Source organism: Passer montanus, unplaced genomic scaffold, assembly GCF_014805655.1.
Source record: "Passer montanus isolate IOZ18808 unplaced genomic scaffold, ASM1480565v1 scaffold61, whole genome shotgun sequence".
In the NCBI taxonomy this organism is placed as follows: Eukaryota; Metazoa; Chordata; class Aves; order Passeriformes; family Passeridae; genus Passer; species Passer montanus.
This window is the reverse complement of record NW_024371149.1, coordinates 33254-175006: the sequence shown is the minus strand read 5'-3', so window position 1 is coordinate 175006 and position 141753 is coordinate 33254. Positions and strand designations below refer to the sequence as shown.

The 141753-nt window shown below is 41.2% G+C and overlaps 6 protein-coding genes and 2 long non-coding RNA genes across 11 annotated transcripts in view; 6 read left to right on the top strand and 2 right to left on the bottom strand.

Annotated features, from left to right (window-relative positions):
- Positions 1-6301, top strand: part of LOC120510908 — a 36461-nt gene extending 30160 nt beyond the window's left edge. Inside the window, exons 1-3 of one of the 2 annotated variants that reach the window (XR_005629620.1) lie at positions 1050-1445; positions 4592-4724; positions 6207-6301. This is a non-coding gene — a long non-coding RNA (uncharacterized LOC120510908). Of the gene's footprint in view, positions 1-1049; positions 1446-4591; positions 4725-6206 lie in introns of those variants that run through there. The other variant, XR_005629619.1, reaches the window with a different exon arrangement.
- Positions 6302-10180: 3879 nt separating this feature from the next.
- On the top strand, positions 10181-31831 carry ANXA11 (annexin A11). Of its 2 annotated transcripts, none has more exons than XM_039727275.1 (15): positions 10181-10304; positions 19092-19152; positions 20249-20361; positions 21528-21902; positions 22444-22531; positions 22899-22993; positions 23433-23546; positions 23764-23854; positions 23969-24048; positions 24604-24660; positions 25561-25654; positions 26354-26449; positions 28996-29054; positions 29605-29727; positions 30773-31831. In XM_039727275.1, the coding sequence occupies exons 2-15, from the start codon at positions 19101-19103 to the stop codon at positions 30830-30832; spliced, it is 1497 nt and encodes a 498-aa protein (XP_039583209.1). In that variant the 5' UTR covers positions 10181-10304; positions 19092-19100; the 3' UTR covers positions 30833-31831. The 2 variants fall into 2 exon arrangements, with proteins under 2 accessions (XP_039583209.1, XP_039583208.1); XM_039727274.1 differs by lacking the exon at positions 10181-10304 and adding an exon at positions 18100-18263.
- Positions 31832-32423: 592 nt separating this feature from the next.
- On the bottom strand, positions 32424-44442 carry PLAC9 (placenta associated 9). The gene is made up of 4 exons (XM_039727276.1): positions 44285-44442; positions 34743-34840; positions 33663-33789; positions 32424-32612 (listed from the first exon to the last, which is right to left on the bottom strand). The coding sequence occupies exons 1-4, from the start codon at positions 44340-44342 to the stop codon at positions 32602-32604; spliced, it is 294 nt and encodes a 97-aa protein (XP_039583210.1). The 5' UTR covers positions 44343-44442; the 3' UTR covers positions 32424-32601.
- An 11031-nt stretch (positions 44443-55473) lies between these two features.
- Positions 55474-85629, top strand: LOC120510913 (putative threonine dehydratase). Of its 2 annotated transcripts, none has more exons than XM_039727273.1 (11): positions 55474-55704; positions 62905-63247; positions 67279-67395; positions 68291-68532; positions 72590-72755; positions 73206-73302; positions 74176-74251; positions 74891-75016; positions 76212-76379; positions 76694-76751; positions 84431-85629. In XM_039727273.1, exons 1-11 carry the CDS (start codon positions 55604-55606, stop codon positions 84527-84529), a joined length of 1593 nt encoding a protein of 530 aa, XP_039583207.1. In that variant the 5' UTR covers positions 55474-55603; the 3' UTR covers positions 84530-85629. The 2 variants fall into 2 exon arrangements, with proteins under 2 accessions (XP_039583207.1, XP_039583206.1); XM_039727272.1 differs by having other exon boundaries at positions 55562-55898.
- A 6235-nt stretch (positions 85630-91864) lies between these two features.
- On the bottom strand, positions 91865-98615 carry TMEM254 (transmembrane protein 254). The gene is made up of 4 exons (XM_039727447.1): positions 98511-98615; positions 96884-96987; positions 95656-95715; positions 91865-93388 (listed from the first exon to the last, which is right to left on the bottom strand). Exons 1-4 carry the CDS (start codon positions 98613-98615, stop codon positions 93268-93270), a joined length of 390 nt encoding a protein of 129 aa, XP_039583381.1. The 3' UTR covers positions 91865-93267.
- Positions 93328-97698, top strand: LOC120510963. The gene is made up of 3 exons (XR_005629641.1): positions 93328-93458; positions 94691-94895; positions 97564-97698. It is a non-coding gene; the product is annotated as an uncharacterized LOC120510963 (long non-coding RNA).
- Positions 98616-107828: 9213 nt separating the features above from the next.
- Positions 107829-111565, top strand: LOC120510927. The gene is made up of 3 exons (XM_039727325.1): positions 107829-107883; positions 109243-109823; positions 109914-111565. Exons 1-3 carry the CDS (start codon positions 107829-107831, stop codon positions 110850-110852), a joined length of 1575 nt encoding a protein of 524 aa, XP_039583259.1. The 3' UTR covers positions 110853-111565.
- A 2158-nt stretch (positions 111566-113723) lies between these two features.
- BMS1 (BMS1 ribosome biogenesis factor) lies at positions 113724-135860 on the top strand. Its single transcript, XM_039727370.1, has 24 exons — positions 113724-113742; positions 113821-113858; positions 114068-114305; positions 114688-114878; positions 115258-115337; positions 116760-116948; positions 117440-117582; positions 118797-118918; positions 119529-119725; positions 120435-120571; positions 121057-121889; positions 122669-122770; positions 123689-123846; positions 124338-124419; positions 125375-125451; positions 126484-126669; positions 128063-128251; positions 128851-129031; positions 129523-129581; positions 131619-131741; positions 132752-132899; positions 133793-133968; positions 134465-134626; positions 135335-135860. Exons 3-24 carry the CDS (start codon positions 114130-114132, stop codon positions 135569-135571), a joined length of 3948 nt encoding a protein of 1315 aa, XP_039583304.1. The 5' UTR covers positions 113724-113742; positions 113821-113858; positions 114068-114129; the 3' UTR covers positions 135572-135860.
- The last annotated feature ends 5893 nt before the right edge of the window (positions 135861-141753 follow it).

Genomic DNA, 141753 nt, shown 5'->3' with positions numbered 1-141753 from the left:
TAGATATTGTTGCTGTCCCCAAAGAGTAAGAAAAATGTAAATACCAAGGAGAGAGAGACATGATTCAAATTAATCTTAGCAGCAGCAGCTAGATTGATATTTAAAACTAAGATTTAATTGAGAACAGATATTTTGGTCCAGAAATTCTCTATTCTGGACCAGAGCAGTTCTCTGCTCTATGTAGTTTTACATGTGTTAGGGTAAACTCTTGCCCTGCACAGGTACAATAATAGCATCCACACCCTATTCCAAGCAATATCTTAGGCCATGCCCCTTGAAATACATGGCCAAGGATTTATTTAATATTAAACTAGAATTAGGGGAGGAACATACAATTTGAAACACAAAAAGCTACACTCTAGCTTTAGAAGCTAAAGGCTATAATAATTGTTTTTGAAGGGTCTGAGGATAGGTTTAAAATTAAAAACCCTGTAAACTGTGGCAGTTTTATATATTCCAACTATAAAGCCTACTACATAGAGATGCATTAAATATTTATGGACAGACTAGTATTAATATCTTCCTTTAAAATTTTGGTTATTTCAGTAGCATGTGTCTTCACCTACTGATTGAAACAATATTACTTTAGCAGTCTTTCTGTTAAATACAAAGCTGAAGTTATTCAGTGCAACATAAACATTTAGCTCTACAGTTTAGTCTGTAAACACTTAAAAGGTTGGAATGTTTATCTAAAATGGCCAGACGTCCAAAACTTGCAAAGCTGATCTGTTTGCAGTGTTAAAAGAAGTAGAAAACAAAGAACTTGACTCATCTGAAAATGAAGAAGTAAAAAATCTCAATTTTACTCCCATCAATAATTAGGCTCAATTTAGTTGTAGTTCTGAGTTTTCTTGGCACTGGTTTACTGATCCTGAACTTGTTTTAGAAGGTAATTGGTTGAGGTCAGGACTGCTGCTGGAATCTCTGTGTAAATCCAGGTCCCAGTAAAAGGACAAAAGGGGATGGAACAGATGCAGCTAATACTGGTTGTGTACTTTTATTTTTCTAAAATACTCACTGGGATGTACCAAGCTGAGAAAACCCCGAGGTTTAGGAGTTGCTCCATGAGCACTTCAGTCTTGACTACCCTAAAAATGGCAATTTCTGTGAGAAGGAAGGAGCCACTGTCACACGGATGTGATCATAGCCTCATATTTTTGTCCTTATGCTACTGCTAGGAAATCACCATACCTGATTGCTGCTCAGTTCTTGGTTTGGTTACTTAATATTTCACAAAACTGTTAGCCCTGGCAATACACTGTAGTTGCAAAGTGTTTACTTTGAGGTAATAAGTATAATGCCGTTTCTTCTTTTTTTAAATTTTCCCTTAAATGCACTGAAATGCTGTGTCCAAGCTAATCTGGACCATGATTCATGTCATTATCACATCAGCTGTTGAAATCCTTTCATCAAGTCATAAGGGAACTGGCCACTTCAAGTAAGGGGTAAGCAGCAGAAACCATAATGATCCAAACAGTGACTATAAAATACTATATTAATATTTTCATAGTTCACAAGAAAGTTTGGTTTATTCTGTGATGAAAAAGCAACTGATGTTCTGAAGGTCTTACTGTACACAAATTAGTATGGTTGGGAATAAAATTACAGGATCCTTTAAGGAAATCATAATGTAGAAGGAAGTCTTGGTGTTGGTTTGGTTTCTTTTTTTGGGGGGGTGGGAGGGGGTTTGTTTTGGTTTGGTTTCTTTTTAATTATTTTTTTTCCATCAAACAACAACCTGAATAGCTGCTGTTTGACGAGCTGTGACTCTAAAAACAGGAAAACTCAAAGGAGTTTTACAGTTAAGCATTGATTTGCAGACATAAGGGAACTATATGTTTATCTGGCATAATTCTTCTCAATGTATTTAAGAGTAATTACTCTCATAGATATTTCATAGCTCTGCCCATAGATATAATTGCTGTAATAACACAAACGACCACTTGAATCCTCCAGTGCACTTCTAGTGATTGGATGTCTGATATTACCCCGTGTTTTGATTTGCTAAATACCCTGAGGTGACTCTGTTTTGCAAACCTTTTTCCTCCTTGCTATTAGTGCGATGATAGCTGCTCAGCAGGGACACCGTCACTCTAACAAAGCTTTGGTAGACAGTAAGAGGACTCCCTCTGTTGGCAAATCTATGGGTAACTGAGAGATAATGAGAATTATTGTGTGCTTGTATCTTCCTGGGATACTTGAATTTTGTGAAATCTCAGCAATTTGGTTTATTAAGACATTGTGCTTGAACAAACAAAAAAATCTGACTAGCCACAGTCTGCAGGTGAACTGTAAACTCAGACACTTTAATAATTCTGGTATATTTACATCTGAGCATCATCATTAATTTTTTTCTCTTAACACATTTTTGCATTCTCTGCTGTATAAGTAAAACTGAAGGAAGCAGGCATATCAGTGGCCCATATTTATGGGTGTTAAGTATTTATCAGGTGAAGTAGCACAACTATTTTAAGAAAAGAAAAAATGCTTTTCCATATTTCTAGGAGAGGGCTCTGACTCATCATAGAATATATTAAAATAGACTAAAACTCTGAATCTTAAATGTTAGCACTGAGCTGTCATTCCTTTGTGCTTTGAGCTAGCTCAGATAATAGGCTTTGCTGATGGCAACTGCTTTGTAGAAAACAACAATTTTTTTTTTTTATTGCTTCTAAATATGAATGTGAAAGCCTAGTTCAGGATGCAATGAGGCTCCCTTCCTTAACACTTCAATCAAAGGCAGTTTGCAATGTTCAAAATGAGGATAAGAGGAACAAACCAAAAAAACATAAGCGAACCAAAAAGCATTTGAGGCCAGCTGTAATCACCTAGGACTGAATGAGCTGGAGAAAGAAAAGAGATTTCCTTGGCAAGGGTGGATGACCATTGCAGTGGAGCCTGTGTTTTGCAGAGCTGCAGGGAATGGAGCCTGTTGGGGTGCAGGGGACCTGTGCCAGGCCACCCGAGGCTGCACTGCCCTGCACTCCCACACCATCAGGAGACTCTTGCTCCCTGCAATTGGAAGGCAAGCAAGGAAGTCTGTGCTGATTCAAAGTATCAGCTGGGTGGGCAATACTTGTTGGAAAAACGCTTACTCAGCTCTAAATTTGCCTTCTTCCTTTTACACAAATGCTACCTGGTTGCTGTCAGTACCAAGAACACAAATCTGACTCTATTTAGTTTCAGTTAAATAGTGTGTTGTCCAGCTCTCAGGATCTGAACCCCAGTCTGTGGTTAGGGTGCTTACCTGCAAGTAAGGCTGGGCTGGGACATCTATGAAAGGCAAACTTTCAGTGCTTGCTTTTCTTAATAGTTGCAAAATATTTTGAGCAATCTTTCTTAAAAGGTCATCTGTGCTAAAGATGGCTTGAATGACATGGTTTTCCTTAAATGTGGAAAAGGCTCCTGGTGAGTCAGGGCTGAGTCATGGGAAGATTATGCTGCTTCTCTGTATGAGACTTGGTTTATTGTGTTCCAAGAGTTATGTCCCAAAGAACTGTTTTGCCACAGCAGGACACTGCTGCAGCTGGAGGCATGGTTTGAGGAGGTGCTGACCCATATCATTAGTGAGGTGAAGAAGCCCCTCAGAGCTTGCTGTGCACAGATGACCCCCCCCACAGGCATTAATGATCAGAACCTCTGAAAAGCTACAATTTTAATTACAGTTTGAACTGTATTTTTTGTAGTCTTGATAATTTTTTATTAAGCCCTTCAATTCTGACTAATTGTTACAAAGAAGTCTTGTACATGTAGGGTATTTATGTAGCCCTGTAGTTTTTATCATCACACTGAGGATTGATTAATGGTATTTATTTCCAGTGTTAAGGAAGGGAATTTGAAAAATGAACAGGCTAAAGTCACATACTAGGCCTATAGTAAGTTAAAATTATCCAGTAGTCATATTTTCAGCTTCATGTTTTGATGTATTTAATACACATATAAGCCATAGGCACTCCTTTCTTCACAGAATTAACACACAAATATGAAATAGCGATATATAGTAGATGAAGGAAAAGAAGAATAGTTCAATATGGTGTATTCTGACATAGGATTTAAAGGTGAGGAGAGCAGAGAAGATAGAGGAGAGGGTTCATTTCTAGTGAATAGGACAGTAAAGGTAAAAAGCTGTGGGTTCATGACCTGATGGGAGGAGCTAAAAGGTGTCAAAGCCAGAATCAAGGCTAAATGGAGCTTTGTGAGTTACTCCAAATCCCACCTTTTTCTATTAGGAGTACAACAGAAGCATTGCTGTGAGACAGAAGTATGAACAGTTACATCAGAGGTGAAGGAGTGTAAGAATTGAGATCTTTCTTTCCCAAATCCTTTCTCAAACTTTATGGTGTAATGGGCACACCTGCTCTGAGTCAGTGGTACACCATTTGTTGGCATCACCAACAAATAGGCTTGGCTGAAGCCAGCCCTGCTGTGCAAACCTTGAGAAATTATGCTAAGCTGCATCTCTTCACCTAAAGAATTTGGGTCTTACTGGGAGTTAACAGGACCAGCCTGAACTGAGACCAGACATATCTAAAACTTCTCTGGCTGCCACCAGAGAGGAGTTTGACTACAAGCCAATCACTTTCCACTACAGATATCTGCAGTCCCAGAGCCTGAGTTCTCCTGCATGGCAGTGGCTGCACAGTGGTGATCTCCCAAGGGTGTGTCTCAAGGCCACTCCTCAAGACCAAGAGATCCCTTGCCTGGCATCTGGAATCTATAGCAAGGTAAGTGACACTTTGTGTTAAATCTAAAGCATCCTCTACACAAGCTAGCTTAATTATTAGAAGTGTGGTAAGTAGTAGAGTGTTTGACCACCTTGCTGTCATTGTTTAGTAACTGTTTAATCATCATTGTTAAATCACTCTTTAATAAAACTTTTTGCTTAACCCTACAATAATGTCTTCTCTTAGTAGCTTGAAAACTCTTTGACACTGCTGAATGCCTGAGTTGCTTTGCTCTCTACTTCCTGGAGGGGAAAAAAAATAGGTTGGTATTTAATCATATTAAGTTCCACCCAGAAACTTTGTGGGGCTGGAATGTCATTTACAATAATGACACAATCAGCTCAGACTGGTATTACGAATTGTCACAGCTGACACATAGGGATGAATGGCTCATCCAGATGGGGTTCCCAGTCAACAAACTGAATTGCATTCAGCAGTACCTAAAAATAGTAGCAGATATTTATCTATTTCCCCATACTGGGAGCTTAAACTCTGTAAGTGAAATGTGTGCTCAGTCTGTTTCTGTGAGTTGCTTTTCCTGCTGGCTAACTCTGTTACTTAGAATTAAATATTGAATGGAATTCAATTTTACACAAGACACAATGCAAAGCAAAAAATCTAAACAAATGGTAGAAAATATGATCTGTAAAGGTGTGAACTCATGACTTCTATGAGTGTATGTGGTGAAGTGTCTGCCCACCAAAGTCAGCCGGGCTATGCCCACCAAGCAGGAAAACACAGAGCTATCCAATTGTAATGCTTCAAGAGCTTAATGAGAAGTTTCTGTTAATACAAAATGGAAACAAAAGCACTTCCATCTGTTACTCCTTGATGAAAATGTTTATTTCAAGGCTATGTTCTGCTGCATGTGAACGGTAATGGTTTACATACAAATGCATGCTCAGCAATCCAACTCACTCTTAATTTGAATGCTTTCAGTAACAGTGGAAGATGCTCAGATTGACAGCCTCACAGATCGAAGCTCACAGCAAGATGGTTTGGGGGGGAAATGCAAGATACATGCAAGAAAATAATCTCACAAAAGTTTTTTATGCTACAGACCTACCCAGGTCTAAGGCAGATAGTTTGATAACATAGTTTGTACAGTCCATCACAAGTTCTGGCCCAGTTATGAAATGGCTGTAGTGTTGCATTCCTCAGCATACAGCAAGTTGAGGCCTAGGCTGTATCACCTTTATTCCAGACTAGTGGCAGAGCAGACATTAAACATTGCAGTCTCCTATTGCAACAAAAATGCACTGAGGAAACAAAGCTGGAGTGCAGAGGTCATTTCAGCTAAGCCTGCCTCCAAGCAATGGATTTTAAGCAGTAAAATTTTCTCAGGAATGTAACACAGATTGAGGATAATGCTGTTACCATCAAATGCTTGTTACCTTCAAGTCTAATACACTGGCACATACAAAGAACCTGTGGAGGAACAAGCAGGGCAGGCAAATCCAAATACATGATATTGTCTTGCAGGGATCTGGTTTAACTGAAGGCCCAGTTATGAAGAAGGAAAACAGGTGCATAGAGGAGTTGCAAGCTGAAGGAGTTAGAAACTATGCGTGCCAAAAGAAAAAAAAAAGAGTAAGTATAAAACCTACAGAATGCTCGGAATGCTCAGGAGCAGTAAGGAAAGCAAGGAGGGAAGATAAATGTCTTTTGTGGTTAAGGCAGAGTGGAAGGATTTGGGCAAATGTCTTTCTAAAATCTCCATCAACCAATAGGACTGTAACAAAAGTGAACTACAACCCAGCACGGCTGTGAGAGAACACCCTTTCTCATAAGAGAGTGAGTTACAAATGATGTATATCGGTTCCTTAGGGCCCAAAATGAAGGTAGGCTGTATGCATGTGCACCTTCAGAGATCTGAACCTGATCAAGTTCATGCAGGAAACCTCTGGGATAACCTGGACCATTTGGGTTCCAGGCTAGAACTCCCAAAAATGTACCTCATGCTGAGTGGTACTCGAGGGTCCTAGGCTGTCGGAAAGACTGCATTGTAATACTTGTAGATTTTGTTTTCTTTAGTATTTTCTGCTGGCTTTTACTGTGTAAACACTCAAGATTTTTCTTTTTGAATTTTCAACAATGGAATATTTTACTGATAGAAATGAAATGCTATAAAATGAATATGGAAAAATGAAGACAGTACCTGTGAAATCAGGAGTGTGGATGTTTTGTTGTACTAGTTTCCACCACTCAGTTCTGGTCTGTGTGTTATAATGGCACAAATCCACTTGGAAAACTACAAGGCTGGAGCTTGTAAGCTTGGAAGGATCACTAGGAAAATGCATTGCTTGCAGGAAATGCTGCTGTGATTTTTGTGGGTTCTCCCACAGATGCTTCTCTCTTTCAGTTGGTACTGGGTCAGTATGAGCACAATGTCAGAAAGCAGTGTGACTGTGCTTGAGATGACAGGCGAACTCCCACTGTCCCAACACCAAAGATTCTGGGCCTTGTTTCTGCTTCATTTCTGGGTCAGTATGAGCACAATGTCAGAAAGCATTGCCTGAGATGACAGGCAAACTCCCACTGTCCCAACACCAAGGATTCTAGGCCTTGTTTCTGCTTCATTTTTGACTGTGGCATCACTGTCTGTATGAATTTGGTTTGAAATGCCAATACAGAGTGACAGGTTTTTTATATAAGTAAAAGTAAACCTCTGTTCAATTGCACAGCCCATGGTGCTTTGGGGTTCTGTCCTGGTTAAATACCAGCTTAAATAGTAAAACCCAAGGGGTTGGGAAATAAAAAGATATTAAAACTCCCGAAATTTAAGTAGATGCTGAGAAGTATATGTGCTGCCTGTGGATGCTGAGAAGTATATGTGATGCCTGTAGCAGTTTTTGCAGGAAAATGGTTTTAATCCAGCCAGAGGTAGCAAAAAGCATGGGCTCAGAGGTTATCATTCCTGTGGAAAAATTTCCAGAAATAAAGTATGTTAAGCAAATGTCTCAGTCCCTGACTGTCTGAAAATGGCAGGTAGTAGGTTTCCATACAATGATTTCTTTGTTAGAAGAATATTCCATATGCTGCCACAGCTAGTCCAGTTTTCTGTTTATGAATGGAGCATCAAAGGTGTGAGACTTCCAGTCACTGAGCCTGGATAAATAGAGGAATTCATAGAAGTAAGCCAAATCTAGACCTTGGTTAAACCCATGGAGGATTGCAATTGACTTCAAAGTGAGCACAACCTGGTCTGGAATGAATGCCAGGCTGCTTGCAGCAGTACAAGTTTCCTCATACACCCCCTCCAGCCTAGGCATTGATACTCAAAGGGCTTTTCTACGTGAAAAAATAGCAGTACTAAAGTTGTAGAAATATGAGGTTGGTTTTTTTCCAAATCCTGCTGGAAGAAGAAATAATGCTTTGTAGAAGTTGCTGTGTTCTCATCTGATGGGAGTGGCAGCTCCTCTGAATGGCTCCTAACCTGTTTCAGTCCAAGTTCCTGGGGTTAGCAGAACTCTCGTGTTAGAGCTCATGTGGCCCCTTGTGGCTGACACAGGTGAGAGGAGCTTAACTCCCAAGAGAAGCAATACCAGCAGACTCGCAGGACAAAGATCCCTGACCTTCTTTTCACTGGAGCTACTTTGGGCACATCTTCATTTCTCCACATGCCTGCACAGTGAACATCAGGCTGCACTCTGCATCAGAACCTGTGCTGATGTTTCACTTTGCCAATTATTGAGAAATGCCTTTATCCGTGAAGCTTAAGATATCTCAAGATGATTTATAATTTGTGCTAAACCACAATAAGCTAATGTGTTGGTTTTTACTGAGGTGCAGTTTATCTTCTTCACAGTGGCTAGTGGAGGGCTATGTTTTGGATTTGTGCTGAAGATAGTGGTGGTAATACAGAGATGTTTTTGTTATTGCTGAGCAGGGCTTGCACAGAGCTGAGGCCTTTCTGCTTTTCACCCCACCACTGGGGAGACCGGGGGTGTGGAAAAAGTTGGGCAGGGACACAGCTGACCCCAACTGACCCCAAGGGATTTGCCACACCGTATGACATTGTACTCAGTCTATGAAAGCAGGGGGGATATTTGGAATAATGGCATTTATCTTTCCAAGTAACTGTTATGTGTGGTGGAGTCTTGTTTTCCTGAGGATGACTGAATATCTGCCTGCCCATGGGAAATGGAGAATTAATTGCTTTTTCTTTGTGTACAAGGCTTTTGCTTTTCCTATTAGACTATCTTTATCTCACCACACAAGTTTTCTGGCTTTTACCTCTCTCATTCTCTCCTTGATCTTACTGGCCAGGGAAGAAGAGAAGCTTTGTGGGACTTGGTTGCTGGCTGGGGTTAAACCACCACAGCTGTTCTTATATTCAAATATAGCTGTTCACCTGCTTTAGACTATTTTAAATGTAGCTGTTTCCCATGAGTGCAGCCTTGGCCTCTACAGTACCAATTAAAATTTTGATGAGGGAGAGGGAAAAATGGCAATTTCTTTTCTTTAGTTCAATCACAGCTGTTGTATTTCAATGATTGCCCATTGTGGTATGTGAAAGATGCACCGAGGATAAGCAGCTCAGGTCTTCCACAAAGAGCTATTGGTGTTTGAACAGGATGCTTTAAGAAGTGTGAACACATCTATCCAGATTAGTTTCATTGTAAATAAAATTGCCTGTTATAAAGCATACACTTTAGAGAAGCAAGTGTTGGAAAGGAGGTTCTGGACCCTGTTCACAAAATTCCCAGCTGCAAAGTCAAGTTCATTCCCCACCCAAGTTGTATAATGCTGTGATTCAGTTAGGTAATGCTGTGTTTGCTATTTTGATTAGTGTCTTGGCAAAAGAAATATAATTGGAAAATGCTAGCCCTTTTTATTTTTCGTTTTTATTATCTTGGTTTGTCTCTCTAAATGCTTCCATGTGAGGAACTTCACTCATCTTTAAAGAATGCATGTAGGGAAAAAATACTTTATTGAAGCCTTTATCTATTACTGCTTGTGCTAAAAAAAGTTGACATGAACAATCTCCTTCCTCTTGATTTTTGGTGGAATTTTACTTAAGGAAAAGTATGTTTTATACAAAACGTATAACCTGTACCACCCTGTTTGAAAGGCATGTTTTCTGAAGTTTTCCGGTAAGAGCAGTCAGGGGTGGTTTTGGGTTTTAATCCGATGTTGCGCTGAACGCTTACAACCTCCACTTGACTCGCAGCTTCCAGGATTCGCCTTCGCCGCGTCCAGGTCAGCCGGTCCCTCGGGCGACGCTGCGCTCTCGGGGAATGCCCGGCTGCGCACGTCACGGGCGGAGCTCCCTTTCTTACCCTGCCTTTTGTTTTTTACACAATGGGCCCCTCGCTGGAGCCGCCTGTGGCCAAACCTGTCGTGCGGTTTCCACCCGCGGCCGGTGCGGGCCGGTGGGGGGCCGTGCCCCGGGGCTCCCCGCGCCCGGCAGGTTCCGCACCGGCCGGCCCCGGCCCTCCCTCGCAGCGCGGCGGGGCGGGGCGGGCCGAGTGAGCCGGGCCGCGGCGGCTCCTCCTCCTGCCGCTCCCCGGCACCGCCCTGCAGCGCCGGCCAGCACCTGGGACGGGCGGCGGTGGCAGCGGCTCCACAGGACCCTCGGTAGGCACGGGACGGGGGCGAGGGGCCGGGGCCGGGCGGGGCTGAGGGCCGGGCCCGTGTCCCGCGGGGCCGGGGTCCGGGGGCTGCCGGAGCCCGGGGTGACAGCAGCGGCTCCAGGGCTGGCAGGGGGAGCGGGGCTTGCGGCGGCTCCGCCGCTGGGAGGAAGCGACGCCCGTTCCTGGGGAAATGTGGTTTCAGAGGAGAGGGCATGTTTTGCTGTTGTACTTGCAGTTCGGTCCTTTGCCTGTGTCCGTAGTTTATCTTGAGTTTATAATTGTAATGTGTACAGTTGTCGGGAGAAAACAGCTTAAGATGGTAGGCTGGCCATTACGCAGTGCTTTTTTTTCCTTCCCCTGAAGGCCCCTTTCTCTAAACTGCTCGTAATATACTTTACCTTTTCTTATACCATATGTACTTCGAATGTCTTCAAGACACCTAAGTGTTTTCAAGTCACTTTAGTAGTCTTAAAAGGGAAACTCTTTAAACTCTTGCTATGCTGTAGCTATATGTGTGACAGGACACAGCACGAATATCTCCGTATTCAGAAAAGCTGTTCCTTCTTGTCCCCATCCTGCTTCTGTAAGGGAGTACTTCTGTGGGATATATTTTTCTTTTAAAATATATTTATAGTAGTTCCGGGAAGCTTCTTCCTGTTAAGGAGGAACTGTCGAGAAGTAACGTTCTGAAGGGAGGGGCAGAAGCACGGGAGGAATCTGAGCCCAGAACGGGGACAGATGGCACTGGGGCAGGAGGTGTGGAGGGAGAACAGACCGGCGAGAGAGAGGAGAAGTGCTGGTGCAGAGTGTTTTGGTGAAGGAGCTGATTGTGAGGGTTATGTACCTGAAAGCCCAGCTGCTGTCGGAGGTGGGAGGTTCACTCCCTAATTCCTCTCCCAGCATACAGTTATTTTCTGTGGAGTGAGTCAGTGCTTTACTGGAACACCCAGGGTAACATCAGAAACAATACAAAACCAGTGCAAGTGTAAAGTCTGAGTGTATGAATGCTTTCCCCATAGCTTGGCTATTTATATAATTTCCTATATTTTGAGCTGCTGTAAGAGTCATGTGGGCCACTCTCCTCCCACTGATGCAGCAGATAACTTGAACTGAGTATTGCTTGTGTGTTTGCCTGTAACTCTGTCCCCAGCACGTTTCTGCTGAGGGCCTAATGATTTTATATCATTTGTGTTATTTTTGTTCCTTTCTCTTGCCAGACCTTAGTATAGGATCAGGGGTCAAAATGTCTGTCTGTACTTAATTTCTGGAGTAGCCATCACACTCATTAATATAATTTGTCACTTCTTTAGCTTATTATTTGTAGTTTCCAGAAGTTTTGAATTGTTAGACTGAGAACTCTGTCAAATGTCAAAAGTCACTAAAAACATAACAAAACCAGCAGTGGGATGGAGTTCTTTCATGAGGGTGTTTGTGTAGTCAGAAGTTTAAAGACGTAGTGTTAGATAACAACTTAAAATACAAAACCTGATCTGCATTAAAAAATCAAGCCAAGAAGTTTGTCTGATTTGAAGATTACAGGAGATGCTGTTTGCTAGACCTCTAGCAAGTTTTGGAAGATGGAGCTTCCATAGGGTCTTTTCAATAGCACTGCATTAATCAGAGCCAAAATAGAACCAGCTGAATTCTAGTTCTGTGATAGCAATGGAGGTATATTAAAAAAAAACCTAGTTGAAACAGCAGGTTATATAATTGTGACTACAGAAATACTAGGGCTTTTGAACAAACTGAAAACTACATTTATTTTTAGCAAAACCTCTGTATAATAATTTGTAGAAACTTCTCTGTCAGCTTCAAATTGTGGTTGGAGGCTTCCATTACATTAAGCATTCAACTGAGTAATGGTACCAATGTTATTTTCTTTTGTCTATTTCAGACATTTATCTTTACTATTTTGAACCATGTTTCTTTTTGTATATATTTTTAAAGTGTTTTGTGTAAACTGTTGAGGATATGGACAGGGCCTTGTTAGCTGTATGCAGTGTGTTTTGTTTTGAGATTCTTTTGAAGGTAGCAAAATACTTTTTATAGAAAAGGAAAGTAAAAGGCTGCATGCTTACCCCCCAGTGAGCAGCACTTTCACCTATTTGAAACTTGTGTTGTCCCTTTACTTTTGCCAGTTTATTTGAAAGCAGGTGTGGTTGATAAAAATGCTGAATTTCCTTCTCAGTTCCCCAAGCTGGGAAGAATGTAAAGTAGATAAGCAAACCTAAGAACAGCAGTAGATATTTACTGTGTATTGCTTCTATTGTTACTCTGTGTTTGTTCCAGATTTTATCAGCACTCACTAGACAATCTTGATAAGAAGTTAGATCCTGAATGGGGTAAACCTAGAATCGGTTATGGGACAGAGCTGGGACTCAGTGGTGCCCTTCTAAGAGACAATTCTGTTCCACTCTTGTGTGATTCTTGCTTGGCAGCTAGTTTTTTGTTTGTATGTGTGCAGTTGTATCCATACTGTTCGGCTGTCACAGATGCTGAATGTGGACCAGTGCCAGTCCTTAGGTTATGGCAGCGGAATAAATCAAACACAGCCCCACCCAGCTCCACTACCTGGCTGTTCCCTGTGCAGTGCATGTCAGCTCTGGTCAGTAGCAATGCTCTTGTCTGAGATCTCCAAACAAAGGGAAACAAGTGCTTCCCAAGTGTTGCCTCCTTTTTTCCCTTATGTGCTGTCTGTTTAAGAGAGAATACGCTATTGGCAAGGGAAGATTAAAAGTCTTATTTTGCTTGGTTTTGTTGTTTTGGGTTTTTTTTTCTTTCTCTTTTTTTTTCTTTTACTGCAAATTGTGGGTGGTGAGGGGTTTTTTTTGAGGGTATTGGGAAAGTCTTTACCAGTAGGAGAGGTGGGCTTCCAATTCAGGCTTTTAGATCTTAACTTCTTGTGAGTTTTAAGAACTGTCAAATACATCAGTTCCATATTAAAGATCCAGATGAGTTTTAATGCTTCTGAAGGTCTCTTGTTTGTGCTAAACTTTGCTATATGTATGTGAAGTGATACTTGCTACAATTAATTCCGGCACCCCAAAGACCTCTGGCTTGGCTGGAAAAACATATCTGATTTTGGACTTTGGCCTACTAAGTTGCTCTGAATGAAATGCTTAAGTTGCCTGAAGCAGACAAAGTGAATATTTATTTTATTATTGCTACAGATAACAACTTTAAGCCTGGGAATTTGCAGTTATTCAGTAAACAGTATACTTATCTATAGTCAAAATAACTGGTTGTTTGCTATGCTTGGCAGTGTTTTAAAAATACTTGGTTTTCTGTTAGTTAGGAGAATAAATGCATTTTATAAATGTTAGGATTTAGGGGGGGAAATGCTACTTAGTAGTAAGCTTTGAGAACTAAAGCTTGCTGATCTCAAGTGCAGTCTAGATTTAAAGGCTATAGTCTTGCTTTCTTTTCACATTCCTTGAAATGCTGTTTCTCTATTTTACTATTTTAAGTTGGTTCAAATGTTAGGATTTAGGGGGGGAAATGCTACTTAGTAGTAAGCTTTGAGAACTAAAGCTTGCTGATCTCAAGTGCAGTCTAGATTTGAAGGCTATTAGTCTTGCTTTCTTTTCACATTCCTTGTTGATGGTTGCTTTGAAATGCCTGTCTCTCTATTTTACTATTTTAAGTTGGTTTTTGAATAATTCTGTTCCTGGAAAGAATTAATCAGCTGAAAATGAATATTTCCTTGTAGTCTGGGGTGAGTGCAGGTTTGCTCACTGAGGGGTAGTAACCATCCCAGTGCTGCTGGACAGCTGAATGTGTAAGCCCTCCCTGTCCTGGAAGTGTGAAAGTCATCATGACGATGATGAGAGAAGAAGAGAAGGCGGATGTCTTTGTACCTCTTATTCTCGGGGGGAGTCCCGAGGCTGCCAGCAGAGAGGCTCTGTGCAGGTAGGGCATGTCCGTGCAGCTCCTGCCAGCGTGCCCGACGGTGCAGCTGTCACTGGAACAGCCCGGTGCCAGCCCGGTGCCAGCCCGGTGCCAGCCGATCCCCTCTGCACCCCAAACAGCTGCAGGGCTGATGGAAGCCTCGTGCCGTCCTTCGGTTCCTGTTGCCTCTGCCTTTGCAGTGGGGCCACGCCCTGGCTCTTCGGGCTGGGGCACAGCGACTAATTAAAAACTGCTGCTGAGAAATGAGCCATCAGATATGTTTTAATAATTATTTTAGGGTGCTGAATACTACACTATTGCTGTAGTTCATGGAGTAATTGGTATTTACATATTCTGACTTGCCTTAATGGTGTAAAAATTTATTCTTTCTTGGTGGAACTTAAAATAGAGGAATATAAATCCCTGAGGCATTAGTCAGTTGAGAACATAGACTATTTTTAGTATTTTTTTTTTTTCAGAAAATTATTTTCTGTGACAAGTTATGAGTTTGAAATAAACAACCTGATTCCATTACTTCTTCAGGCATCTGTTAACCTTAATTTGGCTTTTTTCCTTGCTTGTTTTGTTGTTTGGGAGGTGTCTATGTGTATTGTCATAAATGTTTTTACTGTGTATTTTATATATTTGAAAGGGTATTGAAGAAGTGTGCTACAAAAGGAAGCACTTGGATCAGGGCATAGTAGGGATCCAAAATGAAACTGATCTCTTGGAATTAACTCATGTTTTTGCTGTATATAGATCTTGAAAGTCCATGCAGCTCAACTGCGTTCTTTGGATTTTAATATATGTAGGGCTTCTGTCACTGGAAAGGCTACAGCAATGTTCTTAGTAATATTTTTACAGCTCAACTGTAGCTTATGGGTGTGTCTTCCCATTCAGTTTTTCTTTGTTGGACATGGCATCTCTTCAGTTCTATTTTATTTTGACTAAAGCTTGCAAGTGCTGCTTTTCTCACCCACTTGCTCCAGCAGGTCAAGAAGTGCTACATTATTTACTGTAATAAAAAGATTATTGTATTGAGTTAGAAATATCATTAAAACTGGCAGAACTCCTGAGTTACTAGCAAGCAATTCAAATTGATAGTTTTTAGAAAAAAACTAATATTTGAGTTTGTTTTTGTTCCACCATGAATTCAGAGCTGTGAGTTGGTTTGTGTTTTTTGTTAAGGAAGCTTTTTTTGGTAGGAATTAGATGATGTGTTAATACTCCTTAAATATATATTGTTGGATGAGGTCCAGTAAAAGTTTGTAAAGGTGAATAATAAGTGATAAGATCTGTGTAAAAGAGGTTTCCTGAGGTTTGGCTGGCATGAACTCAGCCTTGTTGGAAGATAAACCCATTCTACTAAATTAGTTTTTTTCATAGTGAAAGGAAGGCTAGACAGGAGTCACATACATGGAAGACTTAATGATAAAACAAAATTGCAGGACTATTTATCCATCAGGATGAAAAATATTACAACTGATACAGGAGAGAACAACTTGTATGCTGCAGTACATGAGTCAAGGATAAATCTTGCTCAGGCTGGTAAATAGCAGTTAGCTGGTTCAGTGCTGACTGTGGTTTGTCCTTGTCTTGGAAAAGCACAGTGCTGGCTGCCTGAGCTCATATCTGATGAAAAACGACAGCATATTGTAAGGTGATAAATTCTGTTCTGCAGGTTTCACAATCAGGGATCAGTCTCGGAGCAGGTACTGAAATTTATGGCTTCAGGCTGCTTTGTCTGCTATATCCTGGTAATTAACCTTGTGGAGGAGTCAAGGCCAAGGGTTTAAGTTTACTCGGTGATCCCTGTGAAATGGGCATAATTAAACAAATAATTTTGAACTAATAAATGCTATGGTTTTTCATCCTTTTTGTCCTCAAATTATTGTATGGCATAGCTGGAGCCTGAACAGCAGCCACTAAATAAATTCCAGGAATGGGTGTGAATGCAGTGGCTGAGCTGATTGCTATTGCACCTTGAAGTTTTCTTCTTTATTTCTGCCATTATTATGGCAATGGAATTTGTATTTTTGTTATAAATTTCTCAAGTTGTAGTCCTTCTGTGCTGTGTCTTACAGAAGTGTATTTTCAAGATTCCTGTTGAAAGTCTGTCACAGATTTAATCTTTTATGAACAGGTCTGTTCCCTTTTAGCTTTGCCAAGCAGCAGGAAAATGCTCAAGGGCCTGAATGGTTTATGTAGCTTGCAGTGTGAAGCATGATAGCAATGTTCACTGTGGGAGTAAAACCTCAGGTCTTTATTTAAAGTGCTGAGGTGTACCTTGGGGATTGAATACTGGGAATGGGGAGAGGACCTTGACAGTAGCTGTTCTTTATTTTCTTCAAGGCGCTCCCTCTTTCCGTGTGTGGTTTGCTTGTTTGGATTTTTCCCTTGTCTTGTGCACTACGTTTTTTTTGACTGAGCAAACAGAGACCTTGCTGTTCCTGTGTCCTCCCACGCAATGTTTGTACAGCAGGGTGGGTTTCCATATCTTCTGTTCCCTTGCCTGTGTCACCCCTTTATCAGCAGGCAAGTGCTGCTCATCATGAACTATATTGTGGATGTAGCAGGAGAAAGTGTGGGAGATGAGATTAGAAGATGAAATGGAGGCTGGGTTGAGGGAATGGTTGGGAAAGGTAACTTTCTGTGTTAATATTTCTGAATTTAGAGTACTGGCCAACGGAGGCTCAAATGAACTGTGGAAAAGGTGGTGATCAGGGACGTTTCTGAACATGAGAAGTCAGTGTGTTTACAGCTCTAGTTTGCCTGGAATCAAACCAGTCTGGGAAAATTTCCCCTTGGAAAAGCCCTGGATAAATACAGTGTTCAAAAGAAGCAAGTGGAACATTTTTATATAGAAACTAGCATTTTATTTTTTTTTTGCAGGCTGATGAGGTTGGCTGTTTTTAATCAACCTCAGCTTTCATAGCCAAAAGGCTCTTTTAATCTTGCATTTTTTTCCAATTTGAAATGAGCGTTCGGTATGGGATTAAAAGCAATCAGACTTGCTAAGAAAAACAAAACCTACCCCATTGCTTCTCACCCTGTACCACAGAAAAAAAAAAATTTTTGCCTTAAATTTGTACCTAAAGCTTTATTGAAAAAGGCATCTTAGAATCTTTTTGAGTACCGTCTTTATTGTATTTACATGTAAAGCTAAAAAATAACTAAAAATAGAATTATGGTTGTACCTGAAGAAATAACACTAATTTCAGTGTTGTAATAATTTGTATATTAAAATGTACACATTGACATTATGCATGCTAAGAATCTAGGTTGTGAGGGTTCTTTTGTTGGTTTTTGAGTGACATAGTAATAATTGCTTTTTTTTTATTTTTCTGTGCTTTATTACACAAAGCCCATTTTTTAATTAGAGAGGCTCTGAAGTGTGCCAGGCTGCCTTCTGTTGAGTTTTTATAATGTTATTTTTATTCTGCTGGCCTCCCTGCCCTTCCATGTTCAGGTACCTGGCCGGAGGTGGCAGCGTGGGCTTGGGGCTGTGCAGCTCCAGCCTCTGGCAGTTGTGTGGCCAGGAGGGAGAGGAAGATGCCTGCTCGTTTTTCCAGCAGCAGAGGGACAATAGTGTTTTGCATTTTCTCAGCCTTGTGAGTCTGGGGTCAGTCTTTGCATAGCTAACAGCAGGCATTGCTTTTCTACTGCTGAGAAGCTGCATTTACTTGTTTATTCATTCTGTTAGATGCTACAAACTGGAGCAGAACTAAAGTAGGGTTGTTATAACTTTTGTTGTGCTCTGTTCATTGCAGTTTCTGTTAGTTCATTTCTCGCTCTTTAAATTTAAATGAGTATTGCAGCCTGAAGTCCAAACAGTTAAGTAAATTGCAGATTTCCTAGTTTTATTTCCTTGTTAAAAAAGAAAACCACAAAAAGGTGTTTCTCCATTTCAGTGTTGCTGTGCAATAGAGCCATGCAAACCAGAAAGGAAGTTAATGTGATCATGCAAAATGAGAACAATTTCACAAGAACAGCACCCCTGCCAACTCAAACCAAATCTAAAACAAAATTCCACAACTGAAACCCAAAACACAGCAAAACATGCCAGATGCAAAAGGTAGTGCTTTATGGGAAAGAGGGGGGAAAAATGGGATAATTTACACAGCAATTCTAAAAATAGAATGTGGCTTGTCATTAAAAATAACCTTCAAAAAGGTAACACTCATTGTAGATATTTTTCTTCGTAGTTACTTTTACCATTCTTCCTGGTAGCTGTTCTGTTTCAAATAAGGCCCTTGTATTCTGGAAGCCAGTTTTCATTTTGTCCTTCATTTAACTGTTCTTCCTTTTTGACCTCCACGTCTATTTTGGACAGCTAATGACTTTGTGCACTTCTGTGCTGACAGAGGCACTATCCATTTTGAGAGACTCAGTTTGTTCTAGTGATCGTATCCTATCAGTGAAACCTTCATATTTTATGGCAGTGCTGTAAGCATGAAAGTGTATCCCTTCTGCTTCTTACTCTGACCTTGCAATTCTGCAGATGTTTGCATGTAGGTGCCTTCTAAAAACTTCTTTGTCAGATGATTTTCTACTCTTCGTTGATAAGACAGTTCTGTATGGGCTGGAAACTTCTGGAGGTTTTAATAGCACAGTAAAGGAAGCAAGTTCAAGTAATACATCCTTAACAGCATAATAGACCAAGCAGTAAGTAGCAACTGCAACAAATAAGAAAAATAGTATGAGGAGTGACTCTACAACTGTTTAGCTATCTGTTTATTAGACAGGAAATGGGAAGAGGTTTTTAAGGGAAAAGCCAGGACAAAGTGTGCAGGTTATGTCTAAATTTTGGTAACTGGCTACTGCATACATGTTTCCTCTTAGTGTTATGTGGTGTAATGAGTGAAGCATTACAGAAAATAACTGTATCACACATCCTTTGCAGATCTCTGCAATGAGTTACCCGGGCTATCCCCCAGCGGGTGGATACCCACCAGCTGCCCCAGGTAAGTTGTTCAGATGAAGTAAACATTAAATGCAGTGGTGGTCCTATCTGCAGAGGAAACATGAAGATGGATGAAGAACAAGACTGTGGAGGGTTTCCTTGACTCCCCACAGCTTTCTGTACTTGCTTGTTAAATCCTGTTTTATTTGGGCTGGGGATTCTGATTTGTCTAATATGTGTGTTCTGCCATGTGCTCATATAGTAATGTCCAGTTTCAATCATCTGAAATAAAGCACAGAGCATTAGGACATGGTCTTAACTTGACCAAATCCAATAAATGACAAGGATCAATGGTTGATACTGAGTTTTCAAGGTGGGTAGTGAGACAAATAAATATGGGGAGAAATTATTCATAGAGCTTAAAACCATATACCCCAATGAAATAGGAAATTATCCTTAGTTCACTATTCTTAGGGAGATGGTTGTGTACTGTTAAAAAGGGTAGCAATTAATAATAACATAAAGCTGATTAAATACTCAACTATTTCTTGGTTATCAAGCTGAACTTTACCATTGTTAGTGTTGTTGTAAGGTGGAAAGAAAGGACTGGAGTCATGCAGGTATGGTGAAATGGCGTTAGGCAGGCTGGCTCAGGATGGGGGAGCACTGTACAGTGAGAAGCCTGACTAGCCAGGAGGGTAAAGCCTATTTCTCAGCAGAGTATTCTGTCTTAAGACCATACTGCTATGTGCAGACAGGTTTTATGACTTTGGTACCTGTAAATGTACTGTTGTGCTCTGTGGACACCTCTCAAATTAGCAAAGTAAGTGGAATTAATAATATCTTCCTACTGGAATACCCAGACAACTTTGTACTTTAGGTTCTCTCAAATCAAAACATGGTGTTAACAGTCTTACGTGTTAACCTTTAAATAGGTTTAGAGTTGTTTTAAGTGAGAACTTACAGATTCAGTGATAACTAACATGATTAGAAATACCCAGTGAGACTTCTCTTTTTATAATAATTGCACTGCTGCCCTGCACCTCTTCAGTTGATTTTCCTAGTAGTGTTGAAAATACATTGCATTAGAAATTTAAGGAGTAAGAACTTTAAAAAGGCATAGTTTCTTGTTTCAGCACATCTGTGTTTGATTTCAGGTAGCAGTCCTTGGGGTGGTGCTGCCTATCCACCTTCAAATCCACCTCCAATTGGTCTGGAAAATGTGACTGGCTATGCCAACCAGTTCAATCCCAGCCACATGGCTGGAATGGTGAGTTTGCTTTCATTTAATGTGTTCTGCTGTGATTTCCTTAAGGGCAAGGGTGTGCTTCTGGAATTGTCACTGAGAGGAATTGTCACTGAGAGATTCATCACTTGAATTCTGTGCCTTTATGTGTAATTTGTTTAGGTGTTGAGCATTCAATATGGCCTATTGAAGAAAATGGTTACTGCAAGCTATTTCTTATTTTAGGAAAACAGAGCAGTAGTTAAATGTTAACAGTCAAACTTCAAAAGTTGTGGGCATAAAACTAATATAACTTGGCATTTGCGTGTAGAGGAATAGGGAACTATTAACACAGAGTAGCCACTGTTAATATATTCACATGGGCAAACACAGTCTAGATTTTGCCTATTACCTGGATTTTGACTAGTCAGAGTAAGGAAAAAAGCTGTATAATTAGAGGTATCAATGATTCATCCTTGAAAAGAATATGGGATCAACAGCCTCTTACAAACACTGATGTTTAACAGATGGAAGTAAAAACCTTTTATATTCACTGAAGAAAATGTAGACGTTTCCAATGTGATTTTTTTTCATAGAGCAAAGTGAGTGACACTTCTGACAACTTTAGTCTTCAGAAATCTGTTATGCTGCATAACGAATACAGTTTATAGGAAGATATTTGCATTATGGATGTTCTTCTGAGGCAGTGATTAAATGAAGTGATTTGGCAGCCAACAGGCAAATTGAACAACAAGCTGTCTAGGATGCACGAGGCAATATCCACAGCAACTAGTTTCTGGCAGTGCTGCAGTCATCCAATGTCACTTCTGGTTTCTCTCTAGAAGAGGGGTTTCAGTGATAAGATTTTGATGTGGAGTGGAATATCTTCATTTCAGTTTCTACGGAAGTCTTTCCAAATGTAGTCCAGGAACTCCTGCTAGTTGTCAACTACTAACACATGGTAAAACAGCCCAAGGTTGCTTAAAGTCCTTGCATCCAGGTGCACTCTTGTTTATCACACAAAAGAGCTATGGGCAAAGAAAGGATTATTTGGTGTAAAATTTTAGGCAGATTTTTCCATCCTGCTTGCTATCTTCTGCAGATGAGTTATCTGTGTTGGTGGGGAGGGAGGTTGTATTGTGTTAAGCATATTACTGAAACTCAGCTGTTTGTGCTCCTTCCTGTCTCTTGTTTTATTGCTGTCATTGCAGGCATCCAACCTGGCAGGGACCTTTGGAGGGACAAATTTACCACAAAGCATGTATCCTTCCACACCTGGGGGTTATCCACCAGTTCCTCCAGGTGGCTTTGGGCAGCCCCCGCCAGGACAACAGCCGTCGTACGGAGGGTACGCTCCACCTGGGGGAAATCCCCCATCGGGAATGCCACCCTACCCAGGGTACGCGGGCGGCCCTGTGCCAGGCCAGCCCACACCACCGCCTGCTCAGCAGCCCATGGGCTATCCAGGACTTCCAGCAACACACCCAGGGCAGCAGCCCATGCCAAGTTATCCAGCAGGTCCAGCTGTGAACCCGTCTGTGCCCTCTTACTCAGGAGCTACAGGGCCTGCAGTCACTCCTGGAACAGTAAGAGCATTCACTGCTTTTCTTTTGAGGTGTGACTGTTTATGTGTTCCTCTGCATTTTCTTTGTGTGTATTAGTGTAAACTGATCACAAAATTGAAAGTTATGAGAAGAAGTTTGAGTAAAAAGAGAGATGAAACCTTTTCAAATGTAAGCAGTATAGCCTCATATGCCTTGAAACAAATTGTGTTTTACCATGGTATCCAAGAAAAAAAGTTTGATATGAATTCAAATTAATTAATCTTGCCTTTCCTAACTTTAGCAAGTATTGCCAGTTGTATATACAGTATTATCAAACCTTAATTAATTTAAAAGCAGATTTAATGTCAGCAAGCCTTGATCTTGCATTTTCTTGTAATTTGTATCTAGAAAATTAGCAAATTGCTTGAGGCAGAGTTGGTTTGAGTTTTCTCTATTACTTTTCTCACAAAAAGAAAACTGGTAAGTGATCATCTTTCTTAAGTAGTAAACCACAGTATTTCACTAGTTTACACTAATACGCTGTTAACACTACCATTGTGTAACACTCTTGATCTCATTTTAGCACAGAAACCGAGGTACAATCACTGATGCACCGGGCTTTGACCCTCTGAAGGATGCAGAAGTCTTAAGGAAGGCCATGAAAGGATTCGGTAAGCAGTCTGAGGTTTGCATTTCATTTAAAAATAGAATTGCATCTACATTCAGCACTGATAATTTTCTATTGCTATGTGTGTACTGAGTGGGACTGAGTGTGTACTGAATCCTTGGTTATTAGAAGTATTACTGGAAGTTCATGTGGGCATAAACAATATCATGAGTTTGGTTCAGTTTTTCTTTGTATTCTTACTGTCTAAGCTCAAAGTTCTGTGGCTGTACACAAGAGTAGATACTGTAGATGAATTCAAGACATTCATGTCCTTCTGCTGGTTTTAGAACAGGATGAAATAGAGACAGAAAAGCTGAATCCTCTCGTGAGGTGATGCTCACTCATTCTGTGGTGTCTGTGTGTGCATACAGGAACCGATGAGCAGGCGATCATCGATTGTCTTGGAAGTCGTTCAAACAAGCAAAGGCAGCAGATAATCCTGTCCTTCAAAACAGCTTATGGAAAGGTAAGTACATTGTGGGAACAGAAGGAAGAAAAAATTAGAGCCATTATCCCTTCAGTGGCAGTCAGAAGACTTAGTGGTGGGAGAAAAAGATTGGAAGGTGCATTAGGGGAAGATGGTTCTTAAGTCATAGCCAGTTCAGAGTTCTACTTTTTACCCACACTTGACTTCTTCATGCAGTGTTGCAGATGAAACTTGTAAAGCAGTTTCTAAATGGTTGCTTTGACTCTTGAATCTGTGCAGTCTATTTAATTGGACCTTAATGGCCTCAATGTAGACATACCATTATGCTGTGTTTAGTGTTAAATGGAATAGCTTTACTTTGGGCATACGTTACTGGTGCTTATGCATAAAGAATTCTTAGTAAAATGTGTATTTTTGGTGCTTGCTTTTTTCAAGTTTGGTCTTTATGCATTTTTTCCTTGTTTTTCCTTTTCATTAGGATTTGATCAAGGATCTCAAGTCTGAGCTCTCAGGTAACTTTGAGAGGACAATCTTGGCAATGATGAAGACACCTGTCATGTTTGATGCTTATGAAATCAAGGAAGCTATAAAGGTTTGTGTAGGAGATACAGATTTATAACCTAGAGGAAATAGTTGAGCTGATAAAATACTTGGTTGCCATTTAAAGGTTTGGATTTATTTGGGATTTGCTTGCTTTGATTTCCTGTACAAGTTTATATCCTGAATTTTTTTCCTATGTAATTTTGTTACATTTCTTTTGTATTAGGCTGTAGAAATCAAGAATCTGAAGTGTTTCTCCTTTGTTTTAGGGTGTTGGCACAGATGAAAATTGTCTCATTGAAATCTTAGCTTCCCGCAGTAATGAGCATATTCAGGAACTCAACAGGGTCTATAAAGCAGGTTTGTTCTGTTGCATCAAAATTTTCTCACTTTTCTTACTCAATCACTGACTGATAGCAAGAATTTAGGAAATTAGTGTGGTTGTATGAGGATTCATGACTATCTCTTTTCCAGAATATAAGAAAACTCTGGAGGAAGCAATAAAAAGTGACACGTCTGGACACTTTCAGAGGCTTTTAATTTCACTTGCTCAGGTACTTGCCTGCTGGGACTTTGGAATTTTTTTGTTGTGTTTTTGTGGGTGGTGTGGATTTTGGTTTGTTTTTTTTTTAATAGGCTGTAGAAATCAAGAATCTGAAGTGTTTCTCCTTTGTTTTAGGGTGTTGGCACAGATGAAAATTGTCTCATTGAAATCTTAGCTTCCCGCAGTAATGAGCATATTCAGGAACTCAACAGGGTCTATAAAGCAGGTTTGTTCTGTTGCATCAAAATTTTCTCACTTTTCTTACTCAATCACTGACTGATAGCAAGAATTTAGGAAATTAGTGTGGTTGTATGAGGATTCATGACTATCTCTTTTCCAGAATATAAGAAAACTCTGGAGGAAGCAATAAAAAGTGACACGTCTGGACACTTTCAGAGGCTTTTAATTTCACTTGCTCAGGTACTTGCCTGCTGGGACTTTGGAATTTTTTTGTTGTGTGTTTGTGGGTGGTGTGGATTTTGTTGTTTTTTTTTTTTTAAATTTCAAAAAAAGGCAGCCCATCAAAGCCCACCAGTAATACTTCTGGATCTTCTAATTCTTTCAGGGAAACAGAGATGAAAGTACAAATGTTGACATGTCTGTTGTCCAAAGAGATGTACAGGTCAGTAGAAGTGCTTCATAATTTCTAAGTATAGTCAGTTGAATACACTGAAATTTGGCTGTGTGGATTGTGCTTACTGTTAGTTTTGGACACCTTGTGATGATTTCTGATGCAGTGCTTATCTTTGAGTGCATGGAAGAGATACAAAAAGCTGTGACAGAGCATTAGAGACATGTAGGTGCAGTGCAGAGATGAAGCTCTTGGCGCTACAGATCACAGGATATTTTACCTCTCATTCTGTCAGGTCTTTGGCTTCTCCAAGTGTTGGATTGTGCTGCTTTCTAAGGAAATTGTCCAAAGAGAGGTGATATGTGCGTGGATTAAATTTTAAACTATTCAACACCTGCATTAGCCTTTGCATGTTGTTTAAGGAAGTCTGGAGTTTTGCAGTAAATAGTGCACTTAGACCTTATAATGCTTGCCCCATTTCTTTTTCTCTATGTTCCATTTCACTGCATAGCAAAGGGAAAAACCCAGATTGTTTTAGCCATACTAGTGTCATTTAAATATCAATGTCATTAGCTTTCTACATAGTGTGCCTTAGCCAACACAAGAATGTACCAGAGCACATCTAGAATTGTAGAAGAAAAGCTAGATGTAAGGACTGTTAGGAAGAACAATTTTCAGGTACTCCTTGAACAATGTCCCCTCCTTTAGTAATCCAGAGCTCTTGTGTTGGAGCACTTCTGCATCAGCAAGCTGGGAAGACTGCAAGCATAACATATTATAAGAAGGTTAGAACTAGTTGCTATTTATTGCTTGCTCCTGTTTTGCAGTAGTATGTAGGCTAAGAAATAAGTAAAAAAGCAGGAGAGGCTGCAGGGAAGCAAATTTGTAACTCAGCTGTTCAGCCTGACTACTTTTCTGAGTAATGAAGTGTGAATTCCCTTCCGTGCTCAGGAGTTGTATGCAGCTGGAGAGAACCGTCTAGGAACTGATGAATCCAAATTCAATGCCATTCTGTGTGCAAGAAGCAGGGCCCACCTTAGAGCAGGTAATGATGTCCTATGTGAACTGTAACTTGATTCTGTTGTGTGTAATGATAAAAATGTACAGCGCTGCTCTGTGCCTGAATTTCCTCCATCTGTAAAATGAGCCCAACAAGATACCAATGAAAAGCAGGATGAATTCTGCTGAGGAAAAGCAAGAGTCACCTTTCTTAGATATCAGAGCAGGTAGAGGTCATACTTGTTCAAATGATCCTCTGATTAAAGAATTGAAAAACTAGAATTGTTTCAGTCTTGCATACTTGTGTGTGCAAGACACTTAAAATGCTTCCCCTTTCACTTGCTAATGTAAGGTGCTACATCAGTCTGTCGTGGTGGAAATGTTTTGGTAACTACATAGAACGTTCACTTTGTGCTATTGGGATGCAAGGTACTTATATAAAGGAAAGGGGTGTGTATGAGGACCAGAATATTTTCTTCTTAACGTTATTGATACGTGAAGCTTTCCTAAAAAATTGCTGTGCTTTCTTGGTCTAGCCATTTAATGAAAAGGACACATCTAGGCAAGCGAGAAGGAGCATGATAACATGTAAATGGTTGATAGCACAGTATTAATCCTTGAGATGTTCAAACTAGAGTGAGTACACTGTGTGTATCCAGCTGAGAAGTGCCACTGAAATGAAGCCACTGAGCACATTCCAGTGCCACCTCTTGCTGTAGAACTGGAATCCTTCTTTTCCATCTAGTCTTCAGCGAGTACCAGAGGATGTGTAACCGGGACATCGAAAGCAGCATATGCCGCGAGATGTCTGGGGACCTGGAGATGGGCATGCTGGCAGTAGGTATGTGCCACTTTAGCAAGTTCATTCCTGCCATTCTGCTACAGCTGGCTTCAGCTAAGCATGTTCTTATTTGTGGTAATTCCAGTTTTCTGCTTTTTGTGTTGAGCTTTCTGTGAAGCCGTTCGTGATTAGTAAAGTGGAGCACTTAATTCACCTCCAAATGACAGATGAAGCTTTTTTTTTTATTTCAGGCAGCTGCAGAATTTTAATTTTACATGTTAAAATGGGGAGAGAATTATTAATTATAATTGACACTATTTTAAGAAGTGAACTTTACCAACTTCTGGGTCAGTGAGAAGGGAGAATTTGAGACCATTTTGGAAATCCAACATTAATTAAAATACAGGCATTAACCCTCTAATTACTTACTTCTACCTCTATTTAGTAGAAAGAGAACTTAAATTTCATTGCAAAGGGGTTTTTTTTCCCACATTTCCTGTGGCTACAATTTTATTAAATCTTTGTTTTTATTTGCTCTCAGTACTTCTGAGGAGTGAAAACTCTTACTTCAGGTCTACTGTTGTCTCTTCAGAAGCAGTCATTTGTTTCCATGAAGTTGGGACAAGTTGCTGTGCAGTAGTTTTATTTAAAATGCTTTATTATAGATATAACTGTGAGCCACTTTCCTGTCTTTTGTCTTTACATCTCAATTTCTTTTTCTGTTTATTACTGTAAATATACTGTGGTATCTAGAGCTCCTGCTTTAAAAATGTTGTTCTTTGGTTTTGAATATGGTAGTAATGTAACCAAACCCAAAAACTCTTACCAAAATAGGAAAAATGGACTTTGCATCACTTGGAAATGAGATAGGAGAGGATATTTGGTTCAACCACAACAGATTTTTTTCACTGAAGTTTGTAACAAAATCTTGGCAAAATGAAAATCAATTTTAAAAGCCTCATTTTTTCACTCCTGCCTTGTGCATGTAACAAGTAACTATGTAACTACTGTTCTTACTCTGCTTGGCCACACTGTCATTGTAATGATCTTGTAATGACACACACTGGATCTAGCTCATTGTGTCTGATTGTTTTGCAAACCTTTTCCAGGATTCAAACTTTGTCACTTCAGAAACTGTTGTTAGAAAACCAAGGTCAGGGAAAAGATATTTCTCTGTTTGTAGAACAACATTGCCTTGGTAAAGAAACCGCTCAGCATTTAGAAGGCATTTGACTTCATGGAGCTTCATAGTGACTTGACAGGTCTCCATGTAGGTCCAGACTCAAAACTGAGGCTGTAGCTGGCAGACAAGTCAATAGCCTTTTGAGCAATGTTCACTGAGTAACTCCCTTTATTAAATAGATTTTGTGGGGTTTTTGTTTATATGTATATACACATTATCTATATCAGTAAATTAATGCCATTTGTTCTGTGGACCTTAATTGCAGGAAAAAAAAAATTTCTAATTGAAAATATTTAATTTTGCTTTCTTTAAAGCTTTCTGGATTGTACAACTGGTAACTTACAACAATATCTTTAAACATCTTAGAATGCAGGTGTGTTGTGTTAGCTACATAGAGTGATACAGAAACATGCATTTCATTTTGTCATTCATTTTTGAATGGTATTGTACATATCATTGACAGTTTTGTGGTGAACTACTATCTCTCATCTACATTTTCCTACTGAGAAAAGTACTTCTTCCTATACAGAATGTGTGTTGCTATGAAAAACATGTTTGGATTTACACCTTGAGTTCTGTATTGATTCTGTGTGTTTAATTTTGATACCTTACTGTGCTAATAAATGTCAAGTGTGGTCTGTTTCCTCTGTAGTTTGCCACAGTTTGCATGATTGTTTACTTGTAACAATGTTGTATCAATATATAGATTTTAATTCTGATTAGTGATGGAGGATTCTTTCATTATCCTGATTAACATGACAGTAATTTGACTTGGATTTTGCTCTTTAAGATTTCTGATGAACTATGCTAATTAAATATAGCATCTAGTCATTACTAAATGAGCATGTTAAAAATTTTTCAGGAGTCCTGATGAACTTTGTGGCTAAAATAAGACTTTAATATAAGGGTTGTGATGACTTACCCTTAAGGAGAAGGAACCACCTAAGAGTCTCTGCTGTCGTAGGTGGTGTCCTAATTTGTACTAGGGCAGGACTTGAATTTGTCACACCTTGCGGATGCATGGCCTAAAAATTTAGAATTAAGAAGTCAGGAGCACCACTACTTATGTATTACTTCAAGTCTTCTGCCTGCTCCTCATCACCTCTTTTCCCTTCACAGACAAAAATCTGGTCATTAGAATTCAAAGATTCATTATGGCTGCTTCACACTAGGTGGTTTCTAGTGACAGAAATGTTTGCTCTGAGCCATGCAGTGTAGGTTTTTTAACTGTATTGCAGTTACTGTTTGGATTAAAAATAATTTCACTGACTAATGGAAGGAGTGGAAGCTGCATTGTATCAAGTGTATATTTATGTAAAATTCAAGCATGTGACTATGTTGGATAAACTCACAAAATCACTGACTTCTGACTGAGGAGGAGTGCTTTATTTCTGTAATACTGTTCCTCTGTTCCTTTTTGCAGTTAAGTGTCTCAAGAACACGCCAGCTTTTTTTGCAGAGAGATTACATAAAGCAATGAAGGTAGGTGTCTGTCACAAGTTACATAAACTTATAGTGTGGAGTTTTTTTAAATGCTTGTACAGCTCTTGGGAAGGAGCTGTGCAGCTGAGGGATTACATTTTTCAGTGGGCAGATGACTAACAGTCATGATGCAGTCATTATTGTGAAAGGCTGGAAAAATCTAGCTAATTTGATCCAGCTTAACAGAGCAATGAATATAACCATGCATTAAACAATAATCTTCACTTGGTGAAACACAAATATTCTTAAAACTCATTGGAATTGATACTTTTTAAGTAGGTAATTCTAGCAGAAATAAGTAGGCCATTTAACTCACCAAATTTTCCTGACCCTCCTGTATCTCTGTCAATCCCTCTTTTTTTGAGGCGTTCTTGTGCAGTGAAATTAGTGTCCTGCCACTAAATTGAATTTATTTTAGCATGATAGGCTAAATTCTGTTCAAGCTTGTTAAGTCAGTGGGGTTATGCTAGTAAACAGGCATTTTATTTTTTTTGCTGGTGCTCTACCATACACTTTCCAGTACATTATGCTGCTGCTTTGCTTGTTTCAGGGAGCAGGAACAAAGGACAGGACGCTGATCCGGATCATGGTATCGCGCAGCGAGGTCGACCTGCTGGACATACGTGCGGAGTACAAGCGGATGTATGGCAGATCCCTCTACTCAGATATCACTGTAAGCCCTGGAGACCCTACCTGCCCTGCCATGACACCCCTTACGCTGGCAGCACACTGCTCTTGTGCTGAGCAGCTGTTACCTGCACTGAGTGTGGCTGGCTGAGTTGGATTGCTGCATTTGCCAGCAGCATGCAGGCTGAGGGCCAGAGGATGGGAGAGTGCTTTGGTTTGCATGGGGGCTTGATGAACTAGAGATGGGGAGGAAGCTCACAGGCAGGGAAGGAAAGGGAAAATGGGTCCAGAGGGTTTCTGAGGTCCCTCTGTCCCAATCTCCTTATATGACCTTGTGGGAACCACTCAGTCCTCCAGCTGAGTAACAGTGGTGCTCTACTTCATTTGTGTGTTGGAAGAATATAAAGCTTCTAAAAATCTTCTAAAGGATTGCCCCCTCTTTCTCTTGAAAGTACAAGACTTTGCAAATAGACTGAACTTCAGATTTACTAGCAGTTGATCCACCCTCCTACTGCTATTAAGAGCTGTACCAACAGCCCAGAGGATGCCTGGCCAATGATAGGGTAATAAGAACTGGGGAGAGTAAGTGGTGCCACTTTCATTTACCTTGGAATGAGGATGCCAAACCTGTTAAGCCCCTGTTTATTCCTTCTGCTGTGGACACTGAGGGGCTGTAACTTAGTGGTGTTTGGAAAGAATCCTGTGGAGATTCTAGAGAATAGCATGTTCCAAATGTTTCTTCTACAGTAGTTACATGCCCTGTAACCAACCACCAATGTATGAGTAAAAAGTAGTGAGACCTTGGTGAAAAAACTCTGTATTGCTTCTTCCCCCTGTTCCTCTTTTGATCTGGCATTTCAATTTATCATTCAGAAGCAGAACAGGCCATATCTATTTAATGGACTGAATTTGGTCAAAACTTGGCTTCAGTAATATGGGGTGTCCACAGTTAGGTATATGTAAGCTCTGCTGCTTATTTCTGTAAAAGTAGAGCCAAAAATATCCCTGGAAAGAAAGTTCTTAGTTTTTCAGCTGTAGCTTAATCACTTTGGGTTGTTCTTCAACTTTTCTTTTTCTGGGTTCCTTTTCAGGGTGATACTTCAGGAGACTACCGGAAAATCCTACTCAAGTTGTGTGGTGGAAATGACTAAATGGAGCCATGAGCTTTTCTTAAAAAAAGCTGCCCTTTTCATGTACTTGCTGCAAAGCATCTTTTTTCTCCATAAGTAAATATGTAATGACCAGTTTCTTCTAAAGCAATTGCATTTAAAATATAATACTGCATATATCTTCAGTTCAAAAGTAGTAGGTAATAAATGCCAAGCCCCCCCAAAATACCAAGCATATGTGCCATCTGCTCAGGATTCTGTGTAGTACCCTCAGCAATCCATGAATGGTCATTATTTCTTTTCTGCTTATATCATGTTGAAATAATGTTTGTTTAATGAAACTAAATCACAGTTGTATGATTTTAAGGTGTTCTTTTGTATAAACATTGAGTGCCATTTTAATGCAAGTTTTAGATCTGTTGTATGTAGAGTTGGCTTTGGGCTAGCCCTCTTCCTGATATGTGGAGGTAGCAGCCTCAAGGTTTTGTGTCTAGCTAAGACTACTTTAAAGAAGTTTTGTCAAGTTCTGTTTTTTTACCTTGATTCTTTTCAAGGTAGATATGTTCCACATTTCATTCTTTCTAAGGCAGACTGTCAGAAGGCAGGAGTAATGTTGACAGTAGTAAAGATTCTGTCATTAATGTTTAAAGGTTTCGGATTGTGCCTTAAAAAAAAATATATATATATGTAAGAAGAGATTATGAAATTAAACCTAAGTCTTTGCAGACTGTGCCTTTTGGTGTTCATATTGATGTATGTGAGTGATAACTCAGTTTATGTAACTTAGCTTTTCCACAGAAGTTCTCTTCCACAAGATTATTCAGAAATTGTTGTTTTGAATAGAGTTTGGAAGTTGTGTACTGTTGATGAGCAATTGTCTGTACATGAGACATGTAATCTGTAGTTATTCCTCAGTATTTTCATTTTGCATGTTGTAATTTCTCTTACTCTTGGAACTCTGGGTTTTTATTCCCTGCTGGCATGGATGACGTCTCTTCAGCCTGTTGTTCTCAAAATAAAAGCATGTAAAGGTAAAAAGTACAAAGTGGGGGAAAGGTTTTCAAACTAGGTCAGTGAAAATAGGTTGCTTGTTAATCAGGAACATGCAAACTCCCCTTACTGAAGTACATACATGTAAGTGTTCTCCCTCTGTTGTGTAATGGTCAAGCAGGTCCTTTTTCCTAGAAGTTGTATTGCTGTTTGTCTTGAAAGAAAAGGCAGTGTTGTGGATTTAATTCTGGATTGCATTTGTCACCATGGCAAGGGAAGATTACAGAATACGGTAGTCATGTGTCCAAATGATGGATTCTGACTGGAACTTGCTGACAGGACTCCCGTTTTGGTCGTTGGCAGCAGTGTCCAAAGGCAGACCATACACTTATTTCTGTAAGACAATTTGAGTGTGTCTTGAGGGGAATTTGCAGCTGGAAGTCTATCGTTGTTGACTGAAACCAATAGCAAGAGTTCACTTCTTTGCAAGGGAAGGAGGAAGCTTTTGAATTAAGGGAAGTTTGTAGATGTGCTTTAGTTCTGAATACCACCTGAACTTGTTTTCTTACTGACAATGCTGTATTTGAAACACTGGTTTGACAAAGTAGGGCTCCTGAAAGATTTAGAATGCAAAGTTTAAAACTGTGTCTGAAAGCAAATATCTTTTTATTATAAAGCACAGCAACACAGAAGACAAACTACAGCTGAGGATTGTTCACCCTGCACGAATTCTGGAAACACAAACTTATTAAATGATCAGAAGTGCAACTGCTTATGACAACCACACTGTTACATTCAGCTGTCTTCTGTCTTCACAGTGCTCAGCTGGTATCTGTATAGGGAAGAGTTGATGTGATTATTTTTGGTTATGAGATCAAGATCAATCTTTGAGGATAAATCTCTTTTAAAACATGAATCTTGCTACCCTAAAGTGGGGAATTGTCACTTTGATTCACAAAATCATAGAAGGAAGGTCCAATCTGTAGTTCTCGAGCAATTTGGCAGTGCTTTACTGGAATACTTTGCACTCTTACTGGAATACCCACTTCCATTGCAGTGGAGTAACTTAGTTGTTAACTGCCCCTCACAGAAAACTGTAAACTTCAATGGATAACAAAGTCGATGAGGACAGTATCAATAACGGTAACCAGATCCTTACAACCAACTGCAAGAACAAAAGACTAGCATAAACTCAACTGCTGTCTACTTCAAGCCCTACTTGCATCACGTAAGTGCACTGTAGTGTGCCCAGGTATAGCTTCCTTAAATGAACAAACAGCACCGGCAAAACTGATTCATAAACATGTCTGTGGATGCTTTTATCTGTCCACAAGTGGTTTATTTTCCACCAAGAGTGTCTCACCTTGTTAAATGCACTGTTGAAATTTGGGCAGAGGATGAAGGGTATAGAGCGTTATAAGAAAGTGAGTAGAATAGGTGGTCTCATCCAACTAATTTCTGTTGTGGTTTAATTTATTCCAAAAACGTTTATCCAGGAAGATGTTTTGTGTGAGTGGCTTAAATGTCAAAGTTGGATTTAGGATATCAAAATGGCAATACTTCCAATTTTGTAAAATTTTGATGCCATCCCTTATTTTGTCACACATGAAGCTAAAGAATCAAGGATCTTAAATCTGGAAGGGACTTTGAGGTAACTTTGTCTGTTCTGCTGTTCTAAGGTAAGTTGTTTCTTTTTCTCCCACCCCTCTCTTTAGTGGTTGTTGAAATCTGATTTTCGAAATTGGACCTGCTGTTGGGGTCTTGAGGCCTTAGCTACCCTGAGCTGAATTAGTTCACATCTTTAGAGAGAAAATATGGCATATTTAATAATAACATATGTAACCCTTTTTTCAACTTAGGTTATACCCGACGAGATACTGACCATCAAAAACGTCTATAAGTGGAACTTCTGTTCCTGGAACACTGGGGATATTCAGTGTTGTCTCACTGATGATGTTGAGGAGTGATTTGACTTCTGATTCTAGGTGCTCCACTGTTTTTATTACCTTCTGATGGAAACAAGGGAGACAAATAGAGAAAAAAGGTAGTCAAAGGGTCAAGTGGAAGGAATTGCACCAGATGTGTTTACGGAAATGTAAACCTCATGTCCTGTAATGCCAACAGTTAATTTAATCCGTAATGCGCATTGCAGGTTTAAACATTCCTTGTGTTCTGCTGGCCTCTAGTGGCACCAAGAAGTGCACTTGGTTTTGCAAGAGTTACGTTACAGCAGCCCTGTATAAAGAAGAATTTGACTTCTTGGAGCTTTGCATTAGTTTGTTTTTAATTCTTTCTCATTTCGGAGAGAAATGCAATAAAAGAATCTGCATGGACGATGAGAGGAGCTGATGGGGTGGAAAGATGAGGGCTGAGACTAGAGTAGAAGAGAAGTAATGTTCCAGTTTGACAACCACAGCATGAAGTTTGGGAACTACCCAGCTGAGAAATAACAGGTTAGTTAAGCTGAGTTAACAGGTATCTTGTGAGTGCTTAAGACACCAGGGGGAGGAAAAAAAAAATGAAACTTTGCGGCTTTCCTGGAATCCCCATCATAGAGCTCATTTAGCTCTTAAGTGTCAGCAGGGGTGAGCAGAAACTTCTCTATCAGTGTTGGGGTTTCCTACAGAACTCACATCTACTCATAAGCCAGTGTGAAACTTTACAAATACAGATTATCAGATTTTTAGATTAAAGGCACAGATTAGAATGTTTAGATTATAAATATTCTAGAAAAGGCTGATATATATAATAAATTGTTAATCAGTTTTTGGGAATTCATCAAGATTATATATTTCTGGTGATAATGGCTTTATGGATAGTTATAAACTATGACATCTGAAAAAGAAGTCCAACCTTGACTAGAAGTCCAGAAGGGACGCTGTCTAGAAACATCCTTTTTCTTTGGTCAAAAGGACAGGACAGAGGTCTGGCAAGGTTCAGGAGCCGGCACAATCCCTCTTACCTCTTCAATAGTATCTAAGCGTTCATGGAGCATATGTTCATTACACCAGGTTCCTCTTTCCAAACTTCCAGGTACCATACTGACAGGATCAGCAGCAGCTGGAAATAAGACAGTTAATTGGCAGAGAGTTAATAGCAGTCCTTGCCTTTCTGACTTCTGAAGTGTTATTTTACATGCTACACAGCATTGTTGACGAACCAAATGTAGGAATTGAACTTCTTTTCTAATAACTACAGCTTGACCCAGTACTTGCCTGCACATGTCATGTTGGTTGGAACAAGGCGTTTTCTCTTGCCACGGGTGTTTGTTTTGGTTTGTCTGTGTGTGTTTGTTTTGCATAATCTATTTTTTCCTACATGTGTAGGGTAAGTTTATAGGCGGTGACTCTGTCTCTCCTACGTGTAAAACCTAGCTGTTGGGAAGATCTGCCTTACACAACAGTTCCTCGTAGACTTTCTTCAGAAGCAGCTGGTGCTGTAAAACTTAAAGACTAGCTAAGCTTATCCACTTTCCAAATGGATGCTGATGATTCCTCTGTGCCAGAAAGTTGTCCCACACAGTCTGACTTTGCAATGGGAAGGGAAACAATATTGTTTTACTGCTGAGCACATTTGCTGACTTTGCTAGATACAAAGTCACATATCCCTGTCAGTTGTCTGTGTTTACCTGTCAATACTCATGATCTCTTGCTCTTCGAGCTTTTCATTCTGCTGGCTGTGCTCCATGAAAGGTCAGTAGCTGCTGATGTCTATGCTTTAGTGGAGCCTATTTGCTTTTCATAATTTCTGTGCAGCATTCAGTAACATTTAAATTTCCAAATGTGTGCAGAGGACTGTAGTGGATTATTCTAAACTGTGCTAAAGTGAGAACTTATCTTCCTGCATGTAAAGTTAGGTTTTGCTCTCGTTTGATGCTTGAAGCAGCTATGATAATGAGGAAGCAGCAGTAACTCATTCTGTCATTGTTTGATTGTAATGAAGACAAAACTGAGCTTGTGTTATAATGAACAGTAAGACACACAAGAGCAGTAAGTAATTCTGTCTTCAGTGCTGCTGTGCCAGAGCAGTGGTTTGGAACTGCTGCAGTGCTTCATCTCCAACCTGTGCCAAGATTTCTGGAGTGTAGGCGTCAGGTGATGGCAAACACGTGTCAGTAAGGATCACTGCAGTTTGGGGGCAATGAGAGATGTACTCTGAGTTGGGATGGCATCCTTGAAATTGGAGAGTGGAGGATGGAGAGGAGGAGGGATTCCAAAGTGACGTGACTTGCTGAGCATTATTTAGAAATTGGTTTGGCAGATTTGGTTGGGTGTTTTTTTAGTGCAGTCACCACAAGGTGGTGCTGTTAGGACAGAATCCCGAAGACTTCGTCTACCTGTTTACAGGTATTACTGGTATTTCAACACCAGCTGCTCTGCCCTTTTTTCCCCTCTTTGCTGCTAGTGGTGGTGGTTTATGAGTGTTGTCACTGTCTTAGTGGTAAAATGAACCGTGCTATTTCCAAAATTTTTGCTTCTTTATATGTTTTTTTTTTTTTCATCATGACTGCAACAGTGTGGAGATGCTGAAATTGTGGTGGCTGATTCTCTAGGCAGGTGTCTGTAGGTAGGGAGGTTAGATATGGTGGATGACATTTGTTCAAAGCACACGTGTACATACCGTGATAGGTATGTAAAGCCAATGTAAGGTTGTTGCATCTTACCAGGAGCTTTGCAAAGCACTGCACAGCTTTGTGCATCTAGAAAATGAGGTAAAGGGCTTGCTAGGAGACACAGGACTCAGTAGCTCCTGGTTCCTTGGGGTGGTGTGTTCCTCTCCTGGCACAGAGGGAGACAGCTCTCCATCACTCACAGTGCTTTGCTGCCTTACCAGCTGTAATGGGTGTACTGAAGGAGGACCAAGTCCTAGTTTGACAGGGCTATAAGATATCACTCAGAACCACAGAATTAGTGCAGTGCCTAAAACTTTGACAAACAAGCCAAGCCTTAGTGTCTCAGGAAGCACCTGACAGCTGATGTTAGCAAGGCTAAGGGTTAGTATAAGCAAAAGCATGTCTAGTTGTAGACCACACAGTATGGAGCTGTGAGAGGGCTGAGCCAGGAGAAACCCTCTCAGGACCTTCATGTCCCTGTTTTGTTAGTGACTTTCACACCAGAACACAGCTGCTCAGGCTCTTGCAATTACCACTTCACCACTATGCCAGAACAGGCTATTTCAGCTGCTGCTTCCTGGGCAGTCAGCATAGATTTCTTCTTTTATCTGAGTCCTGGTTTGAGGCTTTAGCTTCCCAAAACACTCATTGTTACTCTGTTGTTTGGCTTTATCTCTAGGATGGGCTGTTCACAGAACACATCCTGTCCCTTGTAAATATGGCACATATCTGGGTCACTATGGTCAGGCAATTCAGCCAAAGCAGTAATTTCCATGTGCTCAAAGAGAGCACATGGAATGTTGCTTAGGAGCACTGCCCTTCTCTATTGCAATTGGTAAAGAAAGGGACACAATCTGCCTTTGGCACTGACCTTACTCCAGCAGCATCTCTATATAGTAATAACAGTCACTATGTAAAGGAATTGAGGAGCAGAAGGCTGCAAGCTATATAAGCAACAGACTAATAACTTGGGATACTTCCAGGTACTTGCTTTCTGAAGTTACTGAAGAAGCATTTTAAATGTAAATTGGAATTTTTACTTGTCTGTGTGTCAAAGCACATGCATAGAGACAACTTTGGTAGTAAGTTTTGAAGCTAACCAGTTTTAAAAGTGAAGTGTTCTTTGTATTACATATAAATTACATATTTAAAATGTGTGGGTGTTTGCAACTTCTGACAGCTTAGGCAGGTGTGTAGGAGGCATATTTCAATGTCTTAAATATCTCATTTGAAACTTATTAGATTATTTCATGCAGACACTTGCAACATTTCAATATGGCAGAGAGAACATTACCTTTCAGTTAATGTCCCATCTGCAAATTTCCACCTGATGTTTCTTACAAGTGAGATGTTTAGTTAAATTTTTGAAATCCATTCTGTTTGATACATAGGGTGGTTATTTTCCATCAAGAACCAGAACTCTTGTGTTCAAGATAAGAAAACGACTAATGCCTTTTTTCCTCTGCTTAAGTCCTCTGTGTTACATTGATGATGCCCATAAATCTGGGTAGTCCTTACCACCCTGGGCTGTGATGCAGTCAGACACCAGCAGGGAAATGGAGCATCTCTGAACTGGTTGTTAATAAGGATCTGTTTACTAGAAGAACATGCCTCAAGTTTGAAAGAAGTAGCACGATGGATAGTAATATCTATGTACTATGGACAGCCTGTACAAAATTTGATTTTATCTCAAGGGAGAGAAAGAACAATGAAGTAAGACTCAAACCAGCCTTGCTAAACAGGTTAAGAGCAGAAGTCTTTGATTTAGAATATCCCTCAGTTAAGCTCTTCTGCCTCTTGTACATTTGATGTATTTCCCCAACCTGCAAGATGTTGCTTCTCTGCGCTCCCTGATGAAGTTCCCTTCTAGGACTGTCAGGGTTCTTTCTATCCAGGTGCTGTTAAATGGTTCACTTTGATCATCCAAGTAGTTGTTAATGGTAAGCATCAGAATAAACCTGAGCAACTGCCTCTCTGCTGTCATTCTCTGTGGTTCCTAGGCCTGCTAGAACTGAAGTATGTGACCACACAGATCTGGTAGGTCTTTTAAAGTAACCTTCCTAATGACACATTGCTGGTCCAAATGAAGTTTCAGGCTTGATCTAGAAATTGCTGGGTTGGGTTCTTTGGTCTGCGTTACAGAGAAGGTCAAGGTGAGTAACCACAATGTTTCCCATCTTACAGCCTGTAAAGTTCTTTTGCCTTATTCTATGATCAGTGTGGTTTTGAAAGTTGACTGCAAGGTCTTGTTTGCGCTCAGTAGGGCAGGAGGGATAAAACAAAGCAGGCCATAAGCCAAGTGGGAGACATGGGAGATGGAAACAGGAACCAGATGGCAAACCAGGAAGCCTGAAAACATGTGATAGAGCAAGGGGAATAAATGAGAACATGACTAACTCTTCAAGAAAACATGCTGTGCTCTGTGTTTTGTTTGCACTGCCTTAGGTTTAGTGGTATCATTTTATTCCTAAAGCATGGAGCACAAGGTGGCCAGACAGCCTTTGATGAGAAAAAGAATGGCAGTAGTAATGATTTATGTTCCAACAAGAAGAAGGTCATGAACTGGAGGATCAAGTTCAAATGATTAATCCGCTGTCCAGTTTGGGAGGAATGCAACAGACTTCTGAATGGATTTGCTGACCTTTGCTTAAATTATTTTTTCTCTAAATATAAGTGCTGGATTCCACTTGGAAATTTTCATGTAATTTTGAAATGCTAGCTCAAGAAATCACATTGTTTTCAGAAGTGATTGAGGAAGATAACTTGCAGCTGAATTCAGCAAAGACTGAACTGCTTTGGACCTGAACTGATACTAATAACTATCAGTAGTGCTTTCAGACCATAGACTATGATAAGCTAAAACTGCTAGTCATATTTAATTTTGGGGGCTGTTCTTCAAGGCATCAAAGTTAGTTTCCATTAATGCCAGCTCTTAATTAATTACATTGGCATCCTTGGCTATGGAAGTATACTGAATTCACTTTCTGTGTCACTACCAGTTTCATTATCACCAGTATATCCAAATTCATTTTAAGCTGTGATACATAACTCAAGCCATATCAAATTTTATTATCAGGACATCAAAAATAATCGATTTGTATAACAAGTGTTGTTATTGAAAATACTTTTTAGGGCACAGATTCCCTTCAAGTTCTTAGCCACTCGAAGCATATATTTAACTGGACATAGAGCATCTTTCTGCATGTAACCCATAAAACACTAATGCTTAGTTGTGATTTTGATGCCTCTGGGTAGTTCTAAGCAGGTAGTTCTACCCCTTTTTAGAGTTCAGTCTCTATTTTCTTAAAGATAAGGGAATTCTTACCTTTAGTGACTGCAATAAAGACTGCAGGAATTGCAATAAATACATAAAATTCCTTAGCAACTTACACACTGCCTGCCATATGCTTCACACTGGAGACAACTGGCTGTTTGCTTATATTTACATGCAAATATATATGTATACATGTAGATATATACATACACGTGTAAATGTTTAAAAATACGCACACCTTTACTAGGCTCTAGCTTTTATGGCAGAACAACAAGGCAAATTTTATACAGGCTAAATATGATCTATCAGGCATAGTATATTAGTAAACTGACAGTATAAGAGGATCTGAAATTTAGGAGTTGTGGGAAGATGGGGGTGTTTTGGGCTTTGTTTGGTTTTGTTTTGTGGTTTTAGGTTTTTGTTTGTACATAGAAAGTTTTTAATGCCTAATTAGGGATTAATCTGTAATCTATACATTCACTGAATACTTCATCTGCTGCCTAAATGTCAAGTTCTGGAAAAGTTTCAAACATAATGAAAAATCCAAGGGATTTCTCTGGTATTTGAGATTTATGATCCTCTGATAAGGGAGACAACCTGAAATAAGTTCCTTCCAAGAAATTAGTTATTTTTAAATTAATTTTAGAAGCTAAATAACCATATCAGAAAGTCAAGTTCCAAAATTGCACACCTGGTTCATATTCTCTTTATCAAGATGTAGATAGAATATGCTGCTATGAATATTATTTCAGATCCTACATCAGTTAAGATTATACTTGTTTTAAATTATTTTTTTTTACCTGAAAGAGAAGGAGCAAAGGGGGGACCTCATGGGTTGGAGAATCTATTAATGAGGGTGGTTCAGGTACCAGCCTACGAGTTCTCACGTCTTTGCCTAGCGTGTCCCATCCACCTGTGTGTGGGACTCAGTGTCACAGTGTGTTCTGGTCCAACCACACATCACTTGTGCTCGTGAAATGTGCAAAAGCAGAAATGGGACCTCATAGCAATTGTTCCTGACTAGATAGCATACATTTCTGTGTAAAACTACTTCTTTTACAGGCAGCTTTTACTATTGTGAGCCATGGAATTCTCATTTCATAAGGAGATCCATCTCTCACTTTCCCAGCAGTGAAGACTGAGAGGGAGTGCACAAGACCAGGGATAGTTCATGCTTCCAGTGGGTGGGTTGTTTTTTTAAGGCACAGAAACATCTGGGCCCTTGCCATGGCTATGTGCCAGAAGCAAAATTGCTACTTGAAAAACTACTTTCCTTTTTCTGCTATTTGACCATATCTGTGATTGTAAGAAGCACTTAAGTTTTGTGTATTTTCATTCAAAGGAAAAAGGATAGTAATTAAATGTTCCTGTGAGGGAACTATTGGCTTGGAGAGTGTTTTCAGCATGTTAGTCTTCAGAACAAGCAGCCAGAGAATATCCTCTTGCACTTGCTTCTGCAATGGAAAATGACTACAGGGAATTGGACTGATAAGAGACACAAGCTACATAATTAGCAGGTACGTTACTCTAATTCGTGATATATCTTACAATGATGCTTTGGGCTCCAGAAAAGTTATCCTTTATTATGGATTTATTTTTGTGTGAATGTATCTTTGTTATGGAAACTAAGGCTAAACATTAGGAGGGTTATAGCTAGATGCTGTATATGTCATACTTGCATGTAGAGTAGGGGGAAGCTGTTTAGGAAAAAGAGGAGCTGTGCCTTAGTATCCATAAAGAATCCAAGTTGTGCAGACTTAGTGAGCTTAAGGCTGGCTTGAAAGTGGATGATGTGAGATACATCAGTTTGAGGATAACCACTGGTGTCAGGGGATAAAGAGTTTCTCAGTTTTCTGAGTACCTGACTTTTGGTCTGTGTTTAGTAATAGAAACAATGGTCATGGGAAGTGGGTGAGGTGAGTCTGTGACTTATTAGTCAGCTCTGTGATTGTGCAATTTTCATATGTCTAAGTCATGGCAGTAGAAAGAAGTAAGTAAAATTTAAGAATATAATTTTAGGTTTTTTTTCTAAAATCTAAACAAATCTAAGAAGTTGCTTGAAGATGTATTTTCTCTTGGCAGACAGTTCATGCATTCTTCAGCAACTCAGGAGGTAGAATAGTGAGAGAAGGGCAGATACATACATACACAGTAAATCCTGACATTCAGGCCCAGGACTTAGATCTGCTTCAGCCAGAGCAGATCAGCTGTGTTTATGAATAAAGCCTTATCCTGCAGATGAATAACAGGAGTCCTATACTTCTAACCTCCTGATTTTTTGGTGGAGATTGATAGTAACTTTTCCTTTACGTGTGGAGGTTATGATGTCCACAGAACTGAAATTCCTTTTAACTAAACATAAGAAAACATCGGGCTTTTCAGATATATAAAATATCTTTATAAGAGGCTCACTTCTGTATTGTACCCTGATGTCCAGATACCTCACAATCTTAAAAAACACAGGTATTTTGGAGTACACTTTGTTGTTGCAAACTTTTTCTCCTTCCTTGTTAGAGCTCAAAGGTGGGTTCTGCAAGGACTGTAATCCTTGTGTTGGAGACAATGTTGAGAGGTTTCTATAAGGACAGAAAATACCTCTAAAATGGAGTATAGGTTAAACCATTATTAATTTGTTAGTAGAGAAATATGAGTCCAAGTCAAGCCTAAAATAGGATATCTATAATAAATGTTTACCATGGCTTTAATTCTACAATGCAGTGTTTTAATCTCCTAGAGAAAAAGTGCTTCTCTGTGATAATGCAAGTGGTCAATTTGGGGCAGAATCTGGCTGTTCTGAAAGGATTTTTTTTTTTTCCCCACTGTGTAGAAAATGGTCTAGTTTATAGATCTTCCCAGCTTTGATATTGCATATGAATATCAGAGGATTCAAAACATCTTGAGAATTCAAAAAATGCTAGGTGCATGAAAAGAAACATTCATACACTTGGTTTACTTTAACTTGTACTTAGAACCAGATGAAACTTGTGCTGTTTGAAAGCAAGTCACGCCACAGTGTGGAGCAGCAGTGCCTCCGCTGGAAGCTGTCCCTGGTAGAGCACTCGGTGTTTGGTGTGCTCTGCTAATGGAGCAGGGGCAGGTGCTTGTTTACCCAGAGCTCCAGGTTACCTCGCTGCCACGCATAAACATGAGCTGAGCTCTTTGAACATGAGATCGTTTATATTAATGGCTGAATTAAAACGTGAATTCTAGTTTGGCTGAATAATTTTTAAGAGGAACCCGTGGGAGTTAGGATGGGGGGATCTGCAAGGGAATCAAAAGGGATGTTCCCAACTCAAGGGTAGCAGACGGAAAGTGGGGATTGCTTTTTTAAGCTTTCAGTCTGGCAGGGTGCTCCCCTGGCCATGACAGACACAAAATTTATCATTTTTTGTGATGTACACTATTAAGACAGTAAACATGGTTTGCTGATTGAGTAGCTGTGACCTGGCATGACACTGGGTGCTAGTCTCCTCTGCAGTTATTATTGAAGTGCTATTCTAATTAACTGAATTTTATCTGAGTTTGCGAATTATTTTAGGTTAAAACACTACTTTTATGAGAATAGAAAAAGCCATTTTTATTTTCTTTTATTTCACATTTATTTCAGTGAAACTCACAAAACTCACAAGAGTATAGGGAATTCTTGTGGAGTGAAAACAAGTTAGAGTGCTCTTGCTGTTGCATTGTTATTTCAGTTCATCAGTGAGATAAACATCACAAAGCCAGTTAAGTAGGAGGGAGTCAGAGCAAGGAAAAGTGACTAGAACTTGGGGGCAGAAGGGAGTAACAGTTTTTTAGGAAATGTTTTGAATGTAATAGGATCTTGCTACCCTGCCATGAAATACAACTATTGTCTTGTCAAGAAAGTAGGACCAGAGGTAAGATCAATCTGAGCCTCAGCTAGCAGAAAAAGTGTAGTACAAACAGGCTGGGAAGCCAGGTTTGTGGTTACACAGGGACTGTAAACCCTTGAACTAGCCAAACTGAATAGCTTTGTCACACTGCAATGTGATTACAGGTTATTCAGTGCTAATCTCTTGTTAATGAAAGTAGAATTCAGATGCAGGCATATCTGATGTTCTCTGTTTATACTTTGTTCTCCCAAGGCTTTTGGAGAAGTCATTATGTACCTCACAGGAATAAACAGTCCAAAGCAGAAGAAACAAAATGGTGATGCTGTTACCAGGAAATTTAAAAAGAAGGCTTTGAATAAAGGAGAATCTTTCTCTAATCACCTTGAACTTCAATCTCATTTCCAAGTGGCTTAGTGTGATATCAATACGGCTGCCAGAACAGTAATTGTGGAAATTCAGAGCACTATCTGCAGCACCTCAATGTGGTTCTAAATTTCTGAAGGTAGAGTGATTCTGTCTCCTGTAAGAAGTAAAAAATCTCCAAGTCTACCAAAGCAATATGCCTACAGGTCAGACTTTAATGTCACAAAAATGGAGTTTTACCTCTCAAGTCAGAGAATTTTGACTTATACCTGTGTCACCTTCACACAAAATCCATAGAGAAATTAAGTAATTATTTGCCTCCCCCTCCCACCCCATGCAAAGGCTTTGACCATACTGAGATTAAGCTAGAGTTTGTGCTTTGCAAGTTCAGAGTCACTTACCTAGAGGATCTTGCTCGTGCAGGACTAGAGCAAACGCCAGTGCCCAGAGGAAAAGCATGGTTCCAGCGTGCCCGGGCTCTGCCGTGGCTGTGCTGGAGAGCCCCGCAGCCTCCCTCCCTCTCTCCCTCCCTCCCCGGCTTCCTATCGGCTCCTCGTCCAGCCCTTCGTGCTGAGCTTTAGCCAGAGTTAGGCGGAAATATGCCCGGCCTGAGCCAAGATTCTTAAGCTGTTCTCTTCTGCTTCCCTCCTTTTAAAAACACCCTTCCAGCTCCATGCACAGCCCAGCTATTCAGGCAAGCTGGAAGTGGCCCAGGCTCCCCAAAGTTGGGGGTTTTTACGCTTGTATTTATTTACACAGATTACAATGGAATTCAATGAAAATCTTTGGATGCTGTAAATATAGCAAGTGGGGCAAGGCAAGGAAGGAGGAGGAAGGGTGCTGGATGTTTCTTTCCCTGTAGAATTTCATCTAGGGCAGGCAAAGCATTGGAAAACACAGTATCTTAAGATCTCATGAGCTTATAGTTCTTTTACCATATGCTCTTTTTGAAGACCACAGAGACATCTTCCTTGGGCAGTACCAATGTGTGGCAGTCTTTTGGGAAGTTGCAACTGTCTGTGGTGCTTTATGTTTGGACATTATCATAGGATCTCCTGAGGAGCCATCTGAGCTCTTCTCAGTTTGGCAGGGTTTTAAAATTGGTTGGGCTTGGTAACATCACATGCAAAAATAGCACTACTCATGGTAGCCTGGAAACGTGTGTGATTTTTAGCAAGATCTTGGTTGAACATTATCTTGCAGGTTCCTGGGTGTTGACTGGATAAGATAAGCATCAGTCTTGGACCTCTCTAGGCTGACATTAAAACACTTAAGGTGTCTTCTTCCTGGTATTGTTCCTCATATTCAAGTTATCCTTTTTCAAACTACTGCAAGAAAAAAATGAGAGGCCGGTAAGGCATCCTACTTAATCCTGAAGGCCATTGTTCAGAATAGACAGTGTTTTAACCACTGAAAATAAACCTCTGCAAACTTGGTGTTTATCACCCCCCGCCCCCAGCAGTCAAAAAATCAAGTTCTTTGAATATCTGAAAATGATCCTGTAGAGATGCTATCTTAGAGTTCAAAGTATAATCATCCTCAGTGACTTCCATGACAAGGTAGGTTGTAAGTTCAGTTGTAAGGCTAAATAGTCTCAGTAACAGAGATTCTGTGATTGGAATTTGTCTGATAACTTGGATGAGTCATAGAACAATCTCAGTGTTTATTAAGCCCTCAGGGTTGATTTGAATCCGTTAATGTTTTTATGAAATAAAAAATTAGCTATGAAAATTGGAGTAGCAGTGTTTTTCTGGGTGTTTTGGCTTGAAAATCACTATGTAGAGTACTGCAATTCTTACAAATTCTTGTTTTGAGAATAAATTTGATTATGCCTGCTGAAAACTTACATAAATCTTAATTTCCTATTAACAGGTCCTGAGAGGGGAACTGCAGAAGGTAACAGTGAGTTTAGCCTCAGTTGTACCCTGTGTTTCAATATGAGATACTGATGTGGTAAGCTGTGATTTTTTTTTTTTAAGTGAGACATTATCTGTGTGTTGTCTGTGCTTTAAAGAGAGGGAACTGGGGAGCACAAGAAGAATATTTATGAATAGTTGGCTGCTGTTTTCTGAAAGTGTTTGTCCTTTGGCTCTGTCCTTTTTTTAAGCAGAATCACACGATGCATTCTCTGTATTGCAAAGGGAGCCTGTTCATGGAGGATTTCTGCAAGCTCTCTCTGCCATCCCCTATGCCACACACTAAAAAGCAATGAACATCATTGAAACAGTTTTCCCTTCAACACACTGTAAAAAATATGGCAATTTCCATTCCAGGCCACCTTTGCTGAGGCCACTCACCCCCTTTAGAGCACATTTCCTTGAGGTTCCTCCTGAATTGCTCTCAGACTCCTGGAACAGTTCAGTCCCTCTAAGGCACTTGCTGCATATTTTTGCATACTGTGTTATGTTTGACTATAGTGAGGTGCTGGTCTGATAGCCATGGAGAACAAAACAAAATAGTGTGGGTTTTCTCTAGTATTATCCTCCAGGGCTTGTTTCTGTAATCAGAGAGTAGTTTTTTCCACTGCAGGGAAATGCAGCCAGAAAGAATATTTCTGCCAAGTGGGATTCTGCTCTTCAGTAGGACTACCTGTCCTGAGATTTTTGGTCATCTTGGGTAATTACCTCAGATTGCTTTTGTAATTTATAAATACTCAGAAGGAAACTGCAGGGTAAGACAACTGGCAACTAAAGTACAAAAAATCTGGGGATGTGACAATACCCATTAAATTGTGAAGCAGGTTATTCAGAAGACAGAAGATGTGAGAGCAAAAGAAAGAATATGATGCAAACATATTTGTGTTCTGAGAAGTTAGTAACTGATTGCCATCAGAGAAAGCATTCTTTAGCACATTCATCTTCGAAATGGCCATATATGAGAACACAATGAGATCATATGAATGTAGGTTTGCACAGAATCCAGCTGTTGAGATGTTCCCAAGATACTGGCAGCCAAAAAAAGCATACCAGTGAACAGGGATGTGAATTTATGCCAGCAGGCAGTTTGGTGAAAGGCAGAGAAAACATAAGGACTGCCTATTTTGGGAGGTACTTTTTTGTTTGTTTTTGGTACAGTCTTTCTGTATCTCTTTCTTGAACTAGTTAAATGTTTGGCAAAAGCAATAAATAACTGCACAGTGATCCCAGAGGGTGCATAGGGAGAAGGAATGGACTAAATAAAGAGTATATGTTGACAGAGGACATATGTGCACGAAATTGGGCACGAATTGCTATTGGGCATGACATCCTGCAGCATGGGCTGACAAAGGATATAGCTGAGCAAACTCTTGGGAAAAACAGGACCTTATGTGAAACACAGAGAAAATTAGGTGGAGATTATTTCAGGAGACAAAAATATGGTATGAAAGCAATCCTCATAGGGAGAGGAAGTGCCTTGCCCTGAAGAGAAGGAAATGAAAGAGTATAATCACCACCCTGGATTTAACACTGGTGGATGATGAAATCTGTGCAAGGGTTGTGTAGTCCGCCTACCTGCCCCTGAGAGAAGATTTGTCTCCCTTAGAGGCTGTGGAGGTACCTTAGGCTCTTGTCACAGGCTTAACTTCTGTCAGCTGCTCATGACCAGAAGTTCTTGCTACTTGGAGGCTGTTGAATACCTAATGTAAATTGAGACTTGTTACATGATCCATTTGAAAGGGGTCGCTTACTTTCACTCTCTTAATTCATTTGGTTTCTGACTGCTGTGTTGGAGCAGTTGTTGAACAGATGCAGAAGCAGAATTTTATTACCTGGAGAGGCTGATTTGTGCAGAGCAGGCATGCAGCTTTTGGGCTGCTTCTCAGGGAAGCAGAAGTTTGCTCTGCAACAGCACTTCTATTTGGTGAACAGATGAAGGGCCTCTTGCAGCGGTGATTTCATTAGAATGAAATAGACATTGCCATTGAAAGTTTTGGATAGTAGTGATTTTTAGCACACATCCCTGGAAGTCTCCACAGAGCCTCCATGCCTCTGTCATTCTCAGGCAGCCTCTGTTGGAATTACAGGTCTGCAGCCTCGAATGAGTGATCACCTGGAGTGAGTGTTCACCTTCAGTATGCCAGTGCAAGCCCCTCTCTGGTCTGTTGCATATCAATTGCGCTCGTGGTTATTATCGCCATTTGCAGGGGACATCAAAAAAATGTCAAGTTGTCCTGCTATTGTCATAAAGGCATAATCTAAAGCAGTTAAAAACCTCATATCACGTGGTTCATAGTGTGAAGCACTGTGAAGATCAGCTCTGCCCTCCCTGGAGAAGTTAACAAGCCTGTGTGTAATGGAGCAAACAACTGATCCAGCCTTCTTCAAAACAATACATTTTGTGCTCCGCCTAGAGCCAGCAGTGAGTCAGCTGCAGGAATTGACTCTCTGGTGTCATCTTGGTGCCAGCACACTGGGCTGGATTCTGTTTGCCAGCATTAGGTAAGCATCCCATGGCTTCAGGCTGTTTTCAGTCTGTGGCTTCAGCTTCCTGAGCAATGATCCGCAAGGAGACTGAATCAGAAAGCTGAAGGAAAAGGTGGGTCACACAAATTATGTGGTTTGTTTTGTATTTTAACTAGTTATGTCCTTTGATTTGACAGATTTCAGGCATTTTATGAAGACTGGTCATGCCTCAGGAACCCTATGAAATATGATATGCAATGCACCCACCCATTTTAATGAAAAGAAACCTTTCTTTTCCTTAAAAGAAACCTTAGAAAGTTGGATTAACTGCATTCCCAGCAAAATTAGTGGTTCAGGAATAGACTCTTTACTCCCAGTCTTGTATTGCACACATGGTGGTCTGATATTTGTTCTGTTTTCTGTTGCAGAAGGTTGTGGCCCTTTGCTGTTGTAACTTTACGTGCACCCATTTGCGTCACATAAAAATGGGAAATAGATCTGTGAGTCTGTGGTGGATAATATTCAGGGAAAATAATACAGAGGAAGTACTTGATTATTCCCAAATTAGAATTACTCAGCTAGTGTCTTTAGCAGATGGGTATTACAAACCACACCAATTAAATGAGATAATTACTTGCAACCGAAGCCACAATTTAGTTCCATGAAGGACCTGCTAATACCTGAGAAGCTATTCATGTGTTGAGTAGCACCTTGCTGAACACGAGTCATGCAGTAGCAAAGGTCTGTTACTTAACAGCTGTGGACCTTTCTCAGTTAGGGAAGGCATCAGCCATGTATGTGAAGCCTTTGAATATAGGTAATGTTTGCCATGTGAGCGGAGATACCTAACAAAACAGAGAAAGAGCTGGAAAGAAATCCTATTTTTGTTTGCCACTCAGCACAGTCTCCTTTCCTCTTAATTACCACAAGGTCATGGAGACTTGCAAGGGGAAGAATGACTTGCCAGAGAGAGATGCCAAGCTAATCATTCTACTGCCATTTCTCTGAAAATTTACGGTATGTGTATAATTTTAAAGCCAAAGCAGTAAAAATCCCTGGTTAAAATTCCTTTCAAAATACGTGTGTGAGTAAATATACAATACTGCAGCAGGATGACAATAGTTCCTTTGTTATTACACATCCCTTATGTCTTAGCTGCAATTTTTCTTCAAACATGCTTCCAATACATGATTCCAGGCAGAGAGTGAACAAGAATGTGTATGAATTTTATTTCATCCTGCTGCCTGTGTAGTTAATCACATGATGGATCCTGTCCAACAAGATTCCCCAACAGTACAGCTAGTTGTTACTGTATGGTACTGATGGCTTCTCACCTCTTTAATTCCAGCTGAAAAACTGCAGTAAAAGACAACTTAAATACTTTCATAATGCCTCTGCTTAACAGGAGAATGTGTGGTAGTTGCCAGAGGGTAATAGTATAACTGTAAGAAGGAAGAGAAGGGCTCATGAAAAGATTTCTAATAAAAGTTGATTCAAGGCATGAAAAACCTTGTGAGCATATGAATAAATGAAGAGATTAGCACACTCCACAAACTCTAGAGGCAGAGCATTAACTGCAGTTGCTGGAAAACAGATGTGAACTCGACTATTGTCCTCCACCCCTTTTCTAAATTTCTTTCTAATGAGTTCGTTAAAGTGCAATTGGTTCCATATGTATTTAGGAGGGAGCCTGATGGTTGCTACACTTGCTATTAGTTTGCTGTATCTGCATGAATAGTTTAGTGTTAAGGATGAAAGAAGTAGGAGCAAGAATTATCACCTGAAGCAGCATCCACGTAGGAATTTGGGATAGCATAGATGCTGTTTCCAATGTCAGGTTTTAGAACAGCCTTCCTTGCCTTAAGAGACCAGTGGGCTCAAAGTTAAAAGATGTGTTACAGTATTCCATCCACATGCAGTAATATGTTTAGATTATCTGTCCCAAATGCTCTTTAATTCATACCCACCACTAGAACTCTTTTTAAGAATAACAGAAATATTATGTCTTAATGCAGATATTAATCTGTGTCATTCTGTGATTTTTACTTCTGTAAATGCTCTCTGTTTTTATCTTTTTGAATACTACTTTTTGCTATTAACAGAATAATGAAGGTATGACTTTCACCTTGGTGACTGTCTGTCTCTTCTCGTTAACACTGAGAAAAGAGGAAACACAAGATTAAAGGATAAAAAAGTCGAAGGGAAATGGACGGCTCATTACATATGTTCGAGGAATAAGAAGCATCAAAGGTGAGGACAGGAGCCAATTGAATCATCAGGATGCTATAAATAATTCGGAAGTAATCTCTTTATCATTAAAAAAGTGAATTAGAAGAAGCTGATGGGGCAAAAGCCTATGGTTTGAATTCAGAAGAAATTATAGCAGTGCAGGGTGCACAAAGTGTTCTGCTGGGGCCGCTGGGAGGGACTTGATTGCACGGCTGTGATGGGATTGTTGAAGGAGAGCGTGGGAGCAGGCGGAGCTGGGGGCACAGCCCGGCACAAGGGCAGGGGAAGGGCCGCGGGGAGCGGGCTGCCAAACCCGTGTCAATGGCCCCTGGCAGCTGGGGAGCTGTCCCCACAGGTGGCACTGAGGTGACCTGTTTCTGGCCACCAGGCTACCCCAGGGGCCGCTTGCTCTCCTGCCCCATCTTTGGCTCCTCATCTTCTCTCTCCTCCTCCCGGAGCCGCGCTGGGCGGAGCCCAGGTGAGCTCATCTCCGGCACAGCGTGAGCCGCCACCGAGAGTTCAGTGTTTTAATTGGGCACAGCGGGAGGGCAGCGAAGAGGATTTGCATCCGTGAGTGTCTCGGGCAAGGTCACAGCACTGCTCGGACTTGGCCTCGAGCGCGGCGGGGCCGGTGGCGAAGCAGAGCTCGGTCCGTGCCTGTGCGGGGCTGGTGCGGCGCCCGGCCCGCCTGCAGGGCAACGCCATCCGCTCTTCTCCGCTTGCAGAGACAATTTAAGCCTCTGAACCATCGTGTAGTGGTCATGTACAGCCTGTGGCAAATCAGAATCCCTTTGGGAGTTAAGTTTGTTTAAAAGCCCCAGTGCTAATTGTGTCTCAGCTCACGTTCAGTTGCCATTTGAATGCCTGCTGATCTCCGTTAGTGAGAAAAAAATATTGCAGTGCTACTTTGAAATTATGTGGTGCCACTCTGATGGTCTAATGTGTCTGGAAAAGCAGAAGTGAAGCAGATGATCACAGTTGCTGTTCTCTGCACAGAGAATCAAATGTTGATTCCCTGCGTGGGCTTCAGCCAGGGCACTTCCACTCCGTGTGAACACAACTGCATGGCCAGTGCTTTAGACCCACATGGGCAAAAACCCTGGAGCCAGTGATAGCATAAGGGATCTCATGTTATTCAATGATAATTTGATACAGACTTTGTTCATTAATATAATTTTGTGAGGTGCCTCAGAATGGACTACTGGGTACTTTCACGCATCTATAATGTTAATCTGCTGCCCCTGCATGTATTATAAATGTTATCCTACCACTTGAAATGGAGATAAGCGGGATGTTACAGTTAAATATCCCAAATAGTAGCAGCACAAAATATTTTGCTGGTTCTTATCAGTTATTTAGTCTCAGTAGAAGAGAATGTACATTTTTGGTTTTTTTGTTACAGCAAGGCACAAGCTTTGTGTCTCAAGTTTTTCCTCATTGAATGCTATTGGTTCAGCATTGTAATATTAGACCTCTTATGGATATAGATACTATTTTGAGGAGATAATTTTTGGACTCTAGTTTAAGCTTTTGCTCTTTGCCTTGAGAAATATCTCATTCTTTCTGCAAAATGTTTACATAAAACAGACACAGTCTGTCCCACATTAACAGATACAGTCTGTCCCATAACTTTAGATAAAGCACATCCAGGCTTCCCTGTTGCCTCTTGCTCCAGCAAATATGCTTTTTGAATTGATGCCTACCCTTTCTTTCAGGCTCTATGAAATACAGCTTGAGGAACCTACCTCTGTTTCCACTGATTTGAATCTACCTTGTCAGCTTTTTCTGAGATCCCTAAAGATAGTAAATGGGAATGTGACATTTTGCTGTTGTAGGTCAGCTGCTGACAAATATAAACAAATAAAAATATAAACACTGGGGGCTGAAACTTTGGTCTGCTCTATGAATATTGATTTATGAAGAATCTGACATGGGAGTTAAATTAGTATCTTTAATTATAAGGAAATGGGAATCTTTTTTGTGCCTATTCTTGTTTTTTTTCTTTCTGTTTTTTTTTTTTGTGGGTTTTTTTTGGTTTTTTTTTGTTTTTTTTTAGTAGGCAATTCTTTGAGTTGTGTATATTTTTTATCCATACTGATTATCACAGTGGTTTACCACCACATTTGCATCAATATGTTGCATAATCCCCAATTATCATTTTGGTTTTCTGAGTTGCTATTCTCTGAGAAACTTTTATTGTTTTTCTTGGCTTAACTGCGGACTGTCTCCACCCTCTTTCCTTCTGCAAGTGATCAAATTCTGTAAAGAATTCTCTGCTTTGGATAGACTATTGCTTCCCACCCATGCTGTTCTCACTGAGGTTGGAAATGTTATTAATTTTATTTAGTGTAGGGAAAAGCTTGGCTAACCCTTCAAAACAATCTTTCAAGTCCTGTAATTCAATTAAGTCCTTATTTACAATGGCCATAGCTATTTTTCTCAGTGCTGTCCAAACTGAGTTCTCTCTGGTTACAAGAGAAAGAAGCATTGTTTTCCATTCTGACAGCAAAATGGTTCAATTTTATTTTTTAGTTCAGGAAAAGTGCAGCATAACCTTGTTTAAAAGGTTTTCTAGCAAAAGAAGCAGCTGTTACTCTCCACATTATGCTTTTCTTAATGGGTTTTGCGCCAGGGACTGAGGGAGGAAGGCTGGCAGTTATATATGACCTGGTGAGTGTAAAATTGTTATTCTGAGACTTGGATTTTCCAATTTTTCCAGTGCTAATCATTGCTTTTTCTTACACGCCAGCACACAAGCACTGTATTTCAGTTCTCTCTGTTAATTTAACTGTGTGGTTTATTTTTTTCTTTGGACTCAAAATTATCTAAGTTCAAGATAATATTTTATTATATTGTGGATAAAACCCCTTCCCAATAACTGCCATTTCAGATGTACACAGTGGCTCTGACCAAGTCTGGTTTTACTGAGGTCTCAGCCTAAGCTGGGCAGATATGAACAATGATTTTCTTGCACAAACACACAAAGTGTAAGTGGTGGCAGCATGGAAGTTGTAAATGAAACCTTTGGAAAGCTGTACAGCACTGAGGCATTGGCTTCCTTCCCTTAGGACCCACCAAAGAGCAGCTAGGAAGGAGGGAAGAAACTCTAGATTTGAAAAGAAATGTCAGCTGGGGTGACCTGTAACTTAGTGTCCTTGACAGCTTCAATTGTGTTGGATATCACTTGACTGTACCAGCACTGCAATTGTATGTTACTTATCCCTTCCTTCCACCCATATAAAAGAAAAAAATCAAAGCTGAAAGATAGTTTTTCCTTCCTGTGGTAATTGTGGTGTGTTTTAAAGCACTGTGAACAGGTTTGGAAGTGGCAAGGGCTTTGAAAGAGTGTTTGACATGGGCTGAGTTCTGCAACAGAAATTCCCAAAGATCCTTTTTCTATAACTGGCTGCTTGTTTGGGAGTGTTACAGGGCTAGCAATTCAGTGCTTCGTGTACTTCTGTCATGCAACAGCTTGGTGAATTTTTTTCTAGTTTCTTGACAAAATGGTCCCAGCAGTCCTTTTACCCATGCAGCGTGGTACAGGTGTCAATCACAGATCAGAGCCTTGTTTGTGAGGAACTGAATTCATGCCAACACTTGAGCGCATCGGTCTGGACCCCCAGATACCCAAGAGCCAAAGGAATTGCAAAGGAAGGGAAAGGCAAAGGAATTGCAAAGGAAAAGTGTTTTCACTGCTATAAAGATCCATTTCCTGCCCACCACTGCAGTTCAGCTGTGTTGTGAACAGAGTAACTCCCCTTGCCTTCCCCCTGTGCTTCAAGGCACCAGTGAAGTTGGCCTGAATGTAACTTGGCTGCAAGTGCTGGCAGCAGCTGAATGCATTTTTTCCTCATCTTCCCTGGAAGCAGCGTGCTGCTGGGCTGTGGCCACTTGTAGCACATGGCACCACCACAACCTGCACATCCACCACCTGGAAAAGAAGGAATAAAAGGGGTCTGTGTGTGAGAAACTGGAAAAAATGGTGAATTGGGAGCTTCGTCAGTACTGATGAAGTCAAGAGAACATGGGCCTGCCTGCCACACCAGTGTAGGGAAGGCTGCACCAGCATAGCTCAGACTTTCCGGAGATCCCAGAAGACTATTTGAGCATTTATTCTGAGTCTCCCATATACATCTGATTATAGTATTTCTCATCCTGTAGGGAGAGTTAGGTCACAGCTTGGGTTAGATTTCATGACATGCCTGTTCTCTGTCTTGGAGATGAAGATCTGGTATGCTCTCAGTAGAAAGCAGAGGGTACTGAGGGCCCACTCATACCTGGAAATAGATACCTGGTTCGTCTCCAGGCAGTCTGGAGCCTGCACTCCATCAGGAATATATTTGAGAGGAGAGATACCACAAAAGGACCTCTGCTCCATCCCTGCTGCACAGCCATTCTGTATCTGGAACTGTGACTCTGCCCTAGTGCTCTCTCAGGGCAAAGAAAGACAGATTTAGATGGAGTTTATATATACATAATATATACACACATGTATATTTCTTTATAGATATATAAACATATATATTAATAGATATAACAGATATCTGTATAGATATAGCTAACTGTTCCTACAGTCCTTCCCCTAGATGGTGTTTTCTGTTCTTTATGATCTAGATACCTGTATTTTTCTGCTGTAGGGACTTGTGCCAAGAGAAGACCCACACAAACTGAGCTGTCTCCTCTGTGCCTCAGTCATGAGGAGCCATGTCCCTTGGTGCTGCCTTAAAGGATCCCTGCAGAGACTCAACCACCCCAAACCTGGCATCCCTTTCCTGCTGCTCAGTCATGGGCCCTGCAGCTGGTGGGGATCATGCTCCACAGCTAAGCAGTAAGTAACTAAAGCTTCAAGTGTCCTGCTAACAGAGTGTCAGCCAAGCATAATCCAGGCCCTGACTCAAATTGACAAGGACAGGTTGGGCTCTGAAATAATCTCTTTAAATAGCAGCAGCCATCTCTCTGAAAGGCACTTCCCCCCCAGCCAGCCCTGAGAGCTGCTTACAGCACATTGCCTGCTATTTCCCACCCAGGCAGTGCAGGGCTGACACTTCTGACAGGAAAGTGTGTTCTCTGCCAGCAGTCTCCCAGCTTTGCTTTGCACCAGGAGTTACAATGAATTTTGCAGCACAGTTTATCTACTTCAAAGTCTTAAAAAACAGAAGTCCCAGGGACCGCTACAGGGAAGATGAAGACTACGATCCTTTCTGGCAAAGGTTGGAGAATATTGCTGTCTGACTTAGAGCTAGAGTGCTCCTTTATGCCCCTCAGGGGTCATGGTCAGCCCTCGGGGTGCCCCCAGGGCCAGGCCCACGGACATGACAACCCCTGGATCCCTCCTGCCTCCTTATGGTGTCGTAGTTGGAGTTTTGCTTCGCCTCGTTGTTTATTTAGTCGCTGTGCTGTATAGGTAATGCTTTCTTTTTCCTTTCCTTAATTTCCTTAAAAAAATCAAACCAAACCAAAAATCTGGGACATTGAAATTTTCCATAATCTCCCAGGGTTCTGTGGATATGGGTTGCTCTTGGAGTTATCCACTGGAAATGGTGGAGATTTTAATATTTTCAGCCCACTGAGTTCAGCTTTTGTATTTCTTCATGAGTATGGTATCAGAAATAACTCTGGACAGGCCAGTGGACTGCTGAAAATTTATCTTGGGATAGCCCATGTCAGATCCTGTTATTACAGTTCTGTGGTTGCCTTTGTTATGGTGCTTATGGTGATCTTAAATTCCTGTTTTCAGACTTGGATGGTGCAGATGGAATTTAAGAGTCATCTAGTGTCCTTGTGTAGCATGAGCTGAGGCTGTGCACACACATGGCATGGTGGTGTTGTGCAACCTCATTCTTAACCTTTTCCATAGTTTGTTTTTCCCTCCATTTTATTATCTGGACACCACTACTGAGATCACGCTCTGTTTTTCCAGACGTAGTACAAACAAGGAACAATACTCATTTCCTGCATCTCCTTGTCACAGATGTTGCTAACATTTAAGATATAAATTGTTTCAGTGGGCCTGATGCTGTTAATAAAGGGGAAGGCAAGGTCTTCTGCACTGTAAAAAGGGCTTGCCCAAAGTCACCCATGATATGACCTGTTCTGCAGTGCACTGTGGGTCTCCTTTCAGCACAGGACCACTCTTTGCTCTATTTTGAGTTATGCTATTCATTCCTAATTGGAAGTGAATTATGGAGGTGTGTTAGTCACCACAAAACCTCTAGACTCAGAATACATTCAGCTTAGGAAAAAGTTTAATTGCTTAATGAGTTTTAGGTGCCAAACTCTGTGCAGTGTTGGATACCTATCATTTGACATTCACAGCTGTCAATGTCTTATAAGAACTTTTGAGAGGGATGGGTCTGTTTGAGGGACAGTTGGTTACCTCTGCTGTAACATTTCCATTATGGGTGGTCTTGTGAATTCTTCTTGCTTACAGAATGCTTTTCCTAGTGTTTTCTATTTAGCAGCTGACAGCCAGTTGCCATTGCCAGCAGTAAGCAATGACACGTGCACGGTGTGTGCAGAAGAATGGCAATAGATTATGACTACAGATGAAGGCATATATAGTGCCAGGCTCAGGTTCTGGTAAATCTGACTTGCTAAAAGTAAGGGGAGATTTTATCAGAGGTGATAATACAGCTTGGTTGTTTGCAGCATGAGCTTGAGCTTTCTTTGTGTGTGTTGCTGGTGCAGCATCAGACAGGTTTGTTAGACCTCTATATGGTGAGTAGAGTTCTAAAGGCCTGCTCAGTCTCAAGGCTTGGTTATTGTGTGGCTGTCTCTGCTGGATGGTCACAGTGCTTACTTTTGTCACCCAGCATGGTTACTATGCCCCGACCTCCTTGTCTTTAAGACACTCTGATAAATAGCCCTGCGGAAGTCTTAGGAAGTCACTGGATCTGTCTGTGTCCCAGTTTCCATCAATAAAGTTGAGCTAATGTTTGCTGAACTTGTCCTTCTGTTTAGGGGAAGGTGACTCCTATGTGATTTAGGAACAATCACTTTGCATAGGCTTTAGATATATAAAGGTCAGATATTAAATTTATATTTCCATCCTGTGTGTGCCACTAGTTGGAGTGATGCAGTCTCAAATGGGTGTTCCTAAGTACTAGTATTACACAAAATACTGATAATTCATTCCAATATCAAAATAATGATAATTCAAGACAGTCATGTTTAGAGTGCAGCATTGTCTTGGATCTGTTTTGAATTTATTGTCAAAGAGGGAGAATTGTCAAATTTATTGTGGTCATACCCTATGCCTGCAGGAATTTACTTGTCACCCTGTAGTGGTGTGCAGGGCACTCAGACACTATTGAGTGCATAACCTGGAATTTCTGGTAGTGGAGATGATATTTGGTATGATCCTTCTTGATACTTTTATCTCAGCAAACCTCTATTTTTCTACCATTAGTCTTTCATAAAGTCACACTTGCACAAGTTGCTGAGATGCTTTAAAGAATTACTGCTATTGCAGTATTTGAATGTATTTGGGAATGGGTAAAAAGGTAGAAGAGGAGTTGAGATGGAATGTTTATGAGCTACTGGAAAAGGGGATTACAACAAACAAGGAAAGTATCAGAGGGGTCTGGGAGGCTCAGGTAGCAAGAAGGGTCAGAGGAGACAGTGCTGGGACACAGAATTAGAAGGATTAATGGAGCTGGAGAGGTTCTGGGTAAAAGGGATTTGGATGAGGGAAAGGGCCCTCTCTGTCATATCCTGGGATTGCCTCTTTGTCACTCCTGTAAGAGGAGATGCCAGCCCCAGACACATTGCAGTCATAAGCCAGGCAAACTGCTACCTGCAGCAGTCTGCTCACTCTGCCTTGCCCCCTGTACTGCCCCATCTCTGCTCAACACTGAGGAATGAGGCAGAAGTGACTTCAAATGGGGTTACCTTTTGGCTTAATAAGTATTCTGAACTTGCAGGTGTAAGATCTGAGCCCAGTTACCTGAAAGCAGATAATAGATGTGTTTAAAGCTGTGTTTTACCAATGTCTCTTGGTTAGTGTTCTCCAGGAAAGTCTTCAGGCAGCCTGGAGATGCTGGGCAGCATATGGGTATGACCTTAAGAAACCCTGATACCCAAAACATTAAAAAAGGACAAAATTAAAATCCACATGTAGAGAGCAGTCACAAAATGTTAAGTTTAAATATCACTTCAAACTCATGTGCATATGAGTTTGAAGTGATATTCAAGCTTAACATTTTGTGACTGCTCAACTGCACATCTTGCAACACTGCCAGTCCCTCTTTATAGTGAATGTGTATCACTGTGAATGCAGATGACAAAAGCTGCAGTAGAAATTACAAAGAAAGGCTGAGTTTTCAGTCTTATATTACAATTAGTTTCCTTTGTGACAGTTGAATTTCCATCTGTGAACCAGTACATGAGAATGTATGTCCATAATTTCAACTTCATGTCTGCCTCAAAACATGCTGTTGTGACTCCTTTTGAAAGTGTAAAAGCTGCCAAATGGGCCAGCTGCTGGCATTGGGCACATCTGCACTCAAAATGGCAGCACTGGGTCAGGCCAAAGAGCAGTCCTCCCCTGTGTCCCCTCTCTAGAGGTGGCCAGTAATGCAACTGGGGGAAAAATAAAAGTCACCTAAGACCCTTTTTCTCACTTGCTTTCATGGGGTTGGCTCAGGGGCTTCCTGAATCACAGATTAATTCTTGAACAATGTGTGTATTGGTCACTACTTCCATTTAGTTGTGCATTTTTTTGGAGCCCATTTACATTGTTGTTCTTTGTAGAGTCTTCTTGCCATGAGTTCTGTGAGCTAATTATTTTCTCTAAAAAGGCAAATTAAAAATTTTCTGCCTAATGCTTTAATACCATCTGCCCCTAACATTTACACTGGGCAGAATGGTGACTAGTCTTTCACACTTTGTTATTCCCTGGATGTGTATGATTTTGCAGATTTTGCTCCTTCAGTTTTAGAAGCTGAGGAGATCCAGTGCACCAGTTTAATCTGTTTGTGGGTCCTGAGGGAGGCAATCTGAATGTGCTTCACCCATGGGGACATGAAACTGTCCATTGCACACTTGGACACTTCTCTGGCTAACAAAGGCAACAGCTGTGGTCTTTAGGTATAGTATGCATTATTGCCTTTCATCTTCGCAAAATTATTTTTGCTGGTTTTATTACTTTCATAGTTTGTTAATATTGCTATTTTTGAAGTTTTTTCCCTAGTGCTGTTTAACTTGATTAATATTATCCATATGTTAAAAAAACCAAACTGGAAATAGAAAAATGAATCATTCCAAGTTGTTGCTTTTTATTATTGTAGGAGTACATTTTGGTACACACAGTTTTTGCATTGACTTTGAGATTTTAAAATATGCAAAACTATCTACTTAAACAAATGATATTTTTTCCTGTGCCTTAATTGTTTACGGAAAGTCTGCATATGGATCTTCTCTTTTTTTTCCAGTTATGCTGAGCAGCTGTTCTGGAAAAAGTAGGTTTATAAACTGTATTTTCTTGTTTGCTTTTACTAATCACATTAAAGGTAAAATGTTGTAATTTATAACCATGTAACAAAGTTTGCCAGCTGGGTATTTGTTTTATGTCTGGAAATAAACAGACCTTTTAATGAAAACTTGTGACAAGCTCCAAAAAAGGAAAAGCTCCATTTGAAAGGAGCAGTGCTTTATAATGCTGAGTTTTAGGTTTATATTGGCTCAGATCTTCATCTGGTGGACATGGCTGCTGGAGTAGGGGCTGTATTTTGTGACTGTGCTTGAGAAGTCACATGCTGTGTTTTTGTGAGCACTTGCATGTTTTGCTGCCTGCTTTGGCTGTTCCTGTAAAAGAAATCCATCTAGATCTCTGCCAAGCATGTGGAATGCTTTTGAGGCAAGAAATGCTTTTGACCCAACAGGGCCATTAGTTGCCCATTTGTGATATGTGATCAAACCTCAGCCCACTGTTTACCTTGGGAGTTTGAGAGCTCTAGGAGGGTCTGTGGCACATCCAGGTGGACTCAATATGGGAAATGTCATTCTCTAATATAAGTGAGACATGTGGGTGTAGAAGAAGAATCAAAGTTATTCTGAAATAAATACACACAATACATGTATGTGCAATAGAATTATATCCCCTTGATGAAGAGGCTGCTGACTTTTCAGATGTAAATGTATGATACTTTTCATATTAAATATTGAGATGGTAATAATTCAGTCTATTTGCAGATACAAATATGTGATAGCACTAATGTGATGAGGCATTGCCATGCACTTGTACTTTTTCACAGAATCCTGCTTCATTGATAAACTTCCTGTGGTCATCTCTGGCTGGGTCTTTTTGTAGACATTTTGATTCCAACAGATGCTATGAAAAATGAGAATTGTTCTTCCATCTCAAATGCCAGTTAGTAAAAAAATTTGACCCATAAATTCACAAAATTTTTATCTGCCTATGTTTTTACCCGACATGGAGCCCTTTAAACCATTTCCAGTGTAAGAACATAATTCATTGCTAAAGCTTGCTAAACATTTTAGACACTATGTTCAGATACAGGACATATCTGTCCTTCCTTTTGGAGTGGTTTGGGAGTCTGTGATAAGGAAAATATTTTTTTGGAAGGGAGGGGTATGGAATGAACTCTACCAGTGCTGTGGCCTCTTGGATGCTGCTGCTGTTGTTTTTGGGGGGCTGAGCTGTAACAAGTTCACAGGCAGGCAGTCTGATCTGGTTCTCAGCTTTGCATTAAGCAGACTAATGTGCACCCTAGCTAACACTGGAAGCTTAACATCTTTATGAAGTGTTCCAGCTGTCTAACCCCAATGGAGCAGAGATAGAGCAGAGCTCCTTGATAAGTTACTTGATTTGAAAGCAGAATGCATGGTAGTTAGGCTGTATCAGCTTTAAAATACAGTATTGGGAAAATACTTTAGATCACAAGTTTCAACATAAAGAGGTTACAAATGTGTATATATTTATCTTAGAAAATTAATGTTCTCATTACTTTTAGAGAGAGAAGATCTTGCTACAAAAATTTTCTCCTGTGAAGATATACAGAATGTTTGATGCTATGGTATATTACTCGATTCTAACAATAATAAATTTTATGTTACCCATATTGTTATGTGAATTCCTCAGTGGAAAAACTGGAAGTGTAATAGGAACCAGAGCTACTGGCACAGATTATTGATGCCATTAAGGAACTCGATGATACTGCCCAAAGTGGGCAATTGCTCAAAAAACATCTGTTTCTAAATATTTTAAAATTCTTTTGGAAGTTGCTGCAAAGCATATTATGGTGTTGATCACTGCTGTTAAATGTGCTATAGTTAGTCCTCTTGATGGATAGCTGCAAAACTTAGACCCAAATTATTTTAGGAAAAAGGTAAATATTTTTTGTTGGAGATAAATTATGTCAGAGATTCCAGCATTAACATGTTTGTTTTTAGAAAACCATTTCCACCAAATAGATTAATAGTGAGTCATGTAGAGGAGCTCATACCATCTGTCTAATCACAGCCACAAACCAGGGGTGGTATCAGCTCTTTTCCAAATCACTGGTCTTCTGCTTAATGCTCCCTTTCCCCATAATAATCTCCAAATTCCAAGAATTCCTAGAAGCTTTGCATTTATCTGTTGGTAGGACTGCAAAATCCTGCACTACAGTACAGTGTTCCTTGTGGACTGAATGCTGTGGACCAGAGAATCAGGCAGCTGAAGGTAGCAAATCCAGCAATTTTTTCTAGCAGTGCTGTCTCTCCTATATTTCTTGGGGAAGAAGATTTTGCCATCACATTTCTGTCATATCTACCCAGATATCTACCCATGAAATGTAAATCCACTGATCAGAAGACCTAATTCTTTCGCTGTGTAGGAAGATATAATTATTAAACCTTATCACAGTAATTTTTTCCCCTCATGAGGCAGTTGATGGCTGTCAAGAGTGCACTGTGCAAGTATGCAAGGGCAGAGAGCAGAACTCTTGTGTACAATGTAGTGGCATTTGTTACTGCCACTGCTACTATTAATAGTTTATGGGAATGGTCTGCAGCAGCTCCTTGCCCTTTTTGAAAAAGATAGAACTGTGTATGGAAAATATAACTCCATTTATTCCAAGATCTTTGGAAGCACTGAACTAGAATCATTGCCGGTTGAATACTGAGTACTAAGGAAGGGCTTGCTGTCTAGACAGCACAGATTATATATTTCTTATTTTCTTGTGTAGGACAGTTGCACAGTTGGCCCACATGTTGGGTTATTTGTGGCTTTTCTAACTGCTGGAAGGTTGCAGTATCTTTCAGTGCACCTACAGGTGGGTCAGCAGCAACTCACTCTGTCTGTTTGAGGCTTGCAAAGAGCAACTGACATGTGCATCCTTCTAAAATGCTAAATATCAAGCTTTTAATCATCCAAGCCTTTCTAACATGTTTCTTTTATTTATTTTCAGGGATGACAATAAAATAAAGAAACAAGACATCCCAGCAGTTTGTGATCTTCACTGCTGTAAGGATGTCCCTGTAAGAAATGGCCTTATTGGGCAGAAGCCACCCTCTATCAACCCCGAGAGACTGAAGGATTTTGGTGAGGAGGATTACCTGAACGGGGATGTGAAGACCTGGGAAATGAAGATAGTGAGCCGAAATGAGGAGTTACTTAGGGATGCCCTTTCCTGCATCCCTCAGCCAAGTAGTAGGACCAGCCTGGCAAGCTGTAACAGGCTGATTCGATTTGAAGACATTAGTGCAGCAGCCTTCAAAATCCAGTGTGGTGTTCAGAAAACCCCCTGCATGGTAGGGAATCTTTATGGTTTTGCATTCTCTCAATGTTTGTTTTCATTTTCCTTATGAAAGTTGGTCAGAAATGAAGAAAGAGTATGTGTGAATTGCAGCAGATAGATCCGTGTGAGAAGAGTCATGTTCATATTAATTGTATTTAACTGTCAATAATAATTTTCTTCTTATCTGTTTACACTAACCTAAATCCTCAAAGATTGCAGTGACCTGTAAACAAAGGATAAACCACATTAGGCATAGACTTAATGTGGTATTATGCTCCCAGTGAAAAACTCCTGCTATAAGGAACCTGAGTTGGAGGTGGCAGACTAGGAGTGTTTGGGTAAGCACTCTTGTGGGAGGGTCTGGTGTGGAACCCCCTCATATTTGGAGGGTTTGAAGGTACAGATTTGCCTTCTGAGTCAGGCCAACCAGGAAGGGCTGGATATGTTCTGTAACCAGGTATTTCTGCCAGAGGTGTCTTCAGCAAAATAAGGATGCACACAAATCCCCATCCATGAGATACCCCCATCCATGTACAAGGTCTGAGAGAGAAGTACAATGGCAAGATGTACTGTATTTCTGTACTTTTTCATAGTGTTTTTCTACCATTGGGAGCTCTTCAAGCAGGCTACTCTGGGTTCTCTGGGTAATCTCTTTTCCTTTCCGTGGGTGAAAAGAATGTCTTTGCTAGGAATTGCCAAAGGAATTTGGCAGCAGTCCCAAATCAAACTCTCAGTGAATCCTTGTGGATTGTTTTTCTGGCATGCACAGGGTAAGAACCTTGCAATCTGCTTGGGGTTAGCAGTCCCTGGAGTGAAGTGGTTGGGTCCTCAAAGTTGTCCTTGTTCCCATATGATGCCTGCTGATCCAGAGGCATCATAACTAATTCCAGTGTGGGTTTCTTAGCCTAGCAGTCCCAAAATAAGGACAGCTGTGCTTTTTGTAGCACATTACTGAAGAAGTGTGTCGTGTCAAAGGACAAGGAACAAGACTGGGGCTGTAAGGTGGCACAAAAGATTTGGCTAAGGACTGCAGGGAAGTTTTGGCTAAGGTTACATTTCTTCACAGTAGCTGGTATGGGGCTGTGTTTTGGATTTGTGATGAAAATATTGTTGATGAGAGAGAGATGGTTTTGTTACTACTGAGCAGCTCTTCACAGAGTCAAGGTGTTTTCTCTTCCTCATTCCATCCCACAGTGAAAGGACTGGGGATGTACAAGGAGTTGGGAGGGGAGACAGCTGGAGCTGCTGACCCCAGCTGACCAAAGAGACATCCTGTACTATATGACACCTTGCTCAGCAATAAAATTAGGGGGAAAGTTGGCTGGGGGCCTGTGGCTCAGGGCCTGGCTGGTCATCGGCTGGTTGTTGGTGAGCAATTGTTTTCAATTGCATAAGCTGTCCTTCTTGGGTCTTACTTATTTATCTTTGTTATTTTCCTTTTAATTATATTGTTGTTATTTATTTTTTTTATTTATTCTTACTAATTGTTCTTATCCCAACCCATGAGATGTCTCACTTTTACTCTTCCAATTCTCATCTCCCCCAGAACAGAGGAGTGGGGAAATGAGCAAGTGGTAGGATGATATTTAGTTGCCAGTTGAGGTTAAACCATGACACCCCTTTACTTAAATAGCTCCTTTCTCCTAGTTGTCCCTGGCAGATTTATGCAAACCAGTTGTATCCCCTTTCTGCATTTACTGTTTCAAACTAAACAGTCTCACTTTCTTTAGTCTTTTTATAATGAACTATGCTTTTAAAATTATCTGAAAGTGGAAAGCCTATACCCAAATAAAAACCTGTATATTTTACTGTGAAAATAGCCCATGACTGTTGTTATTCAAAGTAATGTTCCTGCAGAAGTTATTAGTGCATTTCATGCACTGTTTCAAAAGCACAGAGTGGTGTCATGAAAAACACAGGAAAGCTTTATTTTAACTCATCATGTAGAGGCAAGAGCCCCTTTCAAGGATATTTGTTTAGACTAAAAAAAGTGAGTGTGACTATAATACATTTAGTTAATTGAAGGGAGAAACATTTTGCATAGGGTGATTCCTAATCTGCAGGTAAAACCATGGACAGAGCATCCTGGTTCCTTAGGTAGGAGATTGCCCTGGGGCTGAGATATGGCATCATGAATGAATTGTAACATGTCCAAGAGGTAGTGAGCATAAGAAAACTAGGAACTGACATCAAGCTGGGCACCTGGTTTGGCTGCTGATGAAGGAGCTGTAAGGGTTGTGTTGTGTTAGCTTTGTGGATGCCAGAGGGAGGCTGTGCTGTGTGCTGTACCTTAGATGTGGTATCTGTAGTCCTTAGATGAGATCGGAGTGACTAAAAGGAAATCTTACAGGCTGGTTCAATGTGTCTTAGGAGGTCACACATCAGGTCAGTTCAACTGCAAATAGCACTGATGCCTGCTTTGCTAGAAGTAGTTGCTATATTTAGGCTCTGTGAAAAAATCCTCAGTTAAAGGAAGACAGAAAGGATAACCTAAAGAATTAGAATCCTGATGATCAAGATTAAAGATAAATATCAATCTAAAGTACACCACCCCTGTGGGAAAGAGTGACTTAAGGACACAGTTTTAAATGTAGGAGACTTAGCAACTTTATTATGCACAGGATACATCTCCTTAAATCCTTTTTCTGATTGCTCACTCTAGAATCCAAGATTCTCTACAAAAAACAAGAATGATATGTGGAGTACTAGTAGCATTTCTTCTTTGGTGTTCTTGTTCTGTTTTGCATAGGCATTCTCCATAGATTAGGATGTTTAGGATATAAACTATTATCCTATTAGTGTGCTAAGCACTTTCCATTGTTTCAGTTTCTGCAGCCAGATTTGCAAAGGAGCAGCAAGTGGTAGCTCCTATGTCAGGACTTTCAGAGGCAAAATAGAGAATCTGGCCCCACCTATGGGTGAGGAACTTAAACATATGCTTAGAAATCCACTAAAAAGCCTTGAAACGTTCACCTGAAACGTGTAGTTTAACTGCATACTTTAAAGCAAGTGTCTGATTCAGATATACTTAGTTTATATAAATTCACTTGGGAAGTCCTGCAATCTGAAAACCGTGTCAGTGCATATTACTGTGTAGTATACATTGTATGTATGACACCGCCAGATATTGCTTAAGATAAATATTTTGTCATGCTGGTTTTGGATCTGTCTCACTTCATGATTTATCTTAAATGAGGACTTGATCCCCTAAATCACCAGGGCCTCATTTGCTTTGGCAGACAATAGAGGTGATGGAGCCAATTCTGAAATAGAGCTGCAATAAGCCTGGGGAGCTGGCACCCACAGGCTTACTGCAGCTCTATTTCACAAGTGATCTTGTGTAAAACTCTGGGTTTAATGAATATGGTAATAGGAAATTAATATGTTGATACATGCTGGGAGTGTCTTATTATAAAGCTTAACAAATATTTGCCATTTAAAATTTTTAAAAATCATGCACTTGGGCACTGCATCACATGTGATGTGCTTGCTAATTCCCCTCAGTTCTGGCATAATTTCTGTTCCAAACACTAAGCTTTTCCAAACAGCTGCTGCTTACACTTGCAGTCCTGGAAAATTGTTTTTTATTGTTTCCATTTTTGTTTGAGTAAGAAATGTCTTTACTAGTATTCTACTGGCCTTAGGATGCAAAATAGACAACACTATTGCAGAGAATCGGTGGCAGAAGCCATAATGGGGTATCCAGCTCTGGCAAATGCTGGAAGCATGGGTTTTGAGAAAATTGAAAATATGTATTTTTATGCCTGTGTTTGAACAGTAAGATCCAAAGCAAGTGCTATTTTCAGAGTTGTTAATGGCATGTGGTCCATATTTCACTGCTGTGAGTTTGAAAATCACTTCCATAAAGCACGAGGACCTGGTAGGTAATAACACACTGTTGTAAATGAAGAAGCAGAAGGTGAATTTTGCTTTTTAGAGCTCATATATAGGAGTAGAATTCAAGCCTCAGCAGGCAGCTGATAGGGTATGGAAGACTTTTGTTAATAGTAGATATACTGACATAATATTATTTATCTACTCCAGTATTCTAGGCTATCCAAGCTGTATGGAATGGACATCTACCTGAAGAAGGAGTTCCTGCAGTACACAGGGTCTGTGAAGGAACGAGGTGTGCTTTACCTTCTGATGTCATTGCCTCAGGTATACCAAAATGTCAGCATTCAAAAGAAGTAGAGTCGTTCTGCTTCATGAAAATGGAGCAGAGCTGAAGATAAATTTACCTCTAATCTCTGTGGAATCACAGTGTTTCTTGTCTTTGGAATCATCATACTGACCACAGCATGTGAACAGAGATAGGTCTGAATGTAAAATACTACTTTATTTACAATTGGCTAATCTGATGGTGAAATTCTTAATGTTTGAAACAAAAGCTTGCAAAATGGAAACATCAGCATTTTTCTGTGGCATTAAGATACAAATGGTTTTTTGTGTGCTGTAGTTCTGATATGTTGAAACCACCAAACTGATGAGTGATGATGAAATTGAAGTGAACAATGACAATGTATGATGACAAAGATCTAGATCACCGATTGATTTTGTAATGAATTTCAGTTTTCTTACATGAATAGCTTGTTTATCATTTGTCATAGGAGGTTATTACCTTTGTCATAGGAATCTCTGCAGTAATAATTGTTATAGTAGGCATGAGACAGCAGCCCAGAGCAGTGGTTATTGCTGCCTTTCGCAATAATATAAATGAAATCTTTTGTTAAAAGGAAGCCTGAAATAAAATAATTTAAAACAGGCAGAGCAGAAATATATCAGCTCTTCTGTGATCAGTTGGAGTTTTTCAGCTCTTTCCCATGGAACAAGAATCGAACCCAGAGGAGTGCGAGCACAGGGATTGATCTTGTGCTGCTTTAGCTTTGCGTGTAAATCCTGAGATCACACTAACCATGCATATAGTGTGCCATAATATCACAATTCAATCAGCTAGTAAAGGGAGTAAAGGAAGCCAGATCATCAGAATGATCCAGGATCATGTGGGACAGCTATGTGACACTGTCTAGTGTGCAATAACAACCCTGTTTTTCAGGAGCAGCAAAGAAAAGGGGTGATCGTGGCTTCGGACAGTAACTTTTCCATGGCTGTTGCTTACCACGCCTCAGAGCTCCGTGTTCCCGTGTTTGTCATCCTGTCCACCAGCACGGCTCCGGCCAGGGTCAGGATGTGCCGCGACTACGGTGCCATGGTCATCTCCTACGGCACCACTGCCAAGGATTCCCAGGTGCACGCCCGCAGGCTGGCCCAGGAGAACGGCTACCTCTACCTGGAAGAGTGAGTGAGAGCCAGGCACATGAGAGGGATCTGATTAGACCCCTGCACAGCTCTGCAAAAACAATTAGTTTCATTAAAATGTTATCACAGCTCATCCACACGCTCCTCTTACCTGGAATGTGGACAGTTACACATTCCCAGGCACAAATCATTCTTTCTGTAGCAGCTGGGGATGGAGACCAAGATGAAACACTCTTCTCTGCCCCTAAATTAGACAAACTCTGTGATTTCTATCGGCTGATATGATGGTGGCTATAGTTTAATTCTTTAGTAACTCTGTCAGAAAGCATTTAGGCTAGTGTTCATTCCTGGTCCTCTGAAGTTAGGAGGGTAACAGTCAATCGTTAATGCAAACGGTTCAGTGGGATGGTGTGGAGCAAGAGAAGGTTAAAGCTCTAAGATTTTCACATATCTGGTGTGAGGAACAAAACTGATACTGCCCTGAAAAAAAGATGAGACTACTTCAGGGATACACTTAAAGTAGCTAAGGATGAGCATAAATCTAAATTTGAACTATTTGAGGTCACTGGACAAGGCAGATGTAACAAAAATATAGGTAAGACAGGCAAAAACACTTAGAACTCATATATTTTCCCATTTCTCTTTAATCTCTGTAGCCTCTTATGCATTCTCCTCCCCCCTCCCTCCCCTTTTCTTTTTTAACCTTTCTTCAGGAAAGATTTCCAAAAGCACAGAGGGGTGAATCATTAACAGTGGTCCCTCTGATAGCCTAAGCTGGAATGTTATTGTCCCCCTACCATTGCTGCTTCTGTGCAGGTTTCATCCCACTCCTGGTGTTTGTATGGTGTCTCCTGCAGGGAGTGCCCATTCCCCTCCAGCTCCCAGGCACTGCTGCCTCAAACACAGTCATGGTGCCTGGGTAGAAGATGCCAGAATGAGCAAGTCCTCACTTCTGTCCCAGCTGGTGTATTGGGAAGGCAATACTACAAACTGTGTTGTTCAACTCCTCTGTTAGCTCTGCAGCAGCCAGTGACACACAGGGCTGGTTCCTGGGCCTGGTCTGCCACCATGGGCAGAGTCTTGTCCCAGACTGGGATTTTCAGTGGGGAATGAGGTGCCCCGAATCCCAGTGAATTTTAAACACTTCTAAACCACAGTTTTCCATAATTTGGTGATTCTCAAATTTCTGTCAGCCATCTTTCAATTGATGTGTTAACCTCCAGCTAGCTTGCATCAACTATCACGTTCACACAAAAGAACTAAACTATTTTATTGTAATTTGATGTTTAATCTTCCCCTCATCCCTAAATAATGATTTAAGTTGCATAAGGTAGATATTCTCCAGATTCATGAAGCTCCAGGGACAATGCATATGTAGAACTTCAGCATCCAACACTGAGGAACTCTAAATGTACACACTACCATTCATAATATTAAAGCACTCTGATTTATTTCAGGTTTCAGGTTACAAGAAACAAGTTGTTTAATCTGTGACTCTGTTTAATTAAAACCCCACAGATGCAATTTTTTACTGGAAAAGGAAGAAACCCCCCACTTCAGTTGTAAGGCTTTTCATCATGGGAAATATATGAAAAATACTTTGTTAGGTGTAGACCTGAAAAGATTTCCCAGTGTAATGTATGCCTTTATGGATAGCCAGTCTTCTCCAGTGTGGGTCTGACACACATTCTTGTCACTTGCCAAAGCTGTTTGTAAAATACCAGCTGAGCTTCCAAGTGTTAGAACGGAACTTCCAAAATGTCACTGTATTTCAGTTTAATTCTAGCTTGGATACAATCCCTAGCAATTTGGTCTCTGGCTGTCCTCACCCAGGAATTCCTTCTGCCCTTCCTGAAGCAGACCCTACGTGACTGGGTTGGGCTGTGCCTGCAGGAGTGATGCCCTGCAGCTGGGTGTGTCACTGTCAGCTCTTCCCATTGCTTGAGTGCAATTAAAATACTGTGTCATGAAAATGATCATGCAAGAATTCAAATAGATGAAGGAAGGACACTTTTTACTCAGTTGCAACTTCCTGGGGAATCCCAGGAAGGAAATGTGATTTTTCAGATTGGAATTCAATCATTTCGTCTGCCTAATTGCTGCCTAGGTGCCATGAAATTGTTTACTAACTCTAGGGGCTCAGGACCTCATTATAAATGCAATGTGACTATTGCCAATAACTAACTCAGTACCTCTGTGAGGCTATGAGAAGCATTCCTTTGTGAATCAGGGAGGAAAGAGTGCTGCAGGTGGAATTACACACCTTCCATCCTTGAGAACCCAGTTTTTTCTTGTGTAACTCCATATCTAAATGCTGATCAAACCTGATTATTTCTGATCTGGTTAGGCTGTTGCTCTATCCAACAGACTCTGAGTTCTTTACTAGGAACAGATAGGAGCAGAGCCTTCTAGCTGCCACACCAAAACTGCATTGGAACACTAAAGCCTGACAGCCCATCTTTGACTGCTGGTGTACCACACATTTCAGAAGGCAAATGTCCAAGTTTCTAGCTTGGGCTCAAAAATGCTTGTTTCACTCTACAGTCTTTAGATTTATCTGCCCTCTTCTTTCATTTTGCCTCAATGGCATATGATATATTTTTTACTTTCAAAAAGCAAAAGTTATCAGTCACAATGCAAAGAAAATCACCTATTTTCTTATAAAAGCTGATGGCTGATCAGAGAACTGATGTTTCAACAGGATGTTAGCAGGTAAAACATAATGATCTGAATTATTGACTCAAATTGCTAATAACTGTCTGTGCTCAGAGCAGTCTCATTTGGACAGTTTTCAGTTGCTAGAGAGGCTTTATTCCTTCACTGAATATCCCAAGCCTTCACTCATTTTTGCAGGTCCCCTTGTATCCCATGTTACTATGGCAGGGGTAGCTCTACAAACTTGGATCTGAATCTTATTTGAGAAAAAGTCTACAGAATTGTTCAGGAGGCCAGTGATACGTTTTGTCACATATAAGGGGGAAGAGAGAGCTCCATCAGTATCTTGATGGAGACAGTAAATACAGGCATACAGTTACTCATTCCACTATGATTTCTTGCCTTTGTCTTTGGCTGTGCTGCAGGAGTGGAAGTTCATTAATTGTATCCTTTCTTGTGTATCCTTCTTCTTTGTCCTGAAGAATTTTCTGTGTCTTGATATATATGTGAGGTAACTTCTCAAGAGCCTTGGTCTCCTCCTTGCAGGAATTTTGTGCTCCTACACTGAGCCTCTCTGTGCCTGTCTGACAGGTACAGTAATAAAAACAGTTTCCCAGTACCCAAACATCCTTGGGTCAAGTAAATCAAGTACAGCCATTGGATCTACAGTTCTGTTTGCTAGAAAAAGCAGAATATTCAGAGAGCTCATATTTATTTTCTTACATGTAGTTCTACATTTACATCATTACTAATTTGTAAATAAAATGCAAACCAGCTTTTAGAAATAGATCCAAGTCAGTCATGACTGTGTAGTGGAGTTTTCTTTGATTTTTTGTGCTGCTTGTCCATATTATTTTTACTACATTTGCCTTAAAGTATTTTACCAGTAAATATTTTGGCATGACTAAATGCTTTGCTTAATGCAAAGGTATCAGATCTTGGCCCTGGACTGTAGAAAGACAACCCTAGCAATCTCTTTGATATTTGTGAGGCTGAACACACTGCTCATTTCTCATGAAAATTTCCATTCACCACAAACACTAAATCCACTGATAAGTAAAGAGAGGATTTCTTTTTGAGACTTTGCTTGTAGTTTAGACTGCAGCATTTAAAATTTATGAAGCTGAAGGTAGTGCTGGCAATGGAAATATGACTTCTCCCTGCCAGTTCTGTAAACCCCTGATAACAATGGGAGTTAAGTGCTCTTCATCTGAAGATTGAGGGGCTTGTCTATAGCACAAGTTTTCTCTCAGTAGGCAGCAGGATGCTGTGATCCACCTGATGGCACCATCCTGTTTCTTCACCTCCTCCCCTCATGTGCTGCTGATTTACTCTCAGATTTATCTTTTTCTGCTGAACAATGTCTTGAAAGTAGTAGATGGAATTATTATTACAGCACTGAGAACTGTGACCTGTGCTGATGTTGCCCTCCTTCCCCCAGGGAGGACAGTGCTGTGTACCTGTCAGGCCTGGGAACCGTGGGGCTGGAGATGTACGAGCAGGTGCCAAAGCTGGACGCGGTGATTTTCCCTGCAGGAGGCCACTGTGGCTTGCTGGCAGGGTCAGCTGCTGCACTCAAACACCTCAACCCACATATTTCTGTAATTGTAAGTTGCCTTTCACCTATTAAGCTTTGTGTTTGCGTGGTTTTCACCACAGCTGTTTACAAAAGACACTGGTATCTAGTGACACTTGCAGAGACTGCCTGTGCTGGGGACAGGAACTATCTGATCCCATGGGCTTTGCCTCAGAGAAGACCCTGTAAGAACCAAGGAAGTTCCTGTCCTTTGGCTGTTTGGCTGGATTTAAGAGAAAAGTGTGGGAAGACTTTTCCTAAGCAAATAAAATCCAGTTCTGTGTTTTGAAATAAGTTCTTACTGGAAAAGTTTGGTCCTAAGTAAGCCATAGAATAAGTTTAGTGGTAGCACAGTTGTTTTGCCACTTGAAATTAATTGTTAATTTGAACAGGAACTTTCTGTAGATTTTGCTGTCTACTTTGGTGGCAACTTCTGTTACAACTGGTTCAATAAAAAAGTGACGACATCTCTCTTCCTCAGGGAGTTGAATCTGAAAGTTTCCCAGTATTGCAACAGTCCTTAAAAGCTGGCCACCCAAATGATGATCAGGCCTGCAACAATCATCACTTCTATGGAGGTGAGAAAATGCAATATTCTTTTGGAGGTAAAATAAAGGTTGTAACAGGTTTCTCCAACTATATTATTTTCTCATTATTTCAGTTCAAACATATTTTTAAGGAGTTCTCTGAAGAGTCAGAATTTAGTTCAAGCTGTAAGAGCAACTTCTGTCGCATTTTCCCCCACACCATGATGGGGTAAAATATTATTTCCAGTGTACATGAATACTTAGAAATATGAGAGTATTTGTCTGAACATTGTGCTCACACACAGCATCTAAACCAGTGAAGTCAATGGGAAAGCTCGTGTGGAAAAGGCAGGAAAACGATGCAGTGCTTAAATATTTAGACACAACTGTTCTCAGAACAAAAGTGTTTATAAATGGTAGAGTTGATTTGCTCAAAAAACCTCATCTGTTAAGCAATTTAAGAACATCCTGCTTGCCTGATGTTCAAATCTGTGTATGTTTTGGATTAAATGGGAGTTTTGTAAGAAGCTTCTAATTTCTCTTGGTTACCTCTGCCTGTGTCTGCACTCTTAGCCAGCTGTCCTGCTGGAGTTAACAAGCCCAGTGCCATGTTTAGGTCTCCTCTCCTTCAATCCTCATTGAGCAGTGAAAAGCACTGGGCTGCAGGGTCACTCCCACACTGCAACAATACCAGTGAAGTATCAGAAGTTTCTTGAAGGGGTCCAAAATGGCAAAATCTTCTTGTGAGGTTTGGTCTTTCATTGCCAAACACATTTCTGTCACATGAAAAAAATCAAGCAACTTAAGGTCATGTAACAGCAGTGTGCTGCACTCATTAAGGGCAAAAACCAGCCAGGACTCTAAAAAAATCTTGAATATGTCTGAAGCAGCCAACTTCATATTTTTGTCTTTTGAAATCTGCAGATGTGAGTGGAGTTTGCTTTGGCAGCAATTCTTTGCAGCTGACTGGGAAGCTTGTGGATAAAGTTGTTGCTGTGAGGTAGGTGAAGAAAAACAGTGACATGAATAATACTGAATGCATGTTTTTGTATATGAAAAATGCAATGTGCAGACAGGGGTACTGTGGGGATGTGGGTACCTTTCCTTCCAAGAGGGGCACTGAAGACTTTGAACCCAGACCCACAAACCATAAAAATCACAGAATATCTCAAAGTGGAAGAGATCCATGAAGGATTATCAAGTCCAACTCCCAGCTCCTCACAGGACTACCTAAAACGAAGTGATAGGAGTAAAAGTATTGTCCAAACTCACCCTTTGGCCAAAATTTCACCTGCCAGCACTACCTGGTCACGCTCAGGGCGTAAAACACTTGTGTTCTATAGCACCAGAACAACAGTCCTTGACAAACCTCTTCTAAATCTTCACAAAAAGGCCGCATTTGTGGAATATACTTACTACTAGGATTTAGGTAATACTTCTCGTGAACAAGCCATCCTGTCTTTCAGTTAGTAATGAGTCTGAGATGTGCATTCACCCCCAGCAGCACAGCATTCTGTAACACCACCTTGGGATCACATGTATCTGGGTGCATGGCAAGAACCCAGTTACCCATAAATGCATTATCTTCTGCTTTTGGGAACTCTTTTGATTTGTTTTGACCCAAGTCTCTTGCTTTCAGGGAGGAGGACATCCTCATTTCAATGCTGAGACTGCTGGAGTACGAGCGAGCCACGGTTGATGCAGAAGGGGCCATTGGCCTTGCAGCACTGGTGGCAGGGAAGCTGCCTGAGTTGAAGGGTAAAAGGTACAGCAGCTATTGCAAACGGGGAACTGTGGCAAAAACATAGGACTGAGCACCTTGGTTCTAGGAAATTATGAAAATCTACTTGTTCTGTGGGCGACCAGGCAGTTCCTGCCCCTGAACTGCCAAGGGGCTCATTGGTGGCAGAAATTTCAGACTGACTGGACTGGTCACTAGTGGTAAGATTGTGCTGAATCAGACAAATGCCAGCCTGGAGACCTGACACACCTTGTCCCTTTCCTCAGTTCAGATATTTTGGGGAAAGGCAGTTACATCTCCACGAGGCATCATTGCACCTACCAGGACAGTGTCCTGCTCTTGTCAGCCTGTTGTCTCCTCTTGCCCCACTTGTGGAATCCAGCCCTGTCTGTGGTGGGACAGGAGCTGGGCTGTCTGCTGCAGTGACCCAGTGGCACCTGCCTCCCAGTCCTGAGAACTGTCCACAAAATCAGAGGGATTATCCTTGTGCTTAGTGTTCAACATGTGGCCAAGTGCTGCCTTGCCCCTCAGCTTGAGGACTCAGCACTTAAGTGGATTGAGCCTTGGCTCAGGTCATAGTCCAGAATGTATTTAAACATAATGCCCTCAAGACAAAATAAAATCTCTAGTGCACAGAATTGTACACTAAAATACTGCTGAGACAATTCTTCAGAAGAGGTTGACAGTACACACAGAGCAGCAAGATATTTTAGTACAGCTACAATAAAAGGAAAAATGCAAAGAGGTTTGGTTTGACTCTGCAGAGAGAGATTTTCATAGACCAATCACATGGCTCTTCACTTGCACTTCAAACATTTCTGCACTCATTTTTCAAGGTTGTGATCAATTTAATCAATGGTTACAGAAAGCCTTGAACATAAATTTTGTGTATCAGTAAGAGGCTGAAACTTAGGACTTCCAGGTGAGAATTATGTCAAATTCTTAAAACTTGAAACCTAGACCTACAGTGGTCCAGCTAATTATCTCTAACAAAACTCAAATCTACAGGAAATGTAGAAATGAAAACAACATTTCAGACCAACTAATTCTAGGCCTCTCCTACCTGCTCACAATGGATGCTGAGGCAGGAGCCCTCTCATCTGTAATACTTATTGAGGGGAAGTTCTAGCAGGCTGATATTGGCATAGTCTTTCTGATTTATAGTTCCTTTGCACAGGCAAGTGCTAATCAAAACTCTTATTTTCCTGTCTGTTTTCAGAGTGGCAGTTGTTATATGTAGTGGAAACCTGGAATTACATTTGCTGCAACAGTGCATATCTCGTGCCCTGACCCTGGATAACAGAGTGTGCAGATTTTCCCTTGTGATTTCTGACTGCCCAGGAGACATGTCAAAGCTACTGGAGATTTTGGCTCGGGAGGAAGCAAGGTAAATTAGACTAACAGTTGGGAAATATAATCAGAGACTAGCACAAAGATTATTAAAGATTAGGAAGTGTTTCCAAACATCTTTGAAGCCAAGTCTGTAAGTAATTAATTAATCAAAGGTTTTTTCTTGTTATATTGCAGAAAAGTTTTTATTTCCTTTGTTTTTTTTCCAATCTGAAAACACCTTTGTAGCATTGTAGAACTGTATTTTATTCAGAAAGAAGGAAAGATATTTACTCTCCAAACACTTTCAGAAACTGTTTTGCAGTGACAGGGGATTGTTGTGATCTCTAATTTGTCCCTTATTTGATCTAGAGTTTTGGATATCAAACAAGAACGCACGTTTGTGACATCTGAGCTCTTCACTGTCAAGGTAAGAGGAGATGCAATTTCAGTTTCTCTAATAGTACTGGCCTCCCCTGGTTTATTCTGTTTCCCTCTCTATGCCTATGTTGAAGAAGTCCAACAGGGTGTGCACAGTGTCAGAGATTATTTCCTCTGTGTTATACAGCTTCTTGCCAAACACTCAGCAGGCATATAAATAACACAGGACCAGTTTTACTTGCTGTTGCAACACCCTGGTGAACTACTCCAGGTGTTGCATTGCCCTGTTGCTGGTATGAACCCTCCTGACACGTGTGGCAGGAGCTGGAGGAGGTGAGCAAGCTGCAGCATCCATCCAGAACTTGAAGAGCCAGCTGTGTAGGCTGGCTGTAATTGTCTGACATGTTTGTCTCAAAGCAATGTAGAGAACACCCTTACTCTTAAGGAATCCTCGTTTTAAACTAGGGACTCAAGTTTTGTTTCTTAGCCTTCAAGAGCACAGAGGAAAGCCTATGTTTATTTATTCCTTTGAGTATTGGATAATTGGATGCAGAAGCATTGAAGAGGTGTTATCAGCTAATGGTGTCTCTTAAAAGAACCATTTGTCTCATGGTGCATCTCTTATTTCAACTGGTTTGGCAAAGGTGTGGTCCTACTGATTTCATGCTATTGCTGTCCAGGTCCAACCTTAGTTTGTGAAACCCCAGATCTAAGTCAAATTAGAGATCTTTGCTAAACAGGCTCATAATTGGGGTGCAGAAATGTTACTGGGTAAGGAAGTTCATTGATTTTGGCCTTTAAATTTAATTTCCCACCTGGATGCAAAAGCCTGCTCAATATTTTGACTTGCAGATTTAAAGAAGAGGCAGAGGTACTATGGTACATGATATCATCAATATCTCAAGCATCTAGGACTTAACCCACATTGTTCTGCAGTGGGCCATAATGACAAGACAGCTCACTGCTTTGGCTGATTTGGAGATAGTGTGACACTCGCTGCATGAGGTGGATAAATCCCTCTGAGTGACTAACTTAGCTCTGGAAATGCTTTTCACTGAAGGCTGGAGTCAATAAAACTTGTAAATCTTAGAAAGTTTTCAATGCCATTTTTATGGAGTGAGGCTTGTAGTTTTTACTAATGCTATTAAGCAAATCGAATGACATCTACTGTCTTAGGTGTTTCTTTTTGTTTGGTTGGTTTGCTTTGCTTTTTTTTCAGTAAATACAGGCTGGAATGAAAACAATGCCATATACTATTCTCTGCACTTTAAACACAGTGTAATTTCACTTCAAGAATCTGACAGTGTTGTGCAAAAGGGTTGAAGGGAGGAATTTGCATCCCTGAATAATTTAATTGGATATTGGATTTGTATGATGGCTTTCAATCAGTCTGGGAGAGGCTATTGGATAATTAGATGTGAAGTACAGAGCAGTGACCCAGACGTACAGACCTCTGCAGGCAGCTCTATCTGGTGATATCTAGAGAATTGTGAAGCTTTCTTTGAAAATTAAAGCATGTGTAATCAAAAAGGGTAAAATACAGAGTTTATATGTAAGCATCAAAATGAATTTGCTCTATCCAGGTACAAGAAAAAATACCTATTTTCAGAGTAAAGCTAATACCTGTGAGGGATGTTTTGGTTTTTTCTTTGTTGTTCTAAAAGCCAAAGACCTGTGTCATCAAAATGTTTTATGCATTTGTTATATAAAGTACAACACATAAAATAATGCATGAATTTAAACCTGGGTCAAGAGCCAAAATTACCACCTTGTGCTGTACTGGCAGTAATAACAAGAAAGGTATTGCAGCTATACCCATTTCATTCTGACTTTAATATGGACTTTTGACTGTGGATGTAGATTAGGTGTTTGACAGAACAGAGCAACGAGCATAGATGCTGATTTGAAACACCAAATCTGTCCTGTCAAGGTTGTTGCCTCAGTATTTAATCATCCTTTTAGATGTACCCTTTTATTTCTAAATAAAAAGATAGAAGTTTGGCTTCTGGTTGCTTATCAGGATGACAGAGCTGCTTTGGTTGGGTTTTTTTTCCATTGTAGTGAAATGCCTTCCTGGGTTAGTGTTTGTTCATCTGTGTGTCCTCACACTTGGAACACTCTGTGGGAAGATCCTTGCTGATAGTCTGATTTATTAAAAAGTAAGGACTTTCTAAAATGAAATTTTATGTTCAAACTATACTTCTGAAAAAAAAAATTGGAACATTTTACTGGCAAAAATAACAGATGTTTTTCTTTACTAAAAAAAAAAAAGACAGAATACATCTATATTAGAGTAAGAAGTGGTGTAGAGAGATGAGCTGCTTGTGTTCCATGGAATGTTATGGGAATTTCTTTAGGATTCTGCCTGCCCATACCTCCAGTTTAGATTCTGTTCCCTTCTGACTCATTCTGGATTTCTTTCTCACAGAGGACTACACCCTAATTCAGTCTTACCTGACTGGTTAGGAGACTACTTCCAAAGTCCCTATATTGAAACAGATAACTTAGTAAATCAGACAAATTACCAGTCTGGTAGGCTTCACATTTTACGCTTGTGGAGGTTAGATGCCTGGGAATATCTCGACAGAAAAAAGATCTGAGCTAATGAAATCATCTGATATCACCAGTTAACTGGATACAGATATCTAAAGGACTACCCAATTCATGGGAGGAAGCTGCAACTTGCTTCTGTGGACTTTCTCTGTTCTCCATCAGTAATATTCCTCAGATTCAATCGCTACAATTTATCGCTTAAATTGCTTCCATATGTAAACCTCCTCAAAACCATTTAAGTCCCTTTAATTTCATATTACTATTGGCTCAGAGAGAAGTCAATGAGCAAAATCAATAAGCAGCTTAATAAAGTAGGGACATTCTTTGCTATGAAATAGATCAGCATCTTGCCTGCTTAATAAATGTATCATTTTTGGACTCGGGCAACCTAGTTTAAAAAAATTTCCTTGAGCTCATCAATTTTCTAGAAAAGTCTTCTCACCACTGAAACTACAGCATAATCAAACTGGCAAGTTCAAGAGGGTTCTGCAAGGTCTTGAATTGCCCCAGCAGCTTTTCAGTGGGTGGCAGTGCTCCCTCTGAGCTCCCTCCTGTCTGGCATTATGGGTTCTCTGGTCTGTTCACTTCAGACCTCTTGGGAGCTTCACTGTGCTGTGGTTTTGAAGAATTTGGAAGAGAGTGGCTATAAAAAGAACATCCACAACACTACTTTTCCCCCCCTGTCTGTGCACAAAAATGTTAAATCATAAATCAAATATTTCCTTTTCTTTTCAGTAACATTACACATTCTCCCAGTGGTGCTGAAACTCCTGGCTTTGTGTGGTATAGTGCCTGTTTTTCTCATACAGTTCATTCACCTCAGGCCAGAACTCAATACATTATTGTAGTCTGCTCTGGTCAATTTGAGTAAATTCATTTGTGCCAACTTGCATTCTGTAAAGGATGGAAGGGAATATTTTGGGTTAGAGTCCCCAGTTGCCAACATATTGCCTGTTAGTGACCTGTGAAGAAAATACACAGGAGCAGGCAGCTGTACAGCTAAGGTGTGCAGAAGGATGCTACCATTCCCAAAGCATTTCCTGCATGACCCTGGGCAAGGCTCTGTTTGCATTGCCCACTGCATGTTCCATTCCCCAGCTGCAAAGTGGAGACACTGGGAGTGGGAAGTTCCACACTCCATTTTTTTCTGAGGCCCTCCAGAAGTATTTGGTCATGTTCTTTGATGGCATCCACAGCAGACTGTGGCACAGGGCAGCCTGGCCCAGCTGGAGAACGAGAGGCTGGCCCTGGGGAGGGTCTGAGTGTTTCTGTTGGGTTATTACCTGCCTTACGTAATGTGCCTGCAGCTTGTTCCTGCTCGTGCTCACCCACCTGAATGCCCCAGTTGCCAAAAGATAAGGGCTCAGGTTGCACAACCACTGAGAGCTGCTGCACTCTTTCTCAAGCATGCCTTTGCTCTGACCATGGGGACAATCTGGCAGCTAATCCCCAAACCATCAAGTGAGCTGCTGTTACCAAATAATCGGTAACGTGAAGTAATCTACACTGGGTGTTTACCAAATAATTCAGACAATTGCCCAGTTGCTGATTTTTTTTTAAGAAGCCCCTTTTTCTAAATACAGAACGGAAACCAGTGTATATAAATCAAGTTTTCACTCTTAACTCCAATGACTTTCAAGCAAACAAACCTACAATGTTGTTAAATGTGGTGTTTCATGAATACTAAGTTATGCAAAAAGACAGCTTAAGATGACCAATATGGTTTCTAGAATTAAAGAAGCAGGATACAAAGATTCAATGATGAATCACAGACATAAAGAACTACACTAGTTACTTAGGATTAGCTTTACACGGAGCCTGGAAAAGGACAAAAGACTGAAATCTCTTGATTCAGCAGTACTACTCAAATTTCCTCTGCTCTCTAACATTGGCTCAGCATGTCCCCCCACTATTTTTATTTGCACACACATCCTACAGATAGTAGGCATCAGGGAGCTGTGAGGCATGTCAAATTAATTTTTAAAATCTAGAAAAATATGATCTAAAAGGCAAAATGCTTTCACTATGAGATCTTGCAGCTAGAGGTGCCCACCCTATTCAGAACAGAACTTTGCAAATTTCTTCCTTTTGTGAAGTTAAGAAATTTCCTCTCTTTGAAGCCAGTTTAATTCCTAAGAATATTTAGATTTATGCATCTGGGTTTTGGTGTTGCACAGCAATAACTTGTAATCAATTTTTTCCTTCAATACTTTTTTAGCCTTTGTCCTATTTCCTCAATAATTCCAGTCATTAAATAAGCCCCACAAGCCATCAATATTCAGTGAAATCTCTTCTGTCTTTAATTTTAACTTGTATGCTGCTCTGAAAAAAACTTACAGGCTGACTAAACCCTTTGGCTGGAACGTATCTTTAGATTACCTGTCACAGGGAATGGAACTTTAAATACAATAAAAGATCAGTCTATCTGGTTATTTTAATGGTCTTACTGGGCCAGACTATTATTTAATTAATTAATTCAGCAAAGATATTATATGCAGGAGAGAAATTAATAAAATGCATTCTATTATTTGTGGGTCTGTGGGGTTTTTGATACACAGAAAAGAAAGGTGTGCTGTGCACAGATGACCCCACAGCCAATAAGAGCTCTGCAGGTTCAAAAATCCCATGTATAGTTCTGAGGGCTTATCAGTATGAAATAAGTTTAAGGTAAAATTTCCTCTGCCTTGTCTGTACAGGAAAGATCAGGCAATAGCTTCCATTATTTATTCTTAAATAAGACCATTTTGGGGCACTTTGCTCATTGATAGCTGTGCAACCTCCTATAGCGAGTGGTACTGGGATGCTTCTGCATCCCACATGAAATTTAACCTCATAAACTCCCTGTGAATGTGAGGGTTACCCTGTTGGACACGTGTAAATTATGTGTCCCAGGTGAAGCAAGCAAGAGAGAAAGTTTATAAAAGTATACCTGCAGTGTAAATGGGCTTATTCTAAGCAAGAAAGTAAATTCTTGCCTTCCTTGCTGCTGAGATCTGCAGCTGCCCTGAGGTGTTGTGTGAGTCTCTCTTCACTCCTGCTGGGACCAAATGTTCTCTGTTCCTTTCTTTGATGACTGTGAAAAATCAGGTGAATTTCTAGGGCAGTCTCTCTTCACTCCTGCTGGGACCAAATGTTCTGTTCCTTTCTTTGACAACTGTGAAAAATCAGGTGAATTGCTGGGGTTGTTTTTTATCACTTCTGCTGCTGTTAGTACTTTTATGATACACTGCAGCATAGTATCTCCCTTATCAGCTGCTGGTTGTTGTGCATGCTTAGGACAAAATGACAGTGAGTGTTTATCCAACCTGCTCGCAACTCTGGCTCCAGTCTAGTGAGGTCTGCCTGGTTTCCATCATGAGCAGAAAGGAAAGGGCAGAGAGGATAATTAGCCATAAATCAAAATGCTTCCCCATGCTTGCTCCCAGGGCAGAGCAACAGCTTGCTACCAGACATTCAAGGCTGAATCTGTCACATCCAGACTGGTTTCAGGAGCAGCAATTGATTTACTCAGGACAAAACCAGCATGATTACTATGGAAGAGGAAAAATCTTGTTGTTTTAATTACTGACTCCATGTGTGTGTCCCCTTGAAGATATGATTGCAAAGCTTTAGGGATTTTACATGAACCAGGGAATGGTGCTCTCAGATACTTTTCCCAATCATTGTGTTCTCTCTCCTTTCCTCATTATTTCTTGTCCTCTATGACTGTCCTTCTCTTGAGATTAAATCCCACTTTTTTGAAGAAGAAAGAAATTAACATCTAATTTGCATTCCAAAGAACCAAACAAATAGAACTATGTGCAGCACAAGAGGCAAAGAATTACAAGACCAGATCAGAATTGTGGCTTATTTCATGATGGGTATTTGGGAAGCTGTAGCCAGTTTTCTAATTAAGTGAGCTATGGCTATTTAGATTAACTTGGAGTGTTAGTGTTTTATATTTTCATTCAACAGTTTTGCTAAAGGTTTATTGTTATTTTAAGACAGTTCCAGAAAGCATTGTTTCAAAGTTCTTATTTAGAAATGTCCTTGTAAAGGAACTAGAGTGTTTTTTGCCTAGTTGCTTTCTAAAAGGGATGCAGCTCTGATGGGAACATTTTGACAGGGCATGTCTGGAACAGCCCACCATCAGGTTATCATGGCTTGTTGTTTCTCTCTCTGTAAATTTGCCTCCTACAATGAACTCTGTAGCTGCACTGTGACTCATCTTGGGTCCTTTCCTTGCTAGATTTCCACGTTTCTGTGAGGTCTTTTCCCCATGTGGCACTTTCAGCATCGGTGATTATTCCAGCAGGACTAGCAGTAATGGAAGTTAGGAGTTTGAAGTATTTGAAAATTATGAAGTCTACTTTTCCTTCTGTGCCTTTACTTTGGTGCCTCATCTTTGCTAGTGCCCAGGCTTTCAAATGATAGGGCAGAAATGTGAGTATGCAAAAAAGAGAGATTATAGAAAAATTGAAAAAATGCCATTGAAGTTATTTTCTTTAGTGGCTGCATGACAGGATTTCAATAGTAACTGTGGAGGCAAGTGAAGAATTTTAAAAAAACTATCAAGATTGGTTTTGCCCAAGTTGTTTTATTTAGCAGTACAACAGCCATAAAAGAAAACTGAACATGATGCAATAAGCAAACAAAAAACAAAATTAAGCGAGAAGGTGTGTGAAAAGTGAAACCAGCCAAAATACTGCAGAGATTATAAAGAACTGGGGGATAACTCCATGACAGACAAGAGAAGGAGAATACACAAAGCTTGAAGGATGGAGGTACTGGAACAAATCCTTGCCAGAAATACAGAAATGTGATAGAGGTGGGTGAGGTGGCAGCAATGTCACGTAGAGGGAAAGGAAAAGAGGAGCTGCTAACAGATGTCTTCATCAGAGGCCAAGAGCAGAGAGGTACCTTGCCCAAGAGCCAGCAGAGGATCAGCCTGTCTTCTTTAAACTTTGAAGGCAATAAAGTAGGGTTTTGGAAGGTTTTATGGTCATGCAGATGGGCTGGAAGAGCCCCAGATGTCTGCAATGTCAGTTCTCTTACCTGCATAGACAGCGGATGTGAGAGCCAGAGTTTTTGTTTTGAACTGATTGTTTTTATGAGTGTATTTTAGGTTTAAGTTGGAAATGGCTTTGTCTGAGATTGCTGCCATCCCATCAGAAATGATCCTAATTCTTTTTCCAGGTGATCTGCACTGTGGAGACCAGAGACAAGATCCACACAGCCCAGCTGAGGAACGCGCTCCTGGAACGCTACCCCACAGCGGCCTGGACTGAGCGGTGACGGGCACAGCGCAGGGGGGCACGAGGGCCTCTGACAAGCACTCTGCAGAGCCCCAGCCTTGAGGCTTTCACAACAAATATTGTCTTTCAAAGCTGAACAGTTAGCAAATAGTTTCAGGATATTTATTTCCTGCTCAAAATGTAGTAAATGTCTTTGGGGAGAAAAAAAAAAAGTTCAACTCAGACGTTAGTTTAGCTAAGAGAGCTCTTAGTCTCTGCTGGTGTTGGAATTCCTCAATTCATTATCAGCTGGCTGCCTGGATTTTGGCTAGTTTGTAGAACCCAATGATATTCCATAAACAGGGAGAAGGCATTTCTCTTTACATCTGAATATAGACCTCTCAAAGGTCTTCTGATTTTGATGCCCATTGTTGAAGTAATGCAGCTCCTTCTGCTGGACTTAGCCACATTACAAGTAGAGAAATTTTCTGTTTCCAAGCCAGAAACAGTTTTCTGTTTGCTAAATCTGCTTCAGGAGGTGTGTGGGGTTGAACATGACTATGTTCTGGTCTTTGCTACCATGTGAGGAAAAATTATGCTAATAGAAGGTGATTTAAACACAGACAGAAAAACCCTTGGAAGATAAAAGCCAATATAATATTTTTTTCCCCAAGGGAAAATGATCCTATTTGCAAAATCAAATTCCAAAATATTTTGCAGAATTTGAAAAAAGTATTGAGTATGATTAGAGCTCATAAATGGAACACAAATATATTTCTTCCCTCTGCTTTTGGAGACTCAGTATGAAAAGTAGCAACTGGCTTGTGTTTCTATATAAAAAGGGGTCTCGCTATCCATGTGAATTTTGTAAATAGCATTCCACTGATTATCTTAGTCTGTCTAAAACAGGCTCTATCCATCTCACCTGACAGATTGAGTACACTGTTAATAGTGACATATATTTAAAGACCACATGTTAATAGGCAAAGGCAGTGCTGGGAGAAGAGGAAGCCTAAGTCTTAGGCACATGGCTAATGCAATTAACAAAGAACACATTGACCTAAATACCATTTTTATCACTAGAGGCAGAGACCAACTAATAATATAACAGAGTGGGATGGCAAGAAATATAAGAGAAGTTCAGGCCCTCTTCTGAATGTGCACACCACAGAGTTGTGCCTTTTAATTTGGGCAGAATTTAACTTCAGCTCTGGAAGACCTTACAGCACCTTCCAATACCTGAAGAGGGCCCATTGAAGAGGAAAAGTCCAGTCCCCTAAAGAGGAAAGCTGCACTGGACAAGGGGCAAAGGCTTTAAAGTGAAAGGGAGCAGATTTATACTAGGCATTAGGAAGAAATGCTTTACTGTGAGGGTGGTGAGGCTCTGGCACAGATTGCCCAAGAAAATGATGGATGTCCCATCCCTGGAAGGATTCAAGGCCATGTTGGTTGGGGCTTTGGGCAGTCTGGTCTAGTGAACAGAACTCCATGACAGGGAGGTTGGAACTGAATGGTCTTTGAGGTGCCTTCCAACCCAAACCATTCTGTGGTTCCATGATCCATCTCTCTCTGTAGCTTATACAGGCAAGATGGGATGAGAAGGGCAGCACTGTGGCTGTCTGCAGTAGAATTTTTCTAAGAAATAATCTGTTGCTCCTTCTTGTTGTAGTTCGCAAGGGAGTGGGAGTACAGAGTCTGACAAATGGTGGACAAAAACATAGTTTACAGATTTGGTCTGTTTCTGGAAGGACCATATTGGTTTGCACATGGAACTAAAAATTATTGATGTCCCAATGGTTAGTTTTGTTCCCTTCTTGCCAGCCAGAATGATGGGTATAGGCCTTGGTCCTGTAAATCACAGCTGTGTCTTTTCAGACACCATTCTTTTCTCCACTGTCAGGAGAGTTTAAAAATCTACATGGAAATAGATTACAGAGTCCATATTATATACTTGCTACTTCCATTGGAATGAGAAATGAACCACATCATTGAAGAGCAGCTTTGGGGATGAAAACCCACTACTGGTAAGGGTCTAACTACCCTCTCATGTTTTCTGGTAAAAGTCTCAGGAAATTTTGAGGGTGTCTCAGGTACCTGCATGAGAAGAAAATGGAGCTTTATAACCAAAGCTCTCAGTAGTGGCCAACAGGTCCTGCTGTCTGGGTATTTGGTTTAAAATTTTGTATTATCCTGGACTTTGTTGTTTTAGCTCAGAGCATTAACAACTTCTTTCCTTATCAGTGGGAACTGCATTTAGCAAGTCTTCACAAATCTGGGGCAAGAAGATGTAGCAGATAGAGCAACCAAAAATCAATGCACTTGAAATCACTATATGATTTTTGGAAATGTGTTTGGGGTGGAGGGAAGGAACGTGATGTCCAGAAGGTGCTTAAAATGTCAAACATGATATTTGCAGTTTGGGGTTTTTTTATTGTTTTAAGTATAAACATAGTTTAAAGTGTAAATCACTCTGCAGCAATAAACACTTTCTATGTGAATATAATAATACCAGAGGTGTTTTACATTCTATATTGCCTTTATTGAAGTCTCATTGGCTTAAAAGAAAAAATTAAGATCTTCCAAGGGGAAAAAAACAAATGAGACATTTAAATGAATGTATGCTTGGAAAGAATAATTAAATACCTGTGCTGCTAACCTTTTCCTTTTTGAATTATAATATGAAATATAATATGAAATATATGAATTATATGAATTATAATAATATGAAATATATTAACTATAATATGAAATATAATATGAAATATATGAATTATATGAATTATAATAATATGAAATATATTAACTATAATATGAAATATAATATGAAATATATGAATTATATGAATTATAATAATATGAAATATATTAACTATAATATGAAATATAATAAGATCTATGGCATTTCAAAGATCTGATAATGTGAGTTTGAATGTTTTATTTAAAGAAATATTTTTATATAGATTGTTCTTGTGTACCTTGAAAAAAACCTTTAATGATTATTTTAAAATTTCACTAATGGTTAAATCAGCAAAACATAAATCTAAGCATGTATTTATTTGAAAAATAATTAAAATTCTGCTATGCCACCTCAGCAATGAAAGATTTGTCATTCTCTCGTGTGATAGTGACAGCAGCCTCACTTTAAAAAATCAGAGTTAATATTTTTCTTTTAGCTGTCATTGACATTGCCTCAAAATCCACATCATTCATGCAAGGGGGAGCTCTGAGCTGCCAGGGAGGAGAAAGCAGCTGGGCAGGATGGCTGCTCTGTCCCTGAGTGGCGGCAGGGGAGGTTCCTGGCTGCTCCCCAGCGTGGTGGGAGTCAGCATGGGCTGTCCTCAGTGCAGCCTGGACCCTGCTCAGTGCAGCCTGGACCCTCCTCAGTGCAGCCTGGACCCTCCTCAGTGCAGCATGGACTATCCTCAAGGACTCTGTTCATTCCATGGACCCTGCTCAGTGGCACAGAAGGAGGTGCTGCTCCTTGCCCTGGGCCTGGCTGTGCTCCTGGGCAGCGGGCAGGCTGTGGGTGCAGTGTGTCCTGGGCTGGGCTCAGGTGGGTCAGTGAAGTCCATGGGACCAGCTGAGTCAGCTCTCGGGGATTCTCACTGCAATCATCACCAACTTTGGGGAACCTGTCCTTCACTTCCAGCGTGCCGCTGGCTAAAATGCACAGCCCTGTCTCCAGAGGCACAAGATGCCTTGACCCAGGTAGGTCACTGGAGCTAGGCCACTTTGGGAGCTGTCCTAGGCACGTGCTGCTTGTCAGGGGCACAGCACACTTCTTCCCAGGACTGTTGCAAACAAGGTGCATCTTAAATTGAAACAAAATCTCTTCCCACACTAATTCCTTAATATTTTCAACCAGGTCCTCTTAGCTGGGGATTAACATCTAAATCTCTGGCAGTACATGTTTTTGCAGCATCAGGAGCAGTTTATCTTCCCATGCAGGTGGCATGTCCTCACAGGCAGCACCTTGCCTTCTGGCCTACAGCTTTTGGGAGATTCACAAACTCCCCATCCTACAACACAGTAAGTGCATTTGGCATGTTATTGTTTAACTTTTGCTAGACCCAAACATAGGCATGTAGTTTACTGAATGGCAAACTAAACTGCAGCAATCTAGGGTTTGGCTGTAATTCCTGCCAGTCATTTATTGGATGGCTTTGGTTCTCCTACCACTTTCTCTGCAGTTTGTTTAACTCTAAGCAGTCTGCCATGTATAGGGTGTTGAAGTTTTTAGAGTTTTCTTCTATTACAAATCTTTGCTTTCATGTGCTCCCAAACTTTTGCTACATCTCAGAGGAGGAGGAATCCTTCACTACGTTGTGCCCACCTGAGCTGATGAATTTCCTGTTGTTCAAAAGCACTTATTTATTTTTCTTAAAGCTGCAGCAATAACTGGTGGCAGTATTTGGAAAACATTCTAATCAATTATGAATGTTGTGAAGTATGTCAAAAATTATGAACATCCCATACAACTAAGCCCATACAGTCTGACAGTCTAAAGAAACCAAGAGTCCTTAAGGAGAGAGCCAGATCAGTCACATCTGAGTGCATCCACACAAAGGATACAGGGGCTTGTCCTGTGCTGCTGATGTCTGAAAGCTCCTCTAAGTGCAGGCACTATGATTTACTTCTGGTTTACTTGCCTGGTGTTGGGGGTTGCAGGGGCAGATTGCAGCTGTGAAAATCCCTATCCTTCACACTTTTGAAATTTTGGAGAAGGACGTGGTTTTCCTTTTGATAAGAGGCCTAGAGTGTCTTTAAAAAGACATTTTAAATTGTGTAATTGCTAAACTTAGTAGACTGGTCACCCTGTGTATTTCCACAAGGGACACCTGAGTGGTTTTCATTTGTGAAAATGGTCTCAAAGAATGCTGATAAATGGTACAATAATGTTCCTTACATCTCTCTTTCCTCCTTTCCCCTCATGCATGTGCTGTAGGTATGTTTGGAGTTGCAGGGGCTGTGTGAGGTCCAGCGCAGTAAGTGAATTGTGTCATATTATTATCACTCTTCTGAGAAGCAGGAGTAAAGGAAATACTGAGGGATGTTGTTTATTTTGCTTTCAACAAGCTATGGTAATTTCTTGAGCTGTTCATGTGGCTCTTGCATAAAGAGACTGTACCAGAATGCCTACACCCATCAGACTGTGGGACTTGCCTATAGTGGTCAAATTCCCTGCAGACTCCATGGCAGTGACCCAGGAGCCCATTCCCCCAGCTTCACCAGGGCTCTCCTGCTCTGCAGGGCACCAGCTGCCCGGCCCCAGAGCAAATTAAATGGCCCTAATTAACCGGCACTTGGGTATTTCCAAAGTCTGGCTCAGCTGACTCCTGTTGTGTTTAGAAAAATCTAGGTCAGTGTGAAAAAGAGGCAAAGCAAGACAGCATATTGAGATTCTGAGAAGTTTTTCATCACTCCCTCACAAAATGAGCTACAGCCCTGAAAGCTTTAGAAGTAGTTTTTGAAAATGGGTGGGAGACCTCTCACTGCTTCTGTCCAGGCTCTGCAGTGTTTCTGAGTTGATGCTGCATGTCCTGATCTGCACATCCAGAACTCCCCAACAGAGCTTGATGTGAGCAGTGATTTGCCAGACATGATGACCTGGGTAACCTGACTTTAAGGGGTACACTCATTTACACATATTGTGATTTAAGGGTGAAAATGGATCTGGGTGGTTTCTTTGTTTTCTTCTGCAACAAAGCTACCAAGCAATCACAGCATAAAAGTACTGTTTTAAGTGAGGTGGTTCTGACTTGTATGAAATTATTTCTTTTGATCACCAATGCAGGCCAAATACGTAAATGAACGGGGGTGTTTTTTAATATGTCTAGAAAAAACAGGCACGGCTGCTTTTTAAATTTTCTTGGCATCTACTTTACATTGTTAATATAATGCATACCCAGTCCTGCACTTAGCTTTCATAGCAAGGGTTGTTTTTTATTTCCAATTTGAAATGGATGTTTAAACAGTATTTATTTTTCAGTGCTCTCACCAGCCAAGTTGGCAGAAATATCCATCCTAAAAAACCTTTCTTAATGTCATCTTAGCTTTCTTGGTGATTTACCTTTTTAGAAGAAGCTTAGTAAAAGCTCTTCCTGTATGTTTCATTGGGGTTTTGTTTCAATGGGAAGTGGCATTTTGAAACATTTTTGTTACACTGAATTAATTTGGAAGTATTTTCCTTTGACAAGCAGGGCGGGTTGGGTGCTGATGGGGGTGGTTTGACACCCAGCCCAGCCTTTGGGAACACAGGGTGCACTTCTGTTGCTCTGCCCTTCTGTTGTGGAAAGGACATTTTGATTGCAGTGGAAAGAGTTGCTCTAAGTGATTAAGAATAATCCTTTATTACTAGGACTAGCCTGGAGAAATGCTTCTGCCTGGTGTAACCTGCAGCGTTTCCAGAGAGCCTGTGGAAGCCAGGAATGTGTCTTTGTGAGCTGAGGTGCTGACCTGTATTCATGCTCCTTCTGGCTCTTAAAAATAATTTTGTAACATATTAAGGGTATGTTTATCTCACCGTGCTGCTAAGGGCACTACAAACACTTACTGACAAATGGTATCTCAATATTATTTTCAGTCTTGTCACGCTGTGGGTTTGCTCCTTTTCCTCAAGGCCAGTCAGCATTACCTGTCCCATGCTCCTCAGGTTTGCAGTTGGGATGGCATTGTGAAGCCTCCACAACTTCAGCAAACAGGCATTGGTGCTGTTCACAGCTCTGGGACAGAGGCTGACAGCAAACACGGCTTGGTTTCTGTTTGGGCTTTTATTTTTGGGGGTGTTTTGCGTTTTTTTTTTTAAACAAGTGTTAAAACTGAACTACTGTGAAGCAAAGGCTGGGGAGAGCAAGTGTCTGAAGGTGAATGAATGAATACCTGTGAGTTGCATTTCTAGACTCTTTGGTAAGCAATGCCCAGCAAACTCCACAGAGAAAGCTGCTGAACTCTGTCGTGCTAAACAAAAATCCCAGAGAGGCTTCAAAAATGGGGCTCATGCCAGTGCCTTGTTCTAACTTGGTCATTTTTTTTAAACTAAGGCAGTATGTATTTTTTCTGCTCCAGCTTCCTTGGGCTGCACTGAGGACGCTTTGCCACTGCCCACCTAAAAGGAAGCCTGTCTAATTAGGGGAGTCTGACAGGACGTGGTTAACTTCTCAGAGCTGTGATTTACCTGCAGCCACTGCAGAGCCCAGTGGAAAGGGCTGAGGGTGAGCCTGCCCAGTGCAGCCTGGCCCTGGGAGGGGAAGGCAGTGTAGTCCCAGCAGTGGGACTTTGGAAAGCTGATCCTGCATGTTCTAAGTGTGAACACGGATGCTGGTGTCAAGAAGGTGTCTATGTATTTTATATGGGATTTTATTTCTAATAAATAACAGGATGTATTAAAAACAACTTCTTCACTTTTCAAAAATCTTTATTCCAGGGTCACAGACTAAGACAAAAGGTTACACAGTAAAATGTAGCTCAGGCTCTTGACATTCCTGTTGGATTTCTAGCCGCTAAATGAGTTTCTACTTCTCTATAAAATGTTTAACAGTTTGCCATTAAACAACAAAACCCAAACTACAAACAGACCATTTCAAAACCCTTCAGTTCTTCATGCTTTTAGTACCCACCGAAAGCAAAAACTTTATGTATCTGTGCTTGAATAAGGCTTCCCACATCAAAGTGTTACAGCCTGCAGATACTGCACAAGGCACGAAGTTATTTGTTACCACCTTGTGGAGCCCTTAAAGAACAACCTTTTCTTACCCTTTCTTCCAGAACAGTACCATGGCAAATGGCATGATAAAACTTCTCCCCACACCAGAGTTAGTACTTTAAATAGTTATTCCTTTTAAAAGTGCTAAAACTACACAGGCTAAATTCTTGTTCAAATATTTAAAAGACAGTCTGATGGAAGACTCACTACACATACAGGAAATACTCTTGAGGTGTGCTTATGATGGTCTCTCAACCTTAGGTTTCAGAAGACCAGCAGCTGGGAATCAGTAGTATATTTATTCATTACATCTAATTTCATTCCCAAATATCAATTTCTCAGCTAGGTTTTTGAATGATTTTTTTCTTTGGATAATAAATCACTCTTCAAAAAAGCTGCCTTCAAAACTACTTTATACTATAATAACTCATAACTTAAAGTCTTCATTACAAAGATGAGGTCATGCTGCATGAATTTTAAGGCACTTGTATTAAACCAAGTTAAAGTGCTTCATGTATCCAAGCTCACTGTACCTCAGCCTGAGCTGAGACCTGGTCTTTTCAATGTGCCTGCAGCAGTACAGTGGTCTGTCCTCTGGGGAACAAAGTAAGCAGACAAAACAAAGTGCAAAGAGCAGGCTTTCACAACAATGTCAGTCCCATAGAGAAAATATAGGTAAATTTAAATCCTATTACAAAACACATGCAAGCTGCCTTGTGGATGTAAATAACCCTCCCTGTTGCAGAAGAACAATTCTCCTCATGAAAAGGTAATTTATCAACCACTGCTACCAGCTCTCAGTGACAGAGTATACATGTCAAAATCTGCAGAGGAGCAACTTTTGGCTTCTTGCCTAACAAATAGGATTAAAATTTGTCAGTGCCAAGACTGAAGTTATGATTTTCTACTGAACTATCCACAGGGCTCTGTGAATTTTAGTTGCGTTGCTTAGTAAGAGGAGAGTTGCTTGGGTAGGAGGGCACTGCATCATGCAGCAGGAATGTAATTTAGCTAATTTCAGCACCTAGATACATATGTGGAGGTCTTTTCAGAAAAATGAGATGAAGTATGTGAGAAGTGACTTCTTTCATTGTCTTCTAGTACTGCTTCTTGTCTGCAGGCTTGTAAGACACCAGGAGACCGAAGGAAGCATATCCAAATAACAGGGTCTGAACAAACCACTGAAACTGAATAGCCGGGTCGGTGATTCCTTTAGCTCTGTAACAAAAACACAAAATGTGTCACAAGACTCGGCTCCTGCAGGCTGCACTGCTACTTATAAAGTAAGGTAAGCTATCTCTAGCTTTCCTTGAGATTCAGACAGGATTAGAACATTTCAGTTCAGCACATTAGTTTCCATACTGAGACATTCCTTGTGCTAACTAAACATACCATTTCTTCTGGGTTTAGGATTTTGAGCTATTTATTGAACAAAAGACATTCTATGAATACAATTTCCTCAACAATATATAAATTGCAATCTCCATCTGTCCTATTTGAAATTACTTATCCCAGAAGTTTGTGTGCAAAGAAGCAAGAAACTGGAGTAGCTTAATACTTAATATACAAGTCTGAATATAACTTCTTGCTGTGTTAGTCAAGGAAGACTTTATGCTGGCAGGGCAGAGACCTGACAATGACTGTGTGATGGGGCATGGAGAAACACTGGTACCTGAGTTTGTGGCTAGACAAAGACAGGTAATAGGGCTGAAGGCACTTCACTTAATTTATGAAGAAGAGACCTTCCTATGTTAGTTAGTTTCAATATAACATATATGACTTTTTCTGTATGTTACAGAAAATGTCATTTTCTCCTCCACTGTTCTTGAGAAGTACTCCTACTGAAAGGAACAAGTATAAACACAACAGCAAACTAGGGGGTTTCACACTTCCTGTAAACAATTATATAGCTGTGGGTTTTTTTGTTTATAATCCCAGCTGCAGTGTTTTCAAATTAGTGCAAAACCTGGAGAACAAGGGCTTAAGAAATTTACCTGTTGCTACAAGACAAGCTTAATGAATAGACCATGTGCAGCAATACAGGCCAAGAGCCAATGACAATACTACTGCTGATTAACAAATTTGTATCTGAGTCCTCAGTGTTCTTTGTGCCTCCTTTGCAATGTTGCCAAGTAGACATAACTTTGATATAAGTAAAAATAAATGGTGTTTGGTGCTCACAGAAGTACAGCTGTTAGGTAATCTAAGCAGCACTCCTGATGAGATGATCATGGGTAGGCCACCTCTGCCTTTTTTTTTTTTTTTAGTGGGTTTTAACACTACTCTGTAAAACTTCATTAGTAAAATTAATTACAATATACTCATTTGGTATGCTTACTGGTAGTCAAGTTTCCTCATACTTGAAAGAATTGCCTTAGGCCCTGATACCCATTTATTTGCACACTCAGACTCAAAATGAGTCTGCTAAACACTAAATTTTTACTAACTCTCATTCTGAAAGCAGAAATTAATAATCCATATTTTACTATCTTTAAAAAAAAACCAAACCAACTTATGCAGTGTTCCATGAAACGAAATCCTGTTGTTTCCAAGAGCTGTAACCTGAGAAGCCTGGGGCAGACAGCAGTGAAGACCCAAATGAAGTGGAAACCCATCATGGCAAACAGACTGGCCTGACTGTGGCCAGACTGGCCTGACTGCAGAGCATGAGAACCTAATGACAACCTACAGAAGGATGATGTGTTTGGACAGCACTCCTTTCCAGGTACATTGATATCCTAACCTAGGACTTAGATGGCCTTGCTTGTATGACTACTTCAAGTATTTTATCCCAGGGACCTGCAGATGCAAGTAGATCTGCAAGAGTCCCCAGATGAAAGTGCCCAGTTGTGGCCTGACTGCAGAGCATGAGAACCTAATGACAACCTACAGAAGGATGATGTGTTTGGACAGCACTCCTTTCCAGGTACATTGATATCCTAACCTAGGACTTAGATGGCCTTGCTTCAAGTATATGACTACTTCAAGTATTTTATCCCAGGGACCTGCAGATGCAAGTAGATCTGCAAGAGTCCCCAGATGAAAGTGCGTTCCCACAATACAAGTGTGATTGTTTAAGCGTGTGATTAGCAGTATTGCAATCCTGATGAGGAAAGATCTGATAAAATTCTAACACCTGAAGTTATCAGACTATTTCTACACTGTCTGTTACTCCCTCTGCCTCCTGAGCAGCAGTGGTACCCAGTGAGCAGGGAGTTCAGGGGCTGCCAGACAATCTCTGGCAAACCTTGCTGCTGCCACTTGTGCAAGTTGCCAGCCCTTGGTTTTGCTGCCCTGCACAACAGTAACCACTGGGAGAATTGCCAGAAACCAACAGCACACTACCACTGCAGCAAGAATTTCACCAGCATCCTCTGAATTCACTGCTGCTGAGAGCCACCACAATGAGTCTGTTGCTTATGTTACTTGAGTCAGAAATCCTTTGCAGAAAAATGATGTTGGAGTGAGAGGAGGAAACAACTTACTGGCATAACTTAATACCGTAGAGGGCTTCCACTATGTGAATCAACCAGGATACCCAGAACCTGGTGGAAAGAAAACATGGTTTATTTTGCTGAAAATTAGGGAGAAACTGTTGTATCCAAGATGCATTATGCAGAGAATACAAATCTGGAAGCATTGAAGCGACAACTGATTTTAACCTAGAAAGGAAGGGGTGTTTTTCATCTTGGAAAAACCCCACAAGTGTAACTTAAAAGTAACTGAAGGCCACTGAGAAAATCAGAGCAACTGTAACTTGTGCAATAAGCCTTGACCTGCTATTTGGAGCATCCACTAGGCTTCCAAAATTTTCAGCACTTAGATTAAGCCAAAAGCCAAACACTTAGTGAAAGCAGTACAAGTTAATCTTAGTTAAGCATGCAAAATCTATCCTTTTACTTACACAAGTATTTTTAGTGGTCCTAAAGAGCTACTTAAGTTTTTACAGATTTAGTTCTATGAAAACAACTGTGTGTATACATTCAGAATATAAAATGTGTAGGCACGTTTGGCCTACACATTTTTATATAGAAGCTTTTGTAGGAAAAAAAAGACAGGATATTCAGTTAGAATCAATTCAATACCTTGCTAAAGCAGAAGATGCTCTAAGAAAATATGAAGGTTCTGCATGATGGTAAAATAAACAAGAAAGCCCTACTGATTTCTGTCTTTACAGGAAGTCAGTGAGCTCAAGGAAATATTTTCGGCTCTTTTGGTAATTACAGTAGCAAAAACTAAATTTTGTAACCCGGCAAAACTTAGCACTATGCAGTTTGTTCAGCAGATTATTTCTCATGTAGATCAGAAGTGAGTACCAGGGAAGAAAATGTTCTTGAATTCAAGCTGGATAAAAAAAGATTCTTAAAGAAAGAACTGGACTGCTTGAGTAACAACTAGAGAAGAAAAACACTTGCGGTAGATGGTACAAGCATAACTTTGCACTAATAACTGTCATCAAAAGTAGTATCTTAACATTCCTCCCTTTCTTGTTAAACCATCAGTATGCCAAATTCAAAGTTGAATTTTTGAACTATCAAACTGGTCTTAGCCTGTCTAGTCCTCTACATACTTATTACCCCACACCCTTAATTGTAATGAGCTTGAAAGGAGAGCTCTTTAAATCTAATTAACAACTGGGTTACAGGAAAGCTTGTTAACACAGACTAAGAGTCAGAGAGAGGCAAAATAATTACACAGTCAAATATAACTTACCCGTAGCATACCCATTTGTGGTGGTGTTCCACCAAATAATTAAGGAAGGTACCAAATAATCCCAAGTAACTATAAGGTATAGTTGAAGGCCAAAGCGTTACCCACTGAAAAAAAAAACAAAAAAACAAGTTATCTTACTTCAAGGTAGAAACTATAAGGTATAGTTGAAGGCCAAAGCGTTACCCACTGAAAAAAAAAAAACAACAAGTTATCTTACTTCAAGGTAGAGGTACTATCAATTTAACCTTCAAAATAGCTTTATTTTTGAGCCCCATGAGTTCAGAGCTCATTTATTCATAGTACTTAAATTCTTTCATTCCATTAACCTTGTCCAAGGACCATATTCTTCCAGTAGCCTTTGAAAGATTCCAACTAGGAAATTTTTATTCCTTGACATATCAGATGCCAAGGGGATAAGTTTAAGGTTGCTGTCTGGGGACCAAGAGTGCATCTGCACGTTAAGTGGTATTTAAGTTGTAAGCTCATTACCTATTAGACATGGAAGCTGCAAAACCTACATTGTCTTTGTCCTGAAGAAGTTAATCTGAGGCAAGTGACCTGAGGAGACCAAACAATGAATACACTGTTTAGGAGGAATAACTATCTAAAACTAGGGGATTAGTCTTTCTTCTTTCATCCCCTAAAAAAGGAAATGTCAGATTTTTGTTTATTTTTAACAGGGCGCAGAAGAAAACCGAGCACGAATCCCAAGACCAGAGATGCAGAATTTCTTTCCCGGTTTCCTTCCTGTCACAGAGCTGTCTGGAATGTTTAGCACTGTGCACCCTGATTTTCACAAACCGGGAGAAGCAGGCAGTGAGCGATGAGCTGTGCACTTCAGAGGCCACTGGGGACCACGGTGAGAGCTAGGCCAGAGTTCACCCTGCCTTATCTTGGTTCTGCTATCAACACTGCAGCTTCTCACTAGACGTAAATTTAGCTTTGCCAAAAATGCAAGGTGATGGGTTTAAACAGGGAATCTGCTTAAAGCTCGCTCTGTTTCTTGAAACAGCCCAAAAACTGTTTTGTGAGTGACTTGACGTGCCTCGACTATCATTTTTACAGTGGTGATTCTTAAATTCAGAAAAATCGGTGCAAACAGAAAGAAAATCACAACACATGAAAGTCAAGAGACGACTTTGATAAACTGGTCAGATACATCAAAAAGCCATTAATATCCCGGCTCCAGTAATCCAACCTAACTTAGCTGAAGTCTGCTTTTGGAAATGAAGACAACGCGGTGACTGAACTCGTGTGTTTTCCAACGCCACCAGTTCGTACAGGCTGTGCTGATGCCCAGTGCCTCGACTCGCCGCGCTGGGATGCCGCGGCCCTTTCCCAGGGCACTGCCCGCAAACCCTCGCTCGGTGCCGTGCCCCGGGACGCTCCAGCGCCACGGCCTCGCTTCCCTTCCAGACCAGCTGGGTTCTCCCTCACTCCGGCCTTCCTGCAGGCTCCGTCCAGCCTCCTCCCTGCCCGGCCAAAGCAGCACCTCTAGTTTCCTTTTTCTCCCCGTTTATTTTAGGGAGCGGCGTTTCCGCGGACACGGGACGGTGCAGGGAACCTGTTCCACGCACCCCGGCTTTCTGACCCATCTCCTTCCCTCCCTCCCCGCGCCGCTCCTTACGCCGAGGAGGATCATGCCCAAGATGATGGCGACCATCCAGATGAGCCGGGAACGCTGGAAGTGGCAGCTGCCATCGCGGCCGCGCTCCGCCGCCGCCGCCGCCATGCCAGCGAGCGCCCTCTCGCGGCACGGCGCGGGGCCGCGGGCGGAGGCGGCTGAGGGCTGTGCCCGGTGCCCCCGCAGGGCCTGGGGCCGTCCCGGGGACACGGGTGTCCCTGCCGCAGCACGGCCCGGCTCGCAGCCTGCACTGGCGCTCGCTCCTGGGGTAAAATAAATATCTATTGACCTTCCTGCCGCTGAGCAGTCGTTACCTAGAACAATACAGAGTACCTTCCCTTTCCAAAACTGGCCATTCAAAGCGTATTAAGTCCAGCGTTTTCTATTCTGTGCCCTTTTGGGAATGTGGTCTCGGTGATGAGTCACCGCGGCCTTGGGAAAGGTGCTCAGGGCTAGAAATGTTGGGTGGGTTGGGCAGGTTTATGCTTTCCTTTGAGCTTTGCGACCTGTTTGCTCGGCATGACTGAGAGTGCATACACACTGTGAAATGTTGGCTGTGCTCTTGTTTCTCCTTGCAGGAAGGCTAAAGCGGCTGCTCTGATAATTACGTGTTAATGACATGCCTATGGTTTCCTCCGCCCTTTTCTTTTTTTCCTCCTTTTTTTGGGGTGTTCTTTGGAGATTACAAGAGAGTTTGGTAAAAAATCCTGCTGTGGTAAAACTGCTGGGAATCCCATCTACAAAACCCACTGAGGTTGTGGACTTACGCCTGATTAATAAATGTCACTGTGTTGCTTTGCTGATGCAGGAGAGAAGAGTGTGTGGCCCCACTTACGTCTTGGTATCTGGGAGAAATTTCTGAAATTAAACTTTTTGTGGTATTTTTTTGGGGTTTTTTTGTTTTGGTTTTTTTTTTCTCCCCCGTTTGTTTGGTTTGCTTTGCTTTGGTTTGTTTTTTTTTGGGTTTTTTTTTTTTTTGTTTTGGTTTTTTTTTTCTCCCGCGTTTGTTTGGTTTGCTTTGCTTTGGTTTGTTTTTTAGTAGCCCATTTGTTAATTTCTTCCTCCTTAGAACATTGTACACAATTGCTTCTGCCATGTACACATAATGCCGTGCCCAGAGGTGGAGCTGAGATCCTGATCCGGGCCGAGCTTTGTGGTAGGAGAGCCCGGGACTGGCCCGCACAAGGAGAGCCCACCTCGTCCCGCACCAGAACCATCCCCGCGGTCACAGCAAGGCCGTGCTCGGGAACGCAGTCCAAAAGCGGCTCAGGCTGCGGGGCTGCACTGCAGGGCTGCACTGGACGCACTGCACTTCTGCACTGCACGGCTGCACTGCAGGGCTGCGCTGCAGGGCTGCGCTGCACGGCTGCACTGCAGGGCTGCTGCGCTGCGGTGACTGCAGAGGGCGGTGCATGCACAGCAGAGGCACGGGCTGCCTCTTTAGACTGGCCTTGGTGACGGTCAGACCGTGTCGTGTCACCCGTACTGTCGCACTCCTGTGAGGACTGCCCGCACCGTGGGCAGAGGACAGGGAGCTGCCTTACTTTTGTTTCTCTGTTGCAAAAAATAATTGATATATATATTTTATTAGGTGATACTCTTCCCATGGGGCAGCAGCCCCACTCGCTGCCGGCCCTGTTGTCTGCCATGGGCAGCTCTACCAGCCCTGGCATCTCAGCAGCCTTGGACCTGAATGTGAAATAGTTCATGGAGCCAACTCCGCGCTCAGGCCTTTCTTGGGGACATTCAGAGATTCCATTTCTGATATGGGACAGTGTCTTTGGCCTGACTTGTTAAAACAGACTATTTCTCTTGACAAAGAGAGGAGTCTTTAGAGTATTTAAGAAGCTGAATAGAATTCCAGTTTTAATAATTTAAAGCCAGAAGACCTGTAGCATCATCTAGTCTGGCCAGCACACACCGATAAATATTACCTTGTTTCTCTGAATAGAGGTCAGTGACTTGCACTTACAGGATAAGTTTCAAGGGGCATTTTGTCTTACCTTGAAGGTGTCATAAAACAGAAAGTCCACAGCTTCCAGTGATTAATCTTTCTTGTGTTTCTTAGGTGTTAGATATATCTGATGGCTAATTTTGAGGGAGTAATTCCCCAGAGTAGCTGAAAAGCTTGCTCTATCATATTTTGTGAAGTTTTGCAATTGTGCCCTCATATTTTTTGACAGATTAGTTATCTTTGTGGCTTCAGCATTGGAAAAGTTATTTGTCAATGAATTGCATTTATTGACAGCTATAATCTAAACTGGAAACAACAAATCCCAAACACTGTTATGTGAATTATTGAAAAAATGCAGAACAAATTCACTTTGCTGAGTTTACAGAAAATAAAGCTATTTTACCATAACTTCTAAGATTTCAACTTTGAAAACTGTTGCCTTTTCAGTTTAGAAACATTTGCTATCTCTAACTTAGAGATATTGGCTATCTCACTTCCATCGGGAAGTACAAAGGGTATTTGCCAGGTAGTCGGCCTCTTTTGTTTGGTGTTCTTGGTGGATGCCAGAGAATAGATAGAGACACGTTAGCTCTTCTCTGTCTTTTAAAATTCCTTTAAAAAAGAGGGGGAGGAGGGAGGATTAGTCAAATTCAGAACGAATTTTGTGGTATGAGTCATCATGCTAGAGTCAGTGAGGTGACTTCTTCAAACAGCAACTTTCTTTATAAATCAGGATTTAGGGATTGGGCTTTTCTTAGGAAGTTACTTGGAAATAAACTGGAGCCTATTTTAAACTGGATTTGAAGCTGGTATAAAAGAGATGGGATGCATTCAGGGAAAGTCACCTAAGGAAATAGAATTATCAACAGGACTTATTTTTTAAATCAGAGCTAAATGGCACAGTGCTACAGTGAAACCACTGCAAGCAATGTCTGGTTCCTAATGTAACTAATTAACCTGGCATTTTTAATTTTTAGTGGGGACTCAGAACAGTATCACCTTAGTTGTTTAGTTCTAAGACTAGAGAAGCTAAGGAAAAGTATGGTCTTTTAAAATATTTTGTGTTGCAGTTTGACAAGTATTAAATTCTTAGGTTAATGGACAAGATTTTCAACAGAGTCCAATACTTACAGGAAATGTTGAGTGTAATGAGATGTGCATAATAGGAAACAATGTGCTATAGCAATTCTGTTTGATACTGTGGTGAATAGCCTTTGCAGCTTGGAGTGAGTTAACCTTTGCATGTGTCTGCTGCATCCTTCTCATTTCTCATTGGATTCATTGGATGTTTGATAAAACTACTTCTCTTCTATCACATTTTAAACACAATTATGAGCAGAATTCAAGTCTTGGAGATTGTGAGCTACAAAGGTTCCAGCTAAATACTTTATTCTTTGCAAATATTAATAACTAGGTTACAGCTGTAAGTTATAAACATATTAAATTCTCGTTGATTTTACTACAAATTCAGTTTGTTCATTTAGAGGTGAATTTATGTCAGAGTTCCATATGCTCATCATAACAATATCACTGTGGATTTCTTTTCTCTTAAAAAAGAGGAAGAGGAAGGTGAAACAGCCACCTTTATCATGATGTGTTTCAACCAACATTACCTTAATAAGCCTTTGTAGAGACAGTCAAAACTCACCAGTTTGAAGTCCAGGTTGCACAGAGAGCTTCATTTTTTACCACAGCTCTGCAGTTTACAGTTCTCTACTTGTTTTTACCCAAATCTGCTGGAAGTCAGTAACTTGAGTCCAACTAAAAATATTTTGTGGACATCTCTGATGTCTTTTTTGATTATGTGAGGTAGGTTTAAAAAATGAAATATTAACAAGTAACATCCATTTGAAATGTCAGTTTATAAATGTTGGATTTATGCTACATGGATCTGGTGGAATTTTAAAAATTGGATATGAACTACAAGAATTTTACAAGATTTTTTTGAAGGTATGAGAGCAAAGAAAGATTTTATGTCATTTGGGGGGGTATTAAATAAAACTGAATGTACTTTGCAAGGATAGATTGTGACAGACAGCCTTATTCATATTGGTCATGTTGGAAAACCCTGAGCAGCTTAGACTATTCAAAAACATATTTCAAACAGGTCCAGTGCCCTGACTCTGCACAGCAGCGTCCTACAGCACATACACTGGTCATAACAGGAGGAAGGAGTCCATCTCCAGCAAACCCTCAGCATTTTGATGCCTTGTTGTGGCCTTGAACCACTTCATGACAGTGCATGTGTATTTTAATACACAGTGTTTGGAATCTGATACTATTTCTTCCTTCTCTCTGAAGGAATTCCTAACTATTACTGCTTCCTACTGGGAAAGACACTGCCTTATGTTGTGGTGTGGCAGTAAACAGAGTGCAGTGTTGAGAAAAGGAAAGGCTTCTATTTAGTTTACTGTTCTTGAGGGTCCATTGGGACCAACTAATGGATCTTTTCTGTGCTTCTCAGTTAATGAACAAGTCATATCAATTGACACAGTTTTATAGTCCTGAATATTGTTTCCTATGTGTCTGGAATAGGAATATTGTGATGGAAAAATCAAATGCAGTAGAAAATAGCCAGCACAGATCTAGCAAAGAAATGGGGTCACTCCCTAGCAGATGGGTGAGATAGGTGGGAAGCATGTTTTACTACAGCCACATGGGTGGGGATGTTATTTGGGAGATGAGGAGGAATAGGATTGACAAGGAAGGTTAGAGCAATAGTTCTTTAAACAGGGAGGAGAAGACTCCAGACAACTTGTCTCCAGTCCCAGCAGACTAGCCTTAAGGCCAAATTCACTCGTCTTTAGGTGACTAGTTATCATAATCAAGTTTGGCAGACTACCATGTTGAGATCTGTTGTATTTCTGTAGTATCATGTGCTGTTCTTGTATTCTGTCAGCACAAGAAAAAGATAGTCATTTTCCTAAAACATCTGCAGTTCAGAGGTCTGATCCTCTCAGGTCTAAGAGTCCAGCAGTGCTTCTGGAGCTGATCAGTCACAGGATATATCTGCAGTTACATGAACAGCACGGGTGAGAACGATGACAGATGCTTTCTCAGAAAGGAAAGGAGACAGGGGAGGAGATGGCACAGAGTACAGGGAAAAGGATTACCATAAAATAAGGTAGCCTGTGAGCCTGACTGTACTGGGCATGAAATACCATGACATTTAAAGGAAATCTTATTTACCTCAGTGTTGCTGCAGCAAGCGAGGCCTGGCCAGACTGAATTGTGCTCAGTAACCCTCTGGAGGCCCAGGCTGGATTTCTGGAGGATATTTCATCCACAATTTTTTAATGTTTCCTGAGGCAGGGTTTTACTGACCACAGGTTTCCTACTGCATGGCTGTGTGGCTTTTCTGCTGTGTGTTCAACGGGGTCAAGAACACTGATAATCTGTTCTTTAGGCTGATTGAACAGGGAAATCCTACTCCAGCCTATTCCTGCACTGGTGCGGATTCTGCTCTGCGGATTTGTCCTTCCCTGTGGTCATCCTAACCCTTTACAGACTCAGGCTCAGCCTGTCCAAATTGCACATCAGTGTTCTGTGTGGCTGTGGGAGGCAGGTCTGTCCCACAGAACACAGATTTTTCCTCCACCAGAGCAGGAGACATTGTATTGCATGAGGCTGGGGGCAGTGATCACCACTTTCCTAGCTATCCTATATCCATCTTCCAAGACTTTTTTCCACTTCCCAGAAAAAAATGAACAGTGTTGGGCACTGCTGGGCTACCACTTAATAAAATACACAATTTTTACAAATACTTCAGCTTTGGTATGATCTAGGGTCTTACTTCCTTTAAAATTTAAGGCAGCCTTCTCTTTGACAGAGATGACAATTTCTTTCAAGACTGCCACAGGACTCAAAAATTCACCAGTAGGCAGCATAGTGACAGTACAAGTAAGGAACTGTTTTCAGGTCTCACAGCAGATTACCATTACAACACAGAAATGAGATTTTGGAGTTTGATAGATAATTCTATGAGAATGCAAGTTCAGTGAGGGTCAAAGAGACAACAGAAATGTTAACTGTTAGAAAAGCACTGGAAAAAAACCTGCACGTTACCTTCATAATAGTTAAAACATCATTATTCCTCTACATCTTAAATTCTGCAAGTCACTCTATCTTCTTTTTTCATGAAGGACACAGCATAACCAGAAAAAGCTCTGGAAAAGACAATGTGAATGACAAAGGCATGGAGCAGCTAGCATAAATAAGATGGGATTCTTCGGTCTGGAAAGGAGGTGGCTGAAGGTGAAGAGAGAACCAGAAAAAGCTCTGGAAAAGACAATGTGAATGACAAAGGCATGGAGCAGCTAGCATGAATAAGGTGGGATTCTTCGGTCTGGAAAGGACGTGGCTGAAGGTGGAGATTGAAGGGGTTTTATGAAAAAATTATTCCAGCAGTGTGAACTGCTGGAACCAGTGAAGGTCACTCCACGTTCTTGGGTGGGCAACAAGCACCAAATGATTTTAGCAAGTTACATGTTCAGTACACAGAAAACTAAGTGTTTCATGTGGTATGTCCTAGTGAGAGGATGCTCTAGAAGCTAAAAATTTACATACATTCAGAGAAAGACTGAATAAATTCACAAAATAGAAACTCTGGGCTGAAAATGACCGAGGTTTTCATCATAATTTCTAAGTAAAAGTACCAGTATGCCATTTACTGAGCTGGTTATAGATTCCTACCCTCCTGTGGCAGGTATCTAATTTTTGTCACTGGTGAAGAGTTAAATATCAGGTGAAACAGACATTCAGTCTTGTAGGTAGGAGCTTTTTTTATCACCACCCTGGATTTCAGAGCATTACAATCAGTGACAAAAACTATTTAAATTATTTCTTATATTTATTTAAATATAAGAAATACTGAAGTGTAACATTATTCCAAGTTATCTGAAATGGGCCTAATGCATTTTTCATCTTGAAATCTATAGATTTTTCTGTGAACTAGAGCAAGACTGGTATGTCCCAAAAGTACACGGTGTTCTCAGCGATATTTTTCCCCCCACCTTCAAGCATTAGAAGCAACATTTATTTCTGGTAGGAGAAAAGTCTAGAGCAATGCTTTGGCATAAAAAAGGTGTTTACTGTTAGGAAAAGCTCAGTGTAGGTGACAGCTCTCTCAAGAGCCAGTTCTGGACTGGGGAATGAATACTCTTGAAAAGCAAGGATTGTCATAAATTTTGCCTTCTTTTTGCTCACGGTGCAAAATGTGCCTCCATGCTGCTCATCCTGCTGGCACCCCAGGCAATTGGACATGTCCGGACACTGAACTACTTTTCAAAGCAAGTGGGGCTGCTGGGAGTGCTCCTTTCCCTGAGGAACAGAGGACAGCACAACCATCACTTGTCTGCTCATGTTCTCTGGAGGGTTCCTGGGTGCCCCTGGCCATGAGAGTACTGCTCATGCCATGAAGTCTTTGTGAATGAGAATCCATGTCCCTTTGCTGAATTCCACCGTTTTCCATTTGAACATAAAATCTCTTTGCAGTTCTCCTGAGTTGCTTTCTGGCATTTTTATTTCAACGATGTAAGAGCTGCCTGTTACTGCCAAGCCCATAATTAAAGCAGTGTTGACTGGTAAGTAATGGGCTGCAAAAGGCGTACCAAAAGATAATTAAAGACACATTCCAGATAAGCAGGGCATGAGCATCCTTTTTATGAGGTGTTAATGTCTGAAGACCAACTAGTGAAATTGAGCTTGCCTCCTTCGAGCTGAAAGTTCTGCTCAAACATCAATAGCTTTGTACTGCGCTAGAAAATGTTTGATGTAGGGATTTCTGCAGGGCGCTTTTCCTAAGACTCCCCAGGCAGGCGCCTGGTGACAGAGCCCTGCTGCCCTGGGTGATTCAGCATACCGTTCGTGCTGCCATGACTTTGGGGCCACCAAAGCTCCCGACATGAGGGCTGCTCTGGAGGGAGAGAACAGAGCTGCTTCCAGCGCCCTGCATAGGATTGGTGCAAACCCTTTTTCAAGAGCCATTTTAAAGAGTGCCGAGGCTAGTCCGTATCTAATAATCACGTTGTTGCTCCTAAATACACTTCACTTACGTATCCTTCCTTTCTGTTCTATTCTCAGCATATCCCACCTGTGATTTGGATTCCTCTATAGCTGCACTTGTATCACAAAGGGCATAAAGGAACCCCGGCAGAATGGGTTTTCACATTTGGACTCTACTTAAATTTGTAGCAAAATTCCGTGGAACTTTGTGGAAGTCTGAAGACAATCTATGAACCAAATATATGCTGGTTTTGTTAAGCATGCTGCTTTGGGTATTCCTGCTTCTTTTCCCATGCTTCTCCCATTTCTCTATTTGTGAAATGAATCAAAAGTAGGGGTCAGAATACTATTTTCGTGATGGAATTCAGAGAGGAGATGCAGGAGCTGACAAACAGTTCTTTTGATTATTACTGGCATGCAACAGCATGAGGATGCCAAGGGAACATGGGCAGCAAGGGCTGGTCACTGTTCTTTATTAGTGTATGGTCAAACTGCAGCTGTGGCAGAAATTAACTCTTATGTCAGGCCAAGTCCATATGCCTCGGCAGAAAAGGAGGAAAAGGAGGGGGAGGCAACGATTGTCATCTTCTTTCCTGGAATCTGACTTAAAAACAAAACTAGCAATCTCTATCGATTAGCATTGCAAAGAAAATCTCTGAAAATGAAGGGTGTAAAGAGGCTGCCTGGCAGAGCTCCTCAAACAATAACTCCGGGAAGTGTGAACTGCTCTCTCTATGCTAGGGGATGTTAACAAAAGCTGTTCTATTTGAGCCGAGCTAGTAGTGATGGACGTCACTGTTAGCAAGCAGTGCAAGTCTGTGCAAGCCTCTGCTGGCTCCTTCTTATCTCTTCTGCACTGGCTGTGTCTATAAGGTGTGTATGTGTGTGTTGGAAGAGGTGGTTTCCCTCTTCTTTTGAGCTCAATATTGCAGGATGCCTACAGGGGCAGCTTTGTGCTATAGTCGGTCCATTGAGATGATATTTTCTGCCATGAAAACTGGAAATCCAGAAAGAAAATTTTGAGGATTTGTTTCAGCATTCCCTCTGTCCAGACTGAATAAGTAATCTCTCTTTGTACCCTGCAAGCATCCTCGGTATCCTTGATCCAGTGTAGCATGCACCCCATGGACAATTGTATTGGAATTGCAGAGAGCTGGAAAGGTCACATGCAATTCCATACTTTATTGTGCTAGTTCAAATTGAGACTCCCTGATTCTCTCTTACCCTTTGCTCCTGTGTATCCCTGTCCCATGCTGACGCTTGTATTAAGTTCACCAAAAACTGAACTGGCCAAAAAAAAAAGGTAATCAGCTTTTTTTGAAGGAGCAGCTGCACAAACTTTGCTGGCTCAGAGTGCACTGGACATGGCTTGTGCACGACTGGGTGCAAAGCCCCATGAGGACTTCATGGCAGCTAGAGGTGAAGCCTGCATGTTTAAAATGAGAATTAAACAGCTGAAACTGAATTTGCTGTCGTGAACACTGTCAATAAAACTATGTCCCAAGCTTTATAAGTCTGCTTATTGTATCTGAGCACTCAGATACATATGTACTTCTGCTTGAATATATTATTTAGGCTTAGTGAGGGCATGTACCTTGTCTTATGGACTGAGCTGCTGAAGCAATCCAGTCTCCGGAGTACCAGACTCACAGGAGTCATCCCTGACTGTCACCTCTGTGTGGAAGGACATTAATTTTTTGTTGTGAAGCACTGTGGTGGTGTGTGTAATGTTAAAACCCTTGTGCAGCTCAACCCAGAAGTGGCAGCATGGATGATGGGTGCACTGGTCCCTGCAGAATGCAAACAGTGTGTACCAGCTCACACACACTTTGTCCCTGTACCCTTCAGATTCACAGCAAGCTGGAGTAGGTCCCAAGTCTGAAAAATGAACGGGGACAAGTTGAGATGAAAAACAAATGATATAATGATGCTGCTGTTCTTGAACACCTTCAGTGACAGCCATTAGTGGCCTCATTTGACAAATTATTACATTAATTGATTTGCTTCTCTTCTAACATCTAATCCTGTTCAGTGTTGCAACTGTTGCTCCCTGTAAGTCCCTTATGTCACTCTTGGCTCTCTTAAATGATATTTCTGGCCACTCTTTTGAATTAATATGCTGTTCATGATTTCACCTTGGGCTGATAGCACAGACCTTGCTTGTTCTGTACCTGACTTGGATGAGCAGAGCTGTCTAGAGGGAAAGAAAGCTGCCCCAGGAAAGGGAAACCTTTGCTGAGCTCTTCAGCATGCACTCCGGAGGGAGACTGCTCCGTCTGACCTGGGTGACCCGAGTGTGCTGAGGGAAGCTTTGTCCTTTGCTGTGAATATTGGGTGTTGATGCAACGTCTAGTAAAGCCACCAGCAGTTTATTTCCTGCAGTAAAGCTGATGAGAAATGTCCCGTGGATGGGAATAGGAGCAGGGTAACCAAATGGGGAAGACAAGGACTTGTCACCTGGGTGCAGTAAGCTCTGGAATGGCTTGCCTTTAGGAGAAGGGTGGTACAGAGGCCTCCTTGCATTGGGGGAGCACCGGGTTTCCAGCAGAACTCCAGGCCTGCAGTGCAGAGAGAAGGGGAGCTCCCTTCATTAGTTTATTTATTATTTATAATAAAGAAATCAAGGGATTTCTTCATTAAATTATTTGCTCCCCATTTGAATTAAAGAACGGTGGATGGGTTGGTGGCAGCAGCGGGGACTTCGCTGGGAGACACTTTGGCTCCTTAGATGGGGCGAGCCCTCATTATGTGTATTTTGGTGATGGGATGACAATGGAGGTGTGGGAGACTGCTCTGAGTCACCATCGGAGCCGCAGAGGGGCCGGGCCGGGTGGGTGGGGGTCGCTAAAGGCCGGGTGGAGGCTTTTAAGGCACGGAACTGCCCGTGCCGTTACACCGCCCGCAGACCTCGGCCCGCATGGAGCTCGCCAGCCTCCCCTCGGCCAGCCTGGCCCCCAGCCCCGGACCCGCCGGTGAGCCGCGCCGGGCGGGCAGGAGCCGGGGGTCTTGGGGGCCGTGGTGGCGGTGGCTGTATTGGTGGCGGTGTTGGTGGTGGCGGTGTTGGTGGTAGCTGTGTTGGTGGCGGTGTTGGTGGTGGCGGTGTTGGTGGCGGCCTTGGGGCAGGAGCACGCTGCCGGGTCCCGCTGACCGCCGCTGCCCGTTCTCTCCCCGCAGGCGAGCCCCGGGCGCGCCCCGCCGGCCCCAGCTCGGGGCGGGAGGGCGGCCGGCGCAAGAGAACCACCTTCAGCAAGGGGCAGCTGGAGCTGCTGGTCCGCGCCTTCGAGAAGGAGCCGTACCCCGGCATCGCCCTGCGGGAGCAGCTCTCCAGCCTCACCAACATCCCCGAGTCCCGCATCCAGGTGAGAGGGGCGGTCCGGGCGGGGAGGACGGGCGGGTGGCGGAGCGGCTTCCCCGGCGGCTCGGGTGCTCAGTCTCTGCCGGTCCCGCAGGTGTGGTTCCAGAACCGGAGAGCCCGGCAGCTAAACCACAAGAAGTGCGAGGCCGCCGCCTACGCCAGGCCGAGCAAGCCGAAGCCGCCCCGGTGCGCTGGCCAGGAGCTCCCCCGGGCGCAGCAGGGCCCGGGGACGGAGCGGAGCCTCCTCTGCCCGCAGCCCGGCCTGCCAGGAGGGAGCCAGAGCTTCGGTGGTCAGCCGCCGTTCTACTCGGGGCAGCTGTACTCAAGGCTCGACATGCATTTCAGGAGCTTGGATAACACTTTTGGAGCGCTGGGTCAGAGCCCAGCTGACTTCGGTTTGGACTGTTCGGGAAGAGGGCTCCCATCAGGTGCGGGAAGCGTGGGGAGTGCCCCTCCGTTCTCGCTCCCTGTGCAGCAGGCACAGGAGTATCCGCACCTGAAGAAATCCTTTCCTGAAGGCTGCTACTCAGATGCAGATGTTTTCCAGCCTTGTACAGATCACCAGTACCCAGCGGCTAAGGAGAACACGTACAGGAAGCCTGTCTTAAACTACTGCAGTGCTAACCAGGGCCTGGGTGTTGAGAACTGTTTGTATGCCAAGTCAAGCACTTCTCCCTTTGGGAAGGGCTCCACTTTCAGTTTTGATGGGGGGGAACCTAAGCCTGAGCCCGAGCAGATGAGGCACAGTTCACCTCTGCTTGCAGCTAGTAATGGCAGTCCTCCTTTGGTACTTCCAAAGCATGAAGGGGGGTATCAAAATGCACTTGCCACTCCAGCCCCATTGTATGAGCAGCAGCTGCTGGAGTCAGTAAATGACTATGACTCTCACTGGCTGGGCATGAGAAATGAAATTTTGGGAATAGGGTTAGATTTGCTGTTGGAGAATGAGCAAAATGTGGAGCAAGGTCAGACAAAAAGTTACCTTTCTGCTTTTGGTGGCCAGAATTCAGTCTGTCATTTGGGTCAGACATGAAACTGGCAGTGGGTCCACTTGCCTGGTGGAAAATGAATGTGATTTTTTTTTTTCTCAGTTGCCAGTGTTGTCTGAAGTGGCTAGAGGTTTTGCAGGTCTAGGTGCAGAGTGCTTGCTCTGAGTTTCGTGCCCTGTATGGAAGGGAACGAAAGATAAGCCATGTTAGGAAGGGCTACCTGCTGCATCTGAGCTGCCTCCCCAGCCCAAGCCATCCTGCACCAGCCCCTTGCAGCATTCCTGCATGGTTGTGGGCAGCCTAACATTAACCTGTGTGCATCGGCTGATCTGCACAAGTGTGCCAGCACTGGAGAGTGCTGTGTGTTCAGACTGTGCTGGGTTAATTCTGCCAGGAGGCTTAGCACTAGGGTGGTGTTTTTGTGGCATTACTCTACTGAGTTTTGTTTCTATTCCGGTCTTTATTCACTTATTTTAACTTAAGGAATCCTAGATGACAGACTTATTTATAGCTTTTAGTTGAGCAAGCATTAACACAAGAGGGGTACAAGCATGGGGAAAGCAGCCTTGGTGGTGGCAGGGGACATCTCACTGGGTGTGTTTGCATTTTAGGTATGTTCCTCATAAAGAACACTAATGGTCTTTTCCTGGGTACTTAATATATAGTGTTTTCATTTAAAAATGACCACAGTCTTTTAAAAGGCAATATTTTTGTGATTTTATTTTGTGTAATTTGTTTGCAAATTGTCTTTTTTTTTTTTAAATTGTGATTGTCTAGTTGCCAAATTAAGGTTTTTTACCTTCATGAAGTTGTGGAACTGCACTCAGAGGAGAGAGGAATGTGTTTCATCTTTGCATTTGCACATGGAGCCAATTTTTAGAATTCTCAAGATCCATGGTTATCCAGAAAACCACAGTAATCATGGAAATGTTCTTCATGTGTACCTCTGGAGAACTGCCATGGATGTGTGTTAAAGCAGTATTAGGCCTCAGATGCTTAAAACTCTACATGCAGATCTATTTTTGTGTTTTAAATGTGGCTCTGGAATAATTTTAAAGTATGCTCTGGATTGTAATAATTTGCTATTAACTCAATTATTTTGTTTCTAGAACAAGAGAAACAATGAAAATAAAACTTAATCACAGACCATTATGTTATTAATAAAATTGATATCCCTGAACAAAATGTCTATGGAGGTGTGTACACAAGAAATCCAGAAAATTTGTCCTGATTTTTGTCAGTAATTTTTATCTGTGGTTGTAACTTTTCTGCCTTAACCCAAAGAATTAGAACAAGCTCATGTATTACAGAAGAGCTGTATGGCTTCAGACAATAGCTGCAAGGCACTTTGAACACAAGTTGTATTTGAGAATGAAGGACAAAGACTGTATTTATGATTGTATATATGACTCTTTTAGTAAATTTTGGAAAAAAAACTCATTAAGACTTATTTATTTACACATACCCTCTCCCTCATAATACCTTCCTAATGAGAATGCTCATTCAACACGTAGGAGGTGCTTCCACAGCGATGGTGCAGTGGCCTCCCCTGGACCTGCATGCCAACAGCATCTCTGCTGTCATATGATAGGTGATGCTGGGGCAGGAACCAAATGTGCTCAGCAGTTGAGCCACTCTTCTACTGCCTGTAAAATACTCCTGTTTATAAAAGATGGGAGGAATTTACATGCTAAATATTGAAATGTGTTTTCTTCTACATAACTTGTCAAAGAGACAGCAAGGACCCAAATTCACCAGTGTCACTTTTAGTCAGGCTGGGCTGACACTGCAGGGTGGCCCGAGCTCCTCCTTATGTGGGAACCTGAAATCCCATTCCTTTCTTCACAGCAGCGGGGCTGGTGCCCCAGGCACGGCCCCTGCAAGTCCGGCTGGCAGCCTGGGCGGCAGGATGGGGCCGGCAGCACGGAGGGAGCAGCTCCCGGCCGGACACCTCGTTAGCAGCCCTGCGCCTCATGGCCGGCTCATGCCATCAGGAGAATCACCCGTGACAAGAGGGTTTTCCACTGAGCAGGGCATGCACCACCAGCGCACCTCGGGACTGGCCTTCAGGCGGGGCCCGGCCCGAGATAAAGCAATGGCTCACTTCTCGCCTGGTGCCGTGCCCCCTGCATGCCTGGTCATGTCCCTGTGGGTGCGGGGCTGGGTACCTGCCAAACGCCCCACCTCAGCTGTGTTAGCCACAGGAGGAGGGGACATAGTGTTCCCTGCACCAGGGAATGCTCGGGTTGGAAATCAGGAAGAGTGTCTTCAGGGAAAAGGTGACGAGACACGGGAACGGGCTGCCCGGGGGGCGGTGCAGCCGCCGTTCCCGAGGGCTCAGGGAGCGCGGCCCTGGGTGCCCGGGCGGGGCTCGGGCCCGGGACGGGCTCCGTGAGGCCGGGCTCCGCGCCGAGACCCGCTGCTTCCGTCATCCCTTCATTCCCTCACAATGCACTGCACGCAAAAGCCCTTCATAGCTTTTGCCCTCTGACTTGTTCATCCTCCCACAGTCCTTGGCATGGATTTATTTTTGTATTGTTCTCGCAGTAATCGCTGCAGCCGCCACTTCGTAGGGGGCTGCCCCGAGCCCGCGGCAGCTGAGGCTCCCTACGCCTCCTCCGCTCCGGGTGCTGTGGGCTGGCCGTGCCGGGCAGCTACCGCGGGCTTTCACCGAGCTTGCAGGAGAGTCATTTACTCCCGGCATAGAGGCCGGCTCCCGCTTCCCGTCCCGGTTCCCGTGCGGGCTGTGGGACACCGTGTGCGCCCGCAATAGCGCTCCGGCGCGCCCGGAACTCCGCGCGCAGCCGCTGTTTCCGGGAGGGAGGCCCCGCAACGGAGCGGTCGGTGCGGGCACACGTGGGCCGGGGGACAGCGCCGGGCCGGGGGGACAACACCGAACTGGGGGATAACACCGAACTGGGGGATAACACCGAGCCGGGGGGATAACACCGAACTGGGGGGGGGACAACACCGAACTGGGGGATAACACCGAGCCGGGGGGATAACACCGAGCCGGGGGGACAGCGCCGGAGCGGGCACGCACGGCCCAGGTGAGTGGTGGCTGCTCCCCGCTCTCGGCCGCTCCGCCGGGGCGCTGCCGGCCTGGCCGGGGCCCGCGGCCCTGCCCCGGGAGTGCGGGGCCCGGGCAGGCCGTGCGTGGGCCCCGGGAGTCGGGTGTGTCGGTGCTTGCACGGTGTGCTCCGGCTGGTGCGCTGCGCACACGTGCTCACTGTGCTCTCTGTGCTCTCTGCCGTGCCAGCTGCTCACACGGAGGAGGAACTCTGCATCCTGCCGGTTGTAAACAGCTGTTGAACGAGGGAGATGGAGGAAAAAGAGAAGAAGAAGCATCGTGCAAAGCACAGCGGGCCAAAGGCAGAGAAGAAAAGGAAACGTTATCTCAATGACCTGGGGATAGGCGATGAGGAGAACGCACGGAAGAGAAACCCCAAAGCGTTCACAGTGCAGTCCGCTGTGCGGATGGCCAGGACTTTCCACCGGTGAGCGGTGGGGAGCGGCTCCAGAGGCGGCTGGAGCGGTGGGAGTTGCCTGGGCTCTCTTTGTTACTTTGTGTAGACTACACAGAGTGTGATTTCCGCTGGGGTGTCTGCCCAGGTTATCGCTCACCCAGTCCCGCTGTGGTTTGTGTGTGTGTCAGGAGTGGGGTGCTCTGTGCCTCTGTTGCGTTGTGCACTGTGTTAATCGACAGGAAAGCAGTACAGCTCCTCAGGCTCAGTGGGAGTTTAAGGAGCTGTACCTGGTGTCTCTGCTTGTGCTCCATTTCGTGTTCAAGCCTTTGCAAACACTGAAGTCTTTCAAACAGTAAATGCCACTCTCCATGACATTCCTGTATTTTTTTATTTATTACAAATTTCTCCTCAGGACTCAGGATTTGAAGACTAAAAAGCATCACATTCCCGTGGTTGACCGGACTCCTCTGGAGCCCCCTCCCGTGGTGGTGGTTGTGGTTGGCCCTCCCAAGGTTGGGAAGAGCACTGTAATAAAGTGTCTCATTAAGAACTTCACAAGGCAAAAGCTGGTTGAAATCCGGGGTCCTGTTACAATCGTTTCAGGTGAGAACAAAGATAAGAGAAATGGAAATGCTTCTTTTGTGCTCCTTGCTTGTCTTGCTTTGAGAGCTGGGATGTGTTCATGTTCTCATGATTTCTGGTCATTTTGAAGATATCATTTGGATGTGTGATCTGGCATATGTACAGTAAAAGAAGATCTGATAATTTTAAGCTAAAAAAATATATATTAGTACAGTTATAAGCAGGTAAAAATAGACACTTCTGCAGTGATGCATTTTGCATGATTTACATGCTAGACAAGAATCTGAGTCCCAGATACCCTGGAGGAACTCCAGGAATGGGACCGGAAAAGAAAACTGTTTGCTCCCTGAATTGGTTTTCTCCCTCTGTTGCAGTTCTTGATGTTTAATTCTGTTTTCAGGTAAAAAACGCCGGCTGACCATTATTGAATGTGGATGTGACATTAACACAATGATTGACCTGGCCAAGGTTGCTGATTTGGTAAGTTAACATGGAATGTGAGTTCTACTATAATTTATGTTGAAAACACTACTTTTGATTGGACTGCACCAATGTCTGGTTTTTCTACACATTTTTTGCTATCAAAGGCAAAACTGTCTTTGGTTTCAAAGAGAACAAGACCTGAGCTCTTTGACAGACCTTCTGGAACAACCCCAGGACTTTCCTCATCCTGAGTGTGGGGGAAAGTAAAGTGTGTGTGTGTGATGGGGAGGATGTGAAAGAAGGGAAGTGCTGCTGGGCTTCATGCAACTGGTAAACTTCTAGTGGGAGATCTTACCACAGGCCGAAGTGACACACTGGCTTCTCATTAATTTTACATGGTTAAACCATATAAAATCTGAAAATGAGTTTTAGTCAAGAAGTTTTCAACTAATGTTCAAAGTGGAAGTATGTATTAGTGTACTGGTTGGGGTTTTTTGTGCACCCTGAGGACTGTATCTGTAACCATCTGTTTTGTAGTAATACAGCTGATTTCAGTGGAGTGTGATCACTGTTGTAATGTACTTGCAACTTTTGGATCAAGAGATTACACCAACTGATCCTGGGGATCCAGGGCCTGATCCTTTGTTTAGAATTTTACTTTACATGTGGATAATATTCACAGCTGATTAAGTATTGGGATCCTTGTCTAAGTATTAACTATATAAATATCTAAATACATGTATTCACTGATCTAGATATTCTTCTACTTTTATGTTTTCTACTGAGATGTACCAAACAGTACAAATAGTTCTGCTGGTATATTTGGTGGATGTTTCAGATTCTGTGTGCACATGGTGCTGAGAATCTGTTTGGATTTGTTGTTAGGGGGTTGAGATTACATCAGTGCTTGAAGATCTGTCATCAGTTCCTGTATGCTTTAAGTTCTTTGTTGTTAAAACTCTAAACCAACTTTGCTTCCATTTTCATGTGACTGTTGGCTGCTGTGTCAGAGCATTTTAGTGATGTGTAACAGCAATTGCAACAAGGGAAAAAGGTTGGCTTCATTTTACAGAAGGACTTGGCCTTAGCAGCATTACTGTGTCCAAGACACAGATATAAGTAAAAATTTTATTAATTTAATTTAATAAATTTTATTAATTTTCTAAGATATTCCTGAAAATCTTGGAAGATAATCAATTTTACATGTTTTAAATTCACCAGGTAAACACTTGTTCAGATCTTATAATAATACTGAATGTTACTGCATTCCTAGAGCATCTAGAATATCTTTATCAGCCAAGTTCCATACTTCAAATAAAAAGCCAAAGTTGTTTTTCAGGATATGTGAAAATAAAGTACAGAATCTTTTGCAAAATTTTGGTCCCTGAGAAGCTTAAGAGTTTAACCTGTGGTCTTTGAAATAAGCTCATGTGGGCACTGTGGTATTGCTGTAGTGAAATGTGAATATTGTGTTTACAGGTTCTCATGCTCATTGATGCCAGCTTTGGATTTGAGATGGAGACATTTGAATTCCTGAACATTTGCCAGGTACATGGCTTTCCCAAAATTATGGGAGTTCTAACCCACTTGGACACATTCAAGAACAACAAACAATTGAAGAAGACTAAAAAGAAGTTAAAGCACAGATTCTGGACTGAGGTGTATCCGGTATGACATTTAACATTATTTTTTTCATGTATTTTGCTTTATGGAAGCTAAATTAAAAGTGAGTCAATACTTAAGTGTTTATTATATTCTTTATTATATTCTTACATATTTTAAATAGGTAAGTGAACAATGTTGATACTGTGTCAGATTGGTTAATCTTTCTTCTGTTTGCTAAAATACTTGTGTGTGGTTATTCTCTATCCCAGTGTGATAAGCTGCTTAATTTGTTACTAGGTCTGTTATGCAGGTGCTGTGTTAGGAGGATCTGCTTGTAGGTCTGTTTGAGGTCTTGAGGATGTGAAGAGTTTCCCATTAAGATTTAAGGGACAATTTTCATGTTGAAGTAAACTGGTTAGTTTGGCCTTTCAGAACCAGTTGTAATGGAATTTTCAGTTAAGATTTACAAATTATAATTCTGTTATCTTTTTTTGTTAGTTTTATGGGTATTAAATAGAATTTTTTATGTTTTTATGTCTTTTTAATGTGTTTAGGGTGCCAAGTTGTTTTATTTGTCTGGGATGGTTCATGGAGAATATCAAAAGCAGGAAATTCACAATTTGGGACGTTTTATCTCGGTTATGAAATTCCGGCCTCTCACTTGGCAAACGTCTCACCCGTATGTTCTTGCAGACAGGTGTGTGTTTTTCCCTCTGTTCTTATTCTCAGCCTAGACAGCACCTTGTTGTTTGAAAAGCTGTGCTGTTAGCCCTCAGCTCTGTGTGTGAATGGGTGTTTGGTGCTCCCTGAGTGGCTTTGGGAAGAAAAGGTGCCTCTGCAGGTTTGTGCTGTTCAGTTTTCGCTTGTGTCAGATCATGTACATGCCTCTGGTATATGTAAATACTTTTGAAAGACAGGATAGTTGAAATAATCCTGCTTGGTTGATGAGTATACTGAATTTGTGTAGAAGAGAAACAGCATTCTAGTGATTAAACAACAGCTGGTGAATTAGTCCTTCGAGTTCCTTGGAATATCCCTTCTGCTCTTCTCCCAGTATAGCATTTGATTCACAGTGTCTTTGGAACATGAAAGTAATCTTGATGGCAGCTGTGCCTGCTTAAGAAATTACCTCATCTTTCATATTTTATTACCAGAATGCTTACAGTTATGACTAAATTCCCACAATAATCCAAGGTGCCTTGAATGGGCCCCTTCTTTAGCTCTAATTCTTTAGGAAAAATTGTCAGAGAAGTAGATAAGCACTGTGCAAAGTCCTGCAAAACACATAAAGCAGAGAGGGAAAATGCAAACCCCACATTCTGTAACTTTTCAGTAACATTGTTTTAGGTTGCTGTAAGTGTTGCAGTGTCATGGTTGTTGGGTGAGCTTTGCAGCTGGGTTGTGTCCCCCATTCTCCTCCCGGGCTCTGTGTGCTGCCTCCCCTGTGCAGAGTGGAAAGGAGTTTCTCCCTCCTGCCTGCAGACAGCCACTGTTTTCCCTGGCAGCTTTTGTGTTGCTCACCCCCATTCTTAGGGAGAAGAAGGTGTTGTGTGGCTGCAGGGAATGTGACATGCTGCTGTTTGCCCTCTAAGGGTGACATTGATTAGAGGAGGGTTGTGTGTGCAAAGCCGATAAAGAGTAGTTAAAATGTGCTAAGAAAGCAATACCTGTTCAGTGAAGTGTCAGTAAACCTTCTGGACATTTGTTGAACATAATTATACACATTTTAAAATACAATTCTAAAATGTTTTTAAAATATTTTTTCTTTCTTATGATAATTCAGTTTTGATTATTAGAGTCAGCAGATCATGCAGTGGGAGCAGTGATGTTCTCTTCTCATAAATTCCCTTTTCTCAAAAGTTACCATTGAGACTCTGGATATTTTTAACTGTTATTTTAAATGTTGAGTAGAATGGAAGAGCTGACAAACCCAGAAGATGTTAGAATCAATCCCAAATGTGACAGGAAGATATCACTGTATGGATACCTGAGAGGAGCACACCTAAAAAACAAAAGTCAAATTCATATGCCAGGTAATTTATCAGTCTTAGAATTCTTTCTTTATTGATCTGTGAAAAACAGCATAGCTGAAATTATTTGTATCTTTAAAGTATGTTATACAACAGATTTTCCACCTTTCTAAATACCTGTTATGTTTTTGAAATTTTTTTCGTAATGCACATTTTTGTGAAAATAAATCTTGTAAATAGTTTTGCTTTTAATTGTGCAATTTTGTTACACTGATAAACATGTCATTCACAGTATTTAAATTTTTTTAAAAGTGTATCACTTTAGAAAGTGCTTAAAATGTAAAACATATCAGTCCTAATAATGAAAATTTAATTTAAATGATGTGAATCAGTAAATTATGTAATATATTTATTAAGGTCAGAATTGAATAATTTACTATTTTAAGTGAATGATTAAAAAGTTTAAATTAAGAAATACTGTAATAATAAACTTACAAACCTACTCAGAAAAGTGAGTTGCTGTTTTTGTCATTTGAAAACAAGCCAAAACACAAACAAAGCTTTGCAGGATTCTGGTGAATTCATGTATATTTCTTGAGTTCAGTGGTAAGGAGGAGGAATTGGATGTTTGGTGCAGAGCTTCCTGTTGATGAATCACTGTCTGTCCCCTCAGGTGTTGGAGACTTCACTGTAAGTGATGTGAGTTTCCTGCCAGACCCCTGTGCTCTCCCTGAGCAGCAGAAGAAGCGTTCCTTGAATGAGAAGGAGAAGCTTGTCTATGCCCCTCTCTCAGGAGTTGGGGGTATTGTGTATGATAAAGATGCTGTTTACATTGACCTTGGTGGAAGCCATGCTCATGAAAAAGAGGAGGTAAAAGAATGCTGCTGATGGTTTGAATTCTCTTGGAAAATAGAATTTTTATCCTTAAAGCCAAAATAAGTGTTTAAAAATAAACTTCTTTAAAATAATCAATCCTTATCTATTCATAGTGGGTAATTAGTTCTTTTCTCCTTCAGGGATTTCGGAGAAGGGATATTTCTATTATCTGTTATTGTACAAAACATTGGAAGATCACTTAATATTAAATACCTAAAGTTTGTGTAATAACTTTCCAAATACTGACCTAAGATTTATGAAATCTCCTGGCGCTGGACCATTACTATTTTTATTTTGCAGGACATGGTGATTGTTGGGAGAAAAATTCAAGGATTTGACTGGTCAAAGGGAGAAAAAAAAATTATCTACAAACAAATTTAATTACGATTTTTTTTTTCTCTGTACTGTGCTAAATGTTAAATACCTTTGGGTCTGTGATGGTGTGTTTGCTGGTATTTACTGTAGTGGTTGCATATTGTGAAGGAGTCCCTTTTCAATTTTTTTTTGGGTTGATATTGTAGATACTCTTGAAATATGAAAAGGGGAGGGGAGACCTTGCTATTCTATTCTGAGAAAATGTTTCTTTAAAATGCTCTGCAGTTTTTTCTTGCATATGCATATTTCTGCTGGTTTAGATTGATAGCTGTCTTTAGACATTTGTTTATTCAACTTAATTGAAAAGTAAAAACTCTTGTCTTTCCAGGAGGAAGTGAGGCCAAATCAGGAACTTGTTCAGAGCCTCATCTCCACACACTCAGCCATTGATGTTAAGATGGCATCAAGCAAGGTCTCTCTCTTCATGGACTCTGCACCCTTGGGTTCAGAGGATGTAGGACAAGAGTAAGTTTTGAATGCTGAGCAGTGTTTGAGCATGAATGAATCTCTAATTTCAGGCTCTGATTTAGGAAAAATTCTGAATAGAGCACAGCTAGTAAAATGACATATTGTGTGTTTCTTCCTCTTCTGAGATTACTCATATGCCACACTGTATTTTGGGATAGAAGTAATTGGTACTAGAAAGTTTTGCAAGCAGTGTAGTCCTGCCTTCCAGGAATTTCTTGCTGATACAAATAACATTTCTGTTTTAATACAGGCCATGGAAAATGAAGAAATTTGTTGGAATTATTTTTGGCTATAACATTCAATAGTCTAGAATAAAGAAACATTAAAGGATGCCAGTGCCTTTCTAATGGTCTACATAATTTCACTTTCTTTGAAAGAAATTTGTAGAACTGTTTAACAATATTAACATGAGGCTTCATTCTTTCATTAAAATTTTCTTGTACTTTACCATCTTACCCCAAATGTGGTCTTTGGGAAAACAGGTTTGTGATGCCGAAAGAAGAGAGGCAGGTGGATTTGAAGACTGGAAGAGTTCGTCGGAAGGCTGTGTTTGAAGATGATGAGAAGGAAAATGATGATGTAGCAAGTGATGAGGAAGACGACCAAGAAGAAGAAGATGAAGAAGAAGCAGTGTCTGAAGATGGAAGTGATGGTGATGATGAAAATGATGCTGAGGAAGAAAGTGAGAGAGTGCTCTTGCGGGAAGGGATGGCTGTTAGTAGAGCCAAACGTCTCAAAACAGAGGTGGCTCAGGAAGAAGCTGTGAATGAGCTACCAGCATTTGCTGACAGTGATGATGATCTGGAGATGAGCTCTGAAGAGGAAGGAGAAACTGCCCCTGAAGACAGTGAGATGGAGGAAGATGAGGAGGAGGAGGAGGAGGGGGATGTACAAAGGACTTGCGAAGATGAAAGCTCAGGTGGTGAATTTGAGACTTCAGGTAAAAGAGCTGAATCTAAGCAGTATGATATGGACAGTGAACATATACAGACGAAACCACAAATCTCAGAGCACAGTCCCAAAAGAAAAGCAGTGCTCACTACAGATTCAGGAAACTGCACTGCGGAAGAGGCATCAGAGTCTGAGGATGAGAACTCTTCCCTTGAAGAGGGTGATGATGAAGGAGCATCAAATGAGGAATTAGAAGCTGAAGAGTCAAACAGGAATGAATTTCAGCACACTAAAGCAAAGAACGCTGATAGTGGTAGACACACCAAAGTTAAAAGTGTAGATACTGAGGATGATGATGTGGAGAACCTGCTGAGAGAGGAAGAGGAGTATGAAGAAAAAATAGATCTTTCTGCTGACACAACAGGTAGACTATAACTGTTTAATTTTTACTGTCCACTTGAATTCTATTAATTGTTAAAGGATATAATCCATAATGTTGCCTGTCATATATATATATAAATGTGTATTTATATATAATTCTTAAGTGGCAAAACTTCAAGTTAGGAAAGCTTGAAATACTTGCTATTAAGCCTTTCATTTACATTGTAGTATACAGTGTCAGGTTTCCTTCCTCTAAAACAGAGGTGATTCATTTTGTAAACAAAACCTCATTGATTTTGCATATACTTCTCTTTAATCTTTATAGCTGTGTGTGTAAAACAAATGATGATGCTCTATTACATCTAGAAAGACTAAAACATGTTTGGAGGAATGTTGCTAAAATGCATTAGCTGCTCATTGAGCACTGGAACAGGAATCTCCATCTTTGGAAATGTTCAAAAGCCATCCTGACATGGTGCTGAGCAACCTGCCTTAGGTGGGGCTGCTTGAGCAGTGGGGCTGGACTCAGAGACTTCCAGAAGACCCTCCCAACCTCAGCCATTAAAATCTACATGTGAAGAAGACATGTATCATCCTGAACATGATCAAATCTGTTACTGTTATTAATAAATTTTTAGGATTTTATCCAAAAAAAATATCAATGGTATAATTTGTTATCCACAGTTTGTTTCTGTGTATATATGGAGTGTGAGAAAAAGGAACTGTGGGCTGTGTCTGCACTCTTAAGCCTCTTGTCATGTCCTTATTTATTTTTGTAGTTGCTGATTCTTGTTCTTTTTTGCAATTTTGTCCCCTTTTCAGGTGCACTTAAATGGAAAGAGGACCTCACACAGAAGGCAGCTGAGGCCTTTCTAAGACAGCAGCGATCAACTCCCAATCTTCGTAAACTCGTGTATGGAACAGGTACGGATCTCTTTGGAAACTTGTCTTAATGTATGCTGGCTTTTAGCTGTTACCAAGCTTTCAAGTCTGAATATTTGAGCATGGTCTTCTGGTGAGAGGCTTGAGGAGAGTTAATTGACTTTTTAATTGCTGATGCTCATTTTCACTAATAATTGTAATGAGAAGACAGTTTTTACTTTTCCCATTAAAAGCATTTTGAGTTCATTTTCCAGACTACTCAGTTGTTACTCATGTTTTCTGATACAGTTATTTCTTCCAAACGTTTAAGGTTTGTAATGATCTGATACATATTATGCAAACCCATTGTGGTAATTGTGTTTCATAAAGGGATGTTGTCTGTTGGCTGGTTTCAGAAATTTCTGTCTCACAGTGACATGACTTAGTATCAGGTGTTTGTCAAGGGAAAAATAGCTGGCTTAAAAGAAAGAGAAAATTGCTATTTACATAACTTGTCCTGTTTTAATTCACAACTTTTACAGTGGTTGTCTGAGTGTGCCAATCTCATTGTGCAGGACCTTTGTAGAACATGATGAGAGTTTGGCCTTTGTAAGCCTTCTACAGTGCAGGTGTGGAGAGACTTTATGACAGATTGTCCAGTCTGGTATTCTTGATTTACATGCAAGCTTAATTCCTGTTCCTTCCTGTTCACAGATAATTTTGCTATTGTTCTGATTTGTGATATTGAAAAGGCATCCTCTGTTTACTTATTGGGCAATGTTTTTTAATATAATTCCAGTTATGAAAACAACTGGATCGGTGTACCTTTTCTTCAGGCTTTTACATTTAAAATGGTTCCAGTTTGGTTCTTTTATTTCCTCAGACTGCTGTAGCTGTTGGGAAACATAAGGAGGGAGGTGGTTAATGAATTTCATGCTTTTACTGTGGGGGAAATCATCACAGCCTCTGTGTTTGGTTTAGCTGTGGAGGATGAGGACCAGGAGAGCGAGGATGCAGATGATGAACTTGGAGGTTTGTTTCGTGTCAGCCGTCCAGACAAAGCGTCCAAACAGAAGGCTAATGCTCTTGACTGCTCCAAATTTCTGGTAGAAAAGCTGCAAGATTGGGATTTAGAAGAGGTAATGCCATTGGATAATTGCTTCTGCATATCCTGCCTGGTTCTGTTCTAGCTGTGCCTCATAAAGCATGACTGAGTTGTGATTGAAACAGACCTGTTCAAGCTATGGCCACAGTGTCTCAGATTCTGCCACTTGCTGTCACTGTGAGTAACAGATTTCAAAGTTTGTTCTTACAAGAGTGGCAAGTTACAGTAAATCAATTTAATGCTTGTCTCACTTGAAATTTGGTGGATGATAGTTTCTTCTTTATTTTACCAAAAGTAAAAAGCAGGGGAGACCCAAGTGAAAATACAATGTAGGGTAGAGATTTTGGTAGTGCAAAAACCTTTGGGCAAGAATTAAACTGTGTTCACAATCCTGTCTTGATGTGGAGCTGCATGTGAGAATTGTCTCTGAGGTGATGTCTCTGATGGGGGAGTGGGGAATGTCTTGGGGGACATTTCTGGTGATGATAAGTGCACCTGTGCAAGGCAATGACATTTATTTTGCAGGTTATGAGCAGTATTCGAGACTGCTTTGTTACTGGAAAGTGGGAGGATGATAAAGATGCAGCAAAGCTGTTGGAGGAAGATGGTATGTGTAACACTTCTAAAATTATTCCTGTATACAGGGTTTTTAAGAAAAGTATGACTTTTTAGTTATGTGTGTAGAATATTGTACCTTAGTGCAACGCTTGCAGGTTTGTTTTTTTTTTTTCAAATCATTATATAAATTATTATATAGATACTAACATAATTACACATAGCTTTCAATCTCTGTAAAAACCGTAGGCACACACCACATTCTAGAAATTTGCTTTCCAAAAAATAGAGTATGTAATTTAAATTACAAAACTGAGTCCTTAGTCTCAACACTTGGACATGCCAGCTTTGAATTATGTATCTGAGTTCATCTATTCGTCATATATGGTTTATCTTTTGGATAGCCATGTTAGAAATAAACAGAAACTATTCTTTATTGGGAAGACAAACTTGCCTTTCACGTTTGGCTGAAAAGTGAGATCTATCGTGAGATGTTTTGGAGGTGCTGTTTTTTTTGGTTTTTTTTTAATTAGGAAATACTTTAAAAAATTGATAATGTGGCTGTATCTTACATGCGTCATGATTGTGCTTTAACAGGCTTCTGTAAGCCTATGTCTTTTAACCTAAAGACTGTCAGCTATATTTATTTTTTTTTTAAATTAAACATAGGAGCTCAATTGCTCTGCTGGTGTCTTGTGTCATTAGAGTGCAAACTAATGTATTGAGTCCTTTGGGGTGATCTAAACTTCATTTACATTTTTTAAATCGTAAGTGTTGAAAGGGTAAAGGAGGAGCCACGTTGAGATTAGCTGGGAATTTTCAGCTGAAGCTGTAGAGGGGGCAGAACAAACGTATAAAATTTGATGGGAATCAAAATATTTGGGCTGAGACTAATCTCCACAGCAGCACAGAGAAATGCATAGTGCTGAACACATGGGAGATGGTGTGGAGCAATACAGCAGAATGGTTTACTAATGCTCACTTGTCTTGGGTGCTCACTGTTGCAGAAGAGCTGTATGGAGATTTTGAAGATCTGGAAACTGGCGTTGTGCACAAAGGAAAGGCTGCTGCTGGAGGAGAGCAGGTCTGATCTGCATTTTTATGTTCTTTAGCAACATAAGTGTGTTTCTTATCAAGTGATAGGCATCCTATGTAATAAATTTGATGTTCATAGAATCAGTAGGAAGGAAATCAGTGGGAGCAGGAAAGAAAATTTATGGTTATTACTGACTTTATCTAGAGTGGCATGTTTTTAGCCTGAGCCTGAATTTTTGTTTATAGTTAATTATATAGAAGTCACCTCACTTATTTAACAGTAGGTGTCAGGCTAAATCAAGAGCTGGAGGATCTGGAGGCAGGACAGAAGTATTTTAAAACCAAATGTAATCATAACTGTTTGTACTATGTCATCTCATCTGATGCAGAAGATTATAGCACTCTGTTTAAACACAACAAATAATGGAAACTTGACACAGTTTCCTAGTTCATTCCTCTTATCTGCATAAAGGAGGTTGGTGGAAGCAATTTTATACTGCGGCTTGGATATCTTCCAGTAACAGAACTGTAGTTGTCTGTGACAGTACAAACTGAAAAATCAATTTCTTTTTGGACTGAGCAACTTGATGGTTTTGCATTCATTACAAAATTGAGGGTAATGGCATAATTTTGGCAGTTTTTAAATGGTCTGTGAACAAACTTCCTTCTCCCTGGTCTCCAGAGTGCTTCCAGCTTGCTCAATGCTGTCAACAATTACTTTCTTTTCCTCCTGTATTATAAATGCTTATATTAGCTCTAGAATAAGAGGTAAGTCAGTTCTAGGGTCTGTTCCCTTACATTAAAGTGATCTTTAGTCAAAAAAGTTTTGTCAGTGAAAAGGGATATGATTAGATCATGAGATCTTTTGGTCCTTGCTGAAGTTGTCTCCTCGTATGAATAGCTTACTAATTTCTGTCTAAAATGGAAATGTTTTTCAAATGTCTAATAATTGTCACTATAAGAAATTACTGTTTAATCATATCTATAAAAGTATTGTTTAATAATATTTATCAAACTGTTGATCAGAATAGGTCATTTTCAGTGAACCATTTTACATGTTTGACAACTTATTGTTGATTAGTCTGGAAGTGAAGAAGAGGAGGAGGAAGATGAAAAAATGTCCAAACCAGAACCTGAGGAGGAGGAAAAGAAAAAGGAGCGCATGGACAAGAAAAGAAAACTTAAAGAAATGTTTGATGCAGAATATGATGAAGGGGATGCCACATACTTTGATGATCTTAAAGAAGAAATGCATAAACAAGCACAGGTACAATCTGCTAATTTGACAATTTATCTGGCTGTATGTCTTCAAAAATGCTCCACAGAGTTTGTCACCCAAAATTTTTTTCCTGGAGACACAGGTGATGCTCAGGAGATATTTCAGAAAGTACACACAAAGAAATACATGCTTGTGATTTCTTTATGCTTTAACTTTTTGATTCTGTTATCTGGAAAGGAAAACAAGCAGACAAGCCAAACAAATGAAAGCTTAATTTAAACTGAGTGTGGTATTTAACCATACTTTAAGTCACTGAATAAGCCAGGATGTATCATCTAAACTTCAACTGCTTAAAGAGGTTTTAAATAAAAAAGCATCCCTTTATGTGTAGGAAGGTGAAAATTCTCCTCATATTAATTTCTGCCATATAATTTCCTGGTATTATTTTTAGTGTGATTTTTTGCACTGTTATTAATGGATAAGTACATACTCTTTTTCATCCAACTGTGAAGTTATTTTGAGGAAAAAATAATTAATGACTATTGCTCTGTACATGTGGTAGAAGTCTTCAGTGTAACTGTATCCAGAATGTGAGGTGTTGGTTTTGTTCCAGGCCTTTGTTTTTTTACATGAGAACTTGTAAGCTTAAAAGTAGCTTCCTTCTTTGACTGACTTGGGAGAACACTGCCTTACATTAATAACTTCAATAATGTTAATAACTTCACTGTCTTGTCTTATGACAAAATTTTGCCCTAAGTAGTTGTTAAGTTAATCCTTACCTGCTTGTATTACCCTCTGTCACAAAGGATAATATGAACTCTGGTATGCTGCTGCACTGAGAGCACTTAAAGGGTTAAGAAGGACATTCCAGTAAAAGAATCAGTGTCTTATGGGTGGCTAAACATGAGGAGCTAGTACAGGAGAGTGAGGCTCCTGTTATTCATGAGGAGATCTTAAATATTTGCACAGTATCTGCTTTCTTGTCCCATGGTGCAGAAGAGCTTTTGATGATGTACAATGTGAGGATGCACAAAAATAATTTGAAGTTGCTGAGTTGCAACATGATGTCATGAAGTGACACCTTAAAGATCAGGACATTAACTTTAAAAGGTAATACTTGGGCTCCTAAATCAAAAGATGTACTTTGGACGGTTGTATCTTTAAAATCCAAAGTCACCATAGTGAAAGGTGTATCAGAAGTCACTTGGCCATTTGCTTCTCTTGGGTGCTATCTTTCAAGCAGACTAGCAGGCCCACTTGGGATCCTAAATTGGAAGGGCTTTGTGGTGGTAGAGATCTTCCTCTGAAGAGAAAGTCACAAAACCTGTTACATCTCTCTCAAAAAGATTTATATAAATGTTAGAATGTTTTAAATAGAACCATCCCTTCCTGAACAAGTTGGTAATACTTGAATTTTGTGAATTATGTCTTTGTCACATAGCTTAATCGAGCAGAATTTGAAGACCAGGATGATGAGACCAGAGTGCAGTATGAGGGATTCAGGCCTGGCATGTACGTTCGAATAGAGATTGAGAATGTGCCGTGTGAATTTGTCCTGAACTTTGATCCTCATTATCCCATCATCCTGGGTGGTCTCGGCAACAGCGAGGGAAATGTCGGCTATGTGCAGGTACGGAGCCAAAGGGCTGAGTGTGTTTTATCTCAGTGCAGGTGTGCTTCAGGGTGTCTGCAGTTACTGCTTTCTGTGTACTTAAAATACAGTAAACACAGAGAAACTTCCATCCTCGTCTCCTGAATAGGGGATTTGCTTTAGACACACAGTGTAATTCTACTGCAGCAGATTCTGGATCTTTACAGGCTTAATTGGATAACTGGAAAAGGTTACTGTTGTTTGATGTTCAGCTGCAGAAGTGTTTCAGGACTAAGGTCTGATACTGTGATTGCTAAATTGCAAACATTAATTGTACTCTGACCTTCATGATCTATATACAAGTTACTACAGAAAAGCTACTAGTACATATATGAATGTATTTTTAATATAATACTTGCTTGTATGCATACACACATGGCTTCAGAGTGAGTGAAATACTGATTGATCTTCCCAGTCAACCTAATGTTATTGAAGACAAACAAAGATAAAACCTAATGTATAAAAAATTCTAGTGTAGATAGAAATTGTTTTCAATCATTCCTGAAAAACTAAGGCTTGAATGACAGAATCAGTGCTGCCACCCTGTAGTAGCACGGCTCACCCTCTCTCCTCATCAGCTGCGCCTGAAGAAGCACCGGTGGTACAAGAAGATCCTGAAGACGCGCGATCCCCTGATCCTGTCTCTGGGCTGGAGGCGCTTCCAGACCATCCCCATGTTCTACATCGAGGACCACAACGGGCGGCACCGGCTGCTGAAGTACACCCCGCAGCACATGCACTGCGGGGCAGCCTTCTGGGGTGAGCTGAGCTCCTGTGCCCCTCACTTCTGCACCTGCAGCTCTCGGGCTTTGCGGGCTGTACCAGGGAATGCAGCTCTTGCAATGAGGAGTGCAGCTCTTGAAACTTCCCCGTGGAACAAAAAATAACACCAAGTAGTGTGGGAAAATAGGCAGTTCGCTAATATTTGTGGATTATTTAAATGATTTGTGAATTGCTTGGCTTTTAAACAAATTCTCAGCATTCTGCTAAGTTGTGGCATATTGAAGAGGAACCTGATTTATGTGCAGATAGACTCTGCACACCTTATGGGCCCAGCCCTTGCAGAGTAACTTCTTGGTTACCATTCCTTTATGGGGCTTTAAATGTGAGCAATAGTTTGAGTTCTTTAAACTTTGGTTTTCTCAATTGAGTATATTTGTCATGTATTTTTAAGCTTTTGGAATTTAAATAGGGGCTAGATATTGTGTAGTAAAACTTCTCAGAAATTTTTACATTTAATTTTCTTTTAGGGCCCATCACTCCTCAGGGGACAGGATTTTTGGCAGTGCAGTCTGTCAGTGGCACGACGGTAGGTTTGTTACTACAGAATGTTTATTAATGCTTTCTATGGATATTTGGGCAAAATATATGTTTTTTGGGAAGAAGGTTTACATTATGATAAAACAGCAGTTGTAGGAACTATGAAAGTAGCTGGACTAAGTTTTTGAAAGGTGTGTTATGTTGAGGTGGGAAACTGTATGGAAAAGATTTTTTTTGTTGGTTTGTTTGGGTTTTTTTAACAAATTTCAGGAAGAAATTGTGTATTGTGAGGGTGATGAGGCTCTGGCACAGGTTGCATGGGGCCATGAGCAGCCTGGTCTACTGGAAGGTGCCCATGGCAGAGGTGTTGGAATGAGATGATCTTTGAGGTCCCTTCAAAACCAAGCAATTCCAATTTAAATAGTGTTAAAGCAGTATTTATCAGATATCTTTATTAGATATATATTAATCAAAGGTAGGTTCATGTTTGCAGACAATTGGTAACAAAAGCTTTGCATGGCATTGTGATGAGCTTGTCAGTAATCAGAGTGGTGATTATCTCCTTCCTAAAATATGCCTCCAAGTACTATTGCACAGTTGTCTTTTTACATGTTTTAAAAGTCTGTTTTCAGCATGTGTCCCTCGCATAGTATAGTGTCTTAGAGCAGTGCACAAAGCATTTCTCCTTTGAGACTTTCTGTCTGAGTAAGATTCTGTTTCATAAAGAGAACACAGTGAGGTAGATCACAAGGACTTTTAGATTGTTTCCGAGGTAATTAGAATGGCAGTTCTGGAAATCTCATTAGTGAATGGTAGGAATGTTATGTCAGCAGCACCTCAACTAGTCTGTACTAGTCAATCTGCATTTTTCATGCTGCATTACTTCTGTAAAGGTTAGAAATTTTGAATCTTAAAAGTGAAATGTGGAGTGCAGGTGCCCCACAACATCCTTCTCTCTAAGTTGGAAAGATATTCATTCAATGGGTGGACTGTTCAGTGGAGGAGGAGTTGGTTGAATGGCCAAATCTGGAGGGTGGTGGTCAACAGCGCAGTGTCCTGATGTGCAGTGGTGACAGGTGGTGTCCCTCAGCAGTCTGCACTGGGACCAGCACTGTTTGATCAGCACTGACCATCAGTGGCACAGGAGTTTGCAGGCACCACCAAGCTGAGTGGTTGGCGTGCCTGAGGAATGGAATGCAGTCCAGAAGAACCTTGAGAAGTGGTCCTGAGGGAGGCCCATAACGTTCAACAAGGCCAAGTGCAAGGGCCTGCACCAGACCTGGGGCAACCCCCAGTGCAGTGCAGATTGTGCAGTGAAGGGATTGAGAGCAGCCCCTGCCGGGAGGGACGTGGGGATTCTGGTGGGCGAGAGGCTGGACGTGCTGTGGTCATGTGGACTTGCAGCCCAGAGAGCAAATCACATCCTGGGCTGCAGCAAGAGCAGTGCCAGCAGCAGAGCAAGGGAGGGGATTCTGCCCCTTTGCTCTGCCCTGGTGAGACCCAGCTGGAGTACCACGGCCAGCCTTGGGGCCCTCAGCACAGGAAACACAGGGACCTGTGGGAGCAGGTCCAGAGGACAGTCACAAAGATTATTGGAGGGATGGAGCACCTCTCCCAGGAGGAAAGGCTGTGAGAGAGTTGGGGTTCATCATGGAGAAGAGAGAGCTCTGGGGAGACCTCATTGCAGCCTTTCAGTACATAAGGGGGACTTAAATATGGGAATAAACTTAGCAGGGCCTGCCATGACAGGATAAGGGGGCATGATTTTAAATTAAAAGAGTTGATTTAGACCAGATATGAGAAGAAAGTTTTTTACAACAAGGGTGGTCAAACACTTAACAGCTTGATGAGAGAGGTTGTGGATCCCCTATCCCTAGAAATATTCAAAGTCAGACTGGATGGGGCTCTGAGCAACCTGATCTATTGGAAAGGTGTCCCTGCTCACTTCAGGGGGGTGGGACTAAATAACCTTTAGAAGTCATCTAGATGACCTTCCAATCCAACTATTTTATGATTGTATGCTTCTAAATGGTGTCTTCACTGAGAAATACACATTCAGTAGTGTCTTTCGTGTCTGATGTTTCAGCCTGACTTCCGGATTGCTGCCACAGGAGTTGTGCTTGATTTAGATAAATCCATAACTATTGTAAAGAAATTAAAGCTAACCGGTTTTCCATTCAAAATTTTCAAGAACACTTGTTTTATTAAGGTAAGTTCATAGGTATGTATACTGTAAAACCAGATGTACTGATGTTAGGAAGGAAGGCAACCTGGGCTTGTTTTTCCTGAGGCATAAGTTCTCAGTTATTGTTGAATGCTGTTCTGGATCTCAGGAGCTGCCTGTGGTTTTTTGAGCTCTGTTGCATGTGATCTAAAGGTACTGGTTACTACAAGAAATACGAATAATTGTTAACCAGACAAAAAATTCTGGAACAGTCTCCTGATTCACATTCAGTGTGATCCCACCCCCTGCTTCTTTCCTAAAACCCACTGATTAGCAGTGGCAGACACCTTTGGAGGATGTAAACCTGTGCTTGGTAGGTACAAGTCTGATCCCACTAAATTTCAGCTCTGGACACAAAGGAGACTTCTACCAGTGCTTAAAGCTTCTCAGTTACAGTTAAAAAATGTTTGGGGTAGGAAGTGCTGCAGAAGTGAATGTTCACTGACCTTCCCACTGTGCTTAGCTGGCCTTTCAGGCTCAGGGAGAGGTTGTTCTGCAGCAGGCAGACCAAGCAGCTAAGCAGTGATCCCAGCAATTAAGCACTCAAGTATTTGCACTAGGCATAGATAGATTTTTTTTTCGTGCTTTTCTTGTGATACATGGAAGAAGCACAAACCTTCAAGAACAGTATTGTATTAGAATCTCAGAACTAGCAACTTAGGGCAGTTTGCTTGCTTTTAAGGTATTCTGTGTTCCAGCAAATTACTTTAAAGGAGAACTGTAAAGCTTCTGTAAATATGTTCTGTTTTGAAATTTTAAATATATATATTTAATGGTTAGCAACTTGCCTGTGATAGGTGACTAAGTAAATTGCTTTCAGTAGCTCACCTAAGTCAGCTCAGTGGGTTTTTGGCATGATCAGAACTCTTAGTCTAAAGACAGTGCTATGCTCCTGTTTCTTTATAAGATATGCTTGTGGGAATTCTGGTTTTGTGGCCTGGGTCATGGAGAGAGACTTGGCGTCTTGAATGACGGTGGGTAATTGACATTTTCAGGGAATGTTTAACTCTCAGTTGGAAGTGGCTAAATTTGAGGGTGCAGCGATCCGTAGTGTGAGCGGCATCCGAGGACAGATCAAAAAGGCCCTCCGAGCTCCCGTGGGTGCTTTCAGGGCAACATTTGAAGACAAGCTGCTGATGAGTGGTAAGTTGCACACTGCATGTAAGTTATCACACAACTTTCATCCTTCTTCACAGATTGTAAAGCTGTGTCTCAGAATTCTGAGATCTGATAATTGAGATGTGAATTCATAGAGTAAGAAATACCTTGTGAGATGCAGAGTGAAATTCAAAAGATGTATATTTTATGTTGGATTTCTTTCACTTATACTCAGAAGTCATACAGAATGCAGATGAAAAGGCTTGAGTTGACGACATGCATCTTCAAGTGTTTTAATGCTTTCACAGCATGGTTTTAGTGTTTTACACAGCCTTTCTCCTTGAACATGATGAGTTGAATTTAGTGGTACAAGTGCTAGAAGGACACTTTTCTGAGAAGTCCAAGGACTGGTATTGTAACTCCAGTAAACGTTTTTTCTGTAACCTTTTGGGGAAACTGTGCAGAGGATCTCCTGTGTTTGCTGAGTGTCACTGTGATATTGAGAATATGAGTTTATACTTACTTGGGTTTATATGACCTAGTTTCCTAAACACACCAAAATCACAGCTAGTACAAAATAAAAGCAAGTTAGTTTTTTTATAAATATAGGCAAAGGAAAAGAAAATTGGCTTTGTCAGTAATTATACAGGCACATCTACATATATGAATTTTCTTGCTTGTTCTTGAATATGAATGATGAACAGGATGGTATTTAGCTGCCTACTTTTCAGGAATGTGTTCTGTTCATGCCTTTATGGGATTTTGCATTGCTTTTACCACAAGTCAGCTCAGAAGACATGTGGTCTATATACCAAACACAATGCTAGCATGTGGTGGTGTATCTGTTCTGTTCAGGCAATCTTTGCTTAGAGTGTGGATGTGATGAACTCTTTCCATTTCATATTTCTAGAGCCAAGTAACGTTCCCTTTTCTTTCAGATATTGTTTTTGTGAGGACTTGGTATCCTGTTTCTATCCCAACGTTTTATAACCCTGTAACATCCCTGCTGAAACCAGCAGGTGAGAAAGATAGCTGGAGTGGAATGAAGACAACAGGCCAGCTGAGGTATGAGCGAGGCATCAAACTGAAACAAAACAAGGATTCTCTCTATAAGGTATATTTCTGTTTTGTTTTGTTTTTTAAAACCAGTCAAATTTGCAGTGTGTCTCATACCTGTGCAAACTGAGAGCAGTATAAATACATGTTCATACACATGCATGTGTGACTTTAAATTTTTATCTACAAGGCACAGTCCTGGCATGAGATGGAAATAAAACAGTTGAGAGTAGATTGTTATGGGTCAATTTAAGTTTATAAAGTAATCTGCAGGGTAGAAGTCTTCTCCAGAAGCTTACAGAGACTTCTGCTGCAGTAATTGGGGTGAACATATCATTTACATTTCAGTCCAAGGATGTCAGAGGATGTTAATTTTTTACTTTTGGTTTGTGTTTTTTGTGGTTTGTTTGGTTTGGGGTTTTTTGAGGGGTATGCATTTGTATTTTGGTTTGTGGTGCTTTGTGGGGTATTTTCCCTGCTGAAAGATGAAAAATTAAATAAAATCTTTTTAAGATCATGAGTGTTATACATATGTTCTGTATTTATTCTTTTAGCCTATTGTGAGGGAGAAGAGGCACTTCAATAAGCTCCACATTCCTAAAGCACTGCAGAAGGCACTGCCTTTTAAGAACAAGCCTAAGAATCTTGAGAAGAAAGGCAAAACTCCAAAAGACCAGTGGAGACCAGCTGTTATCAGGGAGCCTCATGAAAAGAAGGTAATTATCACTTACTCTGAAACAAGGACTCCTGAAGGGTAAATGTGTTGTTTAAAGCTTTTCTAACTATTGTTTTGGCATTTGAATCTACTGCTAATGCTGAAGATATATATGTTCCTAGTGGAAAACGACCACTTGCAATTTGTTTTGTTCCTGTTTGGCACACAGTATGTATATGGAACTGTCACTGAGTGGATGGTGTCTATTTTTTAGACTAGTAGGGCACCTGAAGCCTAAATACGACTTTTGTCCTTGTCACAGCACTTGCAAGGTATTTCACTTGGATTTAGTGCTCTCGTATTATGGGTGACTTAAATTGGCAGCTGCAGTTTTTTATTTGACTTGTCATTGCCATGCATTATTAACACAGACAGGATTTGAAGCAAATACTCTGCTTCCAAAATTGAGAATTAGAGTGCTTGCAGAGGCAAGAAGATCCAAACTGCAGTTTAAGTGTTCTATAGTAGCAATTAGGCATAGCCTTTTAAAAGCTGTCTAACCAAAATCAGAGTTCACAAAAATTAAAGCTTTGATTAACTTCCTAACAGGATAAATAATTAAACCATTTTAGAAATTGGGTAACAGGTGCAGAGATAATTAGAAACTTGCCTTGAATCTGTGATTCATTATGTGTGTCTGCTGGTTACACTGTTTCTTGCTCACCAAAACTGAGCTGCATGTATATTGATTGTCTATTTTCTGTTCTAGATATCAGCTCTGCTCAGTGCTTTGAGTACAGTGAATAATTACAAGATAAATAAAGCCAAAGTAAAGCATCGGGAACAGCTTAAAGAGTACCTCAAAGTTAAGCAGAAGGAGGATGAACAGAAATTCAAGAGGCAAAAGGAGGCTAAGAAAAAAGTCTATCGCATCCTGGGACAAAGGGAGAAAAAGAGGCAGAAGTCAAGCTTGAAAGGATCTAGTAAGGGAGAGAAGAGTATGTGAAATTTCATCAGATTTCAGGCCAAATGAGGAAATAGGGTAGCTGTGCAATTATCTCTTGAAGAAACAAAAAGGCCTTGGACTACACAGATGTACTTTCAAGAGAAGAAGAAAAATGCAAATATGACCTTACTCACACTCTTGAAAACATTTGGTATTGTATATAAATAAGATGTAGAAGTATGAATTGTGGTTTTTATACAGGAATATTCTGGAGGACTTTGTATTTCAGTATATTTCTATGCATACTGCATATTTCTGTCTAGCCAATAAAGTATTTTAATCAATTACAGAATATTGCTTCTTTGTGTTTTGTCCTAGTGACTTCTGTGGAAGAAAACTCCCCATAATGTCTCCAAATATGTCCCTTGCTTTGAGCTATTACCTAAATTTTGCCCTTGGCAAATCTCTTATTAAAAGGTGTGAAGATCAACAGTTTGTGGGTAGGAGTTTGGGAAATTCTTTATCTTTGATCAGAGTAGCTCACTCCTGTACTTAGAGCATTTCCCCCTGCATGGAAGCATCTCAGTTTTTTCCACCTCTCACTAGGTTATCAAGCAGATCTTCAAAATTGCATCTAGATCTTGTATTACATGGCCAGTTTGGGCACCCTGAGGCTGTCAGTAGGTCCCTCCCTGACTGCAGCTTTCTGGGCAAACAGTATCAGACCTTTCCCAAATGTGTGTAGCTACTCTGTGATTTTCTGTGGGGTAAGCACTGACAGGGTAACTTGCTTCCTTTGGGAAAATCTTCCTGTGTCCAGCCAGCTTGGTTTCATGGTACACTGTTAGGCTTATGATGAATGGAGAGAAGAGGTTGTAGATGGTTTCAATCCCGTTGAATTAACTGACAGTTGAAGCCTTTCTCTGTATGACAGAAGACTTTGAACAATAATTTTGTTGGAAGAGCAGCAGAATTTATTTTTTATGCCATCTATGGCATAAAAAAGTAGTTACTATGATATACCTATTTTTAATACTTCATCCTCAAACAGGCAGTGGGGCAGATAATATCAGTAATTTCTTGGTCTCATTTCTGAAAAAGTTTACTCTTTGTCGTCAAGCTGAAATTCATTATTATTGCACTGTAGTAATATTTGCTATCTCAGATGTGAGATCCCATGTGGGATCAGGCTGCCTCACACAAAAGCCTTTGGTTGAATGGGTCTGTAGATTTTTTTTTAACATTTAGTATTTTGGGAATTTCTTAATTAATCTCATAATGTTCTGTTTACTGATATTGAAATGCTAATGCATCCATCTTTTGTCTATATGATACTCGGCTGACACCTGACTCAAATTAATTTGTCAGTAATTTTTTTTTTCCCTTGTGAGATTCAGATGAGGTCACGTGAATATGAAAACATGGTTTATGTTTGAATAATTGAAGAGTCTCTGCTGAATAGACAACTGCTGCCTTCAGAGACTTACAAGGAAATTGCTGGCATTTTGCCCCACGGAGTAGTACAGGATGGTTGGCCATGGCTTTTTTTCTGCTGGGTTCTTTCTGCTTCTGTCCAGCTGTGCTAGGCTAGCTCTAATCAAGCCATCAAGGAAGTGTTTCCTATCGACCCTGTTTTTATGCTGATGTGAGCAAAGTTCCATCTTGGGTGCTGTTGTTTGCATCTTCCATGCGTTCACACGTGACAAGCACTTGCCTGGGAAGTCAGCGCCACAACATTTGACTTGAGGTTTTCACATTTGCTATTTGCATGTCATGAAAAATTACTTAGATCTGGTTTATCCATAATAGCTCTCTGCCAGAGACAAAAACGGTGGGCTTCAGTCTTCTTTTCATTGTGGAGAGAAGCACCCGGAGAGCCAGGTGAGCGTGAAGAGGTTACACCTGGGAAGACAGTATGCTACTTGGTTTGGATTACACTTGTTTTCTTCAGGCAGCCTTCTTCAGTGGGAGAGAAGACGCTGGAAATTGACCAGATTTGTTTGAAATGCAGACAAGTTTAGCAGGTGGAGCTGGTGTCTGTGGTGGGCCCTGCCGAGAGAAAGGCGCTGACACAGGGGGCCGGGCCGGGCCGGGCCTTCCCCGCCGGCTGCGGCTGCTCCCGACTTCCAGCCCTGAGGAAGGCTCCAGGGAGCCCTGCCCCGGCATTTCTGCCAGCCTGGAAAGAGCTACAGCTCCAAAAGTAATACTGCTTTTGAGGAGAACCGCCACATGCCAGCTAACAAAGGCACTTGGTTTCTTGGTTTTAGTGGTAGCAGCAATCTCTCCCAGTGCTTTTGGCCTGCTTTTAGCAGGGATTGTTTCAGCAGTGCCCCCGCCCAGCCGCACATCCCTCGCCACAGCCTCCAAGGAAAACTGCCCTAGGAAAACAAACAATGTTGACTGCTCCCCCTCAGCTGCTGGGTTATCGGAGGGATCGCTGGCAGCAGGCCTGGGCTGGCAGGTGGGGAAGGAGGGGCTGAGCTGTTCTTATCTCGGATAAGCCCGGCCAGCGCTGTGGGAGGCGCAAATAATTAGCAGTTGTGCTCGTGATTAAGCCTGAGGCAAATGTGAAAAACTGTAACAAAAGCAAAGTCGTTTGTACAATGATTTCCGTGCTAAAAAAAAAAAAGTAATGTGCTGGTAGAAGGTGCCATACAGGTCATCCGGGCGGGGTAATACAAGATGAACTGCATGCCAAAGTATTTCACATGGAAGTGTATCCTGACTAATTGCCTGTGAGCAGGGGGATTTCAACATCAACAGTTCACCCTGCGAGGCTGCAAACTGAAATTGCAAGGAAACAGGCATGGGAATCAAAAAGAAATAGAGATGTGAGGGGTCGATTGGCAGCCAGGAGGGCAGCTGTGCTGCTGATGTTACCCATGGAGCTATTTGTGGAAGTGGCTAGCAAAGGCTAATGCCGGGTGAAGGGCAGCTGGGGGCTCACTTTTACATAAAACATTTCCCGGGAAGCATAAAGGTCGATGAAGACAATCTTCTACCCAGATTCACTTTACCAGGCCTCCTTCCTCCTAACTCTTAGTGTTGTTCCAGTCTGATCTCAGGCTGGAGTTGTTGATACACCTGCTGGAGCAAATGTAATCTCCTGCCCTGTGCCAGAGGCTGGGCTGTGGCACGGGTTCCTGGCACATACCCACACCAGCATTTTGCAGCGTGTCTGGCAGGCATGCCCTCCCCTGGCTCCAGCTGCTCGGTGTGTTTCAGGTGTTCACCCTCCACATTGTCAGGTCACCCTGTTCTTCAGCTGTGGCAGAAAACCCCTCTGACTATTGGGTTAAATGCATGTGAAGGTAGCTATTAGCTATTGACAGAGGTAGAAATCATACCAGGACTAACCAGCTTTGAGAGAATAATTTTACACTGCTTGCTATTTTTAAATGGAATTACATCTTTGTAATGGTTTGCAAATAAAAACTCTGTTCACATGGTATTTCAAACTAAGTTAATGTGATATTGTGGCATAGCTATTGGATCAAATTGGTATAATTAAAATAAATATGTTAGACTGTCAAAATACTTCTGTGCTGTGTGTAATGCTCAACACTGCTTGCATATCCAAACCTAAGCCCAGACTCCATCACTCAAACCAGGCTGTGTCTGTGCTGGGTGATGCAGAGGTCCTGTTCATTCCACAAGCACTGTGCACCTACAGCTCTAAGTGAATTCATTGACATCTGCACGTGTGTGCATTGCTGCTTCACATCACAGCTGTAATTGGTTCCTGGCCATCAGAAGAGTCTCAGGGTGTTTAGCATTGGCACAAACTAATGCAATTACACGTATCAGATACTGGTTTCTCTGCAACCAATTCTAAACAGTGTCCTTGTAGTAACTTTAAAGGTCACTGTTGATGTGGTCTCAAATTTGCAAACACCATGCTTAATTTGTTGTCTATTTTAATGTATTGTCCTGAAGTTATTGGGTTTTGAGAACATAGAATCTATTAAGAAGCTTAATAGAGCAGCTCATTCCAATTATAAGAAGTGTATTGGTGGAGAAAATGGAAATGCAACAAAGATCAATGTATTAAGTAGTTGCCTGAATGGAGGAAGTAGAGGAAATAGATGAAAATTAACTCTCTTTAGTACAAAAAAGATATGTGCTTCTCTACAGTACTAAAAATGTTGTGTTGCTTATATTGTAAATGATGATAAAGCATTTTATGCTGACTGTATAAAATCAGATAAAGAGCTATCCACAACTTTTTCCTTAATTCATTTCTTTTTCCCAGGATTGCTGGGAATACTTGAATTTGTCTTCATTTTTTTTTTTAAATTTTTAATGTGGACTGTATAAAATCAGATAAAGAGCTATCCACAACTTTTTCCTTCATTCATTTCTTTTTCCCAGGACATTGCTGGGTATACTTGAATTTGTCTTCACTTTTTTTTTTTTATTTTAAATTTTCCTTCTGGCTTATATTTCCCTCTTTCCAAGGTTCTTAAATTCCTGTGCTGGAAGATTGTTGTGTTGAAAAGTTATTTGGCACCAAAATAACTTAGCAGTGAACCTGAGGTGGGTCATCTGTGATGATGCAGTCTGGAGCAACTGGCTCTTTGGCTTTGAATTTCTGTTGCTAAATGCCAGGTTTCATGAGTGAAAAATCAGGGTTTCACATTATGGCCTAAGGATGTGGGAATTTGGACAGTGATCCTAAGTGAATATTGCCAATTTCCTTTATCAGTGGTGTCTAAAGAAAGAAAAGAGGGGAGGTACTTTTGACTCGGATGAATTCTCTGCTCCAGTTTGGCCATGTAGACAGTTTGGTGTGTCATCTGCTTTGGCAAAATCTCATGGGGAGGCAGAAGAGGGGGAAAAGTCTTGAGCCAGTTTTTGCTTTTCCCACCTTTTCTGCTGTAGCCCCTCTTGCACTAGCAGTCATGATTGAAACATGCTTGAAACATGTTTGAAAAATGCTATTGCAATTATTCTTCATTTACTCTTAAGGGCAGGTTTCATCGAGCTATGAAAAAAACCTATGATCCATAGAAATTCAATATTAAAAGCTAGTTGGATTTTTACAGTATCATCCATTTACTAATTTCTCCTTTTGTGGTATAAACAGGTTGCCATTTAAGCCTCATTTTAAATTATCTGTGGATAATATCTGTGAAGAAGTTCTCAAGGGTTTTTTTTTAGTAGTAGAAGACCGTAAGCCTGAATGTGAGCAAAACCAGGTAAAGACTGGCTTACTCACAAGTTCACTTAAACACAAATTGTATATTTGCAGTAGGTTTTTACTTTGAATTACCTGAACAAATATTTGTCTTGTTTTCCCATGAGAGGAGCAGTCAGTAGGAGCGGGAGACAGAAGTGCCCACACCATGTTGTGGTAAAGACATTAAGAATGATCAGGAACCCTTTACTCTGTATTGCCCCTTCTGCAGGAATGGGGAAAGGAGTAAAAGCACTGTGGAGTTTTCAAGGGTTTTTTTTTAAGTAGTAGAAGACCGTAGCCTGAATGTGAGCAAAACCAGGTAAAGACTGGCTTACTCACAAGTTCACTTAAACACAAATTGTATATTTGCAGGAGGTTTTTACTTTGAATTGCCTGAACAAATATTTGTCTTGTTTTCCCATGAGAGGAGCAGTCAGTAGGAGCGGGAGACAGAAGTGCCCACACCATGTTGTGGTAAAGACATTAAGAATGATCAGGAACCCTTTACTCTGTATTGCCCCTTCTGCAGGAATGGGAAAGTAAAAGCACTGTACTGGAGTTGAAGCTGGGAAGGGGGTGGATCATAGTTGGGACTGAACTGAAATGTGCTCATGTCTTCCCTCTGGGATTTGCACCAAACCTGGCATTTCAGGACCTGAGTAAGAGCAAGATTTGGACCACAACAGGGTTAAATGTTACAAGCAAAAATAGGTTAAAATTACATTAGCTGTAGCTGAAAATCACTTCAGTCTCATGAGGCCTGCTAAGATTGTCTCAGGTCTCTTTCTCAGTTTTGGCTTAAGATCATAATGTCCTTGTTTTGGTTCTGCTTTTTTGTGTTTCTTGGGTTTTTTTGGGTAATATATATCTGATGCTAAAGAAAACTACCACTGTGTTATAAAATTTCTCTTTTATGCTCAAATTTTCAGCATGTGTTTGCAGTGTTTTTTGCCCTTTCAAAAATTATCAGGAGAGGCTGCAAATCTTACAAGACTGCATACTGTTAAAGATTCAGAGGTCTTCAGATCATGTGATAGTTTCTAGGGCACATTGTTCATTACAG

Excerpts from the sequence above, each read along its gene's own strand:
- ANXA11 (XM_039727274.1), top strand. Across the intron at positions 25,655-26,353 it reads CAGGGCCCACCTTAGAGCAG|TCTTCAGCGAGTACCAGAGG; the intron begins GTAATGATGTCC and ends TTTTCCATCTAG. Across the intron at positions 29,728-30,772 it reads CCCTCTACTCAGATATCACT|GGTGATACTTCAGGAGACTA; the intron begins GTAAGCCCTGGA and ends GTTCCTTTTCAG.
- PLAC9 (XM_039727276.1), bottom strand. The coding sequence starts at position 44,342 with ATGCTTTTCCTCTGGGCACTGGCGTTTGCTCTAGTCCTGCACGAGCAA. Across the intron at positions 34,841-44,284 it reads GCACGAGCAAGATCCTCTAG|CTGCTGCTGATCCTGTCAGT; the intron begins GTAAGTGACTCT and ends TCTTATTTCCAG. Across the intron at positions 33,790-34,742 it reads GCTTAGATACTATTGAAGAG|AAGGTAATAAAAACAGTGGA; the intron begins GTAAGAGGGATT and ends TGTTTCCATCAG.
- LOC120510913 (XM_039727272.1), top strand. The coding sequence starts at position 55,765 with ATGGTCAGCCCTCGGGGTGCCCCCAGGGCCAGGCCCACGGACATGACA. Across the intron at positions 67,396-68,290 it reads TTCTGATGTCATTGCCTCAG|GAGCAGCAAAGAAAAGGGGT; the intron begins GTATACCAAAAT and ends CCTGTTTTTCAG. Across the intron at positions 76,752-84,430 it reads CTGAGCTCTTCACTGTCAAG|GTGATCTGCACTGTGGAGAC; the intron begins GTAAGAGGAGAT and ends TTCTTTTTCCAG.
- TMEM254 (XM_039727447.1), bottom strand. The coding sequence starts at position 98,615 with ATGGCGGCGGCGGCGGCGGAGCGCGGCCGCGATGGCAGCTGCCACTTC. Across the intron at positions 96,988-98,510 it reads TGGGCATGATCCTCCTCGGC|TGGGTAACGCTTTGGCCTTC; the intron begins GTAAGGAGCGGC and ends TTTTTTTTTCAG. Across the intron at positions 93,389-95,655 it reads TACGGTATTAAGTTATGCCA|AGCTAAAGGAATCACCGACC; the intron begins GTAAGTTGTTTC and ends TTTTTGTTACAG.
- LOC120510927 (XM_039727325.1), top strand. The coding sequence starts at position 107,829 with ATGGCTTGTGCACGACTGGGTGCAAAGCCCCATGAGGACTTCATGGCA. Across the intron at positions 107,884-109,242 it reads GGACTTCATGGCAGCTAGAG|GTGTGGGAGACTGCTCTGAG; the intron begins GTGAAGCCTGCA and ends ATGACAATGGAG. Across the intron at positions 109,824-109,913 it reads TCCCCGAGTCCCGCATCCAG|GTGTGGTTCCAGAACCGGAG; the intron begins GTGAGAGGGGCG and ends CCGGTCCCGCAG.
- BMS1 (XM_039727370.1), top strand. The coding sequence starts at position 114,130 with ATGGAGGAAAAAGAGAAGAAGAAGCATCGTGCAAAGCACAGCGGGCCA. Across the intron at positions 129,582-131,618 it reads AGTCTGTCAGTGGCACGACG|CCTGACTTCCGGATTGCTGC; the intron begins GTAGGTTTGTTA and ends CTGATGTTTCAG. Across the intron at positions 134,627-135,334 it reads GGGAGCCTCATGAAAAGAAG|ATATCAGCTCTGCTCAGTGC; the intron begins GTAATTATCACT and ends TTTCTGTTCTAG.